Source organism: Miscanthus floridulus, chromosome 15 (assembly GCF_019320115.1).
Source record: "Miscanthus floridulus cultivar M001 chromosome 15, ASM1932011v1, whole genome shotgun sequence".
Classification (NCBI taxonomy): domain Eukaryota; kingdom Viridiplantae; phylum Streptophyta; class Magnoliopsida; order Poales; family Poaceae; genus Miscanthus; species Miscanthus floridulus.
The window spans coordinates 34,944,522-35,088,700 of NC_089594.1; the positions used below are offsets into that span (position 1 = coordinate 34,944,522).

At 43.3% G+C, this 144,179-nt stretch overlaps 5 protein-coding genes, 1 non-coding gene and 1 pseudogene across 9 annotated transcripts; 2 read left to right on the forward strand and 5 right to left on the reverse strand.

Annotated features, from left to right (window-relative positions):
- Nucleotides 1–22,479: 22,479 nt before the first annotated feature.
- Nucleotides 22,480–29,561, forward strand: LOC136507982 (uncharacterized). 4 transcript variants are annotated; one of them, XM_066502571.1, is made up of 14 exons: nucleotides 22,480–22,706; nucleotides 23,563–23,710; nucleotides 23,799–24,056; nucleotides 24,846–25,020; nucleotides 25,158–25,219; nucleotides 25,303–25,466; nucleotides 25,602–25,699; nucleotides 26,342–26,400; nucleotides 26,490–26,624; nucleotides 26,710–26,957; nucleotides 27,032–27,191; nucleotides 27,516–27,597; nucleotides 27,664–27,705; nucleotides 29,142–29,561. In XM_066502571.1, the coding sequence occupies exons 1-14, from the start codon at nucleotides 22,627–22,629 to the stop codon at nucleotides 29,357–29,359; spliced, it is 1,929 nt and encodes a 642-aa protein (XP_066358668.1). In that variant the 5' UTR covers nucleotides 22,480–22,626; the 3' UTR covers nucleotides 29,360–29,561. The 4 variants fall into 4 exon arrangements, with proteins under 4 accessions (XP_066358668.1, XP_066358669.1, XP_066358671.1 ...); XM_066502572.1 differs by having other exon boundaries at nucleotides 22,488–22,706; nucleotides 23,806–24,056; XM_066502574.1 differs by lacking the exon at nucleotides 22,480–22,706 and adding an exon at nucleotides 22,771–22,815.
- Nucleotides 29,562–29,705: 144 nt separating this feature from the next.
- Nucleotides 29,706–33,673, reverse strand: LOC136507980 (zinc finger BED domain-containing protein RICESLEEPER 2-like). The gene is made up of 2 exons (XM_066502570.1): nucleotides 33,385–33,673; nucleotides 29,706–32,452 (listed from the first exon to the last, which is right to left on the reverse strand). The coding sequence occupies exons 1-2, from the start codon at nucleotides 33,420–33,422 to the stop codon at nucleotides 30,151–30,153; spliced, it is 2,340 nt and encodes a 779-aa protein (XP_066358667.1). The 5' UTR covers nucleotides 33,423–33,673; the 3' UTR covers nucleotides 29,706–30,150.
- A 23,018-nt stretch (nucleotides 33,674–56,691) lies between these two features.
- LOC136507348 (uncharacterized) lies at nucleotides 56,692–57,195 on the reverse strand. Its single transcript, XM_066502105.1, has one exon. It carries the CDS (start codon nucleotides 57,193–57,195, stop codon nucleotides 56,692–56,694), a length of 504 nt encoding a protein of 167 aa, XP_066358202.1.
- A 6,021-nt stretch (nucleotides 57,196–63,216) lies between these two features.
- On the forward strand, nucleotides 63,217–63,651 carry LOC136506616 (uncharacterized). Its single transcript, XM_066501518.1, has 2 exons — nucleotides 63,217–63,514; nucleotides 63,626–63,651. The coding sequence occupies exons 1-2, from the start codon at nucleotides 63,217–63,219 to the stop codon at nucleotides 63,649–63,651; spliced, it is 324 nt and encodes a 107-aa protein (XP_066357615.1).
- Nucleotides 63,652–82,447: 18,796 nt separating this feature from the next.
- Nucleotides 82,448–82,554, reverse strand: LOC136509719 (small nucleolar RNA R71). The gene has a single exon (XR_010772466.1). It is a non-coding gene; the product is annotated as a small nucleolar RNA R71 (small nucleolar RNA).
- A 15,447-nt stretch (nucleotides 82,555–98,001) lies between these two features.
- Nucleotides 98,002–117,117, reverse strand: LOC136507349 (probable indole-3-pyruvate monooxygenase YUCCA11; annotated as a pseudogene).
- Nucleotides 117,118–118,374: 1,257 nt separating this feature from the next.
- LOC136509219 (uncharacterized) lies at nucleotides 118,375–119,828 on the reverse strand. Its single transcript, XM_066504044.1, has 4 exons — nucleotides 119,536–119,828; nucleotides 118,946–119,025; nucleotides 118,738–118,830; nucleotides 118,375–118,655 (listed from the first exon to the last, which is right to left on the reverse strand). Exons 2-4 carry the CDS (start codon nucleotides 119,009–119,011, stop codon nucleotides 118,446–118,448), a joined length of 369 nt encoding a protein of 122 aa, XP_066360141.1. The 5' UTR covers nucleotides 119,012–119,025; nucleotides 119,536–119,828; the 3' UTR covers nucleotides 118,375–118,445.
- Between the last annotated feature and the right edge of the window lie 24,351 nt (nucleotides 119,829–144,179).

The following is a 144,179-nucleotide window of genomic DNA, read 5'->3' on the forward strand; positions in this document are numbered from 1 at the left end:
ATTCACAAACTACAGGGATATCTCTAATCTCTTTGATGGAAGTTGCACAAACTTTTTCCACTGATCTCTTTAAGATTGGAAGTTGGATAAGAAACTGAGAATTACTATCTGGCAAACTCAACCTTATTGTCCTATTCAAAGTATCTACAACAGCTTTATGTTGATGCATCCAGTTCATCCCCAAGATCACATCTATATCCTAATCTTTTAAAATAATCATGGTGGTGGGAAAAATGTGCCCACCCAGGTTTATGGGTACCTGGTACACTATTTCCTTAGTACATAGAAGTCCCCCGGACGACTGTATATAGAAATTTTCCTTTGTTTCCCCAATTGAATTTCATGCTTTATGACAAAGGTTCTATTGATGAATGTATGAGATGCACTAGAATCAAAAAGCATAACTACAGGATGATCGGCGACAGGAAACATACCCAGCATCATGGGCTCCCCTTATGGAATCTCCCCAGCTTGAGTATAGAAAACCCGCCCCGTCTTCTTTTCATTTTTGCCCTTCTAAGCATTTTGGTTGTTGTTCTTGTCCTGAGCTTGACCTTGTTGTTGATTTTCGGGAGACTTCTGAAAATTTGGATTATACTGCTTAGGATACGGACATTCTCTAGAGAAATGACCTAACTTCCCACAATTGAAACATGGGTAATTGTGGCCTTAGGGTGTTGGAGCATGAACACCAGGAACATTTGTCTATTGTGAGTTTGGGTAAGTTATGGCAGGACGGACATTTGGTCGCTGCCCGGCTTGGAATTGCGGCGGACGATAAGGAGGACGGTAGTGATTCATCAGATGATAAATTATCTTCTGTCTCTTTTGATTGCCACCAAAAGACCTAGATGGCATGCTCTTTTTCTTCTTAATTTCCTTATGCTGCTGATATTTTTCCTCTGAAGCAATAGCAATGTTAACTGCCTCATGATACGTGACATTTGTGCAGGTAGTCATCATGGTCTGAAGTTTGGTATTATGACCACCCATGAACCACTTCTTCTTCTTGGCATCTGTGTTAACATGCTCAAGTGAATACTGTGAAAGATGATTGAACTTGCCCACATACTGCATGACTGTTTGATCACCTTGCTTCAAAACAAGAAACTCATCAAGCTTCATGGCCATAACTCAATCTAGAATATAATGGGCATGAAAAGCAGTGCAGAACTTGGCCCAAGTTAACCAAGTACCGGCTGGTTGCATGGCTACAAGATTCGCCCACCAAGCACCTGCTGCACCTCTAAGCTATTGGGCAGCAAAAACAGGCTTCTAGAACTCAGTGCATGGAATGAGGTCGAACTTCTGCTCTATGGTACGAAGCCAATCATCAACTTCAAGTGGTTCATCAGCCTTTGAAAATACTGGTGGTCGTGTATCCATGAAGTCAACATATGTAGCTTCTTGCCTTTGATGATTACGACCACGATTCCCTTGAATCATATTCTAATTGCTTTGAGCTAACTCCCGAAGCAACCGAGCATTATCTATGGTCACATGGACCAGTGCCGTGATAGCATCAACTAAAGTTGGCAGAACTGGTGGTGGATCAGGAACACCACCCTTGTCGTGCGAAGAACCAGGAATATCCAAAGCCCAAGTACGAGGCATCTGTTCATGACAAACCAAACTTTACTCATAAGCATTTATTGAAATATTAAAAGAGCTTACTACAAACACATTACATTGGGTTTACTTATTTATACACAAGTCTGCACTTAAGCAAGACTACCTAGCTTGACTAGAACTCACTATATTACAACTCTACTCTTCTCCTCGATCACATCAAACCTCATGATCGGTATCCATTCTAGAAATATTTCTGCCTTCATCATCACTTTCATTGACCACCACTACTTCTTCTGGATCCTCTTCTTCTTCCTCTTCAGGTTCATCATCATCTGCTATGATGACACCTGGGTCCATTGCATCTGCTTAAGGCTCATGATTTGGATTTAGGAGATTGTTCAGCCTATGGACTTCTTCATGCAGATTGGTATAATATTCTTCTAAGTCTTCTACATAAAACTCTAACTCATGAACTTGGGCTCTAGCTATATCTTCTCTATGCCAAGCTTCATTTCTTCCTTCCACCATACGAACTAACATACGCTCATAGTTCTTATGAGCGATGGTGAGATGTCTCAATTGATCCTGTAACTTGCCCACCTAGATGGCATCCAAGGCCCTATCTCTAGTAGCCTATGCTAACTCTGCTAAAAGCCTCTATACCTCAGCCTAGGGATTAGGCCTCAAGCTGCTACTGCTAGCACCATCACTCCTAGGGGCAAGCTGGTGATGAGGAACTCCTTTGGGTCCAACGAACTTACGGGGCGTTACCTTGGTACGAGCCATACTGTAGAAAGCAAGATTTAATAACAATAAGACAATCTAAGAAAAGTCTAAAGAGTAGTAAGAATGGGACTTATACTACTCAACTCAAACTAAGAGGGAAAGTAATTAATAAGTGGATTAATCATGGTGCATGAATCGTCCTTACGAAACTTAAACATCAAAGCTCCTAAAGTACATAAACAATAGTTCTTATTATATAGGGCATAATAAGATTACTACTCCACCATATAAATCCTTATTAATCAAATAAAGAATTGTGAGAATAAATTAAGATAAGTCGGAAGCAATTTGGACCAAATTAACAGGTTAAATTTATTTGCCCCAAATCGTTTTGAAGTTTTTGTAAAACAATACTACAAAAACTTTGTAATGGTCGCTCTGATACCAGTCTGTGGCAGAACCACCTAAATTATAGGGCCCACATGCACCTGTCAATGTCCAATGACCTCTGACGACTATGCATATATTTCCGGTAACTTAAGAAGTCTATCGGGTGTCCTCGGGAAACCCGAATCATCCACGATTTCTTCTGAGCAGGATCCATTATAGAGTCATTACAGTATTACAACAGTTTATTCATTAATTTACATCAGAGTAAAATAGCAGAAGTCTTACAATAACTTAGTTACAAAATAGTTGTTTCACAAACCAAGTACGATTATTATTACAAACCATAGTAGTGGAGTAGCCTAAGTAACATAAAACAAAACACATAATTAAAGTGCCCTGCCCAAGGGCCACACATTTACTTTTCATCTTTGGTTTGAACAACCGTCATATAACATGGTCCAAGGCAGACCTGCTCATGAGGCTCACCTGCAACAAGGGTTAAAGAACCCCGAGTACAAAAGTACTCAACAAGACTTAACCGACATAAAAACAGAGAAGACTCAGGAATGCAGGCTCGGGGATTCAAGGTAAGGCTTTAGCAAGAATCAAAGTTCTTTTGCGTAAAAGCTCTCTAACAAGATTCTTTCTTTCAACATTTAAATCTTCATACAGATCATATATAAAGCTGACATGATCCATATTGAGATCATGAATTTCATATCAAACTCTTTCTCAAATCCTACTCAAGTTCCATTTGTTAACTACGATGATGAATAGTGAGTTGAGTCTCCATAACCGAGGAGCAACGACGATTCGAACCAATTATAACCTAGCTGGGGATTCCCAACCACACGACATATGTAGGTCCCTGACCTACATATACCAACCTACCCTCAGATTCTCTAAAACAAGAATGGGTCTGCGCCACCCGAGAGCACAGTACTCCACCAATCCAGCCCATTGCCACGTGGGTACATGCTACTCTCGCCATCTCTCCACTCCCAGTGCACGAGTAGCCATTCTCGTAATAGAATAGCCGAGTCTAGGCTTACCGGAGTATGTGGCCAGTACTACAAAGTCTCACCTCATGCAATTCAACAACGGACGGTTCTTAACCGACACAGGCGGAAAGAACCCACTCACAAGACATCCATGTCTTGTGGCTCTCATACACTGAGTCTGCCCGGTCTAGATTTATTACTCCACATGATTATATCTCATGATAACATAAATAACCAATCATAACCAAAAATCCATTTATATCTCACAGGTGACAGGTAATCACCCAACTTTTATCAGTCTAAGCATGGCTAAGCATAATTAGGCATTCTCGAATTAAAACTGGTAATAGGGTTGATATGGAAAAACAAGATTGGTAATGCACCAATTAGGTTCCCACTCAACTCCTAATCACTTAATGCAAAATTTAATAATAAAAGTGATGTAAATTTATAAAACACATGGTAGGTTTAAATGCATCCAGGGCTTGCCTTGATTGTCGGAAACGTCAGGTTCCAAAGATGTTCCATAGATATCAAACCCGACCTTAACCGGTGGGTTGACTTCCTCAACAACTTGGTTGACTACCAAGTTCTCACTTTAGTTCACTACACGTGGTAATAATACCATGTTTAATATGATGCGAGATATGAAACATGATGCTTGACGATAGATGCAAAAGTTATTAACTTGGATATAACTTTCCTTCGCGGTATAGTTACAAACTAACAACTAACTAAACCTTCTCTAGGGTTTACTTAGATCAACATTTCTTAATCACAACTTGATCATAAACTCAAACACTTACTTAAAGTGCCAAGGATCATTTTATGCTAACGACCCAAGGTCATCACTCAATCCCAAATTCAAACAAAACCTAAGTCATTAAGGTTTACTATCTGTTTTTATCAATTAATTAATTAATTCAAAATTATGAAATAAATCAACCTTTTCCAAATGAGCTCCAAATTTTTGTGAAGACTCATCACATGATAACTAAGTGGAAAAACAATTTTCATAATTTTTGGATAATTATTTAAGCCTAGAAAAATCATGGAATTCCATTTATTAATTAATTTGAGCAATTTTTATCACATTCAAAATGTACTGAAAAGTAACATTTAATATTTTTCCTAAATAGCTCACATCTCAGAGAGGTCACAAAAAAAGTTTCATAATTTTTGGAGCTCTATTTATTTCTACACAAAATAAACAAATCACAACACTATTTAACCATTTCTGCAAAATAGAGAAATTCATTTTCATTAAAACGACCACTGACAGGGTGACCCCACCAGTCAGCCCACGCTGACCACAGCAGCGAGACCCTCTGATCGGTGACTAGCCAATGGTGAGGTTTCCGACGGTAAGGATTGCACCAACATGACCCCCTTAGCGCTGCGCTTCGACTGAGGGTACTGGTTGAGCATCTAGGCGGCTGTAGTGACCTCGCCGGCGACGATGGCGGCACGACAGTGTCCCACTGAGATGGCGACGGCGAACTATGGCCTCGCCAGCAAAACAAAAGTCTTCGACGTACTCAGCACCTCCTAATGGACCTAACCGAGCAGTTAATTGAGCCAACCAAAATCCTTAACGCAAGCAACGACGCGCGCAGCGGCACGGTGGATCAAAATTCACCGGCGACCCATGGTCCCATGGCTACGGTGTGGTAGAAGTAAAATAGAGCACACAGGCATGATTAGTGGCTCACCCCGAAGCTAATGAATGCGAGAATGATGGCTAAGTCGAGCCGGAGCTAGGTCGTCGGTGTTGGAGACGACAGCGGCGGTGTGAAATCATGGCAAAGCTCCATTCTAAGGAAAGTAATTGACTAACTGATCAACGATGAAGCTCATGAACATCACGAGAGAATGAAGATCAAGAAACAGCAAAGGATGAAGCAAGAAGCCCACCCGAACTCCCTGTCCATAGTGGAATGGATCACGGCGGCTCCTCACCGAAGTTGGAGAAGACAAGGTTGCGCCGGGCAAACCAGAGGGAACGAAGCTGTGTAAGTAGGTGATATGGAGGCGCTAGGTGATGGTGATCATGGTTACATGCTTGACTGAGGCTGGGAGAGCTCTGTGACTTCGGCGCGAGCTCATCGGAGCTGGGCAGTGCTGACGGAAAACAGAGGGAAGGGAGAGAGCGACTGGACGGCGCTCCAGAGTTATCAGGCGAGCGAAGGGCGGTGGAAGAAGGTGCGCTCGACATGTTATGGCAACGCGAACACGTCGAAGTAGGAGGTGGCGCTCGCGGACGCGCGTGGAAGCCGGTGGAAGCTGGTCGGCGGTGAGAGCTGCCTGCTTGCACCGTTCAAGCAAATTACCAAATTGCCACTCGCCTCATTTCTCAAATTACTCTCAAATTTGTATGGAAACTCAAAAATCTCCAAAAATAAAGTTGCTCCAAATTCAAAGTTCTACAACTTTTCTTTAATAACCACACCCAAATTCTATCTAGATTTGAAAATGCAAGTTTGAAATCAAAAGCAGACACTTTAAGAATTTATCCCCTTTCAAATTACTTCAAATTTTATATAACAACTTTGAAAACTCTAAAAACCAACTTTGTACACATTGACAAGCTCTACACTTTTCCTTTTAGGCTCAACCCCAAAATGTGCTTAGATTTTGAATTAGGTTTTCTAGGGTAGAATTTAAATGTTGGAAATTAGGGTTTTGGAATTCCAATTTAACACTCAAGTTATGAACTTTATTCATCCCATACAATTCAACACATATAATCATAAAAGTAAACTTGTTTTAGTGAATGCATATCAAAGTTTTCACTAACATAAGGATGACGTGCAAAGCATATGATGACATGGCATATTTTAGTGTTTAAAACACCAGAGGTGTTACACTTAGAAGCACAAGAGAAGACCCAAGATATCAAGCAAAGTCCAAGCATGAAGATAGGAACCAAGCCGTATGTAAGATTGCGAAGAAACAAGCTCACAAAAGTCACCAGACGCTGGACCGGATGCTGGCAGCACAGTGACTGGACGCCCAATCAAGAGGCTCAGCAGCAGTAGTGATCGGACGCTGGACCGGACGCTGGCGGCAGATCGACCGGACGTAGGACATCAGAGTCTGGTCGAGTACAGAGAGGTTCTAGAGTGGCAAAAGTGTGACCGGATGCGTCCGGTGGCATGTGACTGGACGCTGGCAGCGTCCAATCAGTTGATCACGGCTCCATTGGTCGGGATGACCGGACGCGTCCGGTCAGGACGTGATCAGTGTCCAGTCAGTAGCAGAAAAGCGTGATTTCATCCCCAATAGCTACTTTCTCCATTTTAGTGATCTCCACTTGCATAGTGCTTAGTGATTCATTAGGTGATTAGCGTAGGTGCTTTGTGAAGTGCTTAGGTTGATTAGACCACCGCTTATGCGCTTGCTCTAGGTTTAGGCCTAGTGTTTAGTGAGGTTTGCATACCTCTTACCACTCGGTGCTTGCACACACCATTGTTGTACATTAGAGGGGCTTGTAGTCTTGTAAGATCACACCAACCACGTTTGTAGTGTGGCTGCCACCATGTACCAAAGGGAACAAGGCCCGCGGCATTTCGGCCAGAAGCTTGATAGTGAAGACGATGGGGAGCATTCGGGAGAGGCTTGCTGGAAGGCACGTCAAAGACCCACTTGTGCGTGGGAAAGGCCTAAGGCTATCCATGGAGTTACCCGACTGGGAGCTTGGCCCTCGCGAGGGATTCCTTACGAGAGGCTCCAACGAGGACTAGGGGAAAGCTTGCGCGCTTCTCGATACCTCGATAAAAATACCGGAGTCATCGACGGGAGTTTGCATATCTCTACCTTGCCCTTTAGCTTCCGCATTTACTTTGATTGTATTACTCCTTTTGCGGTAGAGATAGCAACACACTAGCAAAATCGTAGTTGCACATTTAGAAAGTTTATCTTTTGCATAGGTTTTACTAAGGTTAGAAAAAGAGGCCATAGTTTAGAGTTAGAATTTTAAGTTGCCTAATTCACCCCTGCCTCTTAGGCGTCACGGTCCGCTTCACACAAGTTAAGAGACGCAAAGGAGGGAGACGAAGGTCAAAGACATAGACATAACATACCTTGCCGACTAGCGTGACGACGTCCTATAGTGAGCTCAGTGCGGTGGTTAGGGCATTGACCGTGATCCTGACCCTTGAGTGAATGCGCCCCACTCCCTCTCCTCTGTGGCATCATCGAGGGCGAAGAGCTTCGTCCTCAAGTTCCACCGATCAGCCCACCAGATCTAGGGTCCTTCCCAGGTGTGCGAGTCATCGCTGACCCATACTAGAGGCTAGGACACCTCAGCACCGACCCTAGGTAGCACTGATCCCTCTCACGGCGACAACTCCTCTGGGATGGGCCCCTAGTAGTAGAGGGGACGGGTGACACAGATGAGGAAGCCTGTCCTACCGTTGTGCCCACCAAGGATGCACTGGGCACGCCCTCCTCTATCTGCCCCACCATGGGTGCGACCGTCTACACAGACAATGGTCCTGGCTGCGCCATCTCCCCCGATGACATCGTGGCTACGCCTAGCCACACCACGTCTGCCGAGGACGCCTCGGGTGTGGCCTCCCCCGTCTGCCTTGTCACAGACATGCCCACTTGTGTGGACGATGGCTCTGGCCACACTGTCTCCACCTGTGATATCGTGGCCATGCCTGGCCATGCCGCGCCCGCCATGGGCATCCTGGATGCGCCATCCACCGCTTGCCCTCCCATAGATGCGGCCATCGACTACACCTCTCCGATGGACCCCATGGTCACCCTAGTGAAGCTCCCGCCAGCCTTCGGTGCGGCACCAGACAGGTCCTAGCATGCCTGCTGAAGGGCGAGAGTCTTTTTTTATGCCAGGTTTAGGAGGGTCTCGTGTCCTTCAACACTACGGAAGGAGCTGCGGTCAGATCATATCGAAAAATTTGTTAGAAATTAAAGGACAAAAAATTCTCAGCCTACCTTGATGCCATCGGGCGGTAACATTTTGGGGCCGACCCGCTCGACCCCAGCTATGACTCCTTGTCGTGCTGCTCCTTAGAGCCCTCCCTTTGCTAAGGAGGTTCGGACAAGGTGGAGCTACTAGCTCCCCACGGCTTCGGGGGCATCGTAGAAGGCCCGGACGGAGTGGGGAGGCTCGCTCCCGCTGTCTCCTGGGTGTATCCTCCCCCTCTTGCACAAAGAGATGCCATAGGAAGGGCCATGCCTGAGGCAAAGGTGAGTCCTCATCCCTACCTGCCAGATCATCCCATGGGATGGGTGACCCAGAGCCCTCCTCCTCCTCCTCCTCCTCCTCCTCTTTCTCCACCTCTTCTTCCTTCAACAAGCCTTGGCATCGCTTCCCTCGCTATAGCTTCACCCACTCCTTCACCCACTGTTTCTTCTCCTTTTCATCCTTATCCTTCTTCCTCCACTCATCTACTGCACGGTTCACCACCCTCATGGCCACGTGCTCCGGTAGCGGCGCGATAGAGGCCCGAAAGCCCAAATCCACCGATAGCTCGATAAAGCCTAGCTCTGGCCGCATCATGGGATGTCCTGGGATTGGGAACATAGCGTCAGACTCATCATCACCTCCTTGATGAGCTGTGCAATCACGCTATTGTGAAGTAGCCCCTAGGCAAGCACCATCCCACCGAGTTCCACAACCGGCATCATCTCGAACAATGAGAGGACGTGCGCCATCAGCGGCACCACCCTCCTCATGTGGTATGCTCCAATGACACCGACCCTATGAAGGCCATGGCTCCTTAGGGATGCGATGGCCTTGAGGGTGTCATGCATCCTCTTTTTTCCTTGTTGGGTGGCCCCCACAGCCATGTCGGCGGTGCCTCTTCAATCAAGCGCCTAGTGAAGTCCGACAAGGGGGTGGCGGGGTTGTTCTTCAAGTAGAACCACTATGCGTGCCACCCCTTGTTGGATCTGGATAGCTGGCAGGGCATGTACTCGGTCGCCTGCTGCCCCTAGAGGTGGATGCCCGTGCATCCCATTGGCACTGGGATCTCCCTACCTCTATCCTTCTTCCTATGTAGGGAGATGGCGAAGAAGTACCTCCACAACTCAAAGTGCAGCTCAATCCCTAGGTACCCCTTGCACATCACAATAAAGGCCGCAATGTGCTGGATCTCGTTGGGGTTGAGGTGCTGCAGCTCGATCCGGTAGTGGTGCAGCAGCCTTAGAAGAATGGATGAGGGGGGATCGCGGGCCTACACTTGTGGAAGGGTGTGAAGGAGATGATGTCACCATCAGGTGGCAGCGGCACCTCCACGTGGCCAGGAACCAGCCACTCCATCATGTTGGTCCTCCTATGAAGAAGACCGCGCTTGACAAGGCCCTCCATTCACGCATAGGTGACGTTGGAGCGGTACCACAACTCCATAGAAAGCAAAGACGGAGGAGCAAGGACTTTTTGGTGGCGGCAGAGAAGCGAAGGCAGTAGATCCGAATGATGGTGGTGGAAAGGCGGAGAAGGAAATGTTTCAATTTAGCGTGTCGAAACATGAAGGGGAGTCCACTATTTATAAGGTGGGGTGAGACGAGAGGCGAACTGTGTACCTAGATTTACATGCTCGTTGCGCCGCGTCACATTGCCCCCCTGAAGATTGTGCACACGCTACCTCTGGCCACTCCCTCGAAAGACATGTCCGATAGATGGGCCAAGAACCATCATAGGTAAGGAAGGGATATGGGGCTAAAAATGCTCTCATGACCCATTATGGCCCACGAGTTCGATGGTTGGCCCACCGATGGGTTCACAACTGCTCTAGGGCACCTTTAGAGCGAGGGATGGAAAAGGATGGGCCCACTAGTAGCCAATACCCAAGCGCACGAGTGCTATGGGCTTCTCAGCCCACATTCAAGTCTTGGCCAGCATGTTGTCCATGGTTTTTCCTCAAAGAAAGGCAGTGAGCCCTTGGGACCGGATGAACGGATCCAAGAACTATATGCACTGCCCATCAAGAATCTAGAGTCAGTCACCGACTGACCCATGCTGGCCCTCGTGAATGGGATGCCAGTGTTGGGGCCTCACTCAAACCAGTCCGTTAATAGCTCACCGAGCACCATAGTTTGTCCACCGAGGAAAATATGGCACGGCTCAACCCCTTTGTTTTGTCAAAAAACGCTTGAGGGAGAACAATTGCAAGACAAGGCGACCCCTCGATCAGACCACCACAACGTGCAGGGGCTCAGGGGGAATTGGACTCACGAAGAGACTGAATATGCGGTTGCGTGATAATGGGAGTTCGATCGGGTACTAAGAGGGGCCAAATTAAGGAAAATCCTCTTTGGTCCCCAAAGAAATCCCATAGCTACACGCCCTTGAAAGAAGTCCAGTCGCAATAGAAAGGGATCATAACCCACCAAGGCGTCCCATGGGTAGCAGAAGATTGAAGCCCTCGAAGTCCCTCCATCCAAAAAAACCTATGAAGGACTATCCTACTCCTCTGAAGGCTCGAGGGCTACTATCGGGTATCAGTAATAGGGATACCTGAAGAAGGGATTTGAGGACCGTGGATGACAACTCGCCTAGATAATCAAGGATGTATTTTAGTCTCGACCGACTCTGAAGGGACAGTTTCTGCCTCACCAGACCCCTCGGGCATGGGCCCCATGTCGCCCAACCCCGAGGGTATGGGAGCCATCTCGCCCGACCCTTAGGGCACGGGCTCTATCTCGCCTAACCCCTTAGGCGCGGGATCTGCCTCGCCCGGTGGGGTCCATACCACCCCCAACCACTATGGGTCCAAGCATGTGGGCCTTGGTCAAGCCTCTGACACCAGAAGGAGCGCAGGCACACCTTGAAGTGACCCATGGCCACGACAGGCCACGCCCGGGGGTTTGCATCGCCAACAGTGATGGGTGCATGGGCGCTGTGCTATCTAATCCCTGTACGACCACTAACAAGCTTGTCGGTTCACCACACGGTCCACCGGGATGGGATGGAACAACACGACCAACTGATGATGTCAAGGCATAGCACAAGTGGTGAACATGAGCCCAATATGGAGCCATCCCCATGACCATCCACAGCGTCAGCAGAACCCATATGAAGGAGAAGAAGGACGTGGCGGTCCTAGAGGGCTTCTTCTCCTTGATTTTCTCCCTCTTTCTCTCTCTCTCTTCTCTTTTTCTAATGTAACCTACATCTTTCCCTTCTTCTATAAAAGTGGGAACACAACGCAACACAAGACAGGGGGACATAGGCACAAGCACATGGCTGAGCAGCTGAACAAACTCTCAGCACTTTTCAATCCTTCCACCAGAGACCTAGGATCCGCTCCCTCTCTTGCCCATCTATAACCCCTACTACAGACAGTGCTGATAACATGAGCAGCAGCAGACTAGACATAGGGACGTTCTACCCGAACAAGTATAATCCTTGTGTCCTTTGAGCACACCATCTGGGCTAGATGCACAAACTAGAAGTTTACTAGCCAGTGATCTGAAACACCGACAACCGCCCCTGGCACAGTGGTGCACACTGGTGCTGGCAGTGACCAAGTCACCCACGCCCATGCGAGACAACCTTTTGCTGGTCACCAGACATAAGGGGGCGGTGCCACCTCCAAGGTAGGGCAATGCCACCCCCTTCATAGCTGCTCTCGGCTGAGGCTAGGCGATCACCACCACCAGAGTGGCCATGCACCAGACAGGTAGGGGCGGTGCCCCTAGGGCCGCACCCCAAGTCTGGTTTTGCCTCCTTTCTTCACATTTTGACTTCTCCTTAGCAAATGTGCTAACACCACCAAGTGGTCACCACCTTGTGCACGTGTGTTATCTTTTCACAAACATTTTTTTAATGGATTAGCACTCTTTTCACCATGCCACTCAATCCTAACATGTATGCAAAGTTAGATCGCTCAAGTGGCACTAGATGACTGATATGCAAACAAGTTTGCCCCTCTTGATAGTACAGCCATCTATCCTAAACCTGGTCATAAACTTCTCTATAGACCTATGACCGGTGAAATGAAATTCTCTATAGGTTATACCTTTGCCCTGTGCATTCCATTCCATCTGCTCCATTGTTGATGCAACACATGCACCAACCAATCACAAATGATATGATCCACTTCATATCATCACGTGACTGTATCGGTTCATCGATCTTGACTTCACTTTCTCTTCACCATTGCTTCGGTCCATCGGCGCCAAGTCATCACTCAACTTGCCCTTCACACTTACAACTGGTCCATCAAGTCAAGTCTTATCTTGATTTTCTCCACCTTAGTCACATGACTCCATGTCATGTCTCATATGCAATGAGCTCCTTCATCATATGTGTGAGCCTTACAACAAATCCAAGCCATCTTCACCATCATGGCATGAGTTTCTCACACAAGTGTACCTATGGACTAATCACCTGTGTATCTCACAAGTAAACACATTAGTCCATATAGGTTGTCACTCAATTACCAAAACCAAACTAGAGACCTTTCAATCTCCCCCTTTTTGGTAATTGATGACAACTCTACAAAGATATGGAAATTAAGGTCTTTTGGATTCATGTTGCTTGCCTAAGCAATTTTACCATATGTAAATGATTTTGGACAAGTACCACAAACCTGAATTGGTAGTATTAGCTCCCCCCCTACATATGTGCTATAGAGTATTTGGTTTGAAGCTCACACATATGCATAGATTGGAATTGTGGGAGAGTAATTACTACCAATGATGCTAAGGTGTAAAGGATTAACCTTTGATGCGTGATACCAATTGGAGTGCACAATTTAACACCATCCTTAGCACCATGAGTAGCTAGACAACAAAAATACTAGAAACCCCATGAGATCAACATTATAAGCAAGGTTCTAATATTGCTTGAAAAACATACCAAGTGTCTAGCTATCATCCTATGCATGCTAGTTATCAAATCATCATTCAAATTAACATACATCACACAAGCATGCATATCGAATTTAAAACTTATGCAATGCAAGCAAGCATATGAAAATGAACATATCAAATGCAAACAACCAAGTTCATGAGCTTTCTCCCCGTACTTGTGTGCTTCTCTTGTTCAAGGATTTTGATCCTCCTCTATTGCTTAATGTTTCTCCCTCTTTGTCCATATCCATATCCATGTCCAACTTCTACTTCTTCCCCATGTCTTTCATATCTTTATCCAATCTCTCCCCCTTTGTCATCAATTTCCATAAAAGGTGTGCATCTCATTGATACAAAGGAGTGTATTAGGGTAGATGGTTGACACTTGAATCTTGTACTTTTGATGGACACCACCACATATGATGGAATGACACCGCTTGTAACCCTTGAGATACCTCATGTAGGATCTTTGACCTTGATACCAATTGGTGGGGCACCTCCCCATATATCATAGCATGGGTCATCCACTTGATAAACTTGAGTTCTTGTGTGTGAGGGAACTTGCTTCACTTGATGATCACTTAAAGTTGAGGATCACTTGTGGAACCACCATTTGATGTACTAGATACCACTTGTATGAATATCACTAGCAACAAAGTGATAATCTAGATATACCACATGTAAGAACTATCATGGAGCCACTTGTAGGATTCGTTAATTATAACCATTTCTTGAACACTTGTCATCTTCATGAGCTTCTATGTTTGACTTGAACTAGATTGATTTGCCTAAGCTTTCAAGTCTGGTTTGAACCCTTTCTAAGCTTCACACGCATTTGAGCGGTTATCTTATCAAGGTTGTACTTATCACTTGTTGGCAATCCAAAATAGATCAAAGTACTTGTGTTCACTAGCTCATGAACAAACTCATACACTACCACTAGATCAATTAATCATTACACGCAATGGTGGTAGGCTATGAATTTAAAAATCTCATTTGTAATGCATGATCCTATAAAGCATGTACTATATGTACTAACCGCATACTAGTAAGGGATGTAGATGATCATGCACATTACAATGATACCTTTGCTATGTTGGAGAAGAGGATAGTCACATAGATTCCAATTCATTTCTCCAGTAGCAATGTGAAGTCCAATTTAATAGTTTGGTGAAGACCAATCATCATAGATAGAGTCCATTCTACCCATATGAATTGAGAACCACTTAAGATCAAGTGCACTAACTCTTGTTGTGGTTGGCTTGCTTCTTCTTTTGATCAGTGCTTGCTTGAGAGAACTATTTGGAATATCACTTGAATTACCATAACTAGCTCTCTTTTGGGTGTTGCTTGCTCTCTAGATCAATCCTATTGATTTCTTCAACTAAGTATCTCAAATGTTCCTTAGATCACCACTTCTATTTTAACCTTCTAAGCACCACACTTGGTTTACCTACAAAAGGCGGTAAGTCCCCCATAGGGAGAAGTGACCTCTCTCCAAGAACCATCCTTGATACTCACTTGAAATGACTTTGTTTGATTGATCCAAGTGATGAAATTAACTTGATGTGTAATCTTAAATCCTTCTTTAAGTCATTTTCTTTCTACTTACTTAAGTCCTTTTCTTTCTACCAAATTGATCTTCAATTGTCACTAGAACTTAAACTTCATCTTTATCTTCAGTTTGATCTTGATCTTCCAATTTGAGTACCACATGTGTGCCAAGTACACAACACAATCAAATGGCCTTTGTACTCTTTGCTTGTAATTCTTCTAGCTCATCTCAAAACCAAACTTAGGTACCTCAATCACTTATAAATATGATTCCAACTTGAGGACCTTTCAATCAAAGTGACTCTTGATCAATTCAATAATTGTCACTTTTCTGGCAGATTCTGTACCCTTCAAAGATAAATCCATAACTCCCAATGTACAGATCCAAATACCACAAAATTGGGTGGAGATGTGCTTCACTAAGTCATCTAGTAGCTTTAAAAATTTAGGCTTCATTTGACTTCTATATTGCTACCAGATTTCAATTGTTCCACCACTGCTACATGCTGAAAACTGCTGCACTATAGCTCACAAGATCCACTCTAAAACTAAAGTATTTCTTATCCAATTCTTATAAAATTTATACAGAACTTAAAACCATAAATCTAGAGCATGCATACCAAATTTCAAGCCAATCTAATAAGATTTGATCACTTGAACTCAGACTTGATCTCGGCTAGCTCAGTTTTTGCAATTTTAGACAGATTTCAATACTTGAGCTAAACTTCATCAAAAGAAAATCAAACTTGAAGCTAACTTGTTTGAATCCTTTCACAAGATATATATCCATTCAATCCATTTATTAAAGGTCATCTTATGAATTTATCCAACTCAAATCAATCTAAATTTGATTACTAATCAATTAATCCATTCAATCATCTTATAGCAAGCAACAAATGCATATATATCTAATTCAATCAACTTATATGCACCCAAATAAAATAGATCAACTAGAGATATACCTTTATAGATCATGATCACCCACTAGCAAGCTTGAACTCAAATATGTGCAAGCCACCAAATATATCCAATAAGTCATCACAACTTGAATTATAGCACTTGTATGTTGTAGCACTTGGACTTCACTAGTTCTTGGCTTGGCAATGGGATAGGATTGCATTAAGCTTCAATACATAACTCAACATATCATGATTAGTGTGAAATCAATTGAGTCAAGCCTCCAATGACATGGTACCTACAAACAATCATCCACTTTTTGATGGTACCCAAACAAGTTGGGGTCCTCTCAATGCAAGTTAGGAGCAACATACTTAGGCATAGCCTTAGTATGAATAGCGGGATGTTTTGTAATTGCAATCAATGAGGTACCATTGCCATCCTTTCTAAGCATATCATTATTATTAATTGAAATAGGTTTAGAATTATTACCTAGGGGACATGAATTAGCCTTGTCTCCTCTTTTCCGGCATGAGTAGCAATTTCTCTTGGTTAGAGCCTTTTCTTCCTTGCTCATGTATTGCTTCTCATTGCCTTGCCTCTTGAGAATTGCTTGAGCCTTCTTCTCAAGCTTGGTAGGACACCTTGAGACAAAGTGTCCCATATCTTCACACTTGAAGCACTTGCTGTGAGCATGCACCTTCTTCTCATCTTGAGTCTTGCTCATCATCTTCGCATCTTGATCAAGCATTGGATGCCTTGCTCTTCCACCCCTTCTTGTTTTCTTCTTCTTCTTCATCAAGTCACCCCCATCTTCATGGTTGATCTTGATTTTCTCTTGGGGTTTCTTTTCGTGCTCATCTTGTGGCTTTGATTGAGGCTCAACTTGTTGCTCCGCCACTTGCTTGGTTGGGCACATAGAGGTGAGGTGACCCTATGTGCGGCACTTGAAGCACTTGACATGCTTGAGCCTCTCTTCTTCTTTCTTCAACTTGAGCTTGCCTATGTTTGGGCATTGATCATGAAGATGACCCACTTCATGGCATCAGTAGTACATGAAATGAGAGAGCTTCTCTTGTGCTTCCTTCTTCATCTTCTTTTCTCTTTTTCTTTTGCCCTTTGTCATCTTCTTGTTGAAGCCAAGGCCACACTTGTCACTATAGTTTCTTTGAGTCTTCAACATGTGCTCAAAGGTGGCTTTTGAGTTGTAACACCTCTCTAACTTGTTGCTCAATTTCTTCACTTCTCTTTTGAGCTCATTGTTCTCCTTCAAAAGGTTAGTCTCACAAGACCTAGAAGTAGAACAAGCATCTATATGTGAAGAACATAGCATATCTAATAAATCATTACAAGAGGTGGATACATGCTTCTTGCCTACATCACACGGGTTAGCAATATTATGTGATTGATCATTTGACCCATGTGATGAGCTTTTATTATTTTTCTTTTTCTTGGAAAGCACTTTAATGAGAGAAGCATGTTGTTCTAATAATTCTTCTTGAGACACAAGAAGCTTCTCATGAATCAATTTTAGCTCATCATGTGAAGATTTAAGATCATCAAGTAAGTGCTTATGTTCTTCACATGAATTCTTTAGAAATGAGTTTTTATTTTCTAATTTCATTGTTTTAGCTTTCTCATTTTCTAAAGACATTGTCATGCTAGCAAGTCTACTAACAAGTTCATCATATGAATCAACATTATCAACCACATTAGCATTAGATACCTTGGTGTCACCTTGTGACATGAAGTAATGTGGTGTAGTGGATGGGCTTGTAGTAGCATCACAATCATGGCCCGAGCATGAACCATCTTCATCACCAAGTGTGCTTGAGGTAGAGTCATCATTTGCATCATTTGGGAAATCACCATCCATCATGTCAAGTGAACTTGTGGTAGATCGATCATCATCATCATCACTTGACCATGAGGTGGAACAATCTTCCACAATCACCTAATTATGGTCATACTCAACATCCTCATGCTCCTCCTTCGTGGTGGCCTCATCATCATCATTGGAGACACTCCCATATATTAAGTTGAGGTACAACCAAATATCATGGGTGGTCTTCATGTACATGATCTCCCCAAATATCTTGTCACTCATAGATTGATAGAAAATATTAGTAGCTTGGCAATCGAGATGTAGGCATTTCTTTTGTGCTTGAGTTATATTCTTTTCATCCAATACATGAGAAAAGCCCACATCTATGATCCACCATATTTGAGGGGAAATGAACTTAAAATTGCATGTCATCCAATTTTTCTACTGTGCAAAGTGTGTGCCATCAAAAGTGTATGGACACTCAACATCTAGCACATAAGCCACCATCCTCTCGGGTCGGTAAAGACCACAAATAAGAGACCTAGCTTTGATACCATGTGTAGGGTCAAGATGGCGGACTAGAGGGGGTGATTAGTCCTTTCTAAAAATAATTGCACCGGCTAACTGAAACAAATGCGGAATTAAAACTAATGGTCTAGCCAACACTACACCCCTCTATCTAAGTTCACAAGCATCTTATAAAGATCCTAATTAGGCAACAAAGGTGCCAGGCTAGCTAGAGCTCACCTAATCAATTCTAGGAGCAAGGTCACACAAACATATGCCACTAATACTTCAAGCAACGGGGGAGCTCCTACACATGCTAGTAAGCAAAAGTACAAAGCCACCTAAACTCACTAGCAATGCTCAATAACAAGGCTACACAAGCCAAGTTATAGAGCGCAAATTACTTAGCTACACAAACTAAGAAATATGACTAATAAGGTTACTCAAACCAAATTAGTCATGAAAGGGAGCTACTTCTATGCTACACAAGCAAGAAGATAACTAGCAAGTTACACAAGCTAACTAATTACAAGAGTAACTACACAAGCACAATATATATGAAAGTAAATACAAGCTTGTGTACGAGGATTGCAAACCAATGGGAAGAACAAGGTTGACACGGTGATTTTTCTTCCGAGGTTCACATGCTTGCCAACACGCTAGTCCCTGTTGTGTCGACCGCTCACTTGGTGGTTCGGTGGTTAATTGGCATCACCCGCCAAGCCCACATGTTGGGCACCGCAAGAACCTACCCACAAGTGAGGGTAGCTCAATGATACGCTCTACTAGTGTTGCTCTTCGCAGCTCCCGCGGGGTGAGCACGGTACCCCTCACAATCACTTCTCCGGAGCACCACATAATCTTCTTTGCATGCTTTGATAGAGACCACCACCAAGCCATCTAGGAGGTGGCAACCTCCAAGAGTAACAAGCACCACCGGCTTACAACTCGATCACCTAGTGCCACTCAATGCAACCTCACGATGCAATCGCACTAAAATCGAACTCACACTCAATCGGATGATCACTATCAAGCGTATGTGAGTTAGAGGGCTCCCAAGCATACCTACACAAGCCACCAAGGCTTAAGGGTGCTCAGCAACTAGCCCAAGGCCGAGCTCCACCTCTATTTATAGCCCCAAGCCAAATAGAGTTGTTGGAGCAAAGTTGCTGGTTTCTCCGAGGGCACCGGACACAACGGTGCCTGACACCAGACACAGCGGTGCCCCTCCCAATGGTCAAATTGGTCATCGGACAGGGTGGTAGTGGCACCACCCTAGGGGTGATGGTGACCACCCAGGCCAATCCCTCAATTTCTCGCCTCTCTAGAAAAAGCGGCGGTCCACCGCCATCACCATGGCAGTGACCACCCCGGCTCAAACTCGAACTCGCTAGCCTCGGGTAAAAAGTGGCGGTGCCACCGAACAGGGCAAGGCGGTGCACCACCCCTGGCATTACGGTGCACACCAGTGCCAGCGGTGACCAAGTCACCCACGCCCACACGAGATAGCCTTCTACTGGTCACCGGACACAAGGGGGCGGTGCCACCACCGAGGTAGGGCGATGCCACCCCCTTCACAGCTGCTCTTGGTTGAGGCCAGGCAGTCACCGCCACCGGGGTGGCATTGTCCCCAGGGCAGCACCCTGAGTTCGGTTTTGCCTCCTTTCTTTACCTTTCGACTTCTCATTTGCAAATGTGCTAACACCATCAAGTGTTCACCACCTTGTGCATGTGTTTGCTTTTCACAAACATTTTCCCAATGAATTAACACTCTTTTCACCACACCACTCGATCCTAACATGTATGCAAAGGTAGATCGCTCAAGTGACACTAGATGATCGATATGCAAACAAGTTTGCCCCTCTTGATAGTACGACCATCTATCCTAAACCCGATCATAAACTTCTCTACACACATATGACCAGTGAAATGAAATTCCCTATAGGTTATACCTTTGCTCTGCGCATTCCATTCCATCTCCTCCATTGTTGATGCAACACATGCATCAACTAATCATAAATGATATGATCCACTTCATATCATCACGTGACTGTATTGGTTCATCGATCTTGACTTCACTTTCTCTTCACCGTTGCTTCGGTCCATCGGCGCCAAGTCATCACTCAACTTGCCCTTCACATTTGCAACCGGTCCATCAAGCCAAGTCTTGTCTTGATCTTCTCCACCTTAGTCACATGATTCCATGTCATGTCTCATATGCAATGAGTTCCTTCATCACTTGTGTGAGCCTTGCAATAAATCCAAGCCATCTTCACCGTCATGGCATGAGTTGCTCACACAAGTGTACCTGTGGACTAAACACCTGTGTATCTCCTAATTAAACACATTAGTCCACCTAGGTTGTCACTCAATTACCAAAACCAAACTAGGGACCTTTCACTCTCTAAACATACCTCTGAAACACGAAACACTTGCAACATGAAACACTTAAATGTAATATACGACTAAAGTAGATAAAATATTTGGAACATACACTTGCAACATATGTGTGAAACATATGCAACATCCAGATAAAACACTTGCAACTTGCAACATGAAAACACTTATTGCGACATAAGACTGAAACAACTGAAATATTTTGAACATACTCTTGCAACATATGTGTGAAACATATGCAACCTTTAGATAAAAACGCTTGCAACATACATCTAAACAGATAAAATATTTTGAAAAAATGCTTATAACATGCCTCTGAAAAACTTGCAACATGCCTCTGGAACACTTTGCAACATACTCCATCCGTTCCAAATTATAAGTCGCTTTGATTTTTTTGGTACATCTATTTTGCTATGTAACTAAATATAATATATGGCTAGATACATAGCAAATTCTATGTATCAAAAAAGTCAAAGCAACTTATAATTTGGAATAGAGGGAGTATGCAACATCTCGATCTAGTTTTGTAACATCCATATGAAACACTTTCAACATTACCTCTGGAACATCTGAAACACTTGAAACATACGCTTGCAACATGTTAGACGTGACACTCTAGTGGGAGGCGGCCACCATGTCAGGCGCGTTGAGGAACTCGATAACCGCCTCGATGGGCAGATCGGGGGCTGGGAGGTGGTAGAGCGAAGAGCACCACAGGCTTGGTTGTCGCGAGCTTCTGCCGCTGGGGGCACCCTGGTGCGTGGAGCCTCGATGCGAGCTCGAAGTACGGCATGGCCACAACGCTCTTGCGGTCTCCAGCCGTAGAGGAGGCGACGAGGAGGATGTCGGCATCGGCTCCGGCAATGAGGGCAGGGGCGGGCGGCGGGCGCGACTCCAGCAGCGCAAGCCTAGCATCGCGGAGGCGAGCGAGGGCCCTAGGACGAAGGAAGCTGAGGTGGTTGTCGCCGGAGAAGGCGAGCTGCAGGTGAGTGGTAGGGAATGCTGCGATGACAGTGCTAGTTGGGAATGTCACCGTCTTTTTTATTTTTTATTTTGAGAAACGGTGAAAGAACGAAGGTTAAGGGAAACATGTCTATTGGGCTGGTAGCGCGCGTACCCAGAAAGCGCGACGTCCGGATGGTTGGACGCCCCGCACCGTAGCATTTCCGATTTTTATTTGGCTACTAAGGCAGTTTTGTCTCCTCTTTGTGCGTAGCTTGGGACAACTTTTATACTTCGCTTGCCACTAACAAATAAATACCCTTATTTTTTCTCTTAATTGAATAACAATGTTTTTGTTTTTCCCGAAAACAGGTACATTTACAATTTACGATTTTTTCATAGTGAATTTCACACAAAATTATTTGGTATTTATTTATTTTATATGCTTTTGGTGTACTTTATTTTAATCTGTTCTGTTGATATTCAGACTAGATTGAGTAAAGCACACACATAAAGTAAATATCTATCCGCGATGTAAATTACTTATAACACGTAAAAATTCATTCATAACTATATTTTTGTACTCCTACTCCTACAGTCCTACTCATACGTATATCCACCGGTCGAATATAATAACCACAGATGCCTGTATCCGCGGATAGAATCGAATCATCTTAACCCAACGAAGAAACCGGTTTCAGCGTCTCATCCCTTCATCAGTCATCATCAGGCGTCGAGCCCTCGACGGCCTGCCTACACGTAGAACCGGCGTGCCGCCAAACAGATGCCACCCGTGACCTCCTCGGGAGTCGACACGCAGCCGGCAGCACAGCAGACGCACTCTCTCCCCCAACAACTCAGTGCCACTCCAATAAAGTGCCGCCTGCTCTCTACCTCTCTCTCCCAGCTCGCCTCAGCTCTGTTCTGCTCCCGTCACAGCAGTACAGCACACCCCAGAGGCAGCGAGTCCTGTTCGGCGGCGGGAAGGCCATGGGCGGGGCTACCTCTCCTCCGCCATGGAGGCGTCACTGCCTCTGCCGCGCCCTCCACTTCCTCCTTCTCTTGCTCTGGTCAGTACGCACTTCTTGCCAGTTCTTGCGGTTCTACTTTATATACTTTGGATGGATTTTTTTTTTCCTGTTTGGTTGCAGCGAAGACTCCGGTTAGTTCCCGAACTAGGTGCCACTACTTTCGCTTCAGCAATTCAGTTACTTTATTGATTCGTTGGAGTTGTGCTATTTTGCATCTTATTACTACCAAGACTGTAATACTGAGTTGTTATTTTACGCTAAATGCTTGAAATCTCTAGACCAATGAATTGTTTCAGGAAATTTTGAGAGACATTTCCCAATCACTGAGTAGCCTGATCTCTATGAGAATATGAATATAATGCTCCGTGTTGAGCCTCGTGTGCCTGCTTTACAGTACATGGTTGGATCTCAAGCAATAAAGACAAAACTAATCCTACCCTACAATAACAACTTAGATCATTCCTGATTCTTACCATATTATACTCTAATATCCCTCATAATTGTAGAGTGAACAACGCGGGCACTCGGACTGGAGTAGAAACCGACGAGTTTACTCAAGTAGATGATAACCCTTTTGCTAGCCAAATTGATGCGTCATGGACATTGCTGTGTAGTTTTAGGCCCAATGCACCAACACGAGCACACATGTGCATAAAATCAGCTTGATGAATATACATACATTGGTGTGTGTCTAACACTATTGTTTTTCTAACTTAATCTCAATCAAGCATTTGTGAGTATGACGCAGTGCTACTGTCAAAGTAGGAAAAAAAACTACAGTTAGGTTCTCTATAATGAAGAAATTTACTTACAGAGCTTCATGATTTGATCTACTGTAACCAAAATTAAAGAAAAATGACTATTACTTCGATTTATTCGTATGTGTAAATTTCAGGGGTACTTCCGAGGCAAACGAAGAACATGCCGTGTTACCTCCAAGAGGGTGGAACTCATATGATTCTTTTTCATGGACTGTAGACGAAAATGCATACCTGCAAAATGCACAGATCATGGCAGGGAAGTTACTCCCACATGGATATCAGGTTATTCCCCTAACTCTTTAATTTGGTTATAGATAAGAGCATAAGAAATGCGAGTGAGTAAAATCCTGACGACTCGTTTAACTTTTAGTATGCAGTTATTGATTTCCTCTGGTACCGGAAATATGTTGAAGGTTCATACACAGATTCATATGGATTTGACAACATTGATGAATGGGGTCGACCTTTTCCGGACCTTCAAAGATTTCCATCATCTAGAGTCGATAGAGGGTTCAGTCAAATTGCCAGTAAGGTTCATGGAATGGGCTTGAAATTTGGCATCCATTTGATGAAAGGGATAAGTGTGCAGGCTGTTGATGCAAACACGCCTATCTTGGACATTAAGACGGTACAGTTCTTCCTTTTAATATGCTACTACATGACAATTAGTAGTGTTCGAAATTAGCATTTTACTTTGGAAAGTTTTGTCATGTTCATTCTGTCAGGGTTGTCCAACTCTGCTATTAATCCTTGTTAACATCATGTTGTATACCCAAAAACCAATAACCATTGTTAAAGTTAACTTGTATACACGCGAACCATTCTTAATTCTTTTTTGAATATCGATATGAAAGATGATTTAAATTTTAAAACTTATTTTTTACAGGATTACCTTATGTGTTGGATAAATTGTGTCTGAAACATTATCCTTTCTCGAGTTTTTTTGGAAACATTGCAAAATGTTGGATAAACTGTATCTTTGCTCATCGGAATGCTGATTCCCCTGGGCACCAACAAATTTCTGATTTACTTATCTGCTCCATTATTCCTTAATGTTGTGTGAAATGTTCTTTCCCATAGTATTTTTTAATTTTCTACATGATATTTCTGTGGTTTCATATTATCTGATGTTTTGAATAACTTAGCCACTGTGCTTTCTAGATTCTTGAGTGTGTGGGTGTGTGTGTTGTAAGGGTTATTACCCCTTGTTTCTTCTTAATACAAATATGCACAGCTCTCCTGCATGTTTGACAAAAAAAACTCTGTTGTTTTTACTGTGAAATTTGAACTTCTATCTACAATTGAACAAGTGACTCTTGGAAACAGGACATCACACTTAGCCAATACTGAAATGCATATAGAAGTTGCTGTACTCTAGTTTACAACTCTTAGAATGGTCTCTTGTGATTCCTTTCAGGGAAAGCCGTATCTAGAGGATGGCCGTCAGTGGACAGCACGAGACATAGGTCTCAGTCACAGAACTTGTGCATGGATGACGCATGGATTTATGAGTGTTAATACGGATATTGGAGCTGGACGAGCCTTCTTAAGATCTCTTTATCGACAGTATGCTGATTGGGGTGTTGATTTTGGTATGCTTATTCTTTAGGTGCATGGTTCTGTGGATAGCATACAGATATCTCAACTCTTTAGTTGAACCTTTCCCTCTGCTGCCAAAACTGAGGATTGAATAAATTCTTCCATATTGACCATTCTGTTTTGTTTGCAGTAAAGGTTGATTGTATCTTCGGCACAGATTATAGCCCAGAAGAAATCATCACTATTTCAGAGGTATAACTCCTTATCCTATAATTAATTACACTAGTTCATTGAAATCGGTGCACTTCTGGAATCAGCTAATACCTATATTGCAGCTATTGCAAGAAATTGATCGTCCGATCATCCTGTCAATCTCACCAGGAACTTCAGTTACTCCAGCATTAGCTGAGAATATTAGTGATCATGTTAACATGTATAGGATAACTGGAGATGATTGGGACAACTGGAAGGATGTGAGCTCACATTTTGGTGTGTCAAGGTAAATTGAACAGATATTTTCTTCTTCTGTTTCATTGCATATATACTCATTAGTTTTCATACCTTGCATATGTATGTTGTCTAGTAAATAAAAACTTATTTCTTACTTTTATTTCCCTTTGCATATTGTATGCAGTTCCTTCGCTGCTGCTAAGAAGATTGGTGCCACTGGGTTGCGAGGAAGATCTTGGCCAGACTTAGACATGCTTCCATTTGGATGGCTTACTGATCCAAGTATGGTTTAATTCTACATTAAGAAATAAAATTAATCTTGATTGTTGTCTGGCTCTAATGACTTTTAACAATGAAGCAAATTCACAATATTTAGGAGAAAATGAATCATAATTTTCTATTAAATGCATGTTAGTAAATTTTGTATCAGTAAACAGAGTAAATTTCGAAGACAAACTAACAAACAATATGAATGCATTCCATCATTCAAATATATTGTTTGTGGCAACGGAAGTTCCATTAAGGCACTGTGGACAATGTCTGTCCCAGCCTGGTACTTTTTAATAATTGGGGTTGGTGTATGAAATATCTGAAATCTGCATAGGAAATGTGGAAAATCTACACTTTTATGGCATTAATTATTCTATTTTATAAGTATTAATTTATTTTAGCCAAAAGAGAGAAATTGGCCTAGCTCAGTTGGTAGCAGGTGTGAGTGTATTAATTTATTCAACCACATTTAACTCTTCAATTTGTTTAACTACATTTAACTCATCTTCTTGAAAGTTTTCTTGAATTGTTTGAGTACATATCTTATCTCTGTTTTTCTTTTAATTCCCTTATTCTTTTTCCAAGAATATCTTGAATGAAATAATATACATGCAGCTGTATGAGAAACATACCCTTTTTCTTCTGTTAATGCAGGTGTAAATCAGGGCCCTCACAGGAAATGTAACCTTACTCTTGATGAACAGAAAGCACAGGTTGTTGTTGGTGATCACTTCAAATTTAAGTGTTCTGTATCTATTTTTGTGTAGTAATGAACTCTTTTTTCTTTGACATGACCTTACAGATGGCACTTTGGTCAATGGCTAAATCACCTCTCATGTATGGAGGAGATTTAAGGAATCTTGACGATAGTACATTAAACATAATTACCAATCCTGCTTTGTTGAAGATAAACCACTATAGTAGAAATAACATGGAGGTACCTGCATTGGAGGCTTCCTATTAGAATGGTGGCTGCTTTGTAAGCACAAATGAATTGTAAACTGACCTGTCGATATTTTCAGTTCCATTATGTGTACAGTGAAAGGACTTCAAATGAAGAACATTCTGGTCACTTTGGGTCTCATCCTGTTCACCTTACCAAGAATGATGGCATGTTTGTCAGTCTCACTGCTTGCAACAACGATGCAGCTAACGGATGGTATATGTTTCCACAAGATGGGAAACCAGATCATATATGCAGGAACTATGAAATACTGAATGATAAAAATGTCTCATTTTGCCTGGGAAAAACAAAACGTCTTCTTGCATCGTAAGATCCACCCTATTCATAAACAGAGAAGTGCTCACTCAATAATTTGTATTAATACATTTTATACATTGTAGGGATGTCATTATCATGGACAACAAGGAACACCAATCAAAGTTTCATATTTCAGTTACAAACACTGATGATACTTGTTTGGATGCATCTGCTGGTCGAAGGCAGACTGCCTCAGAGATCAGGTTTCCTATGTTCTCTGCATGCAGGTGGCATGCAAAACAGGTAAGATCTGTGTTGTCACCACCACCTTCACAACTTTTTCAACAGAGAAGATTCCATGAAGTGTTGCTTACTGCACACAAAACCTAACACATTACTACCGAAAAGCTTCCTCATGCCTCAGACATTGAATAGGGGCGAGCAACAATTATTGTTTATTCAATTGTGCTAGGTAGGATTCGAACTCGAGACCTCTGGTTTCGGCCGGTTCAACCCAAAAGCTTAAGCTATTAGGGAAAGACGGGCAATTCACTTTATTTCAAATAGTAATTATCCTGTTTGGCAACTGAACTTATGGCATTTGTTACACATGAATGATGAATGCAGATGTGGGAGTTAAATTCGAATGGAAATCTTGTGAGCAGCTATTCAGGATTATGTGCCACAGTGGAATCAAGGGACGAAGGAGGTATATATTACATAACTTTGTTTGTTTTGAATTAATTGACATCACTACAGTTCCTATGAAATATAGGTACTAGTGGAGGTCGTGCATGGGTTGCAACTGGAAGTAAAGGTTAGTTATCTTACAGGGCATCCTGTGAATTGGTTTACTCCTGTGAGAAGTCTACATATATGTCGATTAGTAACATACACAACTCTTTGAATTGGCTGCTCTGCGATATATGAAAACTTGCAACCAGAATTACAATATTTCCATGTGGTACATGTGCTTCTTTTGTGTTAACAAAAGGTCTTATTTTGGTAGACTATGATATTCTTAGAATGACCACACGACACACAAATCACACCAAGGCTGCAGATAAAGATATTACAAGAGTGGATAATAGAGACCCCTTTTTTTTTGAGAATTGGATAATAGAGACCTTAAGAGGTTGCCTGGAAACCATATTTTATTTTTTTAAACAGAGAACGCAGAAACTGATTTTCATAGTTTCAACTGTAAGGGGAGAAGTCCGACTATAGTCTCTATGTGCCTACCGACTATAGTCTCTATGTGCCTACCTCTAGAGGTAGTTCTTCCCCTCAACTATGACTGATTTCCAACTCACCAATTCTGTTAAGTCCAAAGTTTCAACCTTAGACACATGACCAGTAGACCACCATGGCTATTTCCCGCATTTCTTCTTTTTACAAATATGCATGAATGTAAGGGTTACGATCAACTATTAACCCTTTTCTAGGCAGACAAACCTTTGAGGGCCCGGATGATATGGGAACAGAACCTTTTTGCACATATTAGACTTGATGTGGCCTGGTGCAAGCGGTAGAGTCTTACCGCCGCCGGATTTGAGGTGCGTCGCCGCCCTCTCCTCTCTTCCTCTCTCCTTCCTTTCCCTCTCCTCTCTCGCTCTCTCAGACGCGATGGGGATTGGGAGCTTTGGCGGGAGGTGTAGGCGCGGCGCTGCTGCTTTTCCCGCGCGAGGGCGTCGCGCCATTCTTTTCCCGCCCGCTCGAGCGCGCGGCGCCGCTCTTTCCCCGCGCCTTTTACGTCCGCGGCGTCCGCCTCAGCGAGGACGACGACTAGGCGACGCCTTCGACCGCAAGGCGACGCCATACGCTGGGACGGTGCGGCGACAGCGACGCCGCGCTTGAAAATTCGCCCGGACGACTAGTCGTCGCCTAGGCGACGCCTTAAAAACTATGGTCCCGGGTTCGAGTCACGGTCTCCTTGCATTGCATAGGCGAGGGTAAGGCTTGCCACTAACACCCTTCCCCAGGCCCCGCACAGAGCGGGAGCTCTCTGCACTGGGTACGCCCTTTTTGAGGAATATACTACTTTACTGATAGTTTTCCTAACTCCTTTTCACATTTTGTACATACATAAGCCTAAAATATCTACATAACTTTAATAAAGATTTAGCAGTCTGATATATTTTGTATTCCCTATCGAGATAGTTTCAGCTTCAAATGATGACCATTTCATTTGTTTCTATTTTTGGGTAATGCATGAGAAAACATATTCTTTCTGAGCTATCTACCATGGTGCAGGAGAAATCTATCTCGCGTTCTTCAACCTCGACTCCGTGAGCAGGAAGATGACCGTACAAATATCAGATCTTGGAAAGGTTCTCAGAAGAACTTTTTTGAAAGAACACCTATGTAGCTGCACTGAAGTTTGGAGTGGAAAGAATTTTGGCCCAGTGAAGGAAGAGATTTCAGCAGTTGTCAATTCGCATGGCTCCATGGTGTTTGAAATCATATGTTGAGATTGCAGTACTGGGCCAGTAGTTCGAGAAGTTTGCAGTGATAATTTGCTGTAAGCTGCATTCCTATTGATCCTTTAGTTGTAGGCAGAGGTGGAATGGATACGTTGATAAACCATTAACTAGATGGCTGCTGGATTTGACTGAATGAATCGAGGACTATCAAAAGAAACATGGGGAGAAAAAGATGTCGAACTGATCTGTATATTTTTTCTTGATGTCCTAATGGACTCGGCGACTTCTATTTAGTGGTACAAAGTTAAGCTATTCATGATTAACAGAAGAACATTCAACACAATTTGGAGGTTCAAATCACTAAGACATGCTATTTGTTCAACCAGCAAAAGAACTGAATCATTTGCCTTTTAAATACTAGGAACGGAATTATCTGGTGATCCTAATTAACAGACAGATAAACATAGTACTACTGGGCTGGGACAGGACAGGACGAGCAGAATTCACAAGCAGCAGCATCCCTGAATGTTGCGATTCTTTTTGTTATGTACGCCAGAGATGGAATGGATATGAAAACCTGAAGCTAACAAAACAAATGCAAGCATGGCACCAGGCCAAGAACATAGAAAATTAAAAGCTACCGGCAACTAATTGAATTCACCGAGTCAAGGGGATAGAGATCACGCATGCAGCCAACGATATAACCCGCCGGTAAAACATTCCTAACGACCATCTTACAGAGATGCCTGCTACTTCGACATGCAACGATCAGCTACCACTAGAACTATACTTGAAAACCCTCTTCGTCTGCACTTCTTCACCGACACAAAACTGGGTGTCTATGGAGCAGGAGAGGAATGCTGTAACCAGTCTTTTGCGCAGAACAGTGCCTCCAAAGTTTCAGGGTGCAGTGAGCTCTGGTAGTCGTCAAGCATCTTGGCTTCAGTGCCAGCTGCGAACACGGAGCTGCCACGACCAACCGTGGACATGGGTATGGCAAGGACATCTTGGGCCATCCTCGAGAGTGTTGGGTACCTGACGGCATTAAGCTTCCACCACTTCAGAATGTCAAACTCCAGCATGCGTGGGACCAGCGCTTCTTCCAAGTACTGATCTAGCTCTGACTTTGGGATCTGGCTCACGGCTACCTCTGAAAGGTAGATGTCGAAGCCGGACAGTAGATTGCCAATGGAAGTAGGATCTGTTGGAATGTTGTTCTTATCGTTAGGAAGAGCGCCAGTGACCTCTTGCTCAACATGGGCTGGCGTCAACGGAAGTGGCTGTCTAACATACTCTTTGTAGAGCTCATGTATATCATCATCCACCAACTTGACATACTTAGCGCCCTTCATCAGACCATAGATTTTGGAGTAACTGAACTCAACAATCTTCATCTTGAAACGGGGATCCATCACAACAGCAATGGCCAGCACAACATTGCAATCTTTCCAATACTTGTCAAACATCTCATGCATGCCTTTTGCGATTGCACTGGAAATAGAATCTTGATGATCTGTGGCATTTGAAATCTCTCTCTGAATTGTCCAAGCCTCATGGAAAAATATGTTGGCAGTTGGATCTTCTGTTGCCATAATGCTGTTTGCAGAGTCATACAACAGCTTCAGATACCTGCAAGCAACCTCGACTTTCTCCCAGTCCACTGCCGAAGGTGCTTGATTGTAGTTATCGTTACATTTCTCCAGCATGGTGAATGCCTGCTTATAATCCAGAGCTGCCAGCAGCATAAGATAGGTGGTGTTCCACTGGGCTTTAATGTCTAGACATAGGGTCTGATTACTAGGAATTTGCAGTTGCAAAATGATGTGAGCAAACATCTCCTCATGGCTAACACAAGATTTTATGAACTTTATACTTTCACGGATTTTGTAGATGACACTTTGAACCGAAGCAGTGACATCACTTGCAGCTGCATTCAGTATATGGGCATAGCACCTCACAACCAAAAATTGCCCCCGAAGCATCGGAATATTCTTTCTGGAGAGTTCCTCTCTCAAATTCAAACTGTAGATATCATGTGAGGAGGAATCATAATATCCAGTAACGGTGAAGAGTTTGTCAGTCATGTTCCACTGAGGAAGGCTTCTGCTGATAGCTTCAGAAACTGCGTTCTCTGAACAACCAGGCCAAGGGACCATCACAAAGTTGAGCATTCTTCGGTGCAGCTTCCACTCAGAATCAATGAATTGCCCTGCAAGTGAAACATATCCAAGAGTTTGGCTAGTGGTCCAAGACTGTACTGTGAGATTTATCCTTCCAGGAATATTTCCAACTTGCTTCAGCACGCTCTCTCTTTCCTTCAGATAAACTGCACAAACCTCTGCTTCTATTGCATCTGTATTAACCACCTTGAAACTAGGCTGCAGGCCCTCAACAAAGGATATGAAGGTTGGCTGTTGAACAATTTGCAGAGGGTAGTCATGCAGAATGATCATCTTCGCCAGGTATGATTTACTGCAGTCTGGATTGAATCGAGCATTTGCATAACCAGTACATGTGCGGCGGCGCCTCTTAGAAGGCTTATCTACAGTACCCTGACAATCATTTTCTGTCCCTCCAGCTCTAGGTTCTTGAACTTTAATCTCAGGGCAATGACCCTGGGTAACGTGCCTCTTCAGATGGCTAGTGCCAGACATTTTTGATCCAGAACTGTATGCGAATATTCCGTTACAATGCTTGCAGCACGCTCGTGTGCATCCCTCAGAATCTTCGGTAGTGAAATGCTCCCAGACCATGGACGTCTTTCTTCGGCGTTTTGATGAGGTTGGTGGTTTCACCCCAGTGGTAACATTGCCACTAGCTATCTCACTACTTTGAACCGTCTGATTACAATGGAGGACTGTTTGGTCATAGGGGACCATCTCACCACCAGGATCCACCTTGCTACCACCAGGGACAATCTCGTTGCTGTGAACCATCTTGCTATCATGGATGTCGACCATCTTGTAATCAAGGATCATTTCGGCTTCATGACCCATCTTGTCACTGATAATCGCCTCACAGCCGTCAACCATCTCATTGCCACCAAGGAAAATCTCGCAATCTTCGAACACAGTCTCAGTGCCATGCACCATGGAAGATTCATTGATGTTTGGATCACCCATGCTTTGCTGAGAATAATAGCTAAAATGGTTGGAAGAAATACAATCATGTCAGAGATAATGTAGTCAAACCAGAACACAGACACGGGTTGAAGAGCTATAAGTAAAATGCAATATATCTATCTAGTGAAACCGTCACAGATATTTGCACAATAAGTTGAATATATACATTCAGCATTACATATTTACATCACGTTTTTCCATGAGAGAATCAGTATCACAGCACTTAGTCGTTGTATGAAATAACAATGGTTCCAGAAAGTGGACCCAAATCACAAATTCATGTTTGTAAGTTAGCTATTAAAATATGACAGACTTTCTAGTCGGGAAGCAGTGTACTTGTCAACAAAAGAGGACGATGCAGGAAAAAAAAGGATGGAACTGCATGCAGAAAGCATATCCCATCCCATATACTGTCCATCGCTTCTATGCCAAGCACATCTGACATTATTTAGTTAGTGTCCATCGCTTCTATGCCAAGCACATATGACGTTATTTAGTTGTTGAGTATACAAAAGAGCATTCAGAGTAAGAACTCTAACCATGGGCCGTGACAATAACAACTCACACTTGTTGAACACACAGAGCAACCAGATTAGATAGTATGGGATGGAAATTCTGGCAGTAAGTTTACACGAAACAGATTAAAGGAAGATCAGAAAACACCATATTAAAAATTATTGCATTTTTTTTTTGGTTCGAGAACAAATTGCATCCTGTTTCACCTGACGATGTTCTCCGACCACATGGCGTTGGTTATAGCAGGCGCAAAACATAAACTGGAAACCGATCGAAACTAAACCTCAGGCTCGAGCGAGCTACGACGATCATCGAGCAGCTTCCTTCCTACCACGGCAAGCACGCATACCCTACGGACAGATACAGCGATTCGGACCAGCAGGTACCAACCAACCAATGCAATCATCAAGCACAGAAAAACCCCACCCAACTCACACCATCGACGATCGATCTACCCGCCCTCCATAGTCCATACAGTTTAAGGCCCAATCCAAGCCAGCGATCACAGCAAACACCCCAGCAGACCCAGCAATCAATCCGCGCGGAGGGAGGAACACACGAGGCGGGGAGGGAGGGAGAGGGCTTGCAGTTGGGTGCGGTGGGTGGGATGGATACCTTGCAGTGGAAGATGGACGGGGACGAGGAGGTCCAGGAAACCAGTTGGCTCCGCGCGGCGGGGGGCTACTACTGGATCGGATCGCGGCTCGCCTCGGCCCAGCAAGGAACAAACCCTAGATCCTGTTCGTCCTTGAGTCCGTGGGCAGAGGAACGCGGGGGGAGGCGGAGGCTTTTATGGGCTCGTTCCGTGTCCCAGCCCATAACGCGTGGTTCGCTCCACTTCCCGCTGACAGGTGGGCTTCCGGACCCGTTCTGGGTTTTGGAAACCTATTTTCCTTTTGTTTCCGTATATATCCTTTCCGATAGGGCTTAGTAGCTTTTTTGCCTTTTTATGTGGGGCTAACCGGCTAAGCCCAGACTGTCCATAAATAAAAGGGCTCTTGTGTTCTTGTCTCTACTTTGATGTACAATTGTGATTTTGCCCTTGTTTTTCTAACTTTGTGATTTTGCCTTTAACTGTTCATAAGTCAACGCGATTTTGCCCCTGGTCAACGGAAAAAACAGGGGCAAATTCGCGTTGACCAGGGGCAAAATCGCATTGACTTGTGAACAGTTAAGGGCAAAATCATAAAGTTAGAAAAACGAGGACAAAATCACAATTGCACATCTGTGTAAGGGGCAAGAACACAATTTTCCCTAAATAAAAGCCCCTCTGTCATGTCGTACAAGTTATTTTATAGCTATCCATCTTAAATTATAGTTCATTTTTTACTTTTTAGGTATATAGATTTACTATATATTATTTGAATATACGACTTGTCTAGATAAATAGTACTGTAGAGAAAATGATTATCCAAAATGGCCCACAATTTAGAACTGACAAATATGAGAAATACATGAATTTCAAAACGACTCATAATTTAGAACCGGTGTACTTATAATTTCTAGAGATAAATAGGGTTACAAGTATATATTTCTCTCCTGCATTCTGGAGATAATTATAAGTCATCGTGGATTTTTGGGTACATAGGTACTATTTATCTCTCTATAAATAAATAAATAGAAGGTTTTTCCTGCTGTAGGTCCTAAATTACAAATAGGATTACAAGTATCCAAACTCACTTCTAATTTAGAACTGATGGCCTTAAACTAAGATCATCTTTTGTTCTAAATTCATTTATTTCTCCTATTTTCACAGCACATATGTTCTCTCCCAACAGTTTCTTTATCTCAAATAACATATAGGGTGAAAAGATATCACACCAAATCCGAAGGAGATGGAGAAGGACTTGGGATATAACTGTAATACCTCGAGAATGAATGCCATAAATATGAATTTTAATATAGATCAAAGTGTTGTTAAACAAAGGTTGACCGGATTTAAGGAGAGAGCAAAAATTTGACTTGTTGATCCGTTGCTCGGATGGATTAATGAAAACATTTCGTTTGACTGCTTAATCGTAATAATCAGACTTTGATGGTGGACATATGTTTATTCTTAGTTTTAAGAAAAAAAATATAATAAAATAATAGAAAACCCCCATACCTGTTAGGGACTAGGAGACTTGCGTTTTCTTTCTCGGGACGTCACGTCCGGTGCCAGCAGCGTGCCCGAACGCCCCGCGCCTGCGGCCCCCGTCTCCACGGGACGTGATGCTACTGCCCCGCGCCTGCTGTCCACTATTATAATTTGCTAGATTGATGCGCCCACGCCTGCGACTTCCCCGTACCTCTGCCGCTGGGTCCTAATTTGACTGTGCACACTTGTGGGGGGAAATTATTGCGCCCGCTGCCATCAGGAGCAGCAGCGACGGGCCACGCCTAGCTGCGTACTCCTGCTGCCAGCATGTTGCTGCTGGCGCATGATGCTGCTGCTGATCGATCGCATCAATATGGAATAAGGAGAGAGAGAGTAGTTGAGCATGGATGTAGCTTCGTGTTCCACGCCTGCTACCACACCCATACATCTTTGTGCTCCACGTCTGCTGTTGTACCCGCTTGGCTTCCCGCGTGCACGCAGGGACCGCTGCGCCCAAGGGGACCATCTCTGCCTACGCTCCTAGTCGCACGTGCTGATGAAACACTTGCAATGTAAAGTATTTGCTGCAACATACATCTGAAATAGACAAAATATTTACAACATACGCTTGTAACATATGTGTATGGACACTGCAACATATGCAACATCTAGATAAAACACTTGCAACATACGTCTGAAATAAGTGAAATATTTGGAACATACACTTGCAATATATATGTGAAAACTTATGCAACATCTAGATAGAACACTTGCAACTTAAAACATGAAAACAATTGATGCAACAGAAGACTAAAACAGATGAAACATATTGTTGCAACATATGTGTGAAAACATATGCAACATCCAGATCAAAACGCTTGCAATTGTTGGCATAAAAATGTGGCGATGCAATCAACACACAGCAAGCCGGACAATCTGAATGGAATGGGATTGGAGATCTGCTTGGCTTCAACACAGGACTAGTCGATTATGAAAACCCAACGGTATGCCAGTCAATTTGACCTGCAATTGATAAGGAGAGAAAATCTTATCAGTAGTTTAAGGCGGAACATGTCGGTGTTGCTCCAGATAGTTCCAAATATACGGCTAAACAGCCGATTCGATAGGGCTATCGACTAAATAGTCGATATCCAATATATCAGTAAAGCAAGGATTGCTGAAATTGAAGATTATCGGCTAATATCAATGATGATGGTATGAATTTAAAATAACCGATACTCATGGGTCATAGCGATTTTATTATGATTGATTAATCCAGACAAAACAAGTACAATACACCCAAATATAAATAATATAAAGAAACATCATCAGCTAGATGGATATAACCAGTGTAAAGCATTGAGCCGATAAGTTTAACGAGAAAGGATATAACATGCGAACAAATCGACTGTCTAGTACAAATGAATCTACAAACATTCTGAATCTAATCTGTTACCATCAACAGTGAGGTTCGATCATATCGATACAGCTATGATAATAATAACAAACTAAAGTCAAAGAATCTATAAAACCATCTATATATTGACAGGTTCATGAAAGATATACTATATATGTGAAAGCACAGGCGAATCGGCTAAAATAGCCGATGCATACATAGCAAACAAACATAGTACATATCTTGATCATGAACAAAACCACTAATCGATAATCTCTAATCCAAAGTCTTATCAGTGAGGTTCGACCGGGTCGATGCAGCTATAGTTATGTCATTAGATTAGATCTTATTAACTAGTGAACTTACTCAAGATTGGAATATGTCTTTGAATACATACTATATTTGATTGGAATAGAGATAAAACAGCCGATCTACCAGAATTAAGCCATCAATTATAAGATTCAAAGTGTGACTAGACTAGAAGACGACCAATTAAGATGATGTGATACCGATTCTATCTCTATCTCAATCAGGTGATTTGTTATAATTAATAAAACATTAATTATAACAAGATCGATAACCGGTGAATCAACCAAAAACAACAAGGAAAATCTTACTAATCTTGGTAGATTCAATAACTGATGATATTGTATTAAATAACAAGTTATTTATTACAAGATCGATAACTTTGATTAATATCAATATCTGCAAGAGATCAATCGGTTGATGCAGCCTTATAAATAATGATACAAATCGATAACTAGCTTTTACTATAACTCATAAGAGATCAATCAGCTGATGCAGCCTTACAAGTAATAATACAAGTTGTGATGGTACTCACAGACAAGCTGGAGGTCGATCAGTCAATGCAGTCCTGCTTGTTGAAGAACTCACCGAGATCTACAGTACTCCTACTCCTAAGGGTTGGTGTGAAGCCAAAAAAGTAATTGTATTAATTGATTGTTCGTCTTGTACAATAACCGGGGTCTAATATTTATACCCGGAACCTAAACATGAATCCTACTCAAATACGACTCATTACAATTCTTGGAATAAAAGAAAACATTCCTAACTTAAAATAACTTGGACCCTAATCTTTCTCTTTCTGTAGAGTCCGACATATCTTTCTCCGTAGTCCATTGACGCCGTCTGCTGACGTTATCCAAAAAGAGCCGATTCCAGTACCGCATCTGAATCAGTTAATATCGATCTTTACGCAACCAATTCCTTAATGACACAATCCTGAAAGCTTCAAGTCCCCACGCTATCTTTCCAAAATTTTGGTGTAAACACATGCCCCCCAATTTTAGGATAAAAATGATTTTATTCCAAAATTTCATCCATCTGCTCTTCGCGTTGCAACCACCTATTCCAAAACAAATGCGTGACTCCTGACTTTTTGGGACGAACTCTATATAACATCCCAACAGTATCATCGTCAATCCACCCGGCCGATTTACTTCCCCCTTCTTCTTCGAACAAGCCCTATTAACCAAAGCCGCCACCACCAGAGCTCCAACTCTAGCAGTTTCTCCCTTCTGCTCGGGCTACTTTTCAATTCACTCCTCTGCAACCCTTTCTCAGATTCAGATCTATTCCAACTACAATGGCGGGGATCAAAGTGCCACTAGATGCTCTAACTCATTGCATATGCATTTAGGATCTAGTGGAGAGCAACACCCTTGAAAATGTTTATGAAAATATGCTAACACACGTGCACAAGGTGATACACTTGGTGTTTGGCACATTTGAGCAAGGGTGGAGAAGTTAGTGAAGTAAAGCAAGGCCCGAGACCGGACGCAGGTGATCGGACTCTGGCTGAACACTATTCAGCATCCGGTCCTGCTGACATGGCGGCGTGCAGAGAAGAGAAGGAGGAGCGGACGCACTGGCGTGTCCAGTCATGGTGGACCGGACGCGTCCGGTCAAAAAAAACCGGCTCTGGTGCCTTACTAGAAATGATCGGACTCTAGTGATGGAGCATCCGGTCACTTTAAGCAGTGTGTCCGGTCGCAACTTAACACGTGGCGTGAAGCAAACTAGCCATTAAGATCGGGTGCTCAGCATTTGAGGCTGATGACATATGGTGAGCATCGGGTTACCGGACGCTGGGGTCCGGCGTCCAGTCAACCTGACCGGCGCGTTCGGTCAGCCCATGTTTCACTGGACAGAGGAGCCAACGGCTCTATTCGTGGGGCTCTCTATTTAAGCCCCATGGCCAGCTCAAGCTCACTCTCTTGGCCATTTTGCATTGACATAGCAACCTTGTGAGTTTAGCCAAAGCCCTCCCACTCATCTCCATCATTGATTCATCATCTTTGTGAGATTGGGAGTGAATCCAAGTACATTGCTTGAGTGTTTGCATCTAGAGGCACTTGGTGTTTGTGTTTCGCTGCGGGTTTGGCTTGTTACTCTTGGTGGTTGCCGCCACCTATATGGCTTGGAGCAGCAAGGATCATCGAGCGGAGGTTAGTGATTGTCTCCGGCTCTGATCGTGGTGATTGTGAGGGGTTCTTGACCTTTCCCTGGTGGAGAGCCAAAAGATACTCTAGTAAATTACTCATGGCTTGTGTGATCCTCATCTTGTGTTGGTTGTGCGGCACCCTATTGAGGGTTTGGCATGTGATGCCAATTAGCGCCAAATGATTGAATCGCCACAACAAGGACTAGCTTGCCGGCAAGCAAGTGAACCTCGGTAAAAAATCATTGTGTCATCATTTGATTCCAATGTGATTGGTCTTCATTGGTATTCATTCTTGTGATTGATTGGTTCATTCCTCGACTCGGCGGTATAACCATCTTGCTCTCTCTCTTTACATTACTGCAAACTAGTTGTCAAGCTCTTTAGTGTAGCTAGTCGTGAGAGCTTGTTAGTTTGGTTAGTGTGGCTCCTTAGTTAGCCTTTGAGAGCACACTAACTTAGTGTAGTGACATAGCCATTGTGTGGATAGAAACTATAGAAACTAGAATTGTGGTAGGTGGCTTGCATTTTTAGTAGGCTAGCACAACGCTCGCTTCGCCTCATATTTGTCTAACCGGTTTGCTAAGTGTTGTTGTAGAAATTTTTAATAGACTATTCACCCCCTGTAGCCATTAGGACCTTTCAAGTGGTATCAGAGCCGAGGTCACCGTGATTTGAGGCTTAACAACTTTCGGTGTCAAAATGGCTTAAATCAACAACACCAAGAAGCCACCCCAATTTGATGGCTCCAACTATCCCTATTAGAAGGATAAGATGACAACATATATCAAGTCTATCAGTAGGAAGGTTTGGAAAGTGGTGAAGACAAAGATTGAGATAGAAGATCCAGAGAATCACACCACCGCTGAAGAATTGCTTCTCCAAAACAATGACATTGCTCTTAGTGCCATTCATGATGCCATTGATGAGAGAACATTTGAGCAAATCAAGAACATTGAGATGACTTATGAGGCTTGGAAGAAGTTGGAGGAATCATTTGAGGGCACTCAAGCCATGAAGAGTGCCAAGGCATATATCCACAAGGAGAAGTTTGCTAGTTTCAAGATGGAGGATGAGAGTGTGCTGGAGATATTTTATAGGCTTCAAGTGCTTGTCAATGATCTCAAAGCACTTGGAGAGAAGGTGGAGGACAAGGACTTCTCTCATAAGTTCTTGAGATGCCTACCCTCAAGATTTGGCACATTGGTCACTATTCTAGTAAGGAGTGGTTTGGACACCATAACACCAAACCAAGTATTAGGAGATATAATGACCGATGATACATATAGAGACGATGATGAGAAGGAAGGAAAGAAGGAAAAGAAAGATGAGAAGAAGGATGAGAAGAAGAAGAGTGTGGCATTCAAAGTCACATCATCCAAGGGCAAGGCCAAGCAAGACACATCAAGTGAAGATGATGGTTCATGGGATGATGATGATGGTGAGAAGATGGCTCTCTTTGTCAAGAGATTTGGCAAGTTCATGGTGAAGAAGGGCTACCATGCTAGAAGAAAGAAGTCTTCATCCAAGAATAAGGAAGACTCAAGAAGGTGCTTCAATTGTGGAAGCAAAGATCATCTTGTTGCTCAATGCCCATACAATAGCGACAATAGTGATGACGACAAGACCACCAAGAAGAAGGCACTTGCAAGCATTGCTATCAATGAGAAGCATTCTCTCTTTGACATTTCATCATGCTTCATGGCTAAAGCCACTAAGGTATAAACTTGTGATGATGGAAGTGATAAGGAACATGATAATGAAAATGAAAATGAAAGTGATAGTGATGATGATGAACCAACTAAGGATGAATTACTTGACATGCTAGATGATGCTAAAGAACACTTTGACATTAAGAGAAGGGAATGCAAAAGCTTGCGTAAGGAACTAAAAACCCTTAAGCAAGCCTTTGATGAGCTCAATGCATCTCATGAGAGGCTAGAGTAAGCCCATGAGAAGCTTGGCAAGGTTCACAAGAAGCTTGAAAAAGCTCATTCCTCTTTGCTTAATGAGCAAAATGGGAAGAAGCATGTTTGAGACATGTGATGTAGGCTTAACTTGTGATATAATTGATGAATCATTCCATAAGCCTATCATTGTTGCTCCCACTAACTCTTCTTGTAGCACTTCTACTTCCACCTCATCTAGTAGTGATGGTTTCACTTGTGATGCCTCACTAATGGTTGAGAATGAGACTCTCAAGAAGGAGGTCAATGAGCTCACTCACACCTTGGCTAAGGCCTATGGTGGTGAGGACCACTTGCTTATGTGCTTGGGTAGCCAAAGAGCTTCTCTCTACAAAGAGGGATTAGGCTATATCCCTAAGAAAGGAAAGGTGGCCTTTGCTCCTCATAAGACTAGTTTTGTGAAGAACAATGGTCGATTTTGCACTAGTTACAAGCAAGTTGGCCATAAAGAGCATGAGTGCAAGAACAAGAGCAAAAATGCTAATTTATCCTCAATTAAGATTAATTCTTTCTATGTGCTTACTAAGGGTACAAATGGTGTGAAAGCTAAGTTCATTGGTACACCATGGATGGGCTCAAAGAAGAAAGCCATTTGGGTGCCAAAGAGCTTGGTCACTAACCTTTAAGGACCCAAGCAAGTTTGGGTACCTAAAAAGAATTGATCTTCTTTTGTAGGTCAATTATAAAGCCAGAGGAAGGCATTGGGTTCTTGATAGTGGGTGCACTCAACACATGACCAGTGATGCAAAAATATTCAACTCAATCAATACCAATGTCAATGATTGTTATGATAGTATCACCTTTGGTGACAATGGCAAAGGCAAGGTTAAAGGGCTTGGTAAGATTGCAATATCCAATCATATGAACATATCCAATGTGTTGCTAGTAGAGAGCTTGAACTTCAATTTGCTATCCATGGCTCAATTGTGTGATCTTGGATTCAAATGCATATTTGGGGTAGTTGATGTAGAGATCATAAGTGTAGATGGCTCTAACTTGATCTTCAAGGGCTTTAGATATGAGAATCTATACTTGGTTGATTTCAATGCTAGTGAAGCTCAATTATCTACATGTTTGTTTACTAAGTTTAGCATGGGTTGGTTATGGCATAGAAGGCTTGGTCATGTTGGAATGAAATAATTGAATAGATTGGTCAAGTATGACTTTGTTAAAGGCTTGAAAGATGTAGTGTTTGAGAAAGATAAGCTCTGTAGCTCTTCCCAAGCCAGAAAACAAGTTGGAAACACCCATCCTAAGAAAAGCATGATGAACACTAGTAAAGCATTTGAGTTATTGCACATAGACTTGTTTGGGCCAACTCAATACACTAGCATTGGTGGTAACAAATATGGCTTTGTGATAGTGGATGATTATACTAGATACACTTAGGTATTCTTTCTAGTGGATAAAAGTGATGTATTTGCAACATTCAAATCATTTGTCAAGGGCATTCACAATGAGTTTGAAACAACCATCAAGAGAGTTAGAAGTGACAATGGTAGTGAGTTCAAGAACACTAGAATTGATGAGTTGTGTGATGAATTTAGAATTAGACATCAATTCTCAGCTAAGTACATTCCATAATCAAATGACCTTGTTGAGAGAAAGAATAGAACACTCATTGATATGACAAGGTCTGTGCTTGGTGAGTACAATGTGAGTCAATCTTTTTGGGCCGAAGCTTTCAACACGGCTTGCTATTGTAGCAACCGCCTCTATTGTCACCCATTAAAAGAGAAGACATCATATGAGCTCTTGAATGGTAGAAAGCCCAACATTGCATATTTTCGAGTCTTTGGTTGCAAATGCTATATCTTAAAGAAAGGCACTAGATTGGGCAAGTTTGACAAGAAATGTGATGAAGGATTCCTACTTGGATACTCAACTACTAGCAAAGCATATAGAATTTGGAATTTGGATAGTGGTACTCTTGAGGAAGTTCATGATGTTGAATTTGATAAAACCAAGGGTTCCCAAGATGAGAATGAGAACTTGGAAGATGTTAGAGACATTCAACTTTCAAAAGCCATGAAGAACATGGATGTTGATGAATTGAGGCCTAGGCAAATGAATGATGATGAAGATGATCAAGTGCAAGTGCTCTCTAACACAAATTTGCAAGATGATACAAATCAAGCTAGTACAAATGGCTCTCATGACAATGAACAAAATCAAGTGGCTAGCACATCATCTCAATCCAATGATCAAGCAACTACAAGCAATCAAGTTCCAATACTCCAACCCACCAATATTGTAAGGGATCATCCATTGGACACTATCATTGGTGATATTTCAAGAGGTGTGCAAACTAGATCAAGATTGGCTTCATTTTATGAGCATTTCTCATTTATGTCGTCCATTGAACCAAAGAAGATAGATGAAGCATTGAAGGATGTTGATTGGGTGAATGCTATGCATGAATAATTGAATAACTTTAGAAGAAATCAAGTATGGGAATTAGTGGAGAGACCAAAGGGACACAATGTGATTGGAACCAAATGGGTTTTTAGAAACAAGCAAGATCAAGATGAGATAGTAGTAAGGAACAAAGCAAGATTGATAGCATAAGGATATACACAAATTAAAGGTCTTGACTTTGGAGAAACATATGCCCTAGTTGCTAGATTGGAAGCAATTAGAATCTTATTAGCCTATGCTTGTGCCCACAACATCAAGCTCTATCAAATGGATGTCAAGAGTGCATTTCTCAATGGTTACATCAATGAAGAAGTATACGTTGAGCAACCTCTTGGGTTTGAAGATGACAAGAAGCCCGGCCATGTGTACAAGTTGAAGAAGGCATTGCATGGCTTGAAGCAAGCACCTAGAGCATGGTATGAGAGATTGAGGGACTTTCTACTCTCTAAAGGGTTCATGATGGGTAAGGTTGAAACCATTCTTTTCACCAAGAAGATTGGCAAAGACTTATTTGTGTTGCAAATCTATGTTGATGACATCATATTTAGATCAAGCAATCAAGACTTTTGTGAAGAGTTTGGAAAGATGATGGCTAATGAGTTTGAAATGTCCATGATTGGAGAGTTAAGTTACTTCCTTGGTCTTCAAATCAAGCAATTGAAGAATGGTGCATTTGTGAGTCAAGGCAAGTACATCAAAGACATGCTCAAGAAGTTTGGCATGAGTGATAGCAAAGCCATTAGCACACCAATGGGGACAAATGACAACTTGGATAGTGATGCAAGTGGTAATATGGTGGATCAAAAATTATATTAGTCTATGATTGGAAGCCTACTCTATGTGACTGCATCAAGGCCGGATGTCATGTTTAGTGTATGTATGTGTGCAAGATTTTAGGCCTCACCAAGAGAAAGTCATTTGAAGGTTACAAAGAGAATATTGAGGTACTTGAAGCATACACAAAATGTTGGTTTATGGTATCCCAAAGGAGCAAAGTTTGAGCTAGTTAGTTACTCCGACTCGGATTATACGGGATGCAAGGTTGAAAGGAAGAGCACCTCTGGTACATGTCAATTGTTGGGAAGATCACTTGTTTCATGGTCATCAAAGAAGCAAAATAGTGTTGCATTATCAACCGCCGAAGCTGAATACATATCCGCCGGTAGTTGTTGTGCACAAATACTTTAGATGAAGGCCACCTTGAATGACTTTGGAATCAAGTTCAAGAAAGTGCCATTGCTATGTGACAATGAGAGTACAATCAAGTTAATCAACAACCCGGTTCAACATGCAAGAACAAAGCACATTGATGTCCGCCATCATTTCATAAGAGATCACCAACAAAAAGGGGACATTTGCATTGAGAGTGTGGGCACCGAAGATCAACTTGTCGATATATTCACCAAGCCATTAGATGAGAAAAGGTTTTGCAAGCTAAGGAATGAGTTGAACATGTTGGATTTCTCAAATATGTGTTGATGCACCCTCCACTTATATGACATGCCTCTCCTTTGAGCAATCCAAGGTAAAAGTTGTTTGGCATGGCATACATCCTTGCTAAGGACATGTTTAGTGTATCTAGTCATCTTTCACTTTTAATAGGCTCATTCATGAAAATCAAATAAATTTGATGCTTGTATGGTACCACTATTGCTTTTATGCTTGACTTGATCAAGTGGTAGCATATGACATGTTTGTGGGCTTGTAAACTTAGTGTTTGATCTAGAAAATGAGCTATAAGTGTTTAACTCAACATGGTACAAGATAACCCTTATTTGGAGGTGTGACGAAGCTTGTCCTTGGATCAAACCGAGTTAAATATCTTTGGCAAGTGATCTAGATTTGACCAAATTTGGGAAAATGATCCTCACCCCATTGATTGACATTGATAATCTCAACCTATTTAAAATTAAACCTTTGTGGTCATTGATGACAAAGGGGGAGAAATAGTGTACAAATATAGTGAAAAGACAACAAAGGGGGAGAAATTGAGAAATTGACATAGGGGGAGAGATATGATAAAGAAAGGGATCAATTAAAATTTTTAGCACACAAGTAGGGGCAGCAAGCTCATAAACTTGGTCGATGCATTTGAATGTGCATTTCATATATTTGCTTGCATGGCACAAGTTTTAAATTTCAATATCCATGCTTGTGTGGTGTATGCTAGTTGTAGGTTTGAATGATGAAATGAAAAACTAGCATGCATAGGTTAAGTAACTAGACTCATGCTCATATTATGAAAACTAGACCCTTACTTCTAATGTTGATCTCACGGGGTATTCTAGTTTTTTTGTGGATGTCTAGTTACTCATGGTGCTAAGGATGGTATATTGGTGCACTCCGATTGGTATCACGCTTTAAAGGTCCATCTCTTATACCTTATCATCATTTGGTAGACATTGACTCCTACATTTCCTATCTAAACATATGTGCAAGCTACTATCCAAACTCTTAGCACATATGTAGGGGGAGCAATTGCTACCATTCAGGGTTCATGAAACTTGTCCATATCCTTTTACACATGGTAAATATGCTTGGGCAAGCAACATGGATTCAATTAAATTTCAATTCATATCTTTGTGTAAGGGTTGTCATCAATTACCAAAAAGGGGGAGATTGAAAGCTCTAGTTTGGTTTTGGTGAATTGATGAAACCCTAAGTGCTAACCTAGTTCATCTAAGTGATCATGAGATAGGTAGCATTATTCCAAGTGGTGAAGCAACGGTGAAGATCATGATGATGGTGATACCATGGTGATGATAAAATGCTTGGACTTGGAGAAGAAGAAAGAGAAAAACAAAAATCTCAAGGCAAAGGTGAAACTTGAGAGGAGCTTTTTCATTTTGGTGATCGAGACACTTAGTGAGTGTGATCACATTTAGGATCGATATCCGTACTATTAAGAGGGGTAAAACTCGTATTGAAATGCGGTTATCAAAGTGCCACTAGATGCTCTAACTCATTGCATATGAATTTAGGATCTAGTGGAGAGCCAACACCCTTGAAAATGTTTGTGAAAATATGCTAACACACATGCACAAGGTGATACACTTGGTGTTTGGCACATTTGAGCAAGGGTGGAGAAGTTAGTGAAGTAAAGGAGGTGTTTGTCACTATGAAACTATGACCGGACGCCAGTCACATGGTGACCGGACTCGGGGGAGCAGCGTCTGGTCATTTATAAAACCAGTGGTGTGCTCGGGCTACTCTCAACCTGAGACCAGATGCAGGTGACTGGACTCTGGCTGAACACTGTTCAGCGTCTAGTCCTGCTGACGTGGCAGCGCGCAGAGAAGAGGAGGAGGAGCGGACGCACCGGCGCATCCAGTCATGGTGGACCGGACGCGTTCGGTCAAAAAAACTTGTCTTTGGTGCCTTACTAGAAATGATTAGACTCTAGTGATGGAGCATCAGGTCACTTTAAGCAGTGCGTCCGGTCACAACTTAACACGTGGCGCGAAGTAGACTAACCGTTAAGATCGGGTGCTCAGCATTTGAGACTGATGACATGTGGCGAGCATCGGTTGATCGGACGCTAGGGTCCTGCATCCGGTCAACCTGACTAGCGCATCCGATCAGCCTGTGTTTCACTAGACAGAGGAGCCAATGGCTCAATTCATGGGGGATCTCTATTTAAGCCCCATGGCAGGCTCAAGCTCACTCTTTTGGCCATTTTGCATTGACATAGCAACCTTGTGAGCTTAGCCAAATCCCTCCCACTCATCTCCATCATTGATTCATCATCTTTGTGATATTGGGAGTGAATCCAAGTGGATTGCTTGAGTGTTTGCATCTAGAGGCACTTGGTGTTCATGTTTCGCTGCCGGTTTAGCTTGTTTCTCTTGGTGGTTGCCACCACCTAGACAACTTGGAGCAGCGAGGATCATCGAGCGGAGGTTGGTAATTGTCTCCAGCTCCGATCGTGGTGATTGTGAGGGGTTCTTGACCTTTCCCCGGTGGAGAGCCAAAAGGTACTCTAGTAAATTGATCGTGGCTTGTGTGATCCTCATCTTGTGTTGGTTGTGCAGCACCCTATTGAGGGTTTAGCGTGTGATGCCAATTAGCGTGTGAACCTCAAAGTGAGTGAATCACCACAACGAGGACTAGCTTGCCGGCAAGCAAGTGAATCTCGGTAAAAAATCATTGTGTCATCATTTGATTCCGAGGTGATTGGTCTTCATTGGTATTCATTATTGTGATTGATTAGTTCATTCCTCGACTCGGCGGTATAACCATCTTGCTCTCTCTCTTTACATTACTGCAAACTAGTTGTCAAGCTCTTTAGTGTAGCTAGTCGTGAGAGCTTGTTAGTTTGGTTAGTGTGGCTCTTTAGTTAGCCTTTGAGAGCACACTAACTTAGTGTAGTGACATAGCCATTGTGTGGATAGACACTATAGAAACTAGAATTGTGGTAGGTGGCTTGTATTTTTAGTAGGCTAGTACAACACTCGCTTCGCCTCATATTTATCTAACTGGTTTGCTAAGTGTTGTTGTAGAAATTTTTAATAGGCTATTCACCCCCTCTAGCCATTAGGACCTTTCATCTTCGCTGTAGACCCTAGAAGCTAAAGTCGCAGCTCCTTGAGCCGCTATCGTGTTGTCGGTGCCAAAATGCGAGCCGCACCGCCGTGAGCCAAGAGCGACGCTGCCATACACGTCATGGTGGCCGCGCCTATCCGGTCGCCGTTCTGTCTCATAGTTGGGCGTTAGGGTTTAGCCTTAGGACGACGAAGCTCGTGGGGAAGATGGATGCACGCTTGCATCACCTTTCCCACCAGAACATCACTATGCTGCCGCCGTGCTCACGCCGTCGTGCTGCCATCCACACGGCCAAGCTTCATCGCCGCTCCACCTTGACCTAATCTATGCCATAGAGCTACACTGGGGTTCATAGAAGTCGTAGCCATGCTTGTTTGGTCGCATCTTCGCCAGAGACAGCGAGTCCGCCACCGCGTGCCGCTGTCGAGCCGCCATGCTTGCCGGTGAGCTAACTCTGGTGATCCGCCAAGCCAACCAAGGGTACCAACAGGTGCTCAAGGGTGTGGGGAACACAACGGTGGTGACCTCATCATCGGTGACCTCGCCGATGGCGCATTCTCGCCGGTCAAAGCCGGTGCTCTGCTCTGGTTCCACTGACGAGTGGGGCTAGGTTGACTGCGGGACCCGCGCGTCAGCCACCGTGGGTGTAGTAGACTGGGTCTACATAGCATTTAGGGTTTATACCGGCTATGGTTACTTTTGTTATGCTACTAAATGATATACCACAAGTTTGGCACATGTTAGTTGCTAATCTAGAGATGAATAACTATAATTAACTTGATTAGTGGCTTTTTCTGCAAAATGTTGTCAAGCTAGCTCTACTTATAAAGCCTTGTATAATCCTTTGAGTCACTTTATTTTTGGTTTATGATGGGTAAGTCTAGCTGAGTACCTTCTCATACTCAGGGTTTTAATCCCATGGTTGCAGATGGTACAGTTTATCATGGCTATTGCAAGAACTGCTTTTGTCTCGCCGTGGACGAGGAGTAAGCCCTAGGCAGGCATCTCTTATTAATCCCTCTCTTATGCTTTTGTGGAAGTGTGATCGTGAGCTGGCATTATATTTAAATAAGGTTGCAGATGTTGGTTTCAAACTTTTAATTTGCTTCCGCTACTATCTTACCTGAACGTGGTTTGTAATAACTATAATTCGTACGTTGATGGATGAACTATATTTGTGAACTTTATGTAACGTGTGACATGTATGTTGAATCATGTATGATCTTGGTTGTATGTTGATGGTTAATCGAGACCCTTCGTGGTACTCGACAGACTATCAGGTTTATATGGGCTCAAGTATGACAGTGCGACCGCTTGCGGGTTGCTATTGTACTTGTGCTCTTATAAATTGGACGGTTTTGCTACACCGTTCTTCCTTGGAATGTTGGTTAGGCATCATCTTTTCTCCCCAGTTTTACCCTCAAGTTCTAGTTCCCTCTCTGTCCATGATGGTTACCCTACGTGCAATGCAGATTAGAATGATGATCCGGTCAAAGCAGCATAGATCGCTGTGAGGTGGAGAAGAGAATGGAAGGAAGGAACGGATCGCCTGGGGTTGGTCAACGTGCTTGCTGCGATTTTCCTAGGTGAGATGTCGAATCCTAATTAAGTTATTTGGATCAAGTTTTATGGTCAAATCATCTAATTAGAGGAGGTTTAGTTGGAGTAATTCCTAAATTTGATCTCATTCACGTTTAGAAATCCCATCAAACTGTGCTGTTCCTGTTCATCATCATTTTTAGGCATCTTAATAGCCTTAATAAATATGTTCACTGTTTACAAAGTTGTATATGACTCCAATACCTTTCTTTCGACACCAAGGTGACCCTCATAGCCTCTGTATTTTGGAGATATGATCATCTTAATTAGATTCTTTTTCAGTTACGAGAATTTGGACAGGTTTTACATCTATTCAATTTTTGGACATCGTAATGGAACAATCTGAACTTTTGGTATAAATAAAAGTTGTAGGAATTTTCTTAAGCTTCTGGATTGTTAAAGAACATATTTGTTGGATAAGTATACCTCCAGTTATGGATTTATAAGTTTAGTGTTCTGTTTTGATTGTCAGAAAAGTTTAGTTAAGTTCAGAGGTTGTTTATGCCATCTTAGAGATCTCTTATGCTGAATCTTACTATAGCAAAGTTGTATATAATGGAGTTTTCTATCATCTGATAACTTTTTATAATTTTTGGATGTATGGTTAAAACTATATGAAATAGAGAAGCAATAGTGCTGCTGCCATTAACCGAAGTGCGTCGGTAGTGGCGTAATCTATGGGTTTGGTTGTTCTTGTGTGTATGTCATTGTTTGTATGATGGTGTTGGTACTGAGTATTATGGTTTGCCAGTGTGCCCAACTCTTTGATTAATCATCGATAAAGTCAAGTAAACGTGGCATTGTGATCCACATGCTTTGGTTTTTTTGTTTGAATTTTGTTGGATTGTTTAGCCCGGCAATGCCTAGCAACGTGATCGTGTAGATTGATCTAGATGGTTGCACACGAGACATAGAGTTTTATACTGGTTCGGACCCCCGAGAAACGAGTAAAAGCCATACATCCAATTGCTACTTCTTCTTATATCCGTATGCTCGGTTACAGGGGCTGTTGCTCCTAGCTGTGAGGTAGATTGGAATGAGGCGATGGTGTCGTGGTGGATGTGACGATCACGGAGTCCTTACCCCTCTTTATATAGGTAGAGGGGTAGGGTTACAACAAGGGTGATCGGTGCTACAGATTGGATTCCTAGTTGGTTACAATGAATCAATTCTATCCTACCATAGCTGTGAGGTGACAGATATCGTTCATACGTCGTGATCTCCAAGTTGGTAGTTGCGCTTAGTCCTCGCTGGCTTCCTCCTCAGTCATCCTCCATTGTTGGGCTAGATATATGGTCAGTGAGGGTACCCTGGGCCCATATCTCTGACAGTAGCCCCACAGGAATTAATGACGGGCTCGTAGAGCTGTACCATCCTTTGGGTGCCGTGAGTCCCTATAACGTTCTGGTACCATAGGTCCTGATGAACACTTCTCGGGTACCGAGATGCTCGAATACAGTCAGAAGGTCTTGAGTATCGGGATGGCTATGTGTGTCACACTGACTAGCAGTAGTGCCTTCCTGAGTTTCGGGATTCCTTCGGGTGGAAGTCTTCCTCCCGTTTGAACGCATCGCATGCGCGTCATTGAATCCTATAAAAGATAAGGATAGTAGTGCCTGAGAACTCGAACCAATCTGTTTCCCATGCTTTTACTTTGTGGAACTCTCTCGATGCCCGAGTGTGTTTTTAATGCCAACTACCCACTCCCCTACCACGATCCTCAGGGCACTTATTTAAGCAGGGGGTAGGGAGGCCAATGAGTTTCACCCCTCCTTTCTTCCCCCAAATCCTCTAGCCTTAGACGGAGTGCGAGAGTGGTGATTCTGGTTGTGCACCATGGTTCATGGTGGTTTTCAGCGGTCATGTCGACGCTGGGAGAAAGCTTTCAAGATCGGGTTCCACAGTGGCCTAGCGGTGGCTGTTCTCCTTGGGTGTTAGAGGTAGCTCCACGAAGATGGGAACAATACCATTGGTGGCCCAAGTCGCTGAGGGAACGGTGGCTGGGTTCATCGGCGGTCGGCGCTCAGGAGCTCTCCGGGTCGGAGTATCTGTAGGGAATCCTAGAGGGCAAAGGGCAGCTTGCTATTGCCGGGAAGCCATTTTCCCCGTAGATCTTGACCTGGGTGCTCTCGTGTATTGATTTGGAGGCTTGATGCCGCCGACCTGACACCGTTTGCTCCTCCCCGATGCCGAGAAGATGGCGTGAGCTGCCCTCCTCACGGGACTTCTCCTCCTCTTGGATGTTAGAGGAAGCTCCACGAGGTGGGACTCTTGGTGGCGTCTTCCAAGCATCGTCCATGCTCATGAAGGTTGAAGGCAAGGTGAGTGTCATGGTGCGCCTTCGTTGAGCTTCTATGCTTCATGAGATATCCATCGTTTTGAGTGGCGAAGTCGATCCTGTGCTTAGAAAGATAATCATAACTGTAGAAGTTTCTAATAGATTTTGATTATTGTAAACCAGGGGATGTAAAATGAGTAGAGTTTAATTGAAAACAAGGACTTTTGTTGATTTTGAACACTACTACCTGTGTCCCGATTAAATCGGGTGGTTTGAAGATTTTCGTTCAGTCGAATCTGGCCTTGCATTTTTATGGGCCCCTTCCTGACCCAATGGGTAGTTAGTATAACTACGGGTTATGCAAGTGACTCGATCTAAAATTTTACTCCGACCAAGTGCGGTCGTTCGTGGCTCCGAAAGCCAGCAATCCTAAAAACTCAAGGATCACTTAGGCGAATAGCGAGCACATGTAAGCCTTTGGGGTTGTGGTGCATGCTATTCTATCGAGTTAATAACGGGTAGAATAGGTGAACATCCGCTATCCGAAAGCGGCAGGACAAAGCCTGACCAGCTGGGGCACGTCATAAAACTCTTTTTCCATATTTCAGGAGCTCGTACTTGGTTGCAGCCATGGGCTGACTAGTTTTCTGGTTTCCCCCGGAGGGGCACACATCCACTAAAATAAGGTACTTAGAGCCTGCCCAAACATTCGAGCAATTTACGTAGCCTCGAGGCTAGAGGTTTTAGGATCGGCTAGCGACCCCCCCGGACATCCACCTCACTCTAGAAATGGCAGGGTTACGTAGCGATTTACGTAGCTTTCATGATTCTGGGCCAAAATCACCGACTGCGCCTGCTGCTTTAGTGGGCTACGTCGGGCTTTGGTGGGGCCCAAATGTTGGTCCACCCAGTTTCACTAGCAATTTTGGGTCTCAGGCCTAGGGTCCATAAGGGTTTTGACTAGTATTAGCCACCCTTATAGGTTAGCCGAGGGTGGAGACGATCCATCCCTTTGCCACCATAGACGAAAGCAGTAGTGCCCACTCCTCTGCTTACCTGGACCTAGCAGACGTCGTCACATCTAGATCTCGCTGCCGATAGTCGTAGTTATGGCACTGAGAAAGACCCTGGCCAAGAAAACCAAAACCATTAGTTCAGTAAGTGAAGAAGATATGATCTCAAAAAGCAAAGGGGGATGGAGTCCCATCCCTAGTTCTCTGTGGGAGGTGTCGGTGGTGACAGTGGAGGACATCATGAATCTTGTGGTTGGGGGATTCCTGGTGCCAAGGGAGCTTTTGGGTTACCGGTATGCCCTTGGCCAGGATGTGCCCGCCCCTGATTCTGGCAAGATTGTAGTCTTTGTCAACTTCTTTCACCGTAGATTCAGGGTGCCCATCCACTGGTTCATCCAAGATCTCCTTCAATATCACGACGCGCAGGTACACCACCTAACCCCGAACAGGATCGTGCTTCTGGCGATGTTGATCTCCTATTGTGAAGACTTCACAGGGATTGAACCCCACTAGGTGTTGTTTTGTCGTTGCTTTGATGTTCTTCCTCAGTCAGACCGGAAGGTCACCGGTAGCCTTTGGATCAAGGTGGCCGATAAATCTCCATTCTTTCACATCGATCTCCCATCCAACGTCCCAAATTGGGCAAAGAAGTGATTTTATGTTTATGACTGCTCCGCTCTAACCTTTTCCCACAAGCTCCCACCCTCTCTACCAGCGATAGAGAAAGAGGAAGTTCTTGAGTCTAAGCTAGAAGAGGCGGACAAACTCGAAAGTGATCTGTAGGATTATCACTAGAGGAGAGGGGTTAACGGTCAGGCTCGCCAGGTGGCCTTCTTTCAAAGGTGGATCCAGCCCCTAAGGGAACGTGCATCCCTGATGTGTGACTCTCCTAATACCATCAGTCTGTCAGGAGAGCCCATTGAGCCGATGACCGTGCTTCAGGTGCTAGTTGTTACCAACAATGTGCTACGTTCAAAATCCTAGCTCACAGGCAAAGACCGTCTGGTGGAACCCCTGAGCTCAAATCCAAGAGACAATAGGAACTCAGTAAGGTGTCAGTCATTCAGTGATCAGTTGACATCCCATCCTGATTTCCTCATGTAACTTGCTCCATTTTGTAGGATCATCGAAAGTACTGCTCCAGGGCCCCTCTGGATAAGGTCCAGGAGCAGAGGACCAATGGTGTGGAGACATGTGCCAGTAATGGTGAGATATCCACACTTCAAGAGGAGTTGAGTGCCATCGTCCCTACTCCTTGTCCAAGTTGTGCCGGTCGTAGCGCGTTTGGTCCAGGCATGTAGACGAGGAGTTGCAGGGCTACAATAGAGTCTATAAGCACCAATGAGGGAGATGAAACCCCCGAGAAGAAGAAGAATAGACAGCACCAAGCACAGGCATCGGTAGTGCCAGGTATGTTGGTTGTACTCGGTCAGTCATGGCCTTATTGTATATGTGAATTTGGCTTACAATGTGTTGTTCGCAGTGCCGAGAGCTCTAGGGTCGCCCAGGCCCGCCAATGACAAGCCATCGGCTGGACGGTCTCGATCGTTGGTGACTTTGGCCTGAAGGTGGAGTATGCCCCCTTCGAGCAAGGTTCTAGGACCTCGAACAGGCGGCTGAAGAAGCCTACACTGCTGGATGTTCCTAGTGATTAGAACATGTAACTTCAATTCCTTTATCTCATGATTTTGTCGAGTGATGAGTTCCTGATGCTTTCTTTTTGGGCGTAGTTCCCAGTTGAAGACCCTGTCAACTGAGAGGTTGCCTGAAGCAATCACACTAGACAGCGCTAGAGAGATCATAGCTCTAGGAGTTTGCCCGAACGAGAGTGAGGATTTGACTATTTCAGAGAAGATTTGGGTCACTGTTACCCTTAATGACTTTGTGGCTGGTCTCGACACAGGCATGCCACCCTTGGAGTATGCTCAGGAATACGTTTCTCCAGTGATCCAGGTGAGGCCTATGCACGATGAACCTGCTCGGGCTCCTAGTGTGGGTACTCGAGGGAAAGAGCCTGTCATTGAGCCAGTTCACGGGTTTGACCCATCGGGGTCATCCTTGGAAGTTATTCCAGAGGATGGCCTCGAGAGGGTGTTGATGTGACTTGACTCTCCTCCGTAGGTGGATGATGTTCACCTAGTCCCTCTTAGGTTTTGGACCAAATGAGTAGGGGGAGGTCCATCGCTGCAAGCTTTCGACGTTGAAGGCGAGAGCTTGTTCAACGATGTCAAGGAGCGGCATCGCCTTGTCTCTGGCTTCAGAGAACTGGACAGGATGGCGAAACATGTCTACTGTGCTGTGAGGCTTGGCTAATGCTGTGAAGACCATGAGCATCTCGGCTATGGATTCCCTTAGCGCTACCCTAGAGGTATGATCTGCGTTGAGAGTTCTTGCCCCTGAGCACCGAACTAGTGGTTGCACCTAGGCGAGCGTCGCTCTTGGTTTATACTCGAGGCCACGCAGTGGACCCAATGGGTCTAGCCCTCGAGTCTTTGGTTGATTCATTCTGAATGAAGCTAAGACTTATGCCATCTTACTCTTGTACTATCTTTAGAAGAATTCCTCAGCCAAGTCCATGTTCATCCGGGAGAGATTCTCTCAACCGGGTGATGAAGCAAAGGCGTGGATAGCCGAGCTAGAGAGAGGTGGTAGCCCTAAAGCACCATCAGGACAAGACCCAAGGTAGGGTTGCCACTAGGACCTTTCTCCTTCATGTTTGGTGAGGCTTGTAAAACCTTTATTGCCTTTTCAGCTGCTGCCGAGGCTATTATCGGGCTGCCCTGATAGAAGGCTGCTTTTTGTGCCTCTAGCTTCCCGTACTGGAGGGAGAGGCAAAAACGGGTGCTTGCTCAGGAAGAGATAGAGAAGCTCCAAAAGCAGGTCCAAGGTATGTTTTATTTTCGGCAATGAATCATGTTACGATTGCATGTGGATTTTTGGACTGACACACTTTGTTCATAGAGAAGTCAGCTAAAGCGAGCCGCCTTAAGAATGAGATTGCTGAGTGTTAGTCTGACTATGCAAACCTAGAGGCCATGGCTGTTGAAGCTGAGTGACTACACATAGGGACCCTTTTGGCCATGGAGGTGAAGTACATGTCTCGGATGTCATCCCTTGAAGATGGGCTTCAGAGTGTTGTCGTGGCTGGTCGCGATGACTGCCAGGCGGCCTATGCTCAGCTGGGAGGGCCTGCTTCTTTGTCAGAGGTGTCTTCCCAGCTAAGGAGGATCCCAAGGCGCCTGGAGGAAGTTGCCTAGTATGGCTTATCCACTGGGGCACACATGGCGCTGGTGACCGTCAGGCAATCTACACTAACCTAAACATCAGCTCCATCAGGGGCAAACCCATTGACACGGATCCCTTACTGTATAGTTGGATTCAACAATAGGCTATAGAGCCTTCCGAGGCCATAATTCACGATGTGGATCTCTTTGTGATAGTACAGGGTAGTATGCCTGACTCATCAGAAGATTCGGGCGGCACCTGAGGCCGTCTTGTAATATGCTACACCCGACTTTGTATGCCCTATCTTTCACTGTCTTTAATTTTTTATGCTGGTTTAAGCTTTGGACCAACTACCTAGGGATTATTTGACCAAGATGAAACACTTTGGTCGAGTCCACGCAAGGTCTTGTTAAGTCACTTATACCATTAAAATGCCTATGAGACATTGATCGATTGAGAAAGTAAGAGTGAGCGATAGGTATGGTTATCATTGTAGCCCCCAAGCATGTTGATAAGTTAGTATAACATGTGAACGTGCTAGATAGGAACACAACAGCTACAAAGGTTAGCCCCCGAGAAACTCAGAGAGGTTCTTCGTAAGATACCCGAGAGATCACAGTTTATTCATGTAACAAATAAATGCTCTTTGCAAGATGTAAATGATAACCGTAGGTTGTTGGCTGCCTTCTCAAGATCCAAAGATGAGGGCCATAGGGGTTGAAGTTGGCGATAGAGTCGAGGATGATGGGTCTAGGGTGGTGGCAGGCTATTGTCCCAGAGTTGTGGATAGGAGCTTCTTCCCCAGCCTCGAGCAGGGGAGACTCGAAGCCATCGAGTCCAAGTTTTTGGCCTCTGTGTACTCAACGGCGTCCCTCTCGCATTGGTAGATGCTCTGGAAGTTTCCCGACACCGTGATTATGCCGCACGGTCCTGGCATCTTTAGCTTGAGGTAGGCATAGTTTGGGACTGTGATGAACTTGGTGTAACATGACCTCCCGAATATGGCGCTGTAAGGTCCCTGGAAGTTGACAACTTCAAAGGAGAGTGTCTCCTTTTGGTAGTGTACCGCATCACCGAATGTCATAGAGAGATCTATTATACCTAGGGGCATGACGCGCCACCCGGGGATGATACCATGGAAGGGGGACTGCGATGCGTGCAGCTTCCTTATGTCTGCGTTGAGCTTGTCGAAGGCATCCTTGTAAAGAATGTTGATGTCGCTGCCTCCGTCCATGAGGATCTTCATCACCCTCGTGTTCTCGATGACCATAGTTACCACTAGAGGGAATTGGCTCATCTCAACCACCCTGTCCGGATGATCGGTTCGATCATAGGTAATTGGCCATTTTGACCAGCATAGGTATAGCAGGGCGGCCAGTGCGGTTGCATAGATCTGTTTGTGAGTCAGCTTCTACAGCCTTCGATCCTGGTAGGCTTGAGGGCCACTGAAGATGAGAATGGAGCTACTAGTAGCCGTGTGTGGGCCTAGGTCATCGTCACGGTCTCCCGAGTACCCTTCTTGGTCTGTCCACCTTTTGGCTTCTAGAATGACACGTTTGTGGTAAGCGAGGCAATCTTTGGCAAGGTGGGTCACAATGAAACCGTGATTCTAACATGGGTTGTTCATGATCCTTTTGAACATGTCTCAATAGGATTGTCTCTTGCGAGGGATCGAGGCTATTCTCAGGATGGTATACTCGAGTTTGATCAGCGGCTGAGTCTGCTTCCCGAGAGCTCTTGAATGCTGGGCAGGGCCACGAGTATCGCGTTCCTATTTCTGTGCATTGATCGACAAGCGAGCATCTTGCCCATTCCCTAGTCAATCGTAGATTGGGTTGGGGGTGAGATGTTGTAGGTCCTCCCGTTGGTCGGCCCCTGGTCCCTAGAAGGCATTGTCGACGATCGCGTGGAGCAGGCTCGTGGCGTACTTCGGGAGTGTCCCAACTGAACCGTGACTTTCAAGTTGTCAGGTGCATCATTGGCTCAATCCTAGGAGCTGATTGAAGCAGCCTGACGGTCCCGTAGGGTCGACTAGCCATGTTTTGGCCATCCGCTGGGTGGGTGTGTTCAACTTGAATCTACCGAGTGTCAAGAGACTGATTGGGCTATTGGTGAAGGTGATTGTTCTTCGCTTTGAGATCATCATTCTAATGAAGGAGGTAGAGGTGCACTTCGTCATTGGTCTCATATGGGGCATCTGTGACTGTAATGTCTCCCGACGGCGGAGTGGCACTTTCGAGCATGAGCTTCTCGAGTGCTTCCCAAGGTGGCTCGGGGTCTTGTAGATTCATATAACACTCAGGTTGCTCCTTGGACTCAGTGCCTTCCTCTTTGGGTAGTTCCTCCTCTAAATCTGGGTTATCAAGGAGGAACTGATCATATTCGTCGAGATCGAGATCTAGGATAGGCTCATCGTCCTCTACATGTTCCCAATCTTTCAGTGTGTCGGCCATGTCTTCGTCGCCGTTGGCGATCATCCCGATGAACTAGGTAACTAGGTTGTCAAAATGCTTAGGAGAGTGAGAGCCATAGATGGGGTGATCCTCAGTGCGAGGTTTGGCGGGTTTCGCCAGGGCTTGTTGAAGCTAGTTCGAGTAAGTTGCCACCGCTTTCCTTAATCCGACCGGGAAGCCAGAAAGGAAGTCATCGGGTGGCAATTGTAGATCTAATTGGGGGTCTAGTTTGGATCTTCCCAAAGTCAGAGGGTGGCCTTGAGATCGATCTCTTGGCCAAGCTTGGTGAATACATCACGTCCGTAGCGGTTGAGATGTTGGGCGAGAGCACGGGGCCCAACATTCATAGCTTCCTCCAATCCGGTGAAGAACGCGCATATCGGGGGAGGCTACTCCTCCTCTTCCATGGGTAGTTTGGGTTCTTGTAGATGCAAGTCCCCAAACTGGTCAGTGATGAAGTTGAGGCTACCAAATGTGATCTTCTCACCCAGCTGCATCCTCTCCGCGGCGTCATCAATGTTGATGATGATTCCCATCTGAAACATGATATTAATCTAAACACGAAAGGCCCCTACCTAGCGCACCAACTGTTAGATTATTTAGCTCTGGCAGTGCCTAGCAACATGATCATGTAGATTGATCTAGATGGTTGCACATGAAACACAATGATTTATACTGGTTTGGGCCCCTAGGAACCGAGTAAAAGCCATACGTCCGGTTGCTACTTCTTCTTGTATCCGTATGCTCGGTTATAGGGGTTGTTGCTCCTAGCTACGAGATAGATTAGAATGAGGCGATGGTGTCATGGTGGACATGACGATCGCCTAGTCCTTACCCCTCTTTATATAGGCAGAGGGGTAGGGTTACAACGAGGGCGATCGGCGCTACAGATTGGATTCCTAGTTGGTTACAATAAATTAATTCTATCCTACCATAGCTGTGATGGTGACATATATCCTTGATACGTCGTGATCTCCAAGTTGGTAGTTGTGCTTAGTCCTCACAGGCTTCCTCCTCAGTCATCCTCCATTGTTGGGCCAAATATATGGTCAGTGAGGGTACCCCGGGCCCATATCTCTGACAAATTGCCTCCACTAAATTTTTAGTATCTCACACTAGCCATATAATATGAAATTTGAAGTTATTTTCTTTACTTTGAAGTATATGATTACATATCTTGTGGTACTACTATTGAATGATGAAGTACATGAAGTGCATACATTGCAATATTTGCATTTGCACTCTCCCCATTGATATGCATTTGAAGAACCATAGCCAAATTGGTGCGGTAAGTACTAGTACAACAACACACATTGATGAGCATTGTGGTTGCAGCCCTCACTTCCTCTCCTTGGGATGTGTGGGTAGAAGTGAAGTCATGCATTGCGTTGTATCATTTGCATTGCACTTGGAAGTATATTTATATTTCTATGAAGCAATTGATGTCTCTATTACTATGTGATTTAAATTTGATGCTTAAGTAAATTGTGATTTAAATAACTTAGTTAAGGCAGTTTGCTTGCAGTGGTTTTCCATAAACCTCATATGTTTGTTCCCCCATCTCAGGTACATGAGGTTCCAGGATGATTGGTGGGATGGGAGTAGCAACAAGAGTGCACACTTGTTGACATATACTTCAAACAAACATATTTGTTGAAACAAATTAGTTGGTTGTCTGAGTCTTTCCTTACATTATAATAAACACTTGAGGTTTGCTGATTGTCTTTGAAGATGTCTTTGTTTATGTCATCATAGAAGACATAATTTAATGTTTAACTTAGATGACGTTTGTTGCTTTCATGTTCTCTGATGATGTGTTCATGTTAGATTGTAGTGTGGTAATACTCCAGAAGGATGTTTTTGTTGTTGTTTTCTTCTGGGGTGTTACAATAAACTAAATAAAAAGGATACTTGATAGGGGAATAGTTGAAAATGACTTTTGATAGGTTAGGTAGGGAAACTATTGGAGATGCTCTACCTTAGGCCGTCCTGCTGCTATCCCTTTCTCCTATCCTTTTTTATATCATGACATATGGGCCCCACATGTTAGTGAGCCAATTTATTTTTTTACTGCTTTTCATATATAGCCTTGGTCAGACGTGCTATGCTGCCAACTAGCTGTGGAGTAGTTGCATGGGGATAGGTGGAAAAATGGGTCCTTTTCTCATTAGGTTGTCCCTGAGTACCTTTATTAATAGTTAAGGGATCATGACGTCTAAGAGGGGGGGGGGGGGGGGGGTGAATTAGCCAACTTAAAACTATTTCTCTAACTATGGCCTCTGATTTCTAACCTTAGCAAAACTTATGCAATAAGTAAACTATCTAAATGTGGAACTATGGTTTTGTAGTCAAAGCATCAAGTTATACCTTGAGGTTCACACCTTTACCGTATTTTAGTATTTTCACCTTCATCCCAAAGTCAACCAATACATTTGTATTCCCCTGTCATCCTACAACCATTCGTGCCATAGATGTGGTTTAATTAAGTTTCAGAGTCCGCCGTGTTGAGTTTTTGTCATAGGACATGGTCTTGTTGCTGGTATAGCTCATGTTTGATTCCAATTTGTGTGATCCCTTCGCTCTTTTCCACCAACCCTATGGGCGACCAAAAAAAATATGGTATCCTATGCCTAAAAACCCTTATTCAGAGGCCTTTTGGATACAAACAATTACTTTTACAGACAAACTCAAAACAAGGCTATTGATGGTCACTAAACACCTATTTTAACCATCAACAATGCAAACATTCCAAGGAAAAACCAACATAAAAAGCAGAGATTTGGTTTATTACTAATGAAATTCCACTTGTACATGAAGTCTATTTGAATGCAAGAATTTTAGCAAGAATGGTGCATAACAAGTGCATAGGAGGCAAATAGACATGGCAGGAGGGCTTGGTCCCATATAGCCATGTCAGCCGGTGGCCACCTAGTGCTGCCCGATGCCCCACTGCCCCCTACCATGTCATTTATCTATGGGAGTGCTCCCACAATGACTCACAAGCGTCGATCTAATGTCGGTTCGAGCAACGGACAAGATTTATCTACCTTGGATCCATGGGCCCATTGTCATGGACTTGGAGGAGCTCCACCGACTTAACCACCGCCTTCTAGACCAAATCTTCGCACGTGCTATCTTGGTAACCGCCTTTGGGATCTTATCAAGACCCTATGATGCAATGGCGGTGCATCCCACGGCCGGCCGACACCCCATGGCGTCGCCTGGGGGCCAAGTTTCCTCCACCGCCTCTCTGCTACCTACAAATACCCCTAGTTCCTAGGTGCTATAAATAGAGGTGTTCACCGCTATTGTAAAGTGTCCCATTGAGTATCATTCTCTCTAGTCCAAGTTTAGGATAGTAGTGAGAGTGAGAGTGAAGAAGTGAAGAGCTAGGAGCTTGGAGAAGTCCTTAGGAGTCTCTGTAAGCTCTTGTAAGCTACTTTTGCTTTCTATATATCCTTTAGTACTTGTCTTATTTTCAGCATTTACTTACTTGCATTAGAGTATAGTAGTGTTGTGAATATTTCGATCATATCTTGTTTAGTTAGTAAGTTTCTGATATACGGGATCCTCGTCACTAGTTGGTGCTCTAATCTTAGCGCAAGGTTAGAGTAGTATCACTTAGTGTAAGCGTGGTGCTTAGACTATAGGGTACCTTGAGTTGTGGCTAGTTCTCCAGATAGATTGTGGTAGTTGGCAGGTGGTGACAGCCCTACCAATCCTCTATATTTCACCACATTATAACTAGTTATTGAATCATAGGGCTCGTGGTGCTTTGTGCCTAATCAACCTTAGGGTGAGTTTAGGGCAGGTACGCTCCGAAGTATATTTATTGCTTATCTTGCTAGATAATTGATAGGTTGAAATCTATTTGAGATAGTACTTAATTTATCTACATCTACTCTTTGACCATTGTTGTGTCTTTTGTTTTCTTATTTTTAGTTATTAGTATTTACATTCCTTTACTCCATTATAATCATGCCTAGGTAGTTCACTAGAAATTATATAACCATTTATCTTAGTCATATTATGCCTTTTCTGTGGAAATAAATACGATACTTGGAATACTCCCAAGTGAAGTGCTGCATCGATATATTCTGTGCGCTTGCGGAATTAGTCCAATAGTCATAAGAAATATCAACAAAGGCAAATTTTATACTTTCAGAAAATGATAGAAAATTATATAGTACAATTAAATACTATATGTAGTACCCAATATATATAATGTCTTATCTCCTAGATGCATAAGGACATAGCATAATATCTCTAGCACACATGCAACATATTATTTATCTAATAGAAGTTTAATAATAGTTAAATACTATATGTAGTCCCTAGTCGATAGAATTCAATATCTCCTGTATGCATCAGGAGTAAGCAATATATCTCTAACAGAAATGCAACGTACTATCTAGCTATCTAATAGAAATTATATAACAAAGTTAAACTATGTGCTGCACCTATTATATAGAATCCAATATCTCTTAGATGCATGAGGACTAAGCATATTATCTCCAGCAGACATGCAACGTATTATCTATCTAATAGAAATTATATAATACAATTAAATATTATATGAAGTACCTAGTGGATAGAATTCGATATCTCTTGCATGATATAGTTGCATCCTCTACAGATAGAGGATCCACATCTCATTGCCAACTTTATTTGGTCCAATCGCATCTTCATCGATGTCTATACCTATATATAAGCCTAGCCATCCCCACTGAAAGTTCTCACATGTCACACCTAAACCACACATCTCGCTTTGTCGAAGCATTCAATCAGGAGCTGAAGGAGAGTGCTTGCTATTAAACCATAAAACAGAAGCTATAACCATGGCAAAACTACTCTTGGGTTTGCTCCTTGTCCTTGCTATTATAGGGACAACGTCGGCCAATAACTGTGATAAAGATGCAGAAGCCATGAAGCAGGAGTGCAAGAAGTTCGAGGAGTTCCCCGCGAACCCAAAGTTGGAACCGTCGCCGGCATGCTGCGCTGTGTGGCAGAGGGCGGACATCCCATGCCTATGCAAAAGGGTTACCCCGGAAGCAGAGAAGTTGTGGTGCATGGAGAAGGTCGTGTACGTCGCCAACTACTGCAAGAAGCCCTTTACACCCGGCTACAAGTGCGGGAGTAAGTTAACACTCTGCATATATACATATAACTATCCATGTTTTGTGTATTGTTGTACGATGTACATGACTCCAAGCATGATTGATTTTATATATTGGTTGGTTTTTGCAGGTTATACAGTTCCTAAAAGCCTCTAAATAAAGTGGTTTGGACATGGTACTCTCTCCTGAAGCTTGCATTTGAGATTTGTAACATGTGAGAGACTATGTTGAGAATAATGTGTATCGAGTACTTTGTATGAAAAGCGTTGGAGAATTGATAATGCTCGGCTTTTAACTGACTGCTTCCTTGGTCTTGCTTTTTTATAGAAGAATTCTATGTGAAAGAACGTGGGGCTGCATTAATAATTTACTACCTCCATCCCAATATTAATAAACTTACAAAGGTGTCCTAAGTCAAACTATTTTAAGTTTAACAAAATTTGTAGAAAAACACTAATGTTTATGACACAAAGTTGGTGTCACTACATACATCATGACCTATATTTTGATAATATATTTATTTGGTGTCATAAATAATGTAACTCTTTCCTATAGAGTTGGTAAAACCTAGGATAGCTTGATTTTAGGTGATTCTAGAAATTGATTTATCATGGGACGGAGGAAGTATCCAAAAATAAAGTACAATGAACTATATTGGAGCGTTTTCCAAATTTTTCCTAATAATGAAGCGTCTATATCTTATTATTTCACATAAAAAATAAAAACAAATCATGCTTAGTCGATTCCTAAAAGGTCATCTTGCAAGGAAAAAAACCATCAACCTCCTCCCAAAATTGACTCTATCTCACTGAGATAGCTTGGTTACAGACCTACTACTTTAATAGGAAAACAAAAATAAACAAGTTTAAGCTAGGTTGAAGTGCTCTGGAACTCCTCTAAAACATTAACATATATCTCAAAGAATAGAAAATTAGTTAGGACACATATTATTAGTGATTTTGATTTAATAGAAAATATGATGGTTTTGTAGTAGGACAAAAAAACATAAACTCTACTGCACGTTTGGTCATGTGGTTACAACCACTAGAGAAGAAGAGGCGACGCCGGATTAGATGCTTATTAGGGTATGGTTATGGTTCAGGATCTATGGTTCTCGGAGGTTCTGGTCACTGAGGAACCTCGAAGGGGGTTTGGGGGCGGTGGAAGGAATTTATGCACTAGGATCATACCGGGCTACGGATAGCCAAGGAGGTCTCCACTCCATTGCTGGCAAGATCATATGCAATCTCCATTCCTGAGTTTCCACATCCAACCACTAAGACTCCCTTTCCATCATAGTTGTTCCATGACTTGTAGTTTCATGAGTGTGTGACTTCACCAGGGAAATCATGTAGCCACTACAAGAAATCTGGGCATCTACGACGACTGACAAATGACAGAGCACCTATTTGTCACAAACAGAGGCTATTTATGATGACCGTTCATAGGATGACAACTGTTTATGACCAAACTATGTCTTTGTCATAAATATCGTCAAAGTATACTCTGCATGGGCTTTGTGACGATAGATCGATGACAATAGTTGATCGTCATAGAATATAAAACTATTATAATTTTTTACTCAAACGAACTCGGATAAAGAAATGATCAAAACCAAAGTTGTAATTACCGATGAGTTCTAGAACTTTGTTTTTGACAACTTTTTCATTTAAAATTATTTACTCTTCCAAAATTTTGTTCGAAGTTCTCATATTTTAAAATTCAAATTTTGAATTGTTGACGCAATGTCGGATGGACCAATGACCAAAACAAAAGTTGTAGATCTCGATGAGTTATTCAAATTTGTTGTTGGCAACTTTTTTATTTGAAATCATTTCCTATTCTAAAATTCTATTTGAAGTTCTTAAATTTTGTAATTTAAAATTTGAATTGTTCAAACAAAGTTTGATGGAGAAATGGATAAAACAAATTTGTAGATATTAATGAGTTCTAGAACTTTGTTGTTTATGACTTTTTCATTTGAAAATTTTTACTACCTCAAAATCGTTTACTATTCCAAAATAGATACATCTCAAATTTAGTTATGTGACTAAGTGAGAGATGTTTCTATTTGTGAAGAATGTATAGTCCCACTTTATTAAAATTGTCTAAAACTTTTATGAAATGCTTATGGACCCAAAATATGTTATTGTGTCAATTTATAAATTTTTTCGACCAAGTTTAGTTAATATTGCAATTATTTTGTGTAATTAGCACACAATAATTGTAATAATATATAAATTTGGTTAGAAAAATCTACAAACTTGCACGACAACATACTTTTGGTGTATAATCATTCCATCAAAATTTCAAACGATTTTAATAAAGTAGTAATATACATTGTTCACAAATGATATGTCTTCCACATAGTATTATGAAACTCAGTGAGAGATGTATCTATTTGTGAACAAAGTATAATCCCACTTTATTTAAATGATATGAATTTTTATTGTAAGCTTAAAAACCCATATTATGCCTAAATGTCAATTTTCAAATTTTTTAGTCAATTCTAGAATATTTTTTTTCATCGAGTGTCTTCAAAATTAAAGTTTAAGTAATTGTTGATAGAACATCTCATTTTCCATCAATTTTTAGTACGTGAGCTCAAATGGAATATGTCTTCTTATATATATTTTTATATTTTTAGATATCATTAGACATGTGGTGTAGTTCAAGTTGAGTTACTTTCAAGTAGAAAATCACTTAAATCATAAAAGAAGCAAAACATTTATAAATAACAAAACAACTGGTGCCCTGCTAAGCCCCCGCGCCTCTCCCCTGATGAAGCCTAGTAGCGGCCCAAAAGGGAAACCCTAATGGTCAGTGAATCTCAGCCGTCCGTCTCATTCCAACGGATAGAGTAGATGTGATATGTGAATTTCTATCCCAATGTCTTCTTTTATGATTTATACTTTGCATTCGCAGCATGACACTTGGCATATAACACTTTTCCTTTCTGATTCCTTCCTGCAGTTCCTATAGAGCACAGCCTGTGCCTCTCTGATCTAGAATATTTTCCTAGGAGCACATAACAAATTTTCTTAGGAGCACATAACAAATTTTCTGACCATTTCTTATTGTTTGTTCATAACCTATTTGAACATGTCTGCAAAACAAAATTCTGCTGTTTTAATATTTTTGTCTTGTTGCTGTGCAGGTTCAGTTTCTTTGGAGCAAACTGACCCAGAAAGGTTGAACTCGCACTAGGATGCACCGCATGTTGTTCTAGCTTTGTAAATTATGTAATTGCGTGGTTTTCAACTTGTAAACTTGAATTATATGGTGAAATGTTGAATTATGTAATGAAGTGGACTGTTATTATATTGGTTTGCCATACTCTGTTTGGTTGGCCCAGTTACCAATTTTTGATGGGCTGGCCCAATTAACCTTAACACGTGGACTAATAAAAAAGGACACCCTAATATGTGCATTTGGGCCAATTGGACTGATGGTAAGTGGAAATAATAATGAAAAAAGCCCATGCTATATGGGTTGAATGTTAATTGTCAAGTCACCATACATGTGGCGGTATTCCGTTCAATATGTTGTGACGAGTGTAGTCTCATCAATGCATCAATGACAGGAGAACTATCATCATTATATCAATGACGATGTCCTCTGGTTGTCACAGAAGCTGGTTACTGGCCCACCTTCTATGACGATAGCCACTTCATCACTGCAGGTAGGCAGTGACAGGAAACAGGCTGCTATCGTCATAATCTAATTGTCATAGAAGCCCAGAATTCTTGTAGTGAGCCCAGGGATGTCTGGAATGATTCCTTCACTGTTCTCACCTGTGGCTACAACTAAGAACCTAGCTGCATACTCCGTCACTTGGCCATTTGCTAGGTCATGTGCTATGTCGTCCTGGGACTGAGGGTGGCAAGTTGGCTAAGCCGACTGGCCTAGCTCGTCGTGGCTCGCCGCCCCTTCCGCATGATTTCTTCATCGTTTTGTCACACTATTTGGCCACCAACATGTATATGATGTACATAACTTGCTGGAGAGATGCCTATGATCCACCTTGGGACATTTTTGGATGTCAACATAACTCTTTCCTATAGAGTTGGTCAACTTAAGATAGTTTGATTTTAGATGATTATAGAAATTGATTTCTCTTGGGACAAAGGTTGTATCAATAAATAGAGAACAATGAATTATATTAGAGTTTCTTACAATTTTGTCTTAATAATGAAGCATCTATATCTTCTTATTTCACATAAAAAGAGAGAAACAGATCACGCTTAGTCAATGTTTGAAAGGTCAGCTTGCAAGGGAAAAACATCAACCTCCTCCCAAAATTGACTCTACCTCGCTGAGATAGCTTGGTGACACACTTACTTCTTAATAGCAAAATGAAAAGAAACAAGTTTAACTTATTAGGTTGAACTGCTCTAGTACTCCTCTAAAACGTTAACATATATGTCAAAGCATACACTACTACAAATTGACACACCACTGTCACCACTTTCACTACCATAGCGATAGAAGCGACGGCGTTATACTTCCACCGCCGGTTGGACTGATAGCGAGGCATCCTAAGGAAGGAAACCAGCACTTGAAACTTCTACCACCCATGGGTTCACAATAGATGTGGTAGTGGTATTTTCTCTGTCGTATAAAAAGCCAAGCCGACTGGGATAGGCGTTATGGCCGCCGACCCTACACGACCGTTTGGTGTACCGGCGATAGTAAAATCAGCGCGAGTTATTTCCCCATTTTCCAACTACCCACAACACATTTGCATCATCATTACTCTATGCCTTGTCTTCCCTAATGCATATTAACTGCTCCTCTCCGCTTCTCCATATTCAAGGTTAGCCTATTTAAGCCGGGGCTAGATGCACTTCTTAGCAATCCACATGCTCCTTCCTCCTTAGATACAAATCGATACAGACAAAGCTCTTGAGTCAACCACCTATATTTTCTTCATCGCCATGGCGCTCCTTCTCCAACTCCTCTTGTGGCAGCAGCGGTGTTGGGAGAAGGCCTTTAATATTGGGTACTGCCAGCATCTAGGCACAGCGGGGGCTGCTCGATCTAGGTGTTAGTGGAAGTTTTGCGATTAAGGGGGTTCGCTTATTTGGGCAAGCCAACCGGTACTGAATTTACTTTGGAATCCCTGGTTTGGTATCCAATATGCACAGGGTTGCTAGGAAGGTGATATGTTTGTATGTACAGTTGCCACCTTCCCGCCCTACGTATTTCTTGTACTGTCGCTGATTCATCAGTCCTGGCAATCCTCTCCTTCCTCTAGAGCAGCAGCGACAATGGCGGTGCTTCTCTTCCATGCCTCCTCTTCTTTCCTCTCTCTCCTGACCTTGAGAGGTGCAGCAGGGAAGGCAAAACACCTCACTGAGATGCTAGTGGAAGTTTTGTGAGGTGCTGCCTCGTCCTTAGCTTGCCTGGCTATCTCCAAATTTGACTATGGGATGTACCTGTACTTGATAGGTTTTTGTTATTGTACACCCAGTAGTCTTTGATAGGTCTTTGTTATTGTACAACTATGGAATGTAACTAAAGTTATCAATGAAATTGCTATGATGCTTGTTACTGTGTCATTTATATATAGTTTTTGCCTTAGAAAACAACTAATAATTGAATGGTTGTGATGCTTGTTACTCTATTTTTTTAAGTGTTGTATTTGCCTTGGTTACACAGATGTGAGATAAAGCACCTCACTGAGATGGTGCTGGGGTGGAAGTATTTGCCTTAGTTTCTTTGCAAATTGATTTGCTGTGTTTGTGAATTATCATTATTGCAGCTCCCATCGCCGTTTCATACGGTGATTCAGTGTTAGTGTTATATCGCAAAGTGCCAGGGAATCAAATGGTCCACGTCGTCTTCCTTGCTCCGTCGCCCGCGACTCACGTGGGTAGCCATGGATGTCACAGACCTTGACTGTTGCCTTCCGGCTTGTGTCATATCATATGCTATACATGTCATTGTCTAGTTTTAGATGAGGATGAAATCTGGCAGGGAATCAAATGTGCCAGGGAATATGAACCACATCATGTTCACCGCTCCGTCGCCCATGACTCGTGTGGAGGCCACGGATGTCATGGACCTTGACTGCTGCCTTTCCCGTGCGCGTCTTGAGGGGTGCTATTTAAGCCAAGGTAAGGGGAGCCTCTATAGCAAACTCCAATCCTTCTTTCTCCCTTTAGCATTAGAAAAACCAAAGAAAACACCTTGAGTTGTACATAGTCTCCCATCGCCATGGCCTCACTCCTAGATGCCCTCTTATCCTGATGTGAAGTTTGCACCAACGTGAGACGCATTGTGCTAATGCCAACTTCTCGTGAGGATAAGAGGACGACCACGAGCATTTGTCATGAAGCTATGATGAACCAGGCGGGGCTTTTTGGCCTCTTATCCTCATGATGAAAATTTTCCTCATGTGGCTATGATGCTAGTTACTATGTCGTTTATATATAGATTTTTGCCAGGCAGTGGTATTGAAGTTGCATTTTCTTCATCGCATGAAAAGTCGAGGCGGTTGGGATAGATGTTATGGATGCCAGCACTACATGACCGTTTGGTCTACTAGCGGTAGTAACTTCACCGTGAGTTATTTCCCAACTACCCACAATACAGTTGCATCACCATTTTACTCTGTATATACTTCCACATCTCCATCTTCATGGTTGGTGCATTGTTCCTCTCTCCCAATTTATCTAAACCATTACACGCTTCGCCCTACGTCCCGCCACCTCCCACACGGCCGGCGCATTGTTCCTCTTGCAATATGTGTGAACTATTGCATGCCTCGCACAACGCCGCCACCAGATCCAAAGGCATGGGTATGCTTTCGCACTTCACTGATGGATCTTTGTTGGATTATTTTTCCTCTTTAGATCTCGTTAGTAAGGAAGCTCTTATCCTACTACACACTGACCATCATAGGCTCTTTGAAATGGATGAGGCCCCCAACCAGAGGACCGCAGTGGCTAGCCTCACAGATGATCTCCTTCTTGACATTCTCTGCCGCCTCTCGTCCCGCTCCTTGTGCTGCTGCAAATGTGTCTGACGCTCTTGGAAGTGCCTCATCTTCGACAACCGTAAGGTGATGCCCTAGACTATGGCTAGCTTCTTCTATGACACCAAAAATGGTAATCAAAACTTCACCAGCGTCACCGGTGAACGCCCTGACTTGTCCTTCTTGCCCTTCCTCATTGACAATGTAGTTGTCTCAAATTGCTGCAATGGCCTCATCCTTTGCTGGTGCCTTGGGGCTACTGCTGGATGCTGCTATGTTGTCTGCAAGCTGGCAACCTAGAAGTTTAAGGTACTGCAGCCTAACATCCATAAGGGTTGTGAGGCTCGCTTGGGGTTTGATCTAACAGCCTCCTCGCACTTCCATGTGATTCAATATGTGGAGGAGGACGGTGAGTGCGTAGGTGCGGAGATCTACTCATCTCAAACTGTAGCATGGATCTATAAGCAATCTCAATGGGGCCAGGGTGATGTGACATGTTTTAGATCAGCAAGTGTGTTTCTTAATGGTTTTCTACACATTATGGTGTACTTAGATGGGTATTCTCAGATACTTGCTGTGGATATGGAGGGAAACACATGGAGAAGAATTCGTAGGGCTAGTGGTGCTCAACCCTCCATCCATCAAGCTCAAGGTCACTTGTGTGCATGTACTGTTGGTGGTCGTAATATGTCCCAGCTTTCAATCTAGATCCTTGAAGACTATAGTACTAATGAATGGACATTGAAGCATACTATCAACGCACTAAATATGTTTGGAAAGACTGATATTCAATTTGGTTTTCTGGATTATGATGTGGACTACACAGTGTTTGCAGTTCACCCAGAATGGAGTATGATTTTCTTTTGTGGAGAAGAAAGAACCATCATCGCATATGACATGGACCACAGAAAAGTTCATGCCATCCTTGCCCTTGTCATTCCGTATCGTAGATGTAGGGTCGTGAAAGAGCACATGAGCAGACCATACTATCTTCCTTATGTTCCCTTATTCTCGGAGTCATTAGGAGAGCAGTAAATTAAGTTGCATTTGATGTATCTCTCTGTGACGACATGTTTAAATGGACCAATGTTGTTTGATTGTCTGTGGACATGTTAATTTCCTCTAGGATGGATGTTGTCATTATTGTAGCTAAACTAGTGTGCTATCTTTGTTGTGTTTGCAAATTCAATAATTTCTCTGGCACGAAGAGTATGGTGGTGTGACAGCTCCCGTCACCGTTTCATACGGTGATTCAGCGTTAGTTTTGCATAGCCTAGAGGCCCACGTCCTCAGATAGGAGGTACAAGTTAAGAAGGATTGTGAGACAATGAAGAAGGACTGTAGTAAACACTTATAGTGAATTATGGAGTAGTTTCCTATTCACTCTCACAATAGAAAATCAAAAGCTAACTAATTTACTCTCGCATATAAAGAGTGAATTAGTTTCTTATTCCAATTGCCTTTTCAAACAAAATAATTTCACGGTGAAGCCTACAGTCCTCGCTACAAAATAGAGTCCTTTCTTCCCATCCTTTTGGAACGCCATAGTCGTTGCCTGCGCATAGAAAATTGTCGCGCACCTGTGCCGCCGCTGGTGGCAGCCACTTGTTACGCCACCATGTCATTTCATGGATCACATTCACGGCCACCTCGTGGCACAACCAACACCCCTTGTTGCTTAGCCGCCTACTCGTTGGTCCACCACCGTCGTCTGCTGCCACCGCCCATGATTCTTCCTCGCCCTCGACTCGTTGTATGTACCACCTCATAGTGTTGTTGCCATCATCGGCATCACCATTATTGTGCCTATAGACGAATATGGCGACCAAATAGGCCACCATATTATGCCCGGCATCAGCAGCGCGGGTGAGATAGTCGAGGCATGGCCGGGGGCTATGGTTTTTCATGAGTACGGTTTGTATCCCGCTGAGCAAGCAAGCCTTCGGGTTGCCAACTTGGGTCAACCTAGCAAGGAGGGCAAAGTAGTTGACGTGGTTGTTCAACGACCTCGCCCTGCGTCTACAACGATCCACTACCATGCGTCGATCGATGCTGGGGTGTAGCACCTAATTTTGAGAACAAAACCAGATACACACCATATGTGAGCCCAGAAAGTCAAATCTCACATATAGCTACAAATAAGGGTAATATCAAAAGACAATGCTCAACATATAACGTACTTAGTATAAAGGATACCACCTTAGAGTATAAATAGTGGAAAGACAACTCTGATCTTCAGGTGAAGACTCCACTTCCATAGGGACAACTGACTGGTTGATCACAAGCCTAATTCCTCCAAACTCTAGCAATCTGGTATCCATCTAGGATTTTTCCAAAGATTTAAAAAGTAAAGCAAGCGTAAGTACATGTCGTACTCAACAAATATAACATGGGGTTCATGAGGCTCAAAAGGCTGACACTGGTTTAACTGTGGTTAGCTTTTAATGAGTCATCTTTTAGCAATTGGGTGGCAACAAGTTTATGACAAGCCCATAAACACATGATCAGGTAAACATGAATAATGAATAGCATAAACAATTAACCATTAGTGAGCATCTTCATCATCTATTCCGTAAGGGTTCCAAGGCCGCTCATGACCGTGAGCATGGCTGATATACCAGTTTTACACTCTGCAGATGTTGTACACTTTCACCATGAGTCGTGATACCCATATGTCTGGGTTTGCAACTCCCAAAACACTTCCAAGGTGAGCAGGCAGGGCACACTACAAAGCTTTTCCCCAGTCATTCTAATAAGGAGCAGCCGCTAAGGATTACATCTCCCAAGTGTTATGGAGTCATCTCCAGAAGTGGCACTTATACACGCAGCATAGTACACACCCTGGGGATGAGGCCCATACCCAGCCTAGCATGCCCCTCTTGCCCTTTCGGTAAACTGCTACAAACTAGAAAGAGCAAGGTACTAGACTAAGACCAGAGCCATGTAGTCCTCATGGTTGTACTGTAAGTCCTAGATGATCACTTATAGATAAGTCCTTAGGGAGAGGAATTTAGAGCACCATAAAAATAGCCCAATGCTCTAGCCCCCTTATTCTATGTTACTAAAAAGCATCTTTTAATGTTTATTGCATATACCATTAGTCAAGTTATAAGATGATGGTTGTAGTTGAGCACTAGCATCATACTACCTAATGCAAAACCCCATAGGTAACAAGGCACAAGGTACAAAGTACTAGGAAATCCTTAGTGGTAGTTAAGGTAGACACATGCAGTATGAATTAAATAATTAAAGGTGTATAGGACAACAAAGAAGATCACATGCTATACTTGCCTTAAAACTCAGATCCTTCTACTAAATTGTAACCTCCAAAAGACTTCTTCTGGATCACCAACTTCTTCTATTTTACCAACGTACTTCTCACCGACTGGACATGATCATAAAGCACCACACAAGCATCCATGCAATCATACACGAAGCAAACAATAGAACTAAATTAGAACAGTACACCAAACATAATAAACAAGTAAAAAGGGTTTTATATTATAAAAGAAAAGAGAAGACAATAAGCTTGATTTATGTTAGTTAGGAAAAACTATGTGAGTAGCATTAATTTAGATTAAACAAATCATATTTATACTTAAAAACTGAGTTGAAGCTAATCATATTTTATTTATAAATATTTTGATATCATTTATGCCAATTCAACTTTAACTTGCAAATACAAACTGTCATGTGAGAACATCTAATCAAATTTGATATGTGTGTTTAGAATAAACATATTATAATTTAGAAACATATTTATGTTAGCAACTAGTCATGTTAGAACTTATTTGCAAAAGAGCATTGTATATAAATATGTTGCTTTTATTTATAAAACCTAGTTGCATGCATATTAATCAAATTAATATTTAAGCATATATATAAAAGTCACTTGACAAGAAAAATGATGACACTAGCATGTAGATCACATCGATACGAATCTAACACAATTGGAACGACTCGAAACAGACTTAAAACGAATATACGACGACGATATTATGAACTGGTGGTAATTTCGTAATACCCTCATCTTCATCCTTTGGCCTCCCATTCAGCCACCACACGGCCATGGCAATAGCAACTACGTAGGGGTGGGCTCCACTTGTTGCACGAAGGATAAGATGGTCGGGCTGGGCAGCGCGGCGACGACGGCGATGGCAAGAGGAGGAGAAAATTATAATTTACTACACGAGGGATTTTCCAAACTAGGGGCTCCCCTTATGGTAGTTTTGGTGTGCTTTGCCTAAGGGGTTGGTACATATTTTTTGGGAGAAAAACTCCCCACAGCTACATCAACTAGCAATATGGTATTAATTGATGTTGCACCCTCCACTTTTACTAATGTGCCTAAATAATCATTAAACCCATTAGTAAATAAATGCATGGGCCTTTAAGATTTATTAGCATTATTGCACATGGGATTTGTGCATTGGGAAAAATGAGAGATTTATTATATTCGGAATTAATTAATTTTGTGGATAAAATAATTCCAGAAAAGTCTAGAATTATTATTTAAGTCGTGAAAAATACTTCGAAAGCTCTGAAAATTTAGAGAAAATTCCCAAAGACATTATAGAACATGAGGAACCCAAATAAAGTATTTGGAGCACATGATAAGATAATTTGGAGCATCTAAAAAATAAATTATGCTCATAGACAAGTAGGAACAAGTTCCAGAAAAAGCTAGAAAAATTCCCGAGAAATTTATAGAGATTGATTGACGAATGAGGAACTAAAAGGAGTTATTTGAGTTACGAAGAAAAGATTTTAGGAAGCTCTCAACGAAAACGTGAGTTGAGAAACAAAGAATTTAATTGTAGAAAAAGATAAAGGCATGCCAGAGAAGGAAAATCGACCTACTAACGCATTTTAAAGACTTTGCTCACTCTCAACACACAAAGAAGCAGCAAGCAAACATCACATCATCTAAACGCCCGTCAAAATTAGAAAACTTTGAAAATTCACATTTTTCCTATAACTAAATTTGCGCTAGCTCAAACTAAACTTGGTAAATTCTATCCAAATATTAAAATAATTCATTTTATTTAGTGTTTTCTATGCACAACCCAAAATTGAAATTTTGGGGATGTGACAAACTACCCCACTTAACAGGAATCTTGGCCCGAGATTCAGAGAGACTAGGGAGAAAGATAAAGATCTTCACGCCTCCATAGTTCCTTGATTCAGGATTCATGAGATGAAGGAATGAACTTGCATGATAAAGTGGATTTGGGAGTTGCACAGGATAGCAAGGAAGATAAAGGTCAATGATGCTTTGTAGAGGATGCTACCCCACTTAACAAGTGTTTTGCTAAACTCTGAATATTCCATACGAAGATCCTCGTGTTGGTGTAGTCTTCATGGCCTTCCTTTGGATCACAAAGATAGGGATGACAAACAAGCAACACGCCAAACAAGACAAGCATGCATCACAACATCAAAACTACATGTGCTTCTGTAGCAATGGCGGGCATCCTAAGGAGTGGATTATGATGAAAGGCAATCGCAAATTTGAATTAGGTGAGATCAGAAAACTTTAGTAAACCAAAGAAATAAAAATCAAGGAGATAAGAAGCAATAGCTCAAAGGAAGCTATCAAGGAGAGAAGAAAATAGGACAAGGATAAGAAATAATCAATTCAACTAGTCAAGGAGATGAAAAAGTAGTTTTGTAGCAAATTCTAAACTTTAGAATGACTATTTTCTACTAGGCTTGCGTTCTATAATCAGCATTGCTCTGATACCACTTTGTAGCACCCAGTTTTAAGAATAAAACCAGATACACACCATATGTGAGCCTAGGAAGTCAAATCTCACATATAGCTACAAATAAGGGTAATATCAAAAGACAATGCTCAATGGTTGTACTATAAGTCTTAGATGATCACTTACAGATAAATCCTTAGGAAGAGGAATCTAGAGCACCATAAAAATAGCCCAATGCTCTAGCCCCCTTGTTCCATGTTGCTAAAAAGCATCTTTTAATGTTTATTGCATATACCATTAGTCAAGTTACAAGATCATGGTTGTAGTTGAGCACTAGCATCATGCTACCCAATGCAATACCCCATAGGTAACAAGGCACAAGGTACAAAGTACTAGGAAATCCTTAGTGGTAGTCAAGGTAGACACATGCAATATGAATTAAATGATTAAAGGTGTATAGGACAACAAGGAAGATGCCATGCTATACTTGCCTTAAAACTCAGATCCTTCTTCTACTAAATTGTAACCTCCAAAAGACTTCTTCTGGATTATCAACTTCTTCTATTTTTCCAACGTACTTCTCACTGACTAGACACAATCATAAAGCACCACGCAAGCATCCATGCAGTCATACATGAAGCAAATAATAGAACTAAATCAGAATAGTACACCAAACATAATAAACAAGTAAAAAGGTTTTAAAGATGTTCTAGATGTCGCTACGAACACACAGACACGAAAAACATGCTAATCACAACTACGGTTGTAAAGAAACGACTACATGGTTTTATATTATAAAAGAAAAGAGAAGACTATAAGCTTAATTTATGTTAATCAGGAAAAACTATGTGAGTAGCATTAATTTAGATTAAACAAATTATATTTATACTTAAAACTGAGTTGAAGCTAATCATATTTTTTTATAAATATTTTGATATCATTTATGCCAATTCAACTTTAACTTGCAAATACAAACTGTCATGTGGGAACATCTAATCAAATTTGATATGTGCATTTAGAATAAACATATTATAATTTAGAAACATATTTCTGTTAGGAACTAGTCATGTTAAAACTTATTTGCAAAAGAGCATTGTATATAAATATGTTGCTTTTATTTATAAAAACTAGTTGCATGCATATTAATCAAATTAATATTTAAGCATATATATAAAAGTCACTTGACATGAAAAACGATGACACTAGCATGTAGATCACATCGATATGAATCTAACGCAATTGGAACGACTCAAAATGGACTTAAAACAAATATACGTCTTCATCCTTTGGCCTCCCATTCAGCCGTCACATGGCCATGGCAACAACAGCTGCGTAGGGGTGGACTCGACTTGTTGCACGAAGGAGAGGATGGCCGGGTTGGGCAGCACGGCGACGACGGCGACGGTGAGAGGAGGAGATAATTCAAATTTACTACACAAGGGATTTCCCAAACTAGGGGCTCCTCTTACGGTAGTTTTGGTGTAGTTTGCCCAAGGGGTTGGTACATATTTATTGGAAGAAAAACTCCCCACATCTACATCAACTAGCAATATGGTACTAATTGATGTTACACCCTCCACATTTACTAATGGGCCTAAATAATCATTAAAGCCCATTAGTAAATAAATGCATGGGTCTTTCGGATTTATTAGCATTATTGCACATGGACTTTGAGCGTTGGGAAAAATGAGAGATTTATTATTTTTGGAATTAATTAATTTCGTGGATAAAATAATTCCAGAAAAGTCTAGAATTATTATTTAAGCTGTGAAAAATACTCCGAAAGCTCTGAAAATTCGGGGAAAATTCTGAGAGACATTATGGAACATGAGGAACCCAAATAAAGTATTTGGAGCACATGATAAGATAATTTGGAGCATCTAAAAATTAAATTATGCTCATAGACAAGTAGGAACAAGTTATAGGAAAAGCTAGAAAAAATTCTGAGAAGTTTGTAGAGATTGATTGACGAACGAGGAACTAAAAGGAGTGATTTGCGTTACAAAGAAAAGATTTTAGGAAGCTCCCAATGAAAACTTGAGCCGAGAAACAAAGAATTTGATTGTAGAAAAAGATAAAGGCGTGCCGGAGAAGGAAAATCGACCTACTAACGCATTTTAAAGACTTTGCTCACTCTCAACACACAAAGAAGCAGCAAGCAAATATCACATCATCCAAACGCCCGTCAAAATTAGAAAACTTTGAAAATTCACATTTTTCCTATAACTAAATTTGCGCTAGCTCAAACTAAACTTGGTCAATTTTATCCAAATATTAAAATAATTCATTTTATTTAGTGTTTTCTATGCACAACCCAAAATTAGAATTTTGGGGTGTGACACGGGGTCACCGTAGATGCAGCGCATGGATGAGCATGTCGCCCGTTGGCTACGAAGGTCATCCATGGGCCGCTCCAAGGTCTTAGCGAGGTGGCCGATGATCTCAATTTGCACCTCGATAGGGAGCACCATCAGCGACGTGGGGTGCCACCTCGCCACCATGATTGCTTGCGTGGATGAAGGTACGACGTGTGGACGGTAGCGAGCTGGAGGGCTAGAGAGGCGCAACAGCGCTATGTACGTTGATTGAGGAGGAGTTTTTTTGTGGAATTTGATTGAGGAGGAGTTATTGTGATGAACTTGTTTTCTAGTTATTTAAAGAGTATCGTCCGACCATGCAATGCACTGTGCCACTTGATCTTGGACGTTGGACGCGATCTCGACGATGTAGCCCATAACATGGCTATTGGGTATGACATGTTCTTACATGTGAATCATATTCCTAATTGATCACCATTGTGGCGGTTGCTTTTCCAATGTTTTTGAACGCTTTGGGTACGCTGCCTGGCCAAGCGGCATGAAATACGCGCCTTGGGAACTCGACGCTACCAAGTGAATGGTTGCCATTGAATGGACGCATTGGGTACACTATGAGGCGAGGTGACAGGAAATATGCGCCTATGGAAGTCGACGTTGCCATACAAATCGTCACCATTGCTTTGTATAAGGGGGTGCGGTGTGTTGCTTTCTCCACTCTGAACTTGCAAAATTTTGTAGTTGAGTTGATCTTTCTTTTTCTTTCTTCCCCTTTCTCTGCAAGCATGGCAGACCACAGTGACTCCGAGAGCGAAAACTCATATTCAGACGAGGCTAAATTCAAAGAGAAGGAGAGCGAGATCCGACTCGGCCTCTCCAATGGAGGCGTCAGGTTTCGTGGTCGTGGCAAGGGCACCTTTGTGTGTCCTTTTTGCTGCGGCAAGAAAGTGCCATCACAGAGTCTTCGCGAGTTGCTGCAGCCCACGAATGGGGAGTCTTGCAGAGGCGAGGTGAAGCATCCTCGGCTATCTAGAAACTCAAATGTGATAAAATACAAGTCCTTGGAGGCTAGTACGCACATTTATTACATCAAATAGTCTCAAAGTAGTAGTTCGAATGGAAGCGGGCACTTAAACCATGCTAAAATAAAGATACAGATGGATCCAAAGATCCACACAAACCAACACACTAATATCTGGCGATTCCATGGCATAGGCTAAGCTGGGTGCAAACACGACCTTACTAGAACACAGCTTCTGGGTCTTCCTCTGTACAACAAAGCAAGGGTGAGTACAAAGTACTCAGCAAATCCAACCTTACCCTACAGAAGGAGATAACAGTATATGCATATGGATAAATCAAGGATAAGGCTTAGTTTTATTTGCATAAAGCTAACTTTTTGACACATGTAGGGTTTCATTTTATAAATACCTTTATACAAAATACAACAATTTTCCATATATAAGAGTATTTCTGAAAAGGGGGTTTGTCACAATTTTAAGTGCTGCTAAACGCTCTGTTCCCACAGCACATGGCAGTCAACCATTTATTTCCAAAATCATGCTCAATCATGTTTCCACTCATCCCAACCTATCTAGTTGTTGAAACCAAACCGTAACCCATCCAAGACCATGGACATGGCTATCCAGATATATTTTACACTCTATAGAGGTTGTACACTTTCACCTCCAGCAGGATATCGTAACTCAACACAGTTGTGTAAGCACAGATCCAATAGAGCCATTACCCTCCATAGCTAAGTACTAACGCTCACCATAGGAACACTAAGGCCACATCATCATAATACAATAATTTACATAGCTCATTACATTTCATACATACATCTCTTAGTGTCCCGTTGCACACCTGCCTCCAGGTGATTGCCATACCAACTAGGGGGATTGTTGACGGTAGTTATCGACCATTATAAACATCAATATAACCCAAAATAATCCATGAAAATGATCACCAACATAGACTTAGGGGTTTAAACTAATAATTTCCACGAGTTTTGGTGAATCTATGTTTTCAGCAGGGTTTAATCAGAAAATCATCAAGGGGGACTTAAACGTCAAAGGAAAAATCAAAATTCCATCGTGAAACCAACTCTAGAAGCCACGTCACCGAAGCGGAGTCTGAGAGGCTGGCAAGTGGGGCCACCTGGCCCCACCTATAGGCCGCCTGACCCCACAAGGGCCCACCTATCAGCCTCATCGCTATGTCAGTTTCCCACCGTCTCCTAGCAAGCATCTAAGTCGTTGCTTAAGTCAGTTTGATCCGAGGGCTCACGTTGTATCCTTAGGGCTATATAATCCAGCCCCCCTCCCTCTAGGAAGAATCAAGCCATCAGATCATAAGTCAGGGTTAGACAAAAAACTAGGGTTTCTAGAGATTAGAGATTAGAGCTCTAGTTCTTCAAGTTTCTAGTATAGATTAGCTAGCAAGGTTCAATAAGAGTGTGGGCTATTGCTCAGGATTCTGGATCTACCGTCTGGAGACTGGTATAGCCATTATATCTCTATATTTATGACTTTGTGCTACTGTAATATTATTATGTTGCTACTTATTATGTTCTTAGTTTGCTCTAGTTGTATGCTTGATATAGTTATGATTAATGATGAGTTTATGCACATGTTCACAAAGCACTTAGCTCATTATGCGCGTGAGTTAAGTGGTCGACACTATGTAAGCATGATGCTTAGATATTATTTGCCTGCGGATGCCCTCTACACTTTGGGTCATATGATAGATCACGGATGTAACACTCCTGTTGAGTCCTTTGTAGTCCACTCCCTGTTTGTAGAGCACATAGAACGTGATTGAGAAGGTAGACAACCTCTGTTGTTGACCTTCCTTAGTAATGTTCCTTATGTATAGATCCAGAGTTAGTTATACTATAGATGAGAGTGTATATATTAGGGTGTACAAAAGACTTAGTAGATAAGTAATGACTTAGGAATCTTTTGCTCTTAATGAATCTCCTGCTTAGTTGTACTACATTTTATGAGTCTCTAATTCTATCTCTGGAATACAACTATTACCTTACACTTATTATTTATTTACCCTTTGACTTACTCCTACAATAGCATGAGAGTGATTATTATCATAAGTATACACATTTGTCAATATCTCTATGCCAACACCACTCCATAAGCTCCTCCCTGTGGTAAAAATATAAATAACGATAACTAGTATACTCCCGGGTTAAATGCTACAATGGTATATTATTTGTGTGCTTGCGGATACTTTAATATATATATTTTTCTCTGAACTTTACAAGTGTCATTAATAATTACCAACCACGCATTTCTGGCATTATGCTAGGGATGACAACCTAGTAACAAGTGATGCTAAGAAATGCCAACAAGCATTTTTGGCGCTGTTGTTGGGGAGGGGCACATGGCTAAAGAGAATTGACCAAATAAATACTTATTGATAAAATCATAACCTCTGCTTTAGCAGGCTTACCCTTGTTTGTCTTTGTTCATATCTTATACAGGGTATTGCAGACTCGGTTGTGATTCACCAACAATTTCCAATGAGAATCAACGGAATCAAGAGGAAGCTCAACATCAGTTCCTGAAGTCATGGCTGAGAAGACTCTGCATGAATTCTCTGCTCCAAGCACTAAAAATATCCACACTAGACCAACACTCAAAACCAACAATCTCGAGTTTGAGCTAAAGCCAAGCATCATCAACATGGTGCAAGCTACTCCATTCAGTGGAAAGGCACATGAAGATGCTAGTGCTCACCTTTAGAATTTTCTAGAGATTAGCAGCACAGTCGTCATCAAGGACGTTGCTCAAGACATCATACTACTTCACCTATTTCCATTCTCACTAGTGGGAAGAGTGAAGCAGTGGTTCTACATCAACAAAGATCACACCAACACTTGGGCAAGATGTTCAAAGGCCTTTCTAGAAAAGTTCTTCCCTGTAGGCAAGACCAATGCCTTAAGAGGAAAGATTTCAAACTTCTAACAGCGGAAAGGAGAAACCATTCTAGAAGCATGGGAATGTTTTTAAGAATACATTTCAATTTGTCCTCATCATGGGATAGAAGATTGGTTGCTCATGCAAAGTTTCTACCATGGATTAACTCAAAAGGCTCATGAACAACTTGATGCCACTGTTGGAGGATCATTTATGTCACTCACCCCTGGAAAAGCTAAAATTCTTATGGAAAAGATAGCCTCTAATCAATGCTAGTCATCATGCAACATTCAATTATGCAATAAGAGTGAAGAAGTACCAAAAGAGGTATGTGCACTATCAACCAAGATGGATGTCTTGTTGAATTGGCTTGAACAGCGAGCCAATTACAAGAAAGATCGTCAGGCTATTCAAGATGCATTTAATGCTCAGAATATATGTGGAGAATATTTGGGGGTTCAATTCCCTGAATATCAGGAGGATGCTAACATCATCATCAACAACTCTGCTCCACAACAACAGAGACAAGGGTGGAATCAACAACAACTGTCGACTTACCAAGGTAAGTACCCAAGTAATAGCTATAATACTCCTAAGCAACCATCCTAGAGAGACCTGGTCTTAGAACAAGCTAGGGTTAATGAGAATATTTCTAAGAAGCTTACTTTTAATGATAAGGTCCTAGAAAGCATAAATACTAAAATGGATAGTTTTTCTTCTGCTATAAAAGACCAACTTAGCTATAATAAAAAGATAGAATCACAATTAGCCCAGTTGGCTGCTACTCTGCCTGTTGCTACTAACCTTGAGAAGGTAAACGCCATAACTACAAGAGGTGGCAAGTCTACTCATGATCCACCATATCCGACAAGGACAGGCAAGACACCAGTGGCAGTGCAGGAAGAGGAGAAAACAACCGATGAAATTGAAGAATTTGGATCACAAGAGTGAGAATTACAACAAGATTTTCAAGACACAACTCTCCTACCGTTTCCACGTAGAAATCAGAAAATCAAAATGGATGAGTAGTTTGGTAAGTTCGTAGAGGTAATTCAAAAGCCATATATCAATATTCCGTTTCTAGATGACATCCTCAACAACAAAAGACCACTGCCTTCCACTGAGGTAATTAAGTTAATAGAGGAGTGTAGTGCGGCCATCCTAAATACTTCATTTGTCAAGAAGAAGGATCTAGGGTGTCCCACTATCGATTGCTCAATTGGGAACCAGAACTTCAAGAATGCGTTATGCGATCTTGGAGCAAGTGTTAGTGTCATGCCCAAAAAGGTCTTCGACAAGCTCAACTATTCAACACTCACACCAACATCAATGTGTATGCAACTAGCCGACCAATTGGTTCGCTACCCTACGGGAATCGCCGAAAATATTCCGGTAAAAATACGAAACTTTTTCGTCCCCGTAGATTTTGTAGTACTTGATATGCAGGAAGACATGAAGACACCCCTCATTCTTGGGAGACCCTTCCTGAGCACTACAAATGCTCATATTGATGTCAGAGCTAGAGAAATCAAATTCCATATCAATGGAAAGGAAGAGCGATTCACCTTCAAGCCAAGACTAGAATAATGCTCTAATTTGGAGTGGCATGAAAAGCAAGTGCAGCCATTAAGGTCTCCATCTCCGGGATCGACGGATGCACCCAAAGAATAAACCCGAACAGAGAAGTTCGGTTTGAAGGACTCAAATCCTGAACCCTCGCCGGGAGGTAACTCGGTAGTTATCCATATTTACTTTTTCGTATTGCATTAATCATTTTATCTTAGCATATTTACTTTTCAACATTTGCATCATAAAATATAATTTCTCATTATGGCATTATAAAAATCTAAGCCCCATGTAAATAATTTTTACGGCTTAAAAACCCATGAGAAAAAATTATTGTGGAGGCATAAAAATTTAAAAATACCATCATTCATCTTGTTATATTTCATAGTATCATAAAATATTTTTGCATTGCATTGTTATACGTATATATGGTAGAAATATGGGAGACACATGGGACCCACTCAACCACCACCCATCACTTCCATCACCTCCATTCTGACTCTCCTCCATTCTATCATTTCACCACCGAAAGGAGCACCGACGGAGCTGATCACTTCCTTAAGGATGAAGCAAAGAACCACTAGCCGAAAGAGGAAGCCACTTGGCCATTGTGTGGGGCCGGCTGGCCCCACCACTAGGCCGGCCGGCCTCCTGCTTCCCCCGCTATAAATCCTAGACCCAAACTTGCTGCTCTCGGCCATCACACAACACAATCCCAGCTCTTGAGTTCGAAAATCCAGAAGAAAAATTCGTAGTTGAATTTCCTTTGGTAGAAGTAGTGTTGGAAAAAGAAAGAGTGAGAGGAAATTTGGGTGAATGTAGTGTTAAAATCTTGAGAAAGAGAGGAAGAGGTGCTGCTGAAATTTAAGCAAGAAAAATAGAATTTAAGAGTGGTAGTGTTGTCCAAATCAAGAGAGGAAATTAAAAAGAATTAGGGTGGAAGACATGCTAGAATCTTGATTAGAATATTCACTATGCAATCATTTTTATTTTGGAACGACTAACCTCTGGACGACTGACTTTTGGAATGGCAGCCACTAACATTTTTATTTTCTTAATCCCATTCCACGAGTTGTGTTGTTTTTGTCTATTTTGTAGGAATCATCGGCAAACTCAAGCGGGGGATATCATTCTGTTCAACAAGAAGTTCTTCATCCTGAGCAAGCACCGACATGGAGGTTCATCCTCCATCTCCCGCTGTTGGAGCACCGTCCTGATCAGCCCCCGTGGAGAGGAACGTTCTTCTACAAGAAAAGCAACTCAAGCTCCGGGATGATAGGGAGACAAACATCTACAAGAAGCTGAATATGGCAGAACCGCCTAATCTAATGCCTCCCAGGAGTACTCGTCTTCTATTAGGCACTAAGTACACGAGGGAGGACACCAAAGTACGCAGTTCCATCGAGCACACACCAAGGGAGAACCCGAAAATCCACATTTTTCCATCAGGATCACAAATGAGAGAATAAAGCTTACAACATTCTTAGCCATCTCTTACATCACTTTCCATGCAACATCAGAGTATAATATTTATTGTTTATAACAGCGGAATATGACCATGTTATCAGAGTTTCAGCGGGAATAAAATCATTTACGGACAAGTTAAACATTAAAATGATGGTCCGTTATATACATCGTAACAAGTTATAAGTTTTTCTATTTGTAAAACATTTTGGGTGGAAATTTCAAATAAGCTCTATGTCCGCAATGTAAAGGAAATCCTCGCTGAGCCCACCAGGAGGTTTCCACATACAAGTGTCAGCTCCACATGTTCCTGTCACCTGCAATAGGCTAGAACAAACCCTGAGTACTCAATTGTACTCCACAAGACTTACCCGTCAGGAGGAAAGAAAATACTCCAAGGGTATGCAAGGCTATCTGGCTTGTGCGTTTATTGCATCTACAGGGGCATTACTAAACGTGCGTCCTTATATTCAATTTTATTAGCAGTCATCATTAGTTCAATAACTAACCATTCTATGTAAGCACCTGTGCTACTTTCAAGCAGGTGGTAAGCAATCAGAACCAGTTTTCCATCTCTCATATTCCAGTTCTTACTACGGTGCTAGATTATAGACAAGTTGTACCGGATTACCCGGCAATTCACGAATCAATGTGCCTAGCTGGATACCTTGAAACACACGCCCCGCTTGTACTCCCGGCACAAGCAAGACCAACCAACCACTCTCCTATCAAGGGGTCTAGGTCCCCATCCAAACTTGGACTCCAAGCCCCCACTCTTGAGTCCTAGACTCAATATGGCGCTTAGACTTCCACCATCCCCACCTCCAATCAGTCGGTCCAGAAAGAGGCGGAACCCATGACAAGAGAGCAATGAGCCTTCCCTCCTCCCATAAACAAGTATGTGCTCAGGATAATAAGTCTATGACTTGACTAGAACCCAATGCAACAGCCGATCCTTAACCGACACAGGCGGAATAAGTGCAATCCGAGCCTCGCTCGAATGCCAAACCAAGTCCAAATCTAAAGTACCATTCTGCCCGGTCTCCAATTATCATTCATATATATATATATATATATATATATATATATATATATATATATATATATATATATATATATATATATACATATATTCCATGTGATAGTAATATAATAACAACAATAATATATTTCCTATATCTCACGAGTGACAGACAATCACTCGACTTCTACCGGAGTCCTGTAGCATAGCAATCTACATGATCCTATCATACTAGTAAGACTCATAGTATAAGGATATATATATGCAAGTGGGTTTTCATTAAACTCCTTAAAACTTAATGCACAAGCATAAAAAAAGTGCAAAATAATAGGGGTTATGCATCGGGGCTTGCTTGGGTAAGATATAACCAAATATTAACATTCCATCATGGCGACACGATAAATAAGGCACCATCTTTTCTGCTACCCTGGTCGACTCCAGATCCATCGTTGTTCCTATTATGACATTCGTGGATACACGCGGAAAATGTAATTAATCAATGGCAACCGCAACGCTTAAAATACGATTACACCGCTAGGCTAACAAGCTAGCTCTAATGACTAACGTACTAGGCCACGTATCCACATTGTCGAACAAGGCGCTAATTTCCCACAATGTTTTAGTTATAAAATTTCTAGGTGTTTGTTTATTTCCTTTTATTTACTATATCTATAAACTAAGGCTCATTAGTTACCCCAGCAAACTAATTATTCAGAAGCTACAAAAATTATAGTGAGCACCTAATAATACGAGGAACTTATGGTGAAATTTCTAGGGTCAACACTATCACCAATTCATTACAACAATTCCTACAAGTTCATATTTAACAATATTAAGTATCTCAAATTAATTAGCTAACTCCTGGAAATATCATGAAACTATGTGAACAAGATATACTAGCAGATAGATCATGATTTTTGGATTCTAACAAAATTAGTTTCACAATTTTTGAATCTCTACACAAATTTATATTGAATTTACAAATTTACTCTAGAGACTAAATTGGAAAAGGCTTAGAAAACGAAAAGGGCTGGCGGCGGCAACTCCAGCCAGCAACCCAACGCGGCCCGCGTGGGGTGGCCGCGCGTGCAACCGGTTGGCCCAGCCAACGGCCCACGGAGGAAGCCCACGCGCACCAAACACATTTGCAAAAAGAGGGAAACACCATCTCGCAACGACTGGGTCCCCACTGCGCCCATGCGCTCCGATGTGACTCCGGCCAGCACCGCACGGCCACGCCGGCCTACAGAGACCCCCATCTACATGCCTGTGAAGCCGGCTAAGACATCAGGACCTACGCGCGGCAGTAGAAATCAGTAGCACGTCCAACTATGCACTAATTTCACTAACCCACGTCAACAGGGAATCCGCGTGGTGGCGCGACTGCTCCGGCAGACCTACGTGCTAACGGAGGAGTAGCGGTGGCAGAGAAGCATCCAGAGCTTACCACGGCCCGCGCTATGGTGGCGGTTGAAGCCGGGGAGGGTTGAGGTGACCCAGCCATGTGAGCCCAAGCACGACGGCGACGCTACGTGGCGGTCCTATTGCATCACCACATCACCAACGAGGGTCCTAGCCAAGACAATGTGAGCACTGGCTAAAGGTGGTCAAGGTGAGCCTTGAAACGGCCCCAATTGAATCCTTACCTCTGGGTTGGGGACTTACCCCTGAGCGTTGCTCTGTTCTGGAGATAAGATGGCCAGCAGCGAGCAATTCATCAAATTGACGGTCGGTAGGTACTCGGCCAGGAATGGAGAAGGTAGGGTGTCTAGCTGGCTCCCTAAGCCACGCACTAGTGCAAGCAATTGAGCCAAGGATCCATGAGATAGCAGAGCCTACCAGTGGTGGTACAGAGCTCTGGCCATGGTGGTTGCGCGAAAGAGTAGGCAAACAATGCAAGAGGGTTAAGACGATAGCCCCGGCCACTAGCTGCCACCAACACGTGCACCCAGGCGATGCGATGGGTAGGCTTGGCGTGGTGTGCATGACTTGGAGCAGCCAGACCCGAGCGACGCACCGACGTCGGCTAGCTGATCAAGGCGGGCAGGGACGCATCCCCACAATACTGCAACTGGGGTCATCAACCACGTCGCGATGGTAGATGGACATGCTCAGGTTACGGTGAGGTAGGTGAAACAAGAGGTGGAGGAAGCTCCATGGCGACCACGCAACGGTAGCCGCGGCCTTAGCTCGGCCCTTCGCGCGGCACAACGGCTGACCTCCTAAGCGTGACACACACGTGATGGAGCAGGGCAGGCCATGTGTGGTGGCGGTGTGCGCGCAACAGTGTAGCACGGCGACTCACAAGAGCACGGCCGGGCGCAGCTAACAGCAGTGCACGGCATAGCAACGACAGCGCACCACGACGACAGGGCGAGCAAGGTAGCCCGCGAGCGCCAAAGCATGTGGTGACTGCACACACCAGGCGAAACGACCAGAATCGTGCGCTGCACGAATGTTAAAGCATGCCCAAATTCTAATCCAGCTCGGTTAAGACTAAACCATCTCGACAAGGCTCAAGAAGATATATATGGCTACTAGTAGTAGCAACAAACTCAGACAAAGATGAACTAGCGAGGAAGGTAGAAACATGCCAACTTGGGACTGCCAACCAGCGCCCAAGGTCAAGAACTAGCTGGCCAACAACACGTTCTAGCTATTTAACGGCATTTAACTTGTGATCAAAACAAGCACTAACCAAACCAACCCCTATACCATCACAAAGCACTCACTTTGATGCAATCAATAATACCAAAACATGCAACTAGTGTTTAAACATTTTTGTTAGAAATTAAATGCCCAAAATGGCATTGTCTACCACCCTTCATGCTTAGAAATGTTAAGGTTTTCAGTTAGGACTAAGTAACCATTAACTCTTTCGTCGCAATTTTTAATAGATCTAAACCTTGCTAGCCTCAACCAACAAATACTTCATGCCATAGTCCATACCTTATACTAACCCATAGGAGCAAAATATATAAGCACCATTTAACTAATTCGCTCAATATAATTGGCCACAAATGCTATTTTAAACATAAATTCAAGGGTCTGCCGTCTTAACGAAAAAGGCTTATCTTAATTTCCTATTTGATCTTTGAGCTCCCAAAGCACTAGTTAACAATATCTATTTCCCAAAAGTTAATGCTGCATTTCCATCTACTAAACTTGCACTTCGAATTTTATTTAAATACTATATACAAATTATATTTAATTTTTGTTTACAAAAATCACCTTGGTGCCAATGTTTAGAACTACTTATTCTACTCTTCGCGTTAGGATTTTTCATTAACACATATATGCATTTAAGTAAACTAACTCACTAAATTTATTTGACCCTCTCTCTCACACAGAAAAGTGAGCCACATAAGATTTGTGTATTATTTCAAGTGTGTTTTTAAATAAAAAATCTGAGAAACTCGTTTCGGTGATTTTTCTTAGGCCTAAATCATGGCGCTAAAATAGCTCGTAACACCATAGGTGTTACACTGAAGGACCAGGATTTTGTCCTCACCCCTGCCTTTGATCCAGCCCTACTTCAGTCCACAGGTATGGACTCTGAATTTGAACTTATTTTCAAGGCCGTAGTATGGGAGGATGCATGGGAAATAGATGAGTCAGGGTGCAAACTTTTGACTTTTGAATTTTTATGCACTTTACAAACCACTGACTCGGAAGTCTCATTTAGGTTCCTTGGAAAAGAATTTTCTTTTCCTTGGAAGAACTTTATTGAGCTTCTAAGATTCCCTGCTCAGTGCACAATTGATGTAGACTCAGCTATACAAGACTTTGATAGCACGAAGTTTTGGAGGGAGATATCGAAAGAAATTGTTTGCTACCGCCCTTGCACCAATGATATTCACCACCCTACTTTGCGGTTCATGCACAAATGACTACGAACTTAAACAGCTCTATGCCATGGTTAAAAGAAAGGCTCTATGCCATAGTTAAAAGAAAGGCTCTATGCCAAGAAGGTCTCACTTGTAAAATTCATGATGGCACAATGGGCAGAAATTCTTGGACTAAAGGGAGATATTGGGTGCACTTCTTTGGTCACCCGCATAGCTAGAAATTTGGGTTTACTAGCAAACGCCTGTAACACCTTAAAATTTGCATGATTTTAAAATAGGCGAAAATGATTTAATTATGCATTTTATGAACATTTAAATTGAGAAAAATAATAACTTTGTTAAAAATAAAATCAAATATAGGACTACATACATGTATGTGCATACATGCTGCTGCATATTTTATTTGTGATGCTTTGGATTGATTGAAATTTGCAAAAGAATTGAATTTGAGTTTAAATTGGAGTTGAAATGGTGTTTAAGAAAATAGAAAAAGAAATTTTATTATTTTTTCCTCTCCCTCTATTCGGCATGCTGGCCCAAGGCACAGCCCGCCTTCTCCTCTCCCTCCCTCCCCCGCATGGGCCTGCTACTCCCGGCCCAGTGCTCTCCCCCTTCCTCTCTTCTCACTCAGGCGCCGGCCCAGCTTCGCCTGCGGCCTGCTCGGTAGCGCGCCTGCGGCCTTTCTCTCTGGCTGACCGCCTAGCCCCTCTCCCGCTAATGCCGACAGGTGGACCCGACCTATCAGCGCCATCTCCTACCTCTAGCCTTCTTTGGCGTGGACTCTGCTGCGATGGCCATGTCTGTCTCCGCCATGATTCCTCTTGGTGCCATGTGCCCCACGCCGCTAGCCTCTTATATACCGAGCCTTCGCGCCTGTGCCACCCTCACCCAGCCCTAATCCAGCCACAACGTTGCCCTATGTCCTAGCGCCACCATCTGGATCTCGCTGAGAAGGAGTTCGACGCTGCCTTGTTGCCTAACCACTCCGCCATCACCGTAAGCACCACTCCGAGCTTCGCATTGAGTTCACAAACCCGTTGAGCCCCTTCTTACTCTTTTTCTCACTCTAGTTTGCCTACACCGCATCACCGTCATTAACAGAAGCTCTGCCGTCACTATAGCTCACCGCCAGCTGCCTCCGTCCGCTCTTTGCCGCCGTAGTTCGTCGTGGTGAGTTCGGCGTCATCTCCTCTTTCTACCGGTGCCCTCGGTTTGCTTCCCCGTGGACCGTAGACCGGAATCCAAGAGCTCCGGCAAGCATTCCCATCTCCAGCCATGGAGCCACCATCGCCAAGCTCGCTGCTGGTAGCTTTCCTCCTCCCGATCCAATCTGCTCCCTCCGATCTTGATCCGATGGCTGTTATCTCGCCATACCCCTTCGCCCGGCTGTTTTGCAAAAGAGTCCCTGAACTTTTCTATGTGTTAACCCACCGTCCCTGCATTTTGCTAAAGAACCCTTGTATTTCTTCATTATCATGCCCGTAGTCCCTGGTTCGATTTAAAATCCGATTTTAATAATTTAAATTCTAAAATCAAGTTCCATCTATTTACAGTTTTGCCACTAATTTTGTTTTAGCCATAAAATCTTAATTTTAACTCTGATTTGATCCGTTCAAGTTGCGTTAGGTTCGTAATTGAGTAACCTACATGTTCACCCTACTATTAGACATGTTTTCAATTTTTAAAATTTGAGGTTATATTTAATCTATTATTTTAATAAAGGAAATCTTGTTTAATTCATAACTTCTTCGTTTTAGCTCCGATTTTCATGATTTTCGTGTCTGTGTGTTCATAGCAAGCCGTAGATTCATTTTACAAACTTTTCATCATGACTTTATGGTGATTTGTGTACTATTCTAATCTATAGCTTTTGTTTGCTATGCATGATTGCTTCTAGATGCTTGTATGTTGCTATGATTATCGAGTATAGACGGTGAGCAATTCATGGGTGATCAAGAGTACTACTTTGACGTGCAGGATTAGCAGGAGCACTTTGTTCAAGGCAAGTATAGCATGGGATCATCCTTGTTTTCTATCAACTTTAATACATTTAATTCATATTGCATGTGTCACCTTGATAGGGATTCCATAGAATAGAACTTATACCATGTCTCCTATGGGATATGCATTGGGTAGCTTTGCTAGTGCTCAACTAAACCATGATCTTGTAACTTGACTAATAGTATATGCAATAAACATTAAAACATGACTTTTTAGCAACTTGGAAATAGGGGGCTAGGGTATTTAGCTACTTTCTAAATGCTTCAGATTCCTCTCCCTAAGGACTTATTTATAAGTGATCATCTGGCATTTACAGTACAACTGTGAGGGCTACATGGTTCTGGCTTTAGCTCAATATGAGGACCTTTTCTAGCTTGTTAAAGGTTACCTTTATGGTGCAAGAGGGGTGTGTTTCGGGTTGGATATAGTGTGGCCTCTGTCCGTCAGTGTATAGGCTCCATGTCATTATGCCTGTCAGAAGGAGAGCCCTACATTCACAGGGCACAAAAACCTAGCGGCCCTAACCTATTAGATGAACCTTTGAAAGGCTTCATAGTGACCCCTGCCTACTCACCTTTGAAGTGTTTTGGGAGTAATTAACCCGAGCATATGGGTATCACGACTCACAGTGAAAGTGTACAACCTCTGTAGAGTGTAAAACTGGTATATCAGCCGTGCTCACGGTCACGAGCGGCCTTGGACCCTTATGGAATAGATGATCATTAAGAATTATCCATTTATCCTATTCATTGTCCTTGTTTACATTGATCATGTGTTTTACTTTGAGAATGAAACAACTTGTTGCTACTCTTATGCTAAAATTGTGACAATTAAAAGGTGAATGTTGTTAAACCTATGTCAAGCCTTTTGAGCCTCATGAACCCTATGTTACACTTGTTGAGTATGACACGTACTTACGCTTGTTTATTTTCATTACTTGGATAAAAATCCCGGATGGGTAACAGATGGCTATGGTAATGACGACTTTCCTAAGGATTACTAGACTTGTGGTCAACCAGTGGACGTCCCTGTGATATGGAGCTTTCGCGAGAGATTTTTCTTTATACTTCCGCTACATTTATGTGAGGACTATGTCTTAATATTCGTGATGTAATAAACACTTGTGATGATACTATTTATAATTTGTCGACTTATGTGTGTGACTGATCTCTAGGCGCACATAAGATTTTGTATCCCATTTTATCCTTAAAATCGGGTGTGACAACGCTTCTATTACATACATTGATAGTCCCCAATGGATGATAGATTATGGCTATTTTAATCATGCACACATATTAAAAAAGGGCAAGGATGGGAAAATAGTCATGATGTATATGGACTACATAAATGAATTTTCATTACCAGACTGGAACCTCAGTCTGTATGTGGTAGATTCGTTTGTCTTTGATTTGCAGAAAATAGAGCAAGCACCTCGCAGGAGTGCCACTGCAAGGATCACTCGCAACCCATAGCCTCGGTACCGTGGAGACGACCCCATTCCAGAAGGCCCTGCCTTCACCGGCTACATAGGATTTGATCAAGCAAGACCTTCCCAGGTTCACCTTCCTCAGCATGTAGGTTGGGACCAATCGGGATCTTCCCGTATGCACCAACCTGTGCAAGCTGGGTGTGAGCAGCCTTCTCTGCATCATTCAGAGAGTTCCTGGCAACAGGGCCCAAGTGGGCAATGGCAGGATGGCAATTTTGACTATTACCAACATCAGTTTTACGAGGAGGTCTCTAATGGCCACCAGGGAGGACGCATGTCCTTCTCTGCTCGTGGCTACCATGACCATCCCATAGGTTATCATGAGCAGCAGATGGAGTATGCTCGTTTCGACACTAGGCTCACCACCATCGAGGAGAACTAGTAGGAGATTCGGAACACTCTTCACCAACATTCCCAGTGGCAAGAAGAAGCCAAACAATGCCTCGTCGCCATCCAGCAACAACAGCAACAGGAGAATGACAACTAGAACTACTTGTTTGGTCATCTCCACATTAACCACCTGCCTCGCTAAAGGACCATACCAATACCCAGCTTGGGGGAGGAGCCCCCATTTACCTAAGGTAAGTTTTATTTCTAGTATTTTATTATTTTCTTTAGTTTATTTAATTTTCAAATTTCTATTAATTAAAAAATGGTAAACTAAGAAAATAAAATAAAAATTTGCCTTTGTCTTTTATATATATTACTATAGTATGATCTAAAAAATTAAGGAAACCAAATAAAAAGAGTGTGTATATAGTTTGCTTAAGGTGTGCTTTAGTTTGTTTTTAAGAGTCAATAAATAAATAAAACTTGAAGATGATCTCACATGATGGAAATGATGAATATTTGCTCTGTTGTAATTTCTTTCAAGTACCTAGTTTTCAGTCTTCAATTCTCCCGAGTTTTGGATGAGATTGATTTGACATGAGAATTTGCTCTAAACTTGAAACTCGTGGGTAGCATATGTTTGAGCTAAGTCTAGGTAATTGATGGATATGGTATGAGAAGGTCTAAGTTGTTGTTTATCTTCTTCCTAGTGATACTAAAGTTCTAGAGATTTATCTTTTGAAAATATAAAAATCCTACATGATGAGTTTCTTGTATCACAAAGCTTGAATTCTTACTAGAGCCATATATGATATTTAGATTAGAAAAACTTTCACTCATATATGCTGCTTGTTTTGCATTGAGTTTAGTCAAGCTTTGTTGATGCCTTATGAGAGGTTTGTCATGCTCTTAAAATCAAGATCACGTACACACCACCTAAATATGCACTACTCCTACACTGGGGGTAGGCACAACAACATGCCATTCTATTTAGATCCACCTAAAAATGTTTTACTCCTACACTGGGAGTAAACACCAAAAATATTCTTCATAGATATCCATCAAATAAATGCTCCAAGTTCTTGTTACTATCTCTCCAACAATTATTATGTAGAGAGAAGCATGTGGCTATGCAAAAGTTATTCCTAAAAAAAGAGTTGAGAAAAAATGGACAAGTGTCCAATTATCAAAACAATGGGTACTTAGATGCCCGCCTGAAAAAAAGAGAGAGATGAATAAGATATCCTATGTTTTCTTGCAAATATTTCCAAGTTTCAAAAGAGAGATATGTTTTTCAAGGAGCATAGTAGAATTAGGTTAACTACCATATATATATTCACCATATTCCATACACATGCACATCTTGATTTGATTGTATGACTCAACTCTCTTTGGATCCATTGTTTGACTTTACAATATATGTATTGCAAGTATGCTCTTTCATGTTATCACCCTTCCTATGAGCCCCAAATAAACTTTAGTTGTAGGAAGAAAGGCATAACATCATTGTTGCCTTGGTGAGGATCCACAAATACTACATATTTTGAGAGACTTGAGAGTGTTATACAATGGAATCTCTGAGTTTTATTTTGGAAACTTATAAAAACTCTGGAATAATGGTTGAACAAAGAACATGAGACATAGTGCTTGACTTGATTGTTCTGTCTTTCAATTGCTCAAGACACAAGTGAAGGCTACAAGCCCCATAGTTAAAGGTAATATGAGTAAGTTTGAAAGTCAGATCAGTTTGGTCTAATTCGGAGGAGAGTTCTTGTTTGAATGCATGTGTACTTTTGAGAAGTTGTTACGACCCAAAATTTCTGATCCGTGCTAAGTTTAGCTTTGCTTAGGGACTAGCAAAGGTTAAGCTTGGGGGAATTCTCGACGTTAGTTACCGACCATTATAAACATCAATATAACCCAAAATAATGCATGAAAATGATCACCAACATAGACTTAGGGGTTTAAACTAATAATTTCCATGAGTTTTGGTGAATCTGTGTTTTCAGTAGGGTTTAATCAGAAAACCATCAAGGGGACTTAAATGTCAAAGGAAAAAATTGGAATTCCACCGTGAAATCAACTCCAGAAGGTTCTAGGGGACTCCAAAAGCCACATCACTGAAGCGGAGGCCTAAAGGCTACCAAGTGGGGCCGCTCAGCCCCACAGGGGCCCACCTGTCAGCTTCGTCGCTATGTCGGTTTCCACCGCCTCCTAGGATTCATCTAAGCCATTGCTTAAGTCGGTTTGATCCGAGGGCTCACGTTGTATCCTCAGGGCTATATAATCCAGTCCTCCTCCCTCCAGGAAGAATCAAGTCATCATATCATAAGTCAGGGTTAGATAGAAAACTAGGGTTTCCAGAGATTAGAGATTAGAGCTCTAGTTCTTCAAGTTTCTAGTATAGATTAGCTAGCAAGGTTCAAGAAGAGTGTGGGCTATTCCTCAGGATTCCGGATCTATCATCTAGATACTGGTATAGTCATTGTATCTCTATATTTATGACTTTGTGCTACTTTAATATTATTATGTTGCTATTAATTATGTTCTTAGTTTGCTCTAGTTGTATGCTTGATATAGTTATGATTAATGATGAGTTTATGCACATGTTCACAAAGCGCTTAGCTCATTATGCGCGTGAGTTAAGTGGTTGACACTATGTAAGCATGGTGCTTAGATATTGTTTGCCTACGGATTCCCTCTACACTCTAGGTCATGTGGAAGATCGTGGATGTGACACTCCCATTGAGTCCTTTGTAGTCCACTCCCCGTTTGTGGAGCACGTAGAACGTGATTGCGAAGGTAGACAAGCTCTATCCTTGATCTTCCTTAGTAATGTTTCTTATGCATATATCCAGAGCTAGTTATACTATAGATGAGAGTGTATATATTAGGGTGTACAAGACTTAGTAGATAAGTAATGACTTAGGAATCTTTTGCTCTTAACGAATCTCCTGCTTAGTTGTACTACATTTTATGAGTCTCTAATTCTATCTCTGGAATACCACTATTACCTTACACTTATTATTTATTTACCCTTTGACTTACCCATGCAATAGCATGAGAGTGATTATTATCATAAGTATACACATTTGTCAATATCTCTATGCCAACACCACTCCATAAGCTCCTCCCTGTGGTAAAAATATAAATAACGATACCTGCTATACTCCCTGGTGAAATGTTATAATGGTATATTATCTATGCGCTTACGGATACTTTAATATATATATTTTTCCCTAAAGTTTACAAGTGTCATTAATAATTACCAACCATGCATTTCTGGCATAATGCTAGGGATGACAACCTAGTAACAAGTGATGCTAAAAAATGCCAACGTGGATTTAGACTAAGCCTTGCCTCATACAATGTCGAGTGGTTGTACGATAAAATGAGTTAGGCAAAATGAATTATCAACTCAGTCCTTAATCGAGACCAGGCGGATATCTTCATGCTTAACCACGAAAGGTACAAGCCACAACACCACGGCATCCCACAAAAGGAACACCGATCCACCCCATGTCTTGGGTAATCACCATTTCTAATTTGTTCATTAACCCTTTCACAATACCCACAATTTATTCTCACAACTCACACAGTTTTATTTGAAATCATTGTATTTGAGAAATCATAGTGATAAGTTTCAACGATGGGTAACAAAGTCCTAAGCATACTAAATAATGATATTTTGTCATATTGTAACATTTATTCCTAAGTTTGAGCAAGATGATAAAGTCGAACAATTCAAGAGTGGCCACTTAAATGGGTTTAACTAAGCAGCAAAAATAATTCATACGTATAATCGTACATGCAATATTTAAGTCAGCTTCTAGGGTTGTGTTTAGAAATAGGATCAATATGCATCAAATGGGATTAGATTGGACTTGCCTCCGTCGGCGTCCTCAGCAAACTCCTGCTCGTAGTTCAGGTTCTCAGGGTCAAACTCACGGTACTGTCCTCCAAACTCCTCCTGGCCTCCAAGATCCTCGTACTCCTCCTCGGTCACTCTGTTAGCTACGGACGCACAAACAAACAATCACAATAAATAAATAGATTCAAATGAGCTCTAGAAAAGAAGAAAATGGTATGGATGGATAGGTCTTGATTTTAAATGAATTTAGGGGGAAGAAATAATAGAATCAGAGCTTGGATGAAAGAGATATTGATTTTGCCAAGTGGCCGCTAATTAATCACGTAAAGGGTGATTAAGGAAAGTGATTAGTGGCATTTGGCTAGCTGGTCACGTGAATTGGATTTCACGTGATGGACTTGGAGTGGGTCTTTGGTCTTTCGACGTGTCAATTGGGCTGGTCAAGGACAAGGAGACTTGAGTGGGTCTTTAATACAAGGAATTAATGGAGAAGGAGACCGTGGGTCAAGGAAATAATGGAGAATGTGGGGATTCTTGCAGGCTAGCTACCTCGGCCGATTGCAGCTTGGGGAGGGAGATCGACGGAGCGTAGCTTTCCAGGGCAAGAAAAGAGGAACTCAATTTGGGGAGTAAGATGGTGAGCGGCGGAGCGGGACGGCTCGGCGGGCTCGGCGTGATGGGAGGGTTGCACGACGTGTCCTTTATAGACATGAGACGTGGGGCTGGAGGTGGAGCTCGCAGTGGGAAGGATGCCCGGCGTGCGCGACACACTACGGCAGAGGCAGCGCGATGTGCGCTGATAATTTTGCGGAGTGATTAGCAGGCGAAGTAAAGGCGTGAGTGATTACTTGTATTTCTTCAATTAATGCGTATGCTGAGGGCGGTGGCTAATGGCAATAAGGTGCTGCTTGTTCATGAACGTGCTACGCGGGTAGCGAGCGAGCGGCGTGCTCAGCGGGCTGAGCTTGTGGAGAAGAAGACTTGCACAGAGAGGAGCATCATGGTCAGCTAGCACAGGGTAAGAACGTGCAGCCCTACAGCAAGGAATTAATGGATGGCACATGAATTTTTACGAGCTACTGCGGTCGGTCATCTTTGTTTGCTGCAGAGTGCGTGCAACATGGCTGAAAGTATTGTTGGTTTGGGCTGGTTTGGCTTATAAGCCATGGCTGAAAGTATTGTTAGATAGTTTGGTGTAAGAGAAAAATACTGTTCGTTGGCTGATAAGCCATGGCTTATAAGCCAAATACGACCAAGCGAACAGGCTGATGCTAGCGGTTGCTGCCTAACTCGCCTTGCTTGACACGGTGAAGTAAATGGCGCCGCAGGGAAATGACTGGGCATGTTGGCGAGGTGTACTGCAAGTGTGCTTGCTCTGCGAGTGCTGGGTGCGAGCTCTGGAATTAGGAAAAGAACGAATAGCGAGAGCTGGAGTTGGAGAATATTCGGACAAAGCATAAATTAGAGCTCAATTGAGAATTAGTTTTAGAAATGGTTTTGAAAATAGTTTTGAATTCGCATGATTTATTTATTTGAATTTTTGGGATGTTACACGACGAGATCTCTAGGCTAGAGCATAGTGCTTTGGCTAGGTATATTCTGAGCAACGACGCTTGGCCACCCTGTCTGCCTCCTCCTTAGTGCTACTATTCCCCTTCACCGCCACTCACTGCCGACAATCTAGTGCTCTGCGCCATGGCGCCGGTACGCCTCACCGGCCCGCAAAGTCCACCAGTGACCAAGGTGGTACTCACCGCCGTGCCTGCTCGAGCTCACTGCTACAAGATCCAAACGCATGGGTAATGCTTTCGCAGTTTCCCTTATCCATGTTTCTTGGATTTTTATTCCCCTCTTCACTCATGTAAGTAGGAAGCAAGCTTTCATCTGATTAGTGTGTGTCTACCGTTCCAGCAGATCCTTGTCAAAATGGAGGAGATCCCCAACAAGATGAACGGAGTGGGTATCCTCACAGACCATGTCTTGGTCCTCGTCCTCCGTCGCCTCACCGCCCGCTCCTTGTGCAGCTGCAAGTGTATCTACCGCTCCTAGAACCACCACGTCTCGGACCCCGAGTACCGTAAGGAGCTGCCCCAGATTGTTGCTGGATTTTTCTATCGCACCTGGAAATGCAAACGCCACTTCACCAGCGTCACCAGTAAACACCCCTCCTTGTCCTTCTTGCCCTTCACCATTCATGTTGTCTTCATCTCAGATTACTGCAGCGGCCTCATCCTCTGTTGGTGTTTTGGGTGTCGCTATGTTGTCTGCAATCCGGCGACTAACAAATGGTTGCTACTGTCGGATAACCTCCGTTCTTGTGGCGAGGCTCACTTGGGGTTCGATCCGACAGTCTCCTCGCACTTCCATGTGTTTGAATATGGGAAGATGAGGGGGGTGAGTCCGTAGGTGTAAGCATCTACTCATCTAAGAGTACATCTTGGATCTTTAAAGAATCTGAATGGGACGATGGTACTATAGTATCTACATATGCGAGAAGTGTGTTTCTTAATAGTTTTATGGACTGGCTCAAGTTCTCCCAGATCATTGCGGTTGATATGGACGGAAAGACATGGACGAAAATACAGAAGCCACGTGGTGATGCAATCTCCATCCATGAAGCCCAGGGTCAGTTGTGTTTATGTACTGCTGATATTTACACTATGACTCAGCTTTCAATCTGGATCCTTGAAGACTATGGAAGTAATAGATGGACATTGAAGCATACGGTGACCACACTGGAGATATTTGGATAGAACAATATTGAATTTGGTTACGAGGTTTATGATGCGGAGTACAGAGTGATCGCAGTTCACCTTGAATATAATTTGATTTTTCTTGTTGGGGAGGACAGAACACTGCTTGCATATGACATGAAGCACAGAAAAGTTTATGTCCTCCCTACATGGGTCATCCACTGTCCTAGACCTACCTGGAGTTTATGTATCAACGGACCTCACTATCTTCCTTATGTTCCCTTGTTTATGGAGTCATTAGCAGAGCAGTAAATGTGCATTTGTTGTATTTTGTTTATTTAGGTTGGTAGTTGTTTTTATTCTATATACATGCTAAGTTAGGCTTGGTAACTAAAGAAATGGTGTGTTCAATATCATTAATTCTGCTGCTTTGTGCAGGTGGAGTCTAAGTGCTTTTGAATAATTTACCTGCATTGGCTAAGGTTGGAAGAAGAGGGGTTCCATGGTGCATTGGCTACTAATCTGAAGAATGCACTAATTATATTCATTTTTGCCTAGCAAGCCGAAGTGCCACATGGAAGGAGCACAACTACGTCGTTTCGTTATGTAAGTCTGTAGAGATCAGTACCTTTAGTTTGCAATCTATGTATTGATATCACCGCTGAATTGTTAGTAACCCGACACCGACTAAACGATCATCAAAGACGGATCGTGGTGCAAGGCGACATTGATCATGACCTTTGTACTGATGGTTCATACGCTGAAGCGACAGTGATGTTTACCTCTACAGACGTCTCGACCGTCGAAGCAACAACGAACCTGCACCGTAGACAATCGGGTCGAAGTACCAGACGACGGTGCTGGAGACCACTACACAGGCGGTTGATGTGCCCACATGACGATGATGATAGCCTCCACACAGGCAGATCATTTGTCAATGCGGCGGTGTTAATGTATACACACACAGACGGGTCATGCTCCAATACGACGGACGTAAGAACCTTATCACGGACGGATGATAAGCCAATACGGCGGTGTAGTGTATACCGCAGTCGGTCTCAGATGCCGACGATGAGGCTTATGACCATCACTGCCGATAGCTTAACCGAGGCCGAAATTAGACTGCGATAGGGTTACGACGTGGCTGTGAAAGGTCTGAATGTAACAGTGATACAAAATTAATTAGGATACATATTATTAGTGATTTTAACTTAATAGCAAATATGATGGTGTTGCAACAGAACAAAAACATAAACTCTACTGCACGTTCGGTCGTGTGGTTACCTCCATGCTTGGACCATTAGTCATTGTCGACAATCTTCTCTACCAGACTTGCTGCGTTTGCAAGGACCTGGTGTTGGCATTGTTGAAATCCTTCTTGCAGAGCTGTCGGTGTGTAGGACAATAATGGCCCCTGTCTTCGCGAGCGCTGCTCCGTGACATCAACCGCGATGGGGAAATTGATGTCGTTTGTGAATTCGTCGCCCTTGTCAAGGTACTCGTTGAGCAAGCAAGCAGAGATATATCCTTAGCAATAAGCCGAAAAAGTCTATGCAGAACCTGTCAAATTAAAGCATTGATCAGTGGGGGTATGTCATGGACTTGGGCTTCGCTATGTTCTCCAGGCCGCGGGCCTAGTATGGTTGTGGGCTTTGAGCCTCGTTGAGTTGTAAGGCTGGAGCGGCGGTCATATACGCCGCTTCCCAGGTTCTGTAATGGGTATGAACCGACTCTGTAACGAACTCCCCAACTGAATAACCAAATCGTCCTCGCGGATTCAGCCGCGCTCCGTCCATTTCCCGTTCTTGTTCTTGCTGTTGTTCCTCATGCTATACCTCAGTTATCCTGGTTCGTTACAGGGTACTGGATGCATGCAAATTAAAGCCGTAGGCCGGGAAGAACAGCGTGTGTGCTGCTTGCCTGCTTGTGCTGGGGCTGCAACATGCTAGCTAGCGGACGAGTTTTCAGGTGTCCGATAGGGAGTCACTTAAGATGTACACGTAGAATTGTAGATGTCGTGATGCCTGCGGCCGTTGTCCATCTTGTTGCATGCACCGTCGTCGGAGCGAGTGAGATGAGCAGCGCCACCAGGAACGTAACCAACAAGATGCGAGCAATGAGTCATATTGTTTCTAAATAACAGTGATCGTCAAATAACTAGAGATATCCCCGAGACTCCGTGCTAATGGTGCTATATTATATATAATTTACTATCATACGATAGCATTTGAACAACATATATATTATTACACACCATGTTTTTTTTTTTGAATTACACAGTACAAACGCAGAAACATACAGCACGCACACGAACACACTCACCATAGATGACAACACATATATATTATACACCATTACGAAACACACATATATACAAACACAGTTCCTATCAAGGAACAACAAACACAAATTATACGCTCATGACGGTACGGTACGGTAGAACATAAAGAGTTCACAAGCCAACAAAACTAGCACCACACTGGATCGGAGCAACCTTAGGGCACGTTCGGTTTGCAGGGAATGGAGTGCCGGAACCGATCTAGACCGGAACGTAGCTATATTTTATACGGCCAACCATCACCGGGAAGCGTTCCGTCCGGAAATCAGGCTAAACGAACGGGCCCTTAGCGAAATTAAATAGAAAGTGATCGAGCGCATGCAGTTGATCTCTCCTGGTGGTATGTTATTATTAACTCCAGCAAGCAGCAGAATCGAATCCACAGCAGACTTGATGTCTGCAGCAACACTCTTTGCATCACGAGAAATACCAGCCAACCCTGCCATTCCCAACCCAACACAGTAGAGGCCGTTCCAAGGATTGGTGAGCTCCCTCTTGGGCATGCCATTGGCATTAAGCAAGCTCTCACCATTCTGCATTTTGTTAATCACAGAAACTTTTGTAAGAACATGATACCATCCATTTTCTAAAGAAATTTGACACATTTTGGTACTAGAATTTAACAGTACTCAAGTTTCTGGTTATATATTGTACTCCCACATGCCATTCCCAGACGTTTTGGCTTTTCTAGATACATTTTTTATTATGTATCTAGACATAATGTATGTCTAAGTGCATAGCAGAAGCAACGCGTATCTAGTAAAGCCAAAACGTCTTATAATTTCGAATAGAGACATTAGAAAAGAAAAACTATGTAGCTAGCTTTCCTATAAGTGGTGGTGGAGGATTGTATATTTTATGCTTTTAGTAACTGACCCTCTTGTAAGTATACTGAATGAAAAGGTGAAATCATGCTAGATTCATCATATGCATTCATGGCAGATGTAGCCCATACATTAAAGGCAATGTATCAAGTGCAACAAACCAACCTCTCCGTGCAAACCGTGCAAACCAACTGCGGGGGAGAGGTGGAAGGGGGATTTGCAAAAGTGTAATTACGCCCGCTCCTAATTACACTTTTGCAAATCCCCCCTCCCACCTCTCCCCCGCAGTTGGTTTGCACGGTTTGTACGGAGAGGTTGGTTTGCACTAGATATGTTCCCTACATTAAATGCTTTTTTTAAATAACTACTACACTTGGAGTATTGACAAAAAATAAAGTAATTACTTTCCATGTCATGACAGCTAATATATGCGTCTATACCTTAAGCCACGTGTTTGCAGTGCTTTTGTATCCTGTAGCGAATACAAGAGAATCAAAGTCGCTCTTTTTTTCCATCCTCAAATTCTACTGTGTTTCCTCTGATGCAAGATATTGGCCCAAGCACCTGCGCCACACATAAACCATGAAAATTTATTTATCAACTTCAAATAGTATATGTTTTTTTTATTTTTTGGGCCTAGAGATGAGAATTCACGCGCTCACCTTGATAACACCTGCCTTTATTAACTGAGTTGTGCCAACATCTATGACTGCTGACCGGCCGGCCAGTCTTTGCCTTGAGAAGAAGCGGCCCCATATCGGGCCTGACTCGGATGTTTGCAAGAGTCAAAATAATGAAATCCACAAATTTCACAGGAAGGTGCCATTTGAGCAGCCTCATCCCCAAGTTAATCAGACCCTTGGTCATAACATGCACCTGTATGGATTCAGGTGGTGAAAATAAGAGCAGGGTTAATAAAAAGCATACCATGATTTGTATTAATTACAACTAGCATGAGAAAACAATAATCAACATAACTGGAAGGAATTTATGTACTAGCTAGAATCATACCGGGCTACGGATAACCAAGGAGGTCTCCACTCCATTGGAGGCAAGATCATAACACTAGTAGAGAACAGACCTTTGATCCTCGGTCAAAATGAACTCTAGTCCCAGCATTTTTTGCACCCAGGACTAGAGAGACCTCTAGTCTCGGTTGGTGGATCCAACCGGGACTAAATGTCCCTGCCCAACGGCTATTGCGCCAGACAGAGGTGGCAGGGACCTTTAGTCCCAGTTGGAGCCACTAACCGGGACTAAAGGTAGACTTTTACTCCCGGTTGGTGGCTCCAACCGGGAGTAAAGGTCTACTCTCGGGCCGTGGCTGCGCCGGAGCTTGAAAAGTTACCTTTAGTCCCGGTTGGATCCACCAACCGGGACTAAAGGTCCCCCCTTTATATCCTGGTCGTCTCCATCTTCCTCCCCGAGCCCGAGCTCAGCACATTTTGAAGCTCACTGCACTAGTGTTCTTGCTTCCTCCCTCCATTGTTCCTCCATCCATTCTTCGATTCCTCCGTCGATTTCTCGATTCCTCCGTCGATTCTTCAATTGTAAAGGTTACCAATCTCATACTCTCATTTTTCATCATTGGCTTATCTCATATTGTTCACTATATATATATATTGTTTTTATGGTGTTTTTTTTATTTGTAAATAATTTGAGCTCAAAATAACTTATAGTTTGCATATTTGGATGAAGAAAGGTTAAAGTAGGTATTTAAAATTAGTATTCACTTTTTATTTCTAGCATGCATAGCACACTTCATTGTTTAGAGATATAGATAATTTTATAGTTTCTTAATTTTATTTGTTTATAAAATGAGAAATTTATAGTGTATTAAAAAATGAGTATAGAGAGTAGATGGCAACTACTGCTTCCGGGTCCTCGGCCTCTCATGGGTTTCCAAAGCGACTTAGGCCGGGCCTCCCTCTCATTCCATGCGGCAAGTGTCGTGATGAGACGAAGATTGTGATGGAGTACCGAGCGAAGAAGGAGGGTCCCAACAAGGGTCGTATCTTCTACAAGTGTTCGGATCGTAATATAATTTATTTTATCGTATTTTATGATTATGGTTAGTTTATACCTATTTTCATGATGGTTGTGATTAAAGTTCTAATTTTTTGTTTTAATTTCAGTGGGATGGCAGTGGACGATGTTCAGGCTTCTACTAGGAGGAAGAGTATGTTGAACTCATGCAAAAATATCTTGCACAACAGGCAGATACAACGGCTAATGAGGCAGTGATCCAGCCGAAGAAGCCCAAAGATGTTGCACAATCGGGGGATCTGTCTGTTTTAGTTGAGATTGATCGCGAAATCCTTGTGCTCCTGAAATGTATTTTAGCTTTAGTTCTTTTAGTGGTAGTTGGGATTGTCTACATTGTAGCGATGCTTTCATAAATTTGTACCTTTTGTGGTGGCACGCATGTTGTATAAATAATTAATTATGATCTAGGTTTTAATATGGTATTTATGTCATGTAATGCAGATGAGCCGGTATTGGATGTACAATGCTGATCGCCGCTCCCAAGAGTTCATTGACGGCGTGCATTCTTTGTTACGTGCGGCCGAGGCAAATAAACGCGACGGTTTCATGTGTTGCCCATGTGCCATATGTAAGAATACGGTGGAATATCCTTGCTCAAGGACTCTTCATTCACACTTGTTCAAGTCGGGTATCATGCAAAACTATATTTGTTGGACAAAGCACGGAGAAACCAGCGTTGTAATGGAAGAAGGTGAAGAAGAATAATGGGACGACAATGATATTATTCCCGATGGTGCGTGCTTCAATGATACTGCAATGGGAGAAGCTGAAGAAGAGGTAGCTGCAGAAGATAAGCCTGCTGATGATCTTTGTCAGGTCATTCGTGACGCACAAAGAGAATGTGAAAGTGAAAAGGAGAAGATCAAGTTCGAGCGGATGCTAGAAGATCACAAGAAATTGCTATACCCAACTTGTGATGTAGGGCAGAAAAAATTGGGAACCACACTAGAATTGCTGCAATGGAAGGGAAAGAATGGTGTATCTGACAAGGGATTTGGAGAGTTACTAAAAATCCAAAAGAAGATGCTTCCGAAGGACAATGAATTGCCCACCACTACATACGAAGCAAAACAAGTTGTCTATCCTATGGGGCTAGAAATCGAGAAGATACATGCATGTCCTAATGACTGCATCCTCTACCGTGGCAAAGAGTACGAGAAATTGGATGCATGCCTGGTATGCCATGCATCGCGGTATAAGATCAGGCGAGATGACCCTGGTGATGTTGAGGGCGAACGTCCGTGGAAGAAAATCCCTGTCAAGGTTATGTGGTATGCTCCTATAATACCACGCTTGAAACGTCTGTTCAGAAACAAAGAACATGCAAAATTGTTGCGATGGCACAAAGAAGACCGTAAGGTAGACAATATGTTGAGACACCCTGCTGCTGGGTCCCAGTGGAGAGCAATCGACAGAGAATTCCCGGAGTTTGCAAATGACGCAAGAAATTTAAGGTTTGCTTTAAGTACAGATGGTATCAATCCTTTTGGAGAGCAGAACAGTAGTCATAGCACTTGGCCTATTACTCTAAGTATCTACAACCTTCCTCCTTGGTTATGCATAAAGCGGAAGTTCATTATGATGCCTGTGCTCATCCAAGGCCTGAAGCAACCTGGCAATGACATCGATGTGTACCTGAGACCACTTATTGATGAACTTCTCATTTTGTGGAATAAAGAAGGTGTACGTGTATGGGATGAGTACAAACAGAAACACTTTGATCTGCGAGCATTGTTGTTCACAACAATTAATGATTGGCCTGCTCTAAGTAATCTTTCAGGACAGTCAAACAAGGGATATAATGCATGCACACACTGCTTCGGTGATATTAGAGGTGTATTCTTGAAAAAATGTTGAAAGGTCGTGTACCTTGGCCATCGTCGATTTCTTCCTGCAAATCACCCCGTAAGAAAGAAAGGCAAGCATTTTAAAGGGAAGGCAGACCACCTGACCAAGCCTCACAACCAAACCAGTTAGGATGTACTCGATATGGTCAATGATGTGAAAGTCATCTTTGGAAAAGGACATGGCAGCCAACCTGTTCTGAACGACGCTAACGGTCACGCACCCATGTGGAAGAAGAAGTCCATATTTTTGGAGCTATCCTATTGGCAAGTCCTAGAGGTCCGCAGCTCGATCGACGTGATGCACCTGATGAAGAATCTTTGTGTGAACCTGATAGGCTTCATGGGTGTGTATGGAAAGCCTAAGGACACATTTGAAGCACGACAGGACCTGCGTTGTTTGAGAGAAAGAGACAACCTGCATCCAGAGAAGACAGATGATGGACGCCATTACTTACGTCCTGCCAGCTACACTCTAAGCAAAGAGGAGAAGGAAATCATGTTTGAATGCTTAAACAACATCAAGGTACCATCTAGATTCTCCTCGAATATAAAGGGTATTATAAATGTGCCAGAGAAGAAATTTTGTAACTTAAAGTCCCATGACTGTCACGTTCTCATGACGCAATTACTTCTAGTTGCATTAAGAGGAATTCTACCTCCAAATATATGTCTAGCCACCGTGAAGCTATGTGCATTCCTCAATGCAATTTCTCAGAAGGCAATTGATCCAACTGATCTAGCTAAACTACAGAATGATGTGGTTCAATGTCTCGTCAGCTTTGAGTTGGTGTTCCCTCCTTCCTTCTTTGATATCATGACACACCTCCTAGTTCACCTAGTCAAGGAGATTTTCATTCTCGGTCCTATGTTCCTACACAACATGTTCCCCTTAGAGAGATTCATGGGAGTCCTGAAGAAATATGTTCACAACCATGCTCGCCCAGAAAGAAGCATCACCAAGGGCTATGGAACAGAAGAGGTCATTGAGTTCTGTGTTGACTTTATTCCCGACCTTGACTCGATTGGTGTTCCTGAATCGAGACATGAGGGGAGACTAAGCGGAAAGGGGACACTAGGGAGGAAAACATATATTAGTACGGAGGATGATTATTTCAATAAAGTGCACTACACAGTTTTACAGAACTCCTCTTTGGTAGATTCGTATATTGAGACACACAAGGATCTCTTACGATCCGAGTTTCTAGGGAAGACTGAAGCTTGGATTACGCGTAAGCACATGGAAACTTTCGGCGGTTGGTTGCGAAAAAAATGTCAAGGTGATGAGAGCATCCATGAGCAACTATATTTTATTGGCTATGCAACCATCATGGCATATCGTCACATACAAAGGGTAAGAGATAAATGGGAACATATTCTACACAGTAGCCCAAGATAAAAGGAGTACCAACCAAAACAGTGGTGTCCGCATAGATGCCACAGACCCGAATGGGAATAAGCAGACATATTATGGCCGCATAGATGAAATATGGGAACTAGAATATGCACCTACTTTGAAGATCCCATTGTTCAAGTGCCAATGGGTCAAGGTGACCGGAGGCAGGGTAACAGTAGACAATGAGTATGGAATGACAACAGTAGACCTTAGTAATATTAGGTACAAAGACGAACCATTCGTCCTTGCCAAGGATATGAATCAGGTGTTCTATGTCAATGATATGTCTACCAAACCAAAAAGAGGGAAAAACGATAATGACTCAACCAAAGAGCCAAAGCGCCACATAGTTTTTTCAGGGAAAAGAGTCATCGTGGGAATTGAGGACAAGTCGGACATGTCAGAAGATTATGAAAAGAATGACCGAATTCCGCCCTTCAAAGTGAACAAAGACCCTAGCATCTTGGTAAATGATGAGGACACTCCATGGTTACGACGCGATCATAACCAAGGGACATACATAAAGAAGAAGTTCACTGCTGTGCCCACTTGATGATATAGTGATTTAATATAATGTGTATTTGAGATATTATGTAATAATTGTGAATTCAGATGTTTATTATGTCGTGTTTCAAATTAAATCAATGTTTGATTTGGTGGGATTTCTCTCTCGAAAAGTTAAATTAGGATATTAAGTGATGAAAAATTAAAATATTAACGTTAAAATGATGTGAAAACAAATTTTCTGTCCAGAACCAATAGTTTTAATAATTTTAATTAAACACTATATTTTTGCATTAACGAAATAATAAATATTAGTTACATTATGTTTTATAATTATAACAAAAAATAAAAAAGTTAGGTTATAGATTTTTCCTATGTGCAATAAAGAAAAAGAAAATCCATATTTTTAACAAAATAATTTTATGCCTTTTATTTAATTTACTATGTACTTAACAAGACTATTGCATTTCTATTAAAAAAATTTGCTCAAAACATGCGGGAAACGAAACTGCAGCCCACCTTTACTCCCGGGTGGGAAGCCCACCCGGGAGTAAAGGTGGGCTGTAGTTTCGTTGCCCGCCAAAAAAACCTTTGCTTCCGGTGCGTGTTACCAACCAGGAGTAAAGGTAACTCCCGGTTGGTAACACGCACCGGGAGTAAAGGACCTTTACTCCTGGTGGGGGGCTGGCACCGGGAGTAAAGGGGTGTGGCATATATATGCCAGTGCCCAAACCCCTCGTCACCCCATCTTCTTCCTTGCGTTGTCGATCTTCGCCGCCGCGCGCGCCATTGCCGATTCCTCTCCCCCGCTGCGCCCACGCCACCCGCCCCGCCACACCGAGGATGCCGCCGCCACCCTGCCTGACGCCGGTCGTTGCCACCGCCTCACGCGCGACCGCGGTCCTCGCGTGCGCGTTCGCCGTGTCGCTGCCGCCGCGACCCCGTCGACCCGGCCCCAACATCGCCGCCGACCTCGGTCCCCACGACGCCCTCCACCTCTACGCCGACCGCACCAACCACCGCCCTCCACCGCGCGCGCCCATGCGCCACCCTCCACCATGCGCCGACGACCTCGCGGCGCCAGCCCGCCCTGGCCCGATGCGCGGGCCACACCCAGTGCGTTGACCGCAGCCCCGGCCCGGGCCGCTCCGTGTTGATGACGCCCTCCACCACACCGACACCGCCCCGGCCCGGCCCACCTCACGTCGTCGTCGTCAGCACATCGGCCGCCTCCACCACGCCGCCGCCCCTAGTTCGCACCGAGCACCGCCCCCGGCTCGGCCCGCCTCACGTCGTCGTCGTCAGCAGAGACCGCAGTGTGCGCGCCCCCAACGCTGGTCGCCACCGCGTCGACACGGCTTGGCCCGCTCTGCTGCGCCAACCACCACCCCGGCCCACTCTGCGCCGACGTCGAGACCACGCCGCTCGTCTTGCCGTACGTCCTTGTCCTCGATCACGATCCATATGTTTTCATCATTTGTATTCATATGCATGTATATATACGTCACGGAGCACTACCGCCCTCGTTCGCCCATGCGTTTCTATGTATACGGCGGAGCACCGCCACCCTCGTTCGCCCTAGGGTTTAGGGTTTATACGGCGGAGCACCGCCGCCCTCGTTCGCCCTAGGGTTTAGGGTTTATATGGCGGAGCACCGCCACCCTCGTTCGCCCTAGGTTTAGGGTTTATACGGCGGAGCACCGCCGCCCTCGTTCACCCATGTGTACAAACATATATACGGCGGAGTGAAGCACCGCCACTCTCGTCACACCGCCCTCTCTCACGGCCTAGTCGATCAATATTCGTATTATCGTTATCGTTAACGCTAAACAATCACTAGGGCGAATTGCGTCGGTGACTAGGGCGAACCGCATTGTTGATGTCACCGACGTGGTTCGCCCTAGTCACCGATGCAATTCGCCCTCAGCCGTTTATGTATAGCCCTAATTCACCCTAGTACTGACGTAGTTCGCCCTAGTGTGGCGAATTGCGTCCGTGACCGAGGGGCAAGATTTAATAATGCATATTGTTCGTAGATTTTACGCATGTAAGCAAAGATTTGACGTACTATATATTGGTTTTGTTTTTTGAAGCTAGATGGCCGACCCGAGAAACATGGATGAGGAGGAGTTGATGATGAATTTGATCAACACTGGCACTCAAGTTGTCGGCGATGATGGTGCTAAAAATAACATGCAAGAGGATGCAGATGACGGGAGTCAGTACTTAGCTCTTGAACAAAATGAGCAACAAGATATTGGCCAAGTATATATTTTTTATTATTAGCTATATATATTATCATATGTCTTATGTGTGCTCATGACATTAAAAATAATGTTTATGTTTTGTAGCCCTCTGGATCGACATCAACAACTACAACGAAGAGTAAAAATGTTCGAGGTCCCAAAAAGCCATTGGAGGGCCGCTTCATCATCTCAGAGTTCAATGTGGATACAGGCGAACCGGGGGGGGCAAATAAAACGAAATTCGTGCACCACTGTGGTTACCTTGTAAGGGACCGGCTCCCGATCAGTACCCGCGAATGGAAGAAGAAGACCAATGCTCCTCATATCAGTTTTGTCTCTGGTCGTGACAAGACGTTAATTTGGAATGATGTCTTGGAACATTTCACGCTCCAAATAGATGGTTATGATGATATAATAGATGGTGATGAATTGAAGGAGCGAGTTAGGGATTGGGCAATGAAGAAGATGGCCATCCAGTTTCAGACTTGGAAGAAACACCTATACACGACATATTTCAAGAAGAACATAGCACCAGATTTCACTGTCCCAGGCCCGATCTCAAAGCAGAGGCCCTATTGGGATGAGTTTGTACAGTACAAGACGTCAGAAAAGGGTGTGAGTCGGGTGATAAAGAACCAACGTAATGCCCAACAGAAGACATACCACCATAACTTGGGATCAGGTGGCTACCCGACTACCATTAAGAAGTGGAACAAAATGGAAGCAGACCTTCTTGCCAAGGGTATCACACCAGAATCACTCGAGTGGGGAGAGCGTGCAAAGAATTGGTTTTTCTCTCATGGGGGAACACTGGACCAGGAGACAGGGAAGTGCGTTTATGGCGCAAGACTGCAAGAAGCAGCAGAAAGATTGTTTTATGCTCAGAGAGCTACTGCTAGTGGTGCGTTCAGACCCAACAGAGAGAAGGATGAACTGACATACGCCATCGGGACTATTGAACACGGTGGCCGAACTAGAGGCAAAGGAAGTGTCTCGTGGGAGCATGGATTCCCTCAGGATAGACCTTCCTACAGAAGCCGCCAGAGAAAGAAGGAAGAAGAGGCACAGCGGCTCTAGAGGTTGGAGGAAGCGGTGCGTGAAGCACAGGAGCGGGAAAAAACCTTGAAGCGAGAATGCAGGAGGAAATTAGAAGGCAAGTGTAAATAGCAGTGAGTGCAAGCAAGCAGGCATCAGAGCCAGGAATCAACATTAGCCCCCCTGCTCAGTTGAAAAGCAGCTACGCTTCCACGGAGATACCAAATCAAGGGGACACAGGACTGCGCTTCCCTATGGATGACGTCACTGAACCTTGTACATCGTGTGAGCTACACATTTCGAAGGGGAATTCCACAATCAAGGTGGCTATTGGTCTTGTTAATCCTATCGACCGAACCAAGACACCAAGGATTCATGGGAATATAATCTAAGAAGGATATGCTACCATCTCAGTAGATAAAGCTGAAAAAGGTTTTAGTGATTTGCCTCTTGACATTCCTGGAGGTGATGGCGAGAAGACTCTAGGAGAAGTAGAGAAGATATTCCTTCTATGGCGCAAGCGCTACATCATCATTCCCAGGATGTCGCCTCCACCTCCTCCTGAACTACCTCACCATAGGTGCGGATGAAAACACTACATCATTAATTTATATTGGCTTAAATAATTAACAATCTGCTCATAATAATATGTCATTCCTTTTTTTTTAGCAGATCCTCCCCCAACCTAAGTCCAATTGTTCAATCACCAGATCATCATAGTGCTCTGTACGATGACAATGTGTTGGAAGGCGAGGCTGCATCCACACCATCTCCAAGGAGGTCTTCAACGCCGCAGCCGCCACCTCCAAGGAGGTCTCCAACGCCTCCCCCGCCCCCGCCTACCAAGAAGTCAAGTACTAGCAAGAGGCCAGCCCCGCAAACGAAGAACCAGTCCCCACCGGCAAAGAAAGCCATCGTGAAACCAAGGGCTATTCCCAAAATAATATCTGAAGAGAAAGAAGAAGTAATTGATGCATATAAAAAAGATATGTCCAGATTCTATGACAAACTTAAAAAGGATCAAGAAGCAAGGAGAAACCCGAAGAAACCGTACTTCTTCGTAGCTTCAGATATTCTAAGAAAAAAGGTGGCTTCTTACCAGCAACAACAACGGGAATCTCGTAAGCCGTCTAAAGCAACGTTAATGGACTATGACCGCACTCTCACCAAGTCAATTGAGGCGGCACAGAAAAAGAAGCGGGCAGGGAAAGGAGTTGCACAACTCGGACAACAATCGCACCAATCAGTCCCCCCGCTAGTTGTTGGTAATGAATATGGTTCGAATATAGGATTAATGCATCAGGCAAACATACCTCCGGATGTCGATTTGGATCACCTTGGTGAATTTATTGAAGAGACTGGTCTCGACCTTTACCAGATGTTTGGTGATGGAAACATTGAGAGTGCGGCGGAGGTTGATATTTGGAAGAAAAAATTTATACTAGGCTAGAGTCTATACAACCCTCAAGCCTTAGGTGATCTGGGGACGCAAATGTACCTGCTAAACAAGTGGTACATGCAGGTGTCTACCGGTGGAGACTTCTGCGTTGGTGTCAGAATTAGAGACGAACATTGGTTCCGTGGCGATGATGTTATGTATGTTGACTTTGCAGAATTTCATCAACTATGCCACCTGACTTCTCTGGATAAAGTTATCATTAGCTGCTATTGCCTGTAAGTAATAATTCTTTCGATCTATTATTAAACTCATCATATGTGTGTATATGCATATAAATTATCCTAACAAGTACTATATATATGCAGATTTACAATGACAGAGCGCAGAAAAGAAGGCTGCAATGAAATTGGTTTTGTTGATCCCCATATAGTATTCAAAGACCCAGTTACTCCAAAGCCTAATTGGAAGTCTGAGTCAGAGAGTAACCTCATGAACTTCTTAGTGAACCAACGCCACAAGAAGGATATACTCTTTCCCTACAACTTCAAGTGAGTGTTAATAATGTCGATCATCCTTAATGGCTCATATGTTGATTCTAGTTAATTAATGAGTGTTATGCGTTATATCCTATAAACACATGCAGCAATCACTGGATATTGATGGACATCGATCTGGTGAAAAGTCACTTGATAATCTATGACTCGATGAGAAAACCACAACAAGACTACCAAGATATGATAGATATTATCTAGAGGTAATTTTGATATCTCTAGCAACTATATATACACACAAACATGATGATTAACTATATCTGATGACGTGGAAAATTTTTTATTGGGCAGTGTTTGGAAAACCTTTATTGAGAAGCAACACATGGGAAAATGCAAAGCGCCACTTAATGTAATCCCTTTAAAAGTAAGTCCCCTAAATCGCATCATCTTTATTAATTAAACATATAGCTTTCACCGGATCACTAGATTGGATGACAAATCTTTTTCTCGTAAAGTGGTGTCTGAGGCAGGAATAGGGGAACAACTACTATGATTACTATGTTTACAAGTTTATCAAGGAGGTCTCCCAAAGAACTCCTACAGAGAGACTCAAAGTACGTTAAAAATACACTATATATTCATTTAATTATTATTATTGATTGTGTTACTATGTCTTTATATATATATATATGTATGTATATTAATTTATTTTTCTTTAATTCAAACCTGTAGGCTCGATGGTTGGAGGAAAAGGTCATACGGCAAGACCAAATCAAAGCAATTCAAGAGTCTATAGCCAGATTTTTTAATGACCAGGTCATCGATTCCAAGGACAAGTTCTACTTCGACCCAACACTACCATGGAAGCCAAGCTAGAGGATGAGAGGAAACTTGTTATATCACAACAACTGTAATGCAATCTTTTGTAATATATGCACATGAAATAATATAATGTAAAATACACATATGCATGCATGCATGTAAATATATATATGATGCATATATATATATATATATATATATATATATTTCTATGCTTGAATTGTGTCATTTAATACGTTCATTGTGCTTGAACCGCGCGTATAAATGTATTATTAGCAGCGTACAATACGACTTCGAAAACCTATTTTGAAAAGAAAACAAAAAAATGAAAAGAAAAGAAAAATAATCTTTAGTCCCGGTTGGTATTACCAACTAAGATTAAAGGGTGCCGGCCTCGTGGCATGTGAGGAGGTTCCTGACCTGAGACTAAAGGACCCCCTTTAGTCCCAGATGCTTGCTCCCAGGTGAGGAACCGGGATTAGAGGGGGTTCTCCACCGAAAGTAAAGGCCGTCTCTGTACTAGTGTAAGCAATCTCCATGCCTGAGTTTCCATATCCAACCACTAGGACTCTCTTTCCGGCGTAGTTGTTCCATGACTTGTAGTTTGACGAGTGTATGACATCACCAGGGAAATCATGTAGCCCAGGGATGGTTGGAATGATTCTTTCACTGTTCTCACATGTTCGCTTGGTCGTATTTGGCTTATAAGTTATGGCTTATCAGCCAATGAATAATATTTTTCTCTTACACCAAATCAGCCAACAGTACTTTCAGCCATGGTTTATAAGCTAAACCAGCCCAAACGAACATGGCGTAAGAACCTAAGGCCTTGTTTAGATTGCAAATTTTTGCAACCTGGACACTGTAGCACGTTTTGTTTGTATTTGACAAACTTTGTCCGATCATGGACTAACTAGGCTCAAAAGATTCATCTCGTGATTTACAACCAAACTGTGTAATTAGTTATTTTTTTACCTACATTTAATGCTCCATGCATGCGTCCAAAAATTGATGTGATGGAGAGAGAGTGAAAAAACTTGGAATTTAGAGGTGATCTAAACAAGGCCTAAGCTGTATACTCAGTCACTTGGCCATTTACCAGGTCACGTGCTATGACGTCCCAACAGTTGCTCACTTCGTCATACTCGCAAGACTCAACAGAAGTGCTATACTTGGGGAAAATATTGAAGTGGTCGACATACTCATCAACATACCTCACGCAAACTGTTCCTTGGTGATGTATTTAGGAGTATCACTTGGACATGACATGTGAGGGAGCTCACAGAACTCCTTGGCAAGATGCAGTTTAAAACGATCATATGTGCGTTTGCGCCAAAGTGAAGCACTGCAATCCTCGCGTTCGACGATGCGATACGGGATGCCGTGCTCACTGAGGCATGTTGCTGCAGCAAGAGACCCGATGGACCTGCACCAACAATCAAAACTAGTACCTTCTCCATCGATAGTTTCTTAACTGGATGGGGAAGATGATTTGAAGCAGTGTTGTTGGTGAGATCTTGGTTTGCTTATGATGAGTTGTGTGACAGCTATGTGGATCCATTTATAGTAGTAATCAGGGGTATGTACATTGACGTATGTGTCCCTCACTACAAAACTAGAGTACAATTAATAGTGTGAACCTTAAGCAACATAGATGATTATCTATCCCTTACATTTATGATGTCATTAATGGGAGCTAGATGGAATCTTTCAGTAATTATTTATCCCTTCTTTATCATATAAATTATATATATCTACTTTATATTCTTTTTGGAGGTTCTATTAAATTGAAAATTACTTATTTAAAAATTATACCTTCAATGCAAATTCCTTCATTGAGTTATTTTATCATCACAGTATGCATATTCTTTAAAAGCTTAGTGTAGAAATTAATCATCATCATATGTTTCCAAAACAGTTAACTTATACTCATTGCAGGAAGAACCACATAACGTGACCACCTTTAATGTTTGAAATCTCCATTGTAAATAGAGTCTTTTGCAATGCCTTATGCTCATATATAGGATTCCATCGCGCCATCTTTTACCACTGCAGTTAAAGATCCCTTTCGTTCTTTTGGTGGCCCAAATTCCCATAGGCCGTAGATAAATTTGTAGTTGGAAAAAAATAAGACAAAATGGTTCCGTTACGTCACATGTAACTTCAAGTAAATGATGCATGTAATGCATGTAGTAACCATCCACGCATCACTACTGGAAAGCTGAAATTCCTGACGGTGCAACTACCATCAAGAAAATTGAAAATACCATCAGGTAAATGTAAATCTAATTTTTCTGATGGCACACCATCAAGGAATAACCGTCAGGGCTAGCTCGACAAGGTAATTAAAAAATGTCTGACGGTGAACCGTCATGGAAATTAATTTTTATTTGCCTGACGGTGAAGAACCCACAGGACACTTAGAAACCGTCAGAAAAAATTCGCTTTCTCAGTCAGTTCAAACCGACAAAAAAAAATATAGACCACCGACGGGGAAAACAATTTCCAGGTATAAGGACATTTACCTTCTCGGTGGTCAAACCGTCCAAAAATTAATTTTTTCCCTGACGGTGTTTGTTTTTTCCTGACGACTTCTAGCCATCAGGAAAAATACAATTTTCTGTCAGAAGAACTGTTTTCTATATGATTCAATAAACAAATATATTTAATATAATGCACAGAATCATGGAGATATACCAGCATAAATATAATTATAATACACAATCATGGATATAAATAGATTATAGTCTCACACAAATCTAATTCATACAAAGATATCTTGTTTGCATCAACACACGTAAATACATAAGAATGTCCAAACATTTGGCACTGGACGACATACAACTTCTGGTCCACAAGCAATACAGCACAAGCACACAGCCATGTGACTATTTACACAAACACACAGCACAAGCAATACGCATTTCGTCGCTAGCAGAAATAATGTGATCTCCATCTGGTGTAAATGCTGCAGGGACTTGACTTGTACTTCGTAATCCTGAGAACAGCACAAAAAAGGCATGTTAACTTAATGTGTCAACAATTAATTCAAGAGTCATCTTAGAAGAGCTGCTTAGTACCTTTGTAGTTGGAAATGACATGAACCCCATCGAGAATGGAACTTGTGAGTCACAAGATGTCACCATCAGTTCCTTTGGATCAGATGGGCAATACTGTTCATGCAAGAAATCAAAAAGGCTATAAGAATCGGTGGCCATAAAGATACACTGAATATTCAATATAAGAAGATTGAGTGTATAAGAGTGGACAATGTCAATAGCACCATACCTGGAATCCAATTAATCTTTTAAGTGAAGGTTTCTTTCTGCCACACAGAGGGACTTGGGACTCCATCTCTAGATGGTTTTCTGAATAATGCAATAGACAATGAATTAGAAATTGGTTATGCATAAGCTTTGATAAGCATCATCATGCTTCAGTCCATTAAACAAATTGGCAGCTAAGGAAATTATGATTCTTATACTACACAAAAAAAAGAGAACGGTTTAACAGCTCTTAGAAATTATGCCTTCTTATAAAGTCATTTAAAAAGTTTACTGTTTCCCCAATAGTCAAATATCCTAATCAGTAACTTATACTGATATAATATAGCTTAAAAACAATAAATCTTAATGGTAACAAAAGGGCAGATAATATAAGGTGCTGCTTGTTTCTACAAAAGGGCAGATAATATAAGGTGCTGCTTGTTTCTTACGAGCAGGACATGAACTCTGGCTATGATTTATGACTGCAGTAATTATCTCTTTCCTGTCAGCCCAGTCCACGACTAGGCATCTAGGAACATCCCAAATACGTACCATCCCATCAATACAACCACTGATGAAATAATTGTCCTGAGGTAAAGGGTTGGGGCTCACCTTGGTGTGGACTGAATGAGGAGGACGTGTGGACGCCGGATTGGTGATGGAGTCGCCCGGGAGGGTCGAGGACGCGGGGGGCCGTGCCTCGTCCGCTCGCCGCTGAAGACGACGGTGGGGTGGGGGCGCGGAAGCAGCGCCTTGTCTCGTCGGAGATGGAGCGTACGGGCGGTTCGACCCTACATCGACGGATCTGCAACGACGACGGCCATGAGTCCAGGCGCCGCCACGGCGTCACGGGGCGTGCGCCGCGGCCGCGTCTTCGGGCAGCCTCCTCAGGAAATATGGCAACACCGGCTCCTCACTAGGCCGCGACGTCCGCGCGCCACCATCGGCCGCCGGAGCCGCGACATCCGCACGCGCCACCCTCGCCCGCCGGGGCCGCTACATCCGCACGCCGCATCAGGGCCACCCGCCGCTAGCGCCTCCGTGCGTGAGAAGGGAGAAAGCGGCGGCCGATGGGGAGAAAAAGAGTGCAAGGACTGAGGAGTGTGGTTGGCTAGGGTTTCATTAGCTTATATATGTGGTTTTCTTTTCCGGGTGAATCCTGACCATTAGATTGAGATCAACGGCTGCTATCGTTTTGGCATTAGGGTTTCCCTGTTTGGGCCTTTGCTGGGCTCAGGGAGTCGCACGGACCTTAGCAGGCCGCACGTTTGGAGCATGAATCAAGGGCTGTTTTGGGCCGTTTCTTTTTTTTCAAAGGCCAAATTAAGATTCATTTATTTTTCAGGTATAAGTTTGCTTGGGAAACAATGTTTTTGGCCAAATTTTAAGTATGCTTTTGGGAAACAAAGTGTAGTACCACTTTGTTAAAATTGTTTGAATTTTTTATGCAATTATTATACACCAAAATCTTGTTGTTATGCAAGTTTGTAAATTTTCCTAACCAAATTTGGATATTATTGCATTTGTACTATGGTAATGAAACAAATAATTACAATAACAGCTAAATTTGGTCAGATAATTCTGCAAATTGACACATGGTTTGCACAAAAAATCAAGGCATTTCAATAGATCCTCAATGTACATGGTTTACAAAATGGATGTGCCATTGCATGGAACCATGACTACAACTCCTAGGTTTCCACAGTCCTCATGCATTTCGATATTGTATGAGCCTTAAACTTTTTCTCAACCTTGTGCGTGTCACAGGTTAAGGACACAATAAGTTTTAGATTTTTTGGAGATAGTTTGTTATTTTCTATAGTTTAAATTAATTTCTACATGACGGTACCAAGTAATTAGATTTTGAACTAAGGCTACACCGAAAATGATCCAAAATGGGACCAAATTTTTATACTGGGTCTCACATGGCCTAGTGAACCAATTTCGGTAGAGGTGGATGGAAAATTATATTATTTTGAAGGGGTAATTCAACATCTTTTCTCTAGTTTAACACAAAAAAATGTAATAATGACCAAACTTGATCGGAAAAATCTAAGATTTGGTGTGGAGCCATAATTTTGGTCTGCATGCTTGCCATAAAAATTTTAAATCATTTTAACAAAGTGGTACTATATATTGTTCATAAATGGACAAATCTCTCACATAGTTTATAAACTATGTGAGAGAGATGTACCATTTGTGAGTAATATATGGCATCTCTTTTTTAAAAACATTTGAAATCTTTATTGGAACATTGTACACCAAAAACATATTGTCATGCAAGTTTGTAGAATTTTTTAACAAAGTTTCGAATTATTACAATTATTTTATGTTAATTTAGATATAGAAGGATGAATTATCCATGGCAAACAAATGATTTTTTTCATCCATCTTTGGATATGGCCTAGAGTGAAACATATGGACATAAATATAAATTTAATAATGTTCTTGGAATCTTATTGCAGGTACCTACTGTTCAATTTAGAATTATTTTTGATAAGCGATGAGAAATTCATTTAGACTATAGAATATAGAAAATTGGCTCCAAAAATTTTGAAACTTCTACACAACAGTATGTATATAGCCTATTTATGTACAAAAAGCTTAGAGTATGAAAGACATTTTTAAAGGTTATTTCACAAGGTGCTTTCTCTATATACATGATTGGAAAACAAACACATATGCAAAAAGAACCAAGAAATAATAATTGGTATCCAAATAAATGTTGTTTATTGGTAGATCATGATTTTAGATAGAACTAGGAAAAAGAAACATATCATTTGGAGTTAGCATAATAGAGAAAGACTAGTTACAAAATTTCACCACAGATAAAAAAGAGAAAACCTTTTGTTCACGTTCTTGAGTTTCTAGTATTTTCCTGTGTGTTTTCTCAGAAACCGTCAAGATAATTCTATTTACCCTGACGGTTTATGCAATAACCGTCAAAAAAATACGAAACCGTTAGGGAATTAGGAATTTCCTTGACGGTTATGTGCACTCACAGGTTAATTAGGAATTTCCCTGACGATTATTTAATTTCCCTGTGTGCTTTCCAGAAACCGTCAAGATAATATCAATTTTCTTGTGTGTTTTCCAGAAACCGTCAAGGTAATTCTATTTACCATGACGGTTTATGCAATAACTGTAAAAAAAATTCGAAATCGTCGGGGAAAGTAGTGCATCTAACGCTTGTGTATATATAGCGGCTTGTTCTCACACGGGCTAGTGCGCTACGACACTTCTCTCCGCCCTTTGTTCAAGTTGATATGGCAGTACATCGGTGCCTCCGCTTCCACTCCATGTCTGTCTCTACCCAGTGGCTGACAGCTTCATAGGAATCAACATTTTGTAAGCAATATTACCTTCTACCTTGTGACAACCCTCACTTAATGTTTTCCCTTGCTATCACTTTGTGTTGTTATTCTTATCTCCCCTGCCCCATGCATCCCTCACCCCACCGCACCAGTATTCACTGAAAGCTAGCCATGCAGGAGCTCAAGAACTCCACACACACACACACACACACACACACACACACACACACACACACACATATATATATATATATATATATATATATATATATATATATATATATATATATATATATATATATATATATATATATATATATATATATATATATATATATATATATCTATATATATATATATATATATATATATATGATTGGATTTTCAATGACTTACCATCGACGAAGTGGGTATAAATGTCTAAGAGGAGGCTCTCATCATCTTGTAACAGGTTCTTTGTTAGATTAACTGCTTCAGCATTCCTTCACCCTCTTTTATGAAAAGTTAAGAAAGATTCAGATTAACAATAATGATGTATCAAAATTATGAAAGTATATTGTTTTAAACTAAAACCTTGACGAAATATGCTTGCACACTATATCGGTATTCTGGTCGCTCAAAATATTGCATTTAAATGTCTATACTTGGTATGTAATTATGTTAGTCATGTTTTAATGTGGTTTTCCTCATGTATATGGTTGCTTGTTTAAGTTTATCTAATTTCTGATTCAGAAACTAGGAAATTATAATATGGTAATTTAATGTGCAAATAAATTTTTCGAAGCAGCAGACAGATCAAGAAATTGCTTTCTTCTAATTGCATCCGGTATAAAACGTTGCTCCAGAAAAGACGGCCGGGTTAACATTGAAACTGATGCTTTCTGTTAGAGGTGTGTCCAAAACATTGGAGAAGGAATCAGGTTGCCAAATCGATTCAGTGCTGTCATGCACTCATGCTAGGGAAACGGTTCACTTGCTTCTTGAATTGGAATAAGAAACTTGTGGCATAGCAGCGCAATAAAATTCGAAACTGAATCACTTTACACGTACTGTGTGAAACTTGCTACACACTACATTATCTGATCACATTTTTCGCTCTGTATGTAGAGTGTTTCATTCCATTAGCTTAACTTGTCAGTATTTCTTTTTGTGTCATTATGTACAGGTGTATGGTCTGTTAGTGACTGCGTTTCTGTTGAGTAAAGAAATTTTAAAAGGAAACTTCACGTATACAATTTGAGAATCTCATTTATGCTTTTAGAATATACCATATGTAAGTACAAATATTAAATCACGTACTGCGTTTCTATCGAGTAAATACAAAGTAACCTTACTTGTGGGATTAGTAGAAAACAAATATAGTTGGAAACTGAAATATTTTTGTATACTACGACACTCAACCTGAAAACATGGAAGTCTGATTACATTTTGTGCTGTACATGGACTGACGTATCATATGCCCTTAGGTTAACCTATTGTCAGATTTGCAATGATTTTTGTCCTTATGTTCAGGTTTATACATAGCTAATGCGTGTACTCCAGAGAAAACTGACAAAAAATGACTGGTGTATGCATTGGATTCTTTAGAACATGTAATAATGCTGGTCTGTAAAATCATTCTGCACTGCAACGAAAAACATTTTACAGTAAAATCACTGCACTACTATGAAAAACAGTTTTAGAGGAGTTAAATACACCAGCGGCCCTCAGACTTGTAAGGCAGTTTCAATGTTTTGGACACACTTCTAACAGAAAGCAGCAGTTTCAATGTTAACCCGGCCGCCTTTTCTGGAGCAACGTTATATCGGATGCAATGAGAAGAAAGCAATTCCTTGATCTGTATGTTGTTTCCAAAAATTTATTTGCACATTAAATGTCCATAATATAATTTCCTAGTTTCTGAATCAGAAATTAAATCAACTTAAATAAGAAACCATATATATCAGGAAAACCACTTTAAAACACCACTAACATAATTGCATACCAAGTATATACATTTAAATGCAATACTTTGAAGGACCACAATATCGATAGTGACTTTAAAAATGTATTTCTGGGTCCCAAAACTTGTTAAGTAGTGCACTACAAGTCCATACCAGCCACATAGGCGTTTCTTGATGATGGGGCATGCCAAGATGAGATGCTTTTTTTATATTTAACTCCTCTCCTTCCCTCTTCTCATATGAATGGATTCTTGCTTCCCTCTTCTCTCACGCCAACGTCAACCTGTTTGGTGCCATGATTGTCCACAGGCAGCGGTCGCTGTGAGAGAAGAGGGAAGCAAGAAGAAGAAAACATATATTCGTGAGAGAAGACAAAAGAGGAGCTCTTAAATATAGAAAAATATGCCACACTGGTATGTCATATCAGTAATCAAGAAACATTCATGTGGTTGACATGGACCTATGGTACATCACTTAACAAGTTTAGAGACCCATAAATATATTTTTAAAGTTCGTGGATCTAAGTGACACACCCTTACAAATTTGAGAGCCGTCGGTGCATTTATCTCTTTTTAGAGGTAGTCAGAATTGCTTTCTAGAGGAACCACCTCTGTCTATATCTCTAGAAATAGTCCATATCTTTAGAAGCGATATACAACTTGTTGGATATATGGGCCCGGGCCGTATACTCAACCATGCCTGTCTATCGGGCCGAAGAAGACGAAGGATGAGGCCCAAAAGGCCAGGCGAATCCACCAGTTTGGAGGACAAGTCATTCCGAGAATAGGATAGAACCATTCTGTTGCGCATTTCACTTAACAAACTAGGAAATCAATCTGTTAGCCGATCGGATCCATTGTAACCCTACCCCCTTGGTCTTTATAATGGGGTAGGGGACCCTCCGATCGGGATCCCATCTTCTACATTAGCGCATAGCTACGCGCAGCAGCCCGTGTAACCGAGCATATGAATACAGAGAGATCCACCTTCAAAGTGGACGTAGGAACTCTATGAGTCCAAACCAGTATAATCCCTGTGTCTTGTGTGTGCTACCGTCTAATGATGACATGACCTCCATACGTACGACCATGCTTGGAGAATCGTCCAGGAGGCCGAGGAGATTAGCAAGGGTGTCCAAGACGAGAAGGAGGTTCACTGCTGTCATGCACTCATGCTAGGGAAACGGTTAACTTGCTTCTGGAATTGGAATAAGAAACTTGTGGGATATCAGTGCAATAAAATTCGAAACTGAATTACTTTACACGTACTGAGTGAACCTCTTGCTACACACTATTATATCTGATCACATTTTTCGCTCTGTATGTAGAGTGCTTCATTCCATTAGAGCCTAACTTGTCAGTATTTCTTTTTGTATCATGTACAGGTGTACGGTTTGTTAGTGACTGCGTTTCTGTTGATTAAAGAAATTGTAAAAGGAAACTTCGCGTATACAATTTGAGAATCTCATTTCTGCTTTTAGAATATACCGTGTAAGTATAAATATTAAATCGCGTACTATGTACAGGTGTATGGTTTGGCAACTTATTGCGTTTCTATCGAGTAAATACAATGTAACCTTTACTTGTGGGATTAGTACAAAACAAATATAGTTGGAAACTGAAATATTTTTGTATACTACGACACTAAACCTGAAAACATGGAAAAGGTGAAGGGGCAGTAATTCAGTCGGATCACATTTTGTGCTGTACATGGACTGACGTGTCATATGCCCTTAGGTTAACCTATTGTCAGATTTGCAACGATTTTTGTCCTTATGTTCATACATAGCTTGTCAAATGCGTGTACTCTGACAAAAATGACTAGTATTTACATTGGATTCTTTAAAACATGTAACAATGCTGCTATGTAAAATCACTCTGCACTGCTACTAAAAACATTTTTTAGATGAGTTAAATGCAGCGGTGGCCCTCAAACTTGTAAGTGTGTGTCACTTAGATCTAAAAACTTTAAAAATGCATTTATGGATCCCTAAACTTGTTAATAAGTGGTGCATTATAGGTTCATACTAGTGACATAGATGTTTCATGCTGATGGGGCATGCCAACGTGACATGCCAACTTTGGGAGCCGTGGAAGGTATTCTAACCCCCTTGCTGGGCACCTGAATCCATGTGAAGCTCCACACTAGCTCTTGGATCAAACCGACTTTGCGTCAACGGATGTCATGACTCCAAAGTGTGTTTCTTTGGTTTGGCATGGATCAGTGACGTGGCAGGGCTAGTGGGGCATCGGGCGATGCAAGGTGGGGTTGGGTGACCCCACCAAGTGGGCCATGACCCCCCTGCCACGCCCACTTGCCTCTTGAACTTGAATTTGATGAATTTTGTCCAAATTTTCTTGCATTCAAATTATTTCTAAGTACAAGTGGAACTAGGTCATTTATAAATATTATTTGCTACCTGTGATGTTGATTTACCTTCACCTTAGTGGAATGTTGATGGTCCAAATGGGTGTTTAGTGACCATCAACAGTGATCTTCTTATTATACCGACGCTGTAATATTCGACTAATATTGTGCTCATTTCCTACTGGTGAAGGCACAGAGCAATTCTTAGTGGATTCTAGGTTGTTGGTGTACCTAGTAATCGAGCTGGCTCATAGGCAAGCGCTCACATTGGAGCCAATCTTGAGGGATCGTGGAGCATATGGAGGAGTAGTGATCATAGGACATGCCTTAACAGGTACGTAGGTGACTGGCAAGTCAATGAACCTTAGGAAAAAAATCATGTGTCCCTTCTCACTGTGGTTTGTGCCTCTATATTCTTATGCTTTACTTGTTCACTAGCTTGTTTGCCTTATTGTTCTTGTTGCTACTGTAGTCAAGTAGTTTTGTTCCTAGTTCGAGTAATTGGTAGCTCTAGTGTTAGCTAATTGTTTATCTTTTGCTCACTATACTTGTGTAGGGGTGCTCTTTTAAAATACTTATTTAGTTCAGGTAATTGAGGGGAAACCTTAGGTGGACTAATTGTTGGCAGTCCTTAACTCACACTTTTTACCGCCAACATTTATATAAAATCCATCCAAATGAACACCAAACTTAGAAATAGGGCTCATAACTAACAAAGTTCCACGAGTTTTTGTGATTCATCAATTGTAGGAGGACATGTCGGGATAACACAAGAAACGTGTCAAAAGTACACAAAGAACAAGGTGTAACATCACCCGACATGAGCCCAAGGGGAGAAGGCTCACTTACCAGCCAAATTAGGGCCTAGTCAGGTGGAGAAAAAAAGGCCAAAACCCATATCAAATCAATTCCAAATGGCGCAAAACTTTGTAGGACCCACCTAGAGGCCCAAATGAAGCATCCCATCGAAGATGGGGCCATTTGGGTTTAGTTGGGGCGCGGCCGCACCCCTGGTGCACTCGCACCACCACTGGGGCCTCTCGGGCCCATCTTTCGCGTGTTGTCAGATGCCACCTTACCCACGTTGGTTCCCAGGGTGACGTCCAGGTTCTGTGCACCTAGATGGCGGCTTGGAGGTCAATTTGGTGCTTTCCATGCCCTCCTCCTCATTTGAGACAACACACAAGAGAAGAGCACACGAGCAAGAGAAGAGTAACACCACTCGTGGGCTTAGGCCCTAGCTAGCTCTAGAAAAGTAGTAGGGAGAGATGTGAGGGAGAGTTCGAGGAAGAAGTGCTGGACTTGTCAGTAACCTTCCCCTGCTTATACCTCGATGAACACATGTTTTGTACCTCGACGGGTATCTTAGTAAGTGTTCATAAATCTTTTGGTATAAAGTCTTTGAGTAGTTAAGCTATACTCTTACTTGTTTATGGGTCCGTCGTCCGTCCCCATGGCGGATATCTAGTAGAGGGCTCCCGATAAAGACAGATCATCCTAATCGACACTAGAGTAGTAGTCGATAGCGTAGACGTGGTGTCTAGGCTAGAGGCTACCTTCATTTGCGTCGTACTCCACGGTTGAGGGGTAGACGGCAGGTGGTGACAGCTCTGTCCATCCATTGTAATCCCCCACATTTGGGTACGATGTAGAGCCATAGCCTGGTATCGCTTGGCAAACCAGGTGTAAGCCTGTGCCCGAAGTAAGCAAGTAGGAGTAAAGTTTATCTATCCTTAGACCCTAAAGCCATTGGAATCCATCTCTACCCTTATCAGCTATCCTTGTATTGTCCTTGAACAAATTAGCTAGAAGAAATACCTCCATTCCCTGTGGAAATACGATACCCTGAATACTTTTGGGTGAAAGCTACAACGGTACTTAACTTCTGTAGATGTTAAGAAATACCAACAAGCTTTCTAGCGCCGTTGCCGGGGAACGGTTGCTATTTTCTTCGAACCCAGATCATCCTCGTATCTGTATCTTTTTCTTTTTATAAAAAAATCTTCTTTTATCTTTTCAATATGAATCCAACTTCAACTCCATACCCTTCTATTTCAAAGGGGGAGTTTTCTGAGCCACCTTCAAAACCAAGTTCATCTGGCTGTGAACTCCACCCTGGCTTAATAGCCATGGTTTGGGCACAACCCTTCTCAGGGCATGACAACGGAAACCCTTGCCATCACCTACACGAATTCGAGGAAATGTGTTCGTGCCTAAGCATCTCGGGCATGACACAAGAGATACTAAAGTGGAAATTGTTTCCCTTCTCTCTCACGGGGAAGACGAAGCAATGGTACACACATGCCGTAGAAAGTACGAATGGGGACTGGGATGAACTTAAGGACAAGTTTTGTCTTGCATTTTTTCCCATGTCCCGTATCTTCTCTCTACCAATGGTGATCCTCGATTTCAAGCAGTATGAGAAGGAGTCTATAGGTGCAGCCTAGGCTAGATTTTCAGCATTAAAACACGCTGGCCTAGACTTGTCTTTACCCGATAGCATATTGCTGTGACTCTTTTGTTTGGGTATTGACATGAATGCTGACCTATGCCTAGACGTGACTGCTGTCAATGAAATATGGTCGGCAGTCTACCTAGGGGTATGCCCAAGGTAGTAGATTATCGGTAGACAGATGCGCAAGCCACAAACAAGACGGTGATGAAAGACAGACATGAGGTTTTATCCAGGTTCGGCCGCCAAGAAGGCGTAATACCTACGTCCTGCGTCTGATTGTATTGCTGTATGTCAATGAGATATGATTTTTAGAGGGGTCCCCTACCCACCTTATATAGTCCGGGGGGCAGGGTTACAGATCTGGAAACTAATCCTAGCCAGTTACAATTGTCATAGGTGGCCAGATAAGGACTCCTATTCTAACTGACTAGGATCTTGCTTGATCTCCAAATCTGCCTTGACTCCTTGCGTGGGACTCCGAACAGGTTGGCTGAGCCACGCGTCGTCTTCCAGTGGACCGGACCCCCTAATCCGAGCCGGCCCAAGCCCAGCCGTAAGGGTATAGGGGTTAATACCCCCATAGCTAGTCCCCGAGTACCATGTATTATGCTGCGACACGCCGTTGGATCTCCTTCGACTAATGCGATCCGTCTTCATGTCATCTTCAACTGATTAAAACATTGACCAATCAAATGCGCCAGCATTCTGATCAGAACTGAGAGCAGTAGACCACGATTATAGCTGAAGATTCTGGTTGTCCGAAGAATGCATGGTGCTCTTAAAGAAAAAAGAAAAAGATTTCTTTCCTTATCAAGTGTGCCCACTTGTATTTCTGATAAGAAATGTAAGTGACCCTTGGACAGTAGTAATCTTAGCAATCAGTCAAAGCGTAGGGGTCGATAAAATAAACACATTCACCGCAAGGTGAAGTGTGCCCACTTAGTCCCCGAGCCTGGTAGTAGGTGCCGTAGGCACATGGTGCTAGGGTCTAAAAAGAATTTCCACTGAAGTTAAGAATCCAGTCGTCGTACAATCAATACGAGATGCACCGACAGGTGCATCGTACCGATGTAGTCCCCGAGCTTGCTGGAAGGAGAAGTATAAGCCTTGTAGCAAGGTCCAAATAAATGCCTCTCGACTGTATGTGAGTACACGTCACATGTAGCCGAGGCGAGTAATCGCCGAGCAGTCTTCGGAACAGTCCCCGAGCATGGTAGTGGTCAGAGCAGTCCCCAGGCACGGTAGTGGTCTAGGCAGTCCTCGAGCATGGTAGTGGTCTGGGCAGTCCCCGAGCACGGTAGTGGTCAGAGCAGTCCCCAAGCACGGTAGTGGTCGGAGTAATCCCCGAGCACGGTAGTGGTCGGAGCAGTCCCCGAGCACGGTAGTGGTCTGGACCATCCCTGAGCACGAGACATGCAGCGAAGAATGCCGCTTGTACTATTATTTGGTGTATTTATTTACCTTCTTACTCTGTTAAGTCCAATCTGACATGTCTGGTCAAAAAAGCAGACGGGTATAGCAAGTCATACTGCCTTCTTGTCCTTTCAAGCGAACAGTCGTTTGGCACCTGTAAGGAGGTGCATCAGTGTGGGCCCTCTCACACTAGCAACGAAGAGGCGTGTACACTGATAACGAAGGGGCGCATATATTGGCATAGATCTCGAGGTTGTGAAAACAACCGTCTGCGGCATGTGCGCACGTCTCCTAAGAATCTCGGGCAGACAAAACGGCGGGACTCTTGGTTATTTATAATATAGAACTGGTAAGTTACTTTTTACCGATCCCCATTACCATTCACCGCCGCTGCCTTCTTCTTCCTCTTGCCAACCCTAATACCTCCGAAATCATCACCAATCACCCCTCCACCGTATCCACCTCCATCAGCAAGGGCGGATTCATGGCGAAGAGCGACGCCCAGAAGAAAGCTGGAGTCATGGCAAAGGAGTGGTGGAAGTCAAGAAGCAACGAGCAGACCATCGAAGACCTCGTCATCATGGGAGTACTCCACAACAAGGCACTCGCAGGATGGCGCGCGCTGGAAGGAGAAGGGTACCCCGATCCACAACCAGGTGAGATTGTGGTTTTCGAAGATTTCTTCAAGCGGGGTTTTGGGGTGTTCCAGTGCACCCCTTTCCTTCAGGGGCTCTACTTGTATTACGAGATTGGGGATTTGCAATCTGCATCCCAACTCGATTCTTCTTGTCTCCACCTTCATTCATCTTTGCGAAGCATATGGTGGCTTCTAGCCCCATTCGACTTCTTTCGCCATCTTTTCTGTCTGCGAAAGAAGGAAGCGGCGGCTCGAAGATAGCCGGAGGTGTGTACCTCAATCTGCGTGATGGGATGAAGGCCTAGTACTTGCACTGCCCTTGGAACACATTGCTGGACGACTGGTACAAGAAGTGGTTTACATCCGCGAAGAGCCGAAAATCCGATCACACTATGCGACGTGGGGATTCATTCCAGAGAAGAAGAACAGCTGGTCGGAAAAGCCCGAGCACCTGGAACAGATCCAAGAACTACTTGGGATGATCCCGTGGAAGGGAAACTAGATTGGTCCAAGCGGTGGTCGGAAACTTTCATCAGCCGAAGGATCCAGCCCTGGCTAGAGGAGGGTACATCCTGGCTACGAGTACCAGGGTTAGCGCAGATCCAACAAGGATCAGGCAAGAGGCGCTTGACAAGGTTGAAGTCAAAGCCAGAATTGGAGAGCTATTTTAAACTTAGCTGATCAAATATGTCAGATTGATGAAATCGAGCATGCTTTCAAGCTCGCCCGAACCTCCCCAAAGGTAAATCATTCTGTCTTGTACCCATAGTTTTATGTTGTACAGAAACTTACTGTGTTATCTTCCTTTATGTTTCCCAGATTAATGGTAGAGATAGAGCAACAGTGTTCCGTGTCCTCACCCCCTAGTGTAGATTGGCCGCAAGTTGCTGGCCCAACCTCCCAGACCAGCGCCGGGATCAAAGATGTCGACTGGGCCGTGCTCGGAGTTGGGGAGGAGGCAGCGGCCAGAGCTGCTGGTAAGCGGCCAGCGGCCGGCAAGCGTCGTCAGGCGATCTTCACATTGTCAGACGATGAAACAGAGGATGTGGACATCTTTCGACTCGTCCCTCGAAAGAGGAGGAGGCAACTGGAGCCGATGGATCAGGTGGCTCCTCCGTGCCAGTGTACCCGCATCACCGACCACTGAAGTGCAGAGGACAAGCGGTAAAGGGGTCGAGCATCAAGCCCCGGCGCCGGTGCTGGTCATAGAGGGCAACCAGGTGGCACCCGCAGAGCACGCGGAGCAAGCACGGCCGAAGAGACGCGCCTTCGCCCACATCCATTCCACGCTTCCAAGCTTGTAAGTATTTGTAACCTTGGATGTAGCTTACAATTTAATTGAATAATGTCATCTTCTGAACTTATCTCGGATATATTAGGTCGGCGTCCACCAAAAATCCTGACCAACTAGCCAGGTTCAGCATGGCTCTGCCAGCACTGTCGAGAAAACTGCCCAGCAGCCGGCTATGGAGGAACCTATAGCAGAAAGTCCACCAGAGCCTCAGGTAGACGAGCAGCCAGACAACAGTCCTCGAGCAGGTGGTCGAGGGGAGAGCCGAGCCAAGTACAGGTGCTTCGAGCACTAACCCTGCTGAGGGGGACACGTCAGCGCCAAGGGTAATAGACCAAACCGAGGAGCGCAGCCGAAGGTGGCACAGAGCACGTTTGCCGATGCTACGGCCCGTGGGAAAGCCATAGTGATCACAGAGGCTGCAAACTCTGGACCAGCGCCGCTACCCCGAACAAGAGGCCGAAGAGACGAAGTAGAGGAGTGTCCTAGGCCATCCCCAGGACAAACGACAATATGTATATGTGTTGCGTTGGTGGAACGACCAATGGGTTGTTCATGAAGAAATCCTAGAGGTCGAAGAGACCATGAAAGTTGAACAAGTGGCAAAACGTCTGTGATGGAAGTCCAGGTATGTTTTGCATGACCACTTGATCCTGCTATCCAGTCAAACTGTCTGACTTAACTTTTGTACATGTAGGACTTAATGAAGACCGCAAGGTACCAAAAGAAGTGCTTCGACCAGATTGAGGGGATCACAGCAAGCAATAAAGAACTAGCGGCCGAGGTGGAACACTGCGCCATGAACTTGAAGCCGCCAACCAGGAGAGGACGGAGCAAGAGGCACAGAACTAGAACCTAGTCGTCCAGCTCAGTAACAAAGAGCAGGAAAAAACAAGTAAGTTGTCACTTTATCACAACAAGTGCATGACACGTGTTGTTGCATTGTTGGTAGTACAGCTATAGTGCAGGCTTAGAAGCCAAAGTAGTCCGTCTCCAAGAGGAGAATAGCCGTGTGGCCATAGAGTGTGGTCACCTGACGAAGGACAACAAGAAACTAGCGCACGACCAGTCGCAACTCTGAGACTGCACAACCAAGATGAAGGAGGAACTGAAAAGTAAGTGTTCCAGACCACCTTGCTCATTCTATTGCCTGCGTTATCTTGTCGTGGCGTGACATTTTAATGTCTTGTGCGGTTTGCAGTTTTAAAAGTCAATGCCAAGAAGCATCTGGAAACCGTGATGAAAGATCGTGATGGCTGGAAGGCGCGATGCCTAGAGATCACTGAGGATCAGGACACATGGAAGAACCGGTGCCAGGAAGTGGCAACTGGCATTTTGCCCATCCTCAACCTTATCGACCCAGCGCTTACAGAGGAAGTGCCAAGGACGCCGTAGCTCGGACTGGTCGAGAGATGTCGAAAGGCATGGGGATGGTTCCAAGAGTTCGTGAAGGAGGCGGGTGAGTACACAGGCGCACATGTGCTAAGCATGGTGCGTGCCCACTATGCCCTGATCGATCTCAAGCACCTGGAGGCTGGGTACCCAAAGGAGGTAGATCCAGATAGGGCTGAGGAGCTTTGGATGACCTAGCTGGACTTGTCTTCAAAGATAATTGGCGACATTAACCTATGTGGAGGTGGGACAGCACCTGTACAGGGTACGCCATCAACAAGCCAGCTGGAAACGCCATCAGTTGTGAGCCAACCGGCGAAGCCTGCGGTCTCGACTAGCCAGGCATCGGCGGGGCCATCCTCTTCAGCTCGACCAGTACAAGAGTCCCCGAGACTCGAGCAGGATGTCAGAAGTAGCGAGCAGCAGGTGCCACGTGCCCCGACCAGCCAACAGGATAGGCTAGAGCTATAGAAGAAGGATGTAGTTGTGTTATTGTAAACTTGTACCTCTTCAGGCAAGCTTGTAATAACGTAACTGTATATCATTATAACTTATTTGTTTTGTATAAAACGTATTTAAGCTTGAAACTCGTGTTGGTGTAACTAAGTGAGAACATGTTAGCGTTCTGTTTAGTTGTACCAGTTTACTCAACACGTCATCCTAAAAAGTTTGTACGGCCCTGATTTGCCATGTGGTCGGAGTGTGAGGTGCGTGACCTATGCACACATAGACGTGAACAAGTCAAACCAGGGGGGACCTACCGATCACCCGTAGCATAGAGAGCGGATCCCATGCACGCGTTGGGAGGAACCGGAGACAGGGCCTGCTCCGAAAACCCGGGAAGGAATGGTGGTCGGCTTTGACTGGCTAAGTTAGAATAACCGTAAAATTCAAAGTGACACATCAGAGTGGTCGGGGAAATCATAATAGCTTTATTGAATTAAATCGAAAGTACAGGAGGAGTACATATCTCAGTAGTTAAGCATAGAAATGCCTAAGCTTGTTGATGTGCCATGAATTGGGTACGTCCGTACCGTCCAGGTGAGCTAACCTGTAAGATGTTGGTCGTGTGACTTCCCTGATCATGAAGGGCCCTTCCCATGGAGTTGCGAGTTTATGGACACCAGCCTGATTTGTCTTCCACTTTAGGACCAAGTCCCCGACCATGAAGAACCGCTCTTTAACGTTCTTGTTGTAGTACCTACACAAAACAGCAAGGTATTTGGCTGTACGTACACAAGAATCGAGCCGCTTCTCTTCTGCACTATTCACTTCTAGCTACCGCACTTCATTGACCTTGCCTTCGTCGAAATTCTCAACCCGTGCTGATCTGAAAGCTATATCTGCTGGGAGGACTGCCTCAGCGCCGTAAACCATAAAGTATGGTGAGACGCCGGTGTTACGACTGGGCTGAGTTCTGAGGCCCTAGACCACGGCTAGTAACTCTTTGAGCCATCTTCCGGGAGCTTTGTCATTTTCTCTGTACATCCTCTTCTTCAATGCATCCAAAATCATACCATTTGCCCGCTCGACCTGTCCATTAGCTCTAGGGTGTGCCACCGAGATGTATTTTACTACTATGCTCCTTTCATCGCAGAAGTCCCAAAAAGCGTTCCCGGTGAACTGAGTACCCAGATCAGTGATGATGTTGTTGGGTATGCAGAAGCGGTGGATGACCTGGTCGAGGAACATGATGAGTACAGGCCCGATCTTCCGAGAGGTAGCCGGTAAGTTCGATTTGTGGAGATCTCGACGTTGGCGATCCGGCTTCAAATCAGACACGATTCGAACCCTGCAACTGCTACACCACTGCTCCGTTGGTTATCAACCAAGCACAACTTGATTGACCTCGCCAAGAAGGCTTTTCCTGCAAGCGAATCGAAGAGCACAAGCAAGAAGGTAAAACACGCAATCTGATATTGCAAATATGAATGATGCGAATATCAATAGAGGGTTCAAGAACTCGGTTCCAAAGGACTAATCGACACAGTGGAGGAGATCAAGAACGGGGGCCCTGGATCACTGTAAAAGGATTTGTCACCACAGTTACAATGAACGATTCAGTTTCTCGATGGAAAACTAAACTCTAAACAAAACCCAATTGTGTAGCAGCGGCGGTGGCTGTGTTTATAGTCTAAGACTCGACCTAGGGTTGGGGACGGCCAGGGGTTGGGCGCCCACAACTTGGGCTTAAGGCCCGACACGATACATGGCCAAGTTGGCCCAAATAGGTGACGCAGCACCTTGCCGTGGTCACACAGAATGATCCACGGACCTTCTGGAGCTGGGACCAGATCCAAAACGACGGCGTCGTCGTCCCCTTTCCAACACATCCAAGAACGGCCCGTTTCGATGTCGTATGAGAAAGTTATGACCGAAACAGTGACGACGTGTCTGCTGAATCCAAGGGCGACGTGGCAGCTGAGTTGGGAACGAATTGCAACTTGGGGAAGACCATGGCGTCGGTGTGTCCAGCGTGGCGATGTCCTCATCAGAACATGACAGCCTTTTCTGAGGATGCCTGTACTAGAGGCATGTACTCTATCCACTTAGAAAATTTGTCGATCAGCACAAAGACACATGTAAATTTCCCAGGAGCCGGTTTGAAGGGCCCGATCATATCCAGTCCCCAGCATGCGAAGGGCCAAGAGGCTGGTATTATCTGGATCTCATGTGCTGGTACATGGATTCTCTTGGCGAAGAACTGACAACTCTCACAGTGGCGGACTAGCTTTTCTGCATCGGCTACAGCTGACGGCCAATAGAACCCTACTCGGAAAGCCTTGCCGACCAGCGTTCTCGAGGCCGCGTGGTTGCCGCAGGAGCTAGAGTGGATTTGGTCTAGGAGATGTTCGCCATCCTCCTGGGTTATACACTTCATCAAGATTTCCTCCTTTGTGTTCTTGCGCCATAACTTGCCATCAACGAGCAGATACTGCTTACTGCGACGCATCAGGCGCTCGTTTTCTGTCTGATCAGTGTAAGCGCTGCCATCTGTCAGGTACTTGATGAAAGGTACTCTCCAGTTGGGCTCATGAGTGGTCAGAGGTGGCTCGGTGGTGCTCGACGCCAGACCCGTAGCCACCAATTGCTTGTCTAGAGGCTTGTCGACCGTGGGATCTTCCTCTTCGATGGAAGGCGTGAGCAGGTCTTGGACGAATACGCCATGTGGGACTTTGGCTCGGGATGATCCTAACTTTGACAACGCATCTGCTGCTTGATTTTTGTCTCAGACCACGTGTGTGTACTCGATGCCATAAAACCTTCCTTCCAGCTTTCTAATCGATTTGTAGTATGCATCCATCTTTTCACTGGTCGTGTCCCAGTCCTTGTTGAGTTGGTTGAATGACCAGAGCCGAGTCTCCATAGACATAGAGACATTTAACACCGAGCTCGACTGCAATGCGCAAACCATGTAGGCATGCTTCGTACTCGGCAGCATTATTAGATGCTGGGAAATAAATCCTAAGGACATACCGGAGCTGCTCCTTGGATGGTGACACAAAAAGGACTCCTGCTCCTGCGCCGTCGATGTTGAGAGAGCCGTCGAAGTACATCTTCCAATGCTCGTCGGGCTCCTGAGAGGTAGGCATGCTTAAGTCTGTCCACTCGACGATGAAATCGATGAGTGCTTGAGACTTGATTGTAGTATGGCTTGCGAATTCCAAGGAGAAGGGGCATAGCTCCATTGCCCATTTGACAACACGCCCATTTGCATCCTTGTTGCTAATGATGTCTCGCAGAGGGTACTCAGTCATGACCACCACACGATATCCGTCGAAGTAATGTTTCAACTTTTGGGATGTTATCAGTATGGCGTAGATCAATTTCTGAATCTATGGGTACCTGGTCTTGGATTCATTGAGTACCTCACTGATGAAATAGATTGGTCACTGTACCTTGTAGACATGGCTGGGCTCATCGCACTTGACCACCATGGCAGTGGAGACCACTCGATTAGTCGCCACAATGTAAAGCAGGAGTGTTTCGTCTTCTCTGGGAGCAGTGAGGATCGGAGGTGACGTAAGGTATGTTTTCAGCTGTGTGAAGGCAGCATCTGCTTCCTCTGACCACTCAAACTTCTCGGATGCTTTGAGCAGTTTAAAGAACGGTAATCCCTTTTCGCCTAATCTTGATATGAAATGACTGAGAGCGGCCATGCATCTGGTAAGCTTCTGAACATCCTTCACCTTTTTGGGCGGCTTCATGTCCAAGACAGCTTTGACTTTCTCTGGGTTAGGGCGTATGCCATCGTGACTGATGACGTTGCCAAGTAGTATGCCAGAAGGAACACCAAAGATGCACTTCTTTGGGTTTAATTTCCATTGGAATGTGTTAAGGGCTGCAAAGGTGCGTTCCAGGTTGTCAACAAGGGTATGTGCTTCCTTGGTTTTGACAACTACATCATCAACATAAGCCTCGACAAGGTCGTCTTTTATCTCATCTTTGAGGCAGGCCTGTATAGCGCGTTGGTAGGTAGCCCCGATGTTCTTGAGCCCGAACGACATGGTCGTGTAGCAGTAGGCGCCAAAAGGCGTGATAAAAGATGTCTTGATCTGGTCGTCCTTTTTGAGAGCGATCTGGTGATAACCAGAGTAGCAATCGAGAAAGGAAAGCAGCTCGCAACCGGCGGTTGAATCTATGACCTCGTCTATGCGAGGTAAGCCGAAGGGGTCCTTAGGGCAATGTTTGTTGAGATCAGTGTAATCAACGCACATTCTCCATTCATTATTCTTTTTGCGTACAAGAATTGGGTTAGCTAACCACTCCGGATGACACACTTCTTTGATAAATCCGGCTACCAAAAGCCATGTAACTTCTACCCTAATCGCCTCCTTTTTGTCGTGAGCGAACCGTCGTAGCTTCTGCTTGATAGGTTTGGCCTTGCCATTGACATTCAAGGAGTGCTCGATCAAGTTCCGAGGTACACCGGGCATGTCAGCAGGTTTCCATGCAAACACATCCACGTTGCTCCTCAAGAACCTGATGAGTGCGTCTTCCTATTTAGGATCCAGGTTGGCCCCGATAAGGGCCGTTCTGCTGGGATCACCGTCGACCAGCTGGATCACCTTGTGCTCCTTGGACTTGATGTTCTTGCATGGAGCCTCGAGCTCTGGGATCTCTAGGTGGTCGGCCGAGGTCTTCTTGGCATCGAGCATGGTCTCAGCCATGCGAATAGAGAGGTCGTGAGCCTCTGCTATTTTAAAGCTATTGTCTTCGCAGGTATAAGCTGCGTATACATTACCCCTGAGGGTTAGAACTCCTTTCTTGGTAGGCATCTTGAGCACCAGATACCTATAATGAGGTATGGCCATGAACTTGGTGAGCGATGGTCGACCAAGGATAGCATGGTAGGTGCCGTCGAAGTCAGCGACCACGAAGTTGACGTAGTCGGTGCGGAAGTGGTCTGGGGTCCCAAACTGCACAGGTAGCGTGATCTGCCCGAGAGGTGTAGAGCTCTGTCCGGGGAGAACACCCCAGAACTGTGCCTCGTATGGCTTGAGATCCGCCTAGGTTATCTTCAGGGCCGGCAGACTGTTCTTGAACAGTATATCGATGGAGCTGCCGCCGTCAATCAGCACTCTGTTGAATTGAACTTTGTTGATACAAGGATCGAGGACTAGGGGAAAACATCCTGGTTCAGGTATTGCGGCCCATTGGTCTTTTCTGCTAAAGGAGATCTCGCAGTGAGACCAAGGAGGGAGCCATGGATCGGCGATGAGGTTGTCGGTGTTGGCCATGTTCAAGTAAGCGCGGGCGAGCAGCTTGCATTCTCATTTGGTCTCGATGGACACTTTGCCTCCAATGATGGTGTGCACGCGATCGGTTGGCTTAACGTACTTGTGACGGGGATCTACGTCTTCATCGTCGTTATCCTCGTTGCGCTGTTCCCCTACGTCGTTAGGCTTGTCAGATGTATCCGGAGCCTGTTGACGTGTGTAGATAGACTTGAGAACGCGACAATTCTCCATGGTGTGGTTTGGCTTGGGATGGAACTGGCAGGGCCCTTTCAATGCTTTGGCGTAGTCTTCTTCGTAGTTACGACGTCCACCACCTTTTTAACGGTGTTGACCTCGCCGTCGTCTTCCCAAGCACGCTTGCCCCTGTAATCGTCACGGTGGTTACGCCACTGATTACGTTGGTCGCGGTGATCGCAGGAGTCATTGCGCTGGTTGCGGCGGTCAAAATTGTCGTTCCGACCATGGTTACCGCAGTAGTCATCGTGGTGTGGGGGGTGGTCGGAGCGTGGAACCCTTTCTGTTTCTTCGATAATTATCTTTTTAGCGTCGTCGGCGTCTGCATATTTCTTAGCAGTGGCCAGGGCATCATGGAAGCATAGGCCAGTGATGAAAGCCTCGATTGCCTCGTTGTCGGAGATTGACGAGACCTTGATGCGCATCTCCAAGAAACGCCGGACGTACTCTCGCAGTGGCTCATCCTTCTGATCTCGGATCCACTGCAGATCATATTTGTTGCCGGGTTGCTCGCAAGTAGCAATGAAGTTGTCGATGAAGACTTGCTTGAGCTCTTGCCAAGAATCAAAGTAGTTCGCCAGCAAGCTGACCAGCCATTGGTGACCTGCATGGCCAACAGCGACTGGGAAGTAGTTAGACATGACGTGCTCGTCAGCCATGGCTGATTTGCACGCAGTTTCGTAGAGCATGACCCATAATTCGGGGTTCTCCTTACTGTCATACTTCTGAAGTTTTTTGAGCTTGAAGTTCTTGGGCCATATGACTTGGTGAAGGTGTGGAGTAAACTGCTTCAAACCCGGCAGGCTGTGGGCAGTATCATATTCCATATGGTGATAGCTTTCGTGGGATGCACGATCGTTGGCTCTCTGGTTGATGCGATCGCGCAGATCACGTCCTCCGAGGTAATGGCGGAGATCATTATTGCCATCGCGGCGATCTCGGTTGCCATCTAGATTAGCCCTACGACCGTGGTTATCGTGACGATTATCGCGGTTGTCTCGGCGGTTGTCATCCCGGATGTCGCGGCGGTTGTCCTCTCGACGGCGGTTGTCATCTCGACCACCATCATGGCCACCGTTTTCACCTTGACGGTTGTCTAATGGGTCGTTGTTGTGCGAGCCACGTTGGTTGGGTGGCTATGAGCGACTTGAGTACTGGTGGCTGTGGCTTGACTCGACTGAGACGGATGGAGCCCGAGCTTGATTTACAATCTCTGCGGTCTGGGCCATAGCAGCTGTCAGATAAGCTTGTATATCATCGCGAACTGCCTGGGTTTCTAGGGTATTGGGTAGCCGTTGCATTGTCGCCATAGCAACAGCTACGTTGGCGCTTGGAGTCCTAAAGACCTGTTTGTCCCCCACCCTGTCGAAGGCATTGTTGAGGTCGCGTGGCTAGACCATTATGCGTCGTGCCTCCTCTTCTGCTTCGGCTTCGATTTGTCGGCGATTAAACCGGTCAATATTGCGTGCTTCACGTGCAATCCTTTCTTGTTCTGTTTCACCGACTGCTGGTGGTTCGTCATTACTGACAACATTGATCAAATCCCCTCGCCTTGGTGGGAAAGACAGGAATTGTGGGAACCCTAGGGCGTGGTCTGGGATATCCAGATCATATTCGACGCCTTCATCGTCATGATGCTGGAGCTCAGTGTGGACGGAGGCATTAGATGCGATGCCAGACGAGGAGCTGGAGTCACCCTCTTGGACTGTGTGGATGGATCCTTCTTGATAATCCTCAATCTGGATCATGTTGACGAAGTTGCGTGGCTTCGGCCGAGGTCGATGTATAAAACACAGATCCGAGCGGCGTTGTATATTATACGCATAGTTGGAGGCAGCGTTTCATAGGCCGTAGGGCTGGGCCTGGTAGTTCTCCATCGAGGCTTCGTACTCGGAGAGCTGGAGACCCGTCGCGGAGGCTGGCCGGCGACGAGCGGAGCGCCCTTCAGGAGTAGATATGACCACGAGATCTGTACCGAGTCATGCAGGACGACTGGCCCGAGCTGGTCGGGTAGATCTATTGTGGGGAGCGGTTACCTGCTCATTAGGTTGACTTTGAATTGAACTTACCAGAGCTAGGGTTTCAGCGAGTTTCGTGCCGACCCGATCGATGGAGTCGAGCAGGTCGATGTTGTCGATCTGCTTCCCTTTGTAGCGGGGAAGCGGACGACGGGTTGTCAGCATGGCTGAAGATGATGCGGGTGTGGTCGGAGCCAGATGTACCATGGTCGGAGCCAGATCCACCGTGGTCAGAGCCGTATCCACCGTGGTCGGAGCCGTATTCACCGTGGTCGGAGCCGTAGCCGATGCAGGTGAAGCAGCGGTCGACGCAGATTGAATCCGCGCCTCCTCCGTGGTCATGGCGATGAAGTCGTCGGAGCCGGTGGTCCAGGTGATCTGGCCGATGGTGAACATGAGGCCGTTCGGCGTAGCCACGGAGCCGGAGATGATGACCATCTTGTTTGCTTGGAGAGCAGTACGCACACCCCCTACCTGGCGCGCCACTGTCGACGAAATATGGTTGGCAGTCTACCTAGGGGTATGCCCAAGGTAGTAGATTGTCGGCAGACAGATGCGCAAGCCACAAACAAGACGGTGATGCAAGACAGACATGAGGTTTTATCCAGGTTCGGCCGCCAAGAAGGCGTAATACCTACGTCCTGCGTCTGATTGTATTGCTGTATGTCAATGAGAGATGATTTTTAGAGGGGTCCCCTGCCTGCCTTATATAGTCCGGGGGGCAGGGTTACAGATCTAGAAACTAATCCTAGCTAGTTATAATTGCCATAGGTGGCCGGATAAGGTCTCCTATTCTAACTGACCAAGATCTTGCTTGATCTCCAAATCTGCCTTGACTCCTTGCGCAGGACTCCGAACAGGTTGGCCGAGCCACGCGTCGTCTTCCAGTGGACCGGACCCCCTGATCCGGGCCGGCCCAAGCCCAGTCGTAAGGGTATAAGGGTTAATACCCCCACAACTACCAAAGGTCGTTTCCCACACAAACCTATGACGAAACAAGTAGAATTCCTTGAAAACTTCATAGACAGACACACTTCTTCCATCATAAGAACCAAACCCCTCTAGGCAAAAGTCATGTTGAGTGTTGAGGAGTCCTCATCAATCAAGACCAAACACATACCATCGCTAGGTTTGACTCATGAGCCCTCACCCAAACCACAAACACTGAAGGAATGAGTAATTCATCCTTTGGAGTTCCCTATTGAATTTGAGGATTATGTCAATACATCAAAACACTTTTGGCATAATCCTCATGAGGAAGCTTCCCCCAAGATCGAACCATCGAAGGAATGGCTAATGGAAGTGAAATGTTCTTCCAAAGAATTCAGATTCTTTCACCTTCCACGGTCATGCCTTGTTCATTAAAGGGAACAATCATAGAAGCCCTGCACAACCCCATGGTTGAGACCAATAATCATGTCCGAATTCCTTGCAGAAACCCTTTTGGGCAATTTACCACTAGTCTCGACCAACAAGCTCTTCAAAAGTCCATCAGGACTCATTTTCGAGTGTTGTGGGATCGTCAGGGCCGTGCTAATCAAAATTGACAAAATCGAGGTTTCCATAGATTTCCACATCTTTTCCATCCTTGAATTTGATCTTCTGTTAGGCCACCCTTTTGAAAATCTTTTTCAAGAAAAATCTTCCCATGGGAGCCTTAACGAAGAGTTTGGGAAAACCGCTTCCGCCACTCACTCAGACATCCTAATAGCGGAACATCATCCCAGCAACGACCTGTTCAAGGAGGTGAAATTCATTTCCCCACTCATTTCACATTCTTGTGAAACAGAACATCCACCATCACCCTCACTCGAATCCAAGTCATGTCCCTCTGGCCATCCAAACATTGTTCTCAATAGTGGTCGAGATTCAACATTGATCTTACATGATGTATCTTTTGAGAAAGAGAACTTCTGGGCCATGGACAAACTCAAACGACCAACTCTAGAGCTCAAAATGAATGATTCCACAAATGAACATGAAAGTTTCTCTTTTGAGTTTCCTCGCGTTTCATGCTCACCTTTGGAGTCTCTAGAGTTGATCACGCTTAGTGCCACACGCTTCTACGAGGATCCCAACCTTCTCTTAATCCTCGTTTACAAGCTTTTAAGAGGATGGTTGTGGATGCCTTCGTTTATCATAAGTATTGCAGATCCCATAGATGCACTGTGGTACTAACCTTGCAGCTTGAGGGATAATGCTTTATGTTTGGTGGTGAAGCTGGAAACTACACCACCATTGACAGCTATAGGGCAAAGTTCCCATGGTCGAGCTTAAGACCATAAATCAAGCACTGCCGGGAGCTACCCCGGATTATCATAGAATATATATATGATTATCATAAAAAACAACTTTTCTTTTTTAATAAAAGCAAGAACATGTTGTCAGGATAGTATGCACCTTCGGGTATTCTTGTGTGCTAACCCTTTCAGGTTAAGATCAAGAAGAACA

Coding starts and splice junctions, on each gene's coding strand:
- LOC136507982 (XM_066502571.1), top strand. CDS start 22,627: ATGGGCGGGGCTACCTCTCCTCCGCCATGGAGGCGTCACTGCCTCTGC. Junction 25,220..25,302: donor AAATCATCACTATTTCAGAG/GTATAACTCCTT, acceptor CCTATATTGCAG/CTATTGCAAGAAATTGATCG. Junction 26,401..26,489: donor TTGATGAACAGAAAGCACAG/GTTGTTGTTGGT, acceptor ATGACCTTACAG/ATGGCACTTTGGTCAATGGC.
- LOC136507980 (XM_066502570.1), bottom strand. CDS start 33,422: ATGGACTATGGAGGGCGGGTAGATCGATCGTCGATGGT. Junction 32,453..33,384: donor GTAGATCGATCGTCGATGGT/GTGAGTTGGGTG, acceptor CAACCATTTTAG/CTATTATTCTCAGCAAAGCA.
- LOC136507348 (XM_066502105.1), bottom strand. CDS start 57,195: ATGGTCATCGAGAACACGAGGGTGATGAAGATCCTCATGGACGGAGGC.
- LOC136506616 (XM_066501518.1), top strand. CDS start 63,217: ATGGCAAAACTACTCTTGGGTTTGCTCCTTGTCCTTGCTATTATAGGG. Junction 63,515..63,625: donor ACCCGGCTACAAGTGCGGGA/GTAAGTTAACAC, acceptor TGGTTTTTGCAG/GTTATACAGTTCCTAAAAGC.
- LOC136509219 (XM_066504044.1), bottom strand. CDS start 119,011: ATGGAGTCCCAAGTCCCTCTGTGTGGCAGAAAGAAACCTTCACTTAAA. Junction 118,831..118,945: donor AAAGATTAATTGGATTCCAG/GTATGGTGCTAT, acceptor TTGCATGAACAG/TATTGCCCATCTGATCCAAA. Junction 118,656..118,737: donor TGTCATTTCCAACTACAAAG/GTACTAAGCAGC, acceptor TGCTGTTCTCAG/GATTACGAAGTACAAGTCAA.